This window comes from Fistularia commersonii, chromosome 9 (genome assembly GCF_037954325.1).
Source record: "Fistularia commersonii isolate RoL2024-O1a breed Wild chromosome 9, RoL_Fcom_v1.0, whole genome shotgun sequence".
Taxonomy (NCBI): Eukaryota; Metazoa; Chordata; class Actinopteri; order Syngnathiformes; family Fistulariidae; genus Fistularia; species Fistularia commersonii.
The window spans coordinates 14,396,954-14,541,132 of record NC_141292.1 but is presented as its reverse complement, the minus strand read 5'-3'; the positions used below and the strand labels follow the sequence as shown (position 1 = coordinate 14,541,132).

The 144,179-nt window shown below is 42.2% G+C and overlaps 3 protein-coding genes and 2 pseudogenes across 8 annotated transcripts; 1 reads left to right on the top strand and 4 right to left on the bottom strand.

The window, feature by feature from the left end:
* Window positions 1-39,531: 39,531 nt before the first annotated feature.
* LOC147231325 (uncharacterized) lies at window positions 39,532-42,803 on the bottom strand (annotated as a pseudogene).
* A 24,685-nt stretch (window positions 42,804-67,488) lies between these two features.
* On the bottom strand, window positions 67,489-68,681 carry LOC147231324 (liver-expressed antimicrobial peptide 2). Its single transcript, XM_086152655.1, has 3 exons — window positions 68,482-68,681; window positions 68,245-68,384; window positions 67,489-67,660 (listed from the first exon to the last, which is right to left on the bottom strand). The coding sequence occupies exons 1-3, from the start codon at window positions 68,533-68,535 to the stop codon at window positions 67,639-67,641; spliced, it is 216 nt and encodes a 71-aa protein (XP_086008781.1). The 5' UTR covers window positions 68,536-68,681; the 3' UTR covers window positions 67,489-67,638.
* An 822-nt stretch (window positions 68,682-69,503) lies between these two features.
* scarb2c (scavenger receptor class B, member 2c) lies at window positions 69,504-91,363 on the bottom strand. Of its 2 annotated transcripts, XM_086152653.1 has the most exons (12): window positions 91,125-91,363; window positions 90,353-90,510; window positions 88,930-89,074; window positions 87,700-87,891; window positions 87,131-87,222; window positions 83,119-83,238; window positions 76,121-76,299; window positions 75,915-76,033; window positions 74,491-74,564; window positions 74,101-74,152; window positions 72,943-73,095; window positions 69,504-71,029 (listed from the first exon to the last, which is right to left on the bottom strand). In XM_086152653.1, the coding sequence occupies exons 1-12, from the start codon at window positions 91,242-91,244 to the stop codon at window positions 70,991-70,993; spliced, it is 1,443 nt and encodes a 480-aa protein (XP_086008779.1). In that variant the 5' UTR covers window positions 91,245-91,363; the 3' UTR covers window positions 69,504-70,990. The 2 variants fall into 2 exon arrangements, with proteins under 2 accessions (XP_086008779.1, XP_086008780.1); XM_086152654.1 differs by lacking the exon at window positions 87,700-87,891 and having other exon boundaries at window positions 91,125-91,360.
* Window positions 91,364-98,729: 7,366 nt separating this feature from the next.
* rai14 (retinoic acid induced 14) lies at window positions 98,730-141,291 on the top strand. Of its 5 annotated transcripts, none has more exons than XM_086152649.1 (21): window positions 98,730-99,107; window positions 100,029-100,102; window positions 120,143-120,273; window positions 123,335-123,423; window positions 123,602-123,666; window positions 126,481-126,535; window positions 126,860-126,930; window positions 127,807-127,913; window positions 128,095-128,279; window positions 128,969-128,991; window positions 129,401-129,487; window positions 129,710-129,796; window positions 130,185-130,319; window positions 130,784-130,885; window positions 131,022-131,735; window positions 131,813-132,288; window positions 132,464-132,626; window positions 132,772-132,939; window positions 133,025-133,183; window positions 133,258-133,323; window positions 140,118-141,291. In XM_086152649.1, exons 2-21 carry the CDS (start codon window positions 100,067-100,069, stop codon window positions 140,202-140,204), a joined length of 3,006 nt encoding a protein of 1,001 aa, XP_086008775.1. In that variant the 5' UTR covers window positions 98,730-99,107; window positions 100,029-100,066; the 3' UTR covers window positions 140,205-141,291. The 5 variants fall into 5 exon arrangements, with proteins under 5 accessions (XP_086008775.1, XP_086008774.1, XP_086008776.1 ...); XM_086152648.1 differs by having other exon boundaries at window positions 98,744-99,107; window positions 126,478-126,535; XM_086152650.1 differs by lacking the exon at window positions 129,401-129,487 and having other exon boundaries at window positions 98,746-99,107; window positions 126,478-126,535.
* On the bottom strand, window positions 137,344-138,371 carry LOC147231322 (uncharacterized; annotated as a pseudogene).
* Window positions 141,292-144,179: the final 2,888 nt, after the last annotated feature.

Genomic DNA, 144,179 nt, shown 5'->3' with positions numbered 1-144,179 from the left:
TGATGAAATTCATTAGTTATTTCCACTCCGAATTAAAAACGCTTCAACTCGGTGAAAGAAGCAATGTTTGAACGAATGGCTATAACTTTTAAACTTTTTGCCTGATTACACTGAATTTGACATATATTGTTCAGAATCATGTCCTAAACAAGATATTTCTACAGCAGAAACCTGTTTGATGAAATTCATTAGTTATTTCCACTCAAATCAAAAACGCTTCAACTTGGTGAGTTAAGCACATTTTTAACGAATGGCTATAACTTTTAAACTTGTGGCTGGATTACACTGAATTTGAAAAATATTGTGCAGAATCATGTCCTAAACAACATATTTCAACAGCAGAAACCAGCTTGATGAAATTCATTAGTTATTTTCACTCCGAATCAAAAACGCTTCAACTCGGTGAGAGAAGCAATGTTTGAACGAATGTTTATAACTTTTAAACTTGTGGCTGGATTACACTGAATTTGACATATATTGTGGAGAATCATGTCCTCAACAACATATTTCAACAGCAGAAACCGGCTTGATGAAATTCATTAGTTATTTACACTCCGAATCAAAAACGCTTCAACTCGGTGAGATAAGCACTTTATGAACAAATGGCTATATATTTTGAACTTGAGGCTGGATTACACTGAATTTGACATATATTGTGCAGAATCATGTCCTATAAAACACATTTCAAATGCAGAAACCAGCTAGATGAAATTCATTAGTTATTTTCACTCTATATCCAAAACGCTTCAACTCGGTGAGATAAGCAATATTTGAACAAATGGTTTTAACTTTTAATCTTGTGGCTGGATTACACTGAATTTGACATATATTGTGGAGAATCATGTCCTAAACAACATATTTGAAGAGCAGCAACCATCTTGATGAAATTCATTAGTTATTTCCACTCCGAATCAAAAACGTTTCAACTAGGTGAGATAAGCACTTTATGAACGCATGGCTATATCTTTTGAACTTGAGTCTGGACTACACTGAATTTGACATATATTGTGCAGAATCATGTCCTAAACAACATATTTCAACAGCAGAAACCAGCTTGATGAAATTCATTAGTTATTCCCACTCCGAATCAAAAACGCTTCAACTCTGTGAGAAGGACTTTTTGAACGAATGGCTATAACTTTTAAACTTGTGGCTGTATTACACTGAATTTGACATATATAGTTCAGAATCATGACCTAAACAACATATTTCAACAGCAAAAACCTGCTTGATGAAATTCATTAGTTATTTTCGCCCCGAATCAAAAACGCTTCAACTCGGTGAGATAAGCACTTTTTGAACGAATGGCTATAACTTTTAAATTTGTTGCTGGATTCTACTGAATTTGACATATATTGTGCAGAATCATGTCCTGAAAAACATATTTCAACAGCAGAAACCTGCTTGATGAAATTAATCAGTTATTTCCACTCGGAAACAAAAACGCTTCAACTCGGTGAGTTAAGCTCTTTATGAACGCATTGCTATATCTTTTGAACTTGGGACTGGATTACACTGAATTTGACATATATAGTGCAGAATCATGTCCTAAACAACATATTTCAACAGCAGAAACCTGCTTGATGAAATTCATTAGTTATTTCCACTCCGAATCAAAAACGCTTCAACTCGGAGAAAGAAGCAATGTTTAAACGAATGGCTATAACTTTTAAACTTTTTGCCTGATTACACTGAATTTGACATATATATTGTTCAGAATCATGTCCTAAACAAGATATTTCTACAGCAGAAACCTACTTGATGAAATTCATTAATTATTTCCACTCGCATCAAAAACGCTTCAACTCGGTGAGATAAGCACATTTTTAACGAATGGATATAACTTTTAAACTTGTGGCTGGATTACACTGAATTTGACATATATAGTGCAGAATCATGACCTAAACAACATATTTCAACAGCAGAAACCTGCTTGATGAAATTCATTAGTTATTTCCGCTCCGAATCAAAAACGCTTCAACTCGCTGAGATAAGCGGTTTTTGAACGAATGGCTATATCTTTTGAACTTGTGACCGGATTACACTGAATTTGACATATATTGTGCAGAATCATGTCCTAAACAACATATATCAACAGCAGTAAACCAGCTTGTTGGAATTCATTATTAATTTCCATTCCGAATTGAAAGCTTCAACTCGGTAAGATTAGCACTTTTTGAATGAATGACTATGTCTTTTGAACTTGTGGCTTGATTACAATGAATCTGACATATACTGTGCAGAATCATTTCCTAAACAACATATTTCAAAAGCAGAAACCAGCTTGATGAAATTCATTAGTTATTTCCACTACGAATCAAAAACGCTTCAACTCGGTGAATTAAGCACATTTTGAACGAATGGCTATATCTTTTGAACCTGTGGCTGGATTACACTGAATTTGATACATATTGTGCAGAATCATGTCCTAAACAACATATTTCTACAGCAGGAACCAGCTTCATGAAATTCATTAGTTATTTCCAGTCCGAATCAAAAACGCTTCAACTCGGTGAGAGAAGCAATGTTTGAACGAATGGCTATAACTTTTAAACTTGTTGCTGGATTACACTGAATTTGACATATATTGTGCAGAATCATGTCCTAAACAACATATGTCAACAGCAGTAAAGAAGCTTGATGGAATTCATTAGTAATTTTTCATTCCGAATTAAAAGCTTCAACTCGGTAAGATTAGCACTTTTTGAATGAATGACTATGTCCTTTGAACTTGTGGCTGGATTACACTGAATTTGACATATATTGTGCAAAATCATGTCCTAAACAACATATTTTGACAGCAGAAACCGGCTTTATGAAATTCATTAGGTATATCCACTCTGTATCAAAAACGCTTCAATTCGGTGAGATAAGCACTTTTTGAACTAATGGCTATATCTTTTGAACTTGTGGCTGGATTACACTGAATTTGACGTATATTGTAAAGAATCATGTCCTAGCAACATATTTCAACAGCAGAAACCAGCTTGATGAAATTTATTAGTTATTTCCACTCCGAATCAAAAACGCTTCAACTCGGTGAGATAAGCAATGTTTGAACGAACAGCTATAACTTTTAAACTTATGGCTGGATTACACTGAATTTGACATATATTTTGCAGAATCATGTCCTAAACAACATATTTCAACATCAGAAACCAGCTTGATGAAATTCATTAGGTATTTCCACTCAGTATCAAAAACGCTTCAACTTGGTGATATAACCTCTTTTTTAATGAATGGCTATATCTTTTGAACTTGTTGCTGGATTACACTTCATTTGAAATATATTTTGCAGAATCATTTCCTAAACAACATATTTCAACAGCAGAGACCAGCTTGATGAAATTCATTAGTTATTTCCATTCCGATTCAAAAACGCTTCAACTCGGTGAGATAAGCACTTTTTGAACGAATGGCTATATCTTTTGAACTTGTGGCTAGATTACACTGAATTTGACATATATTGTGCAGAATCTTGTCCTAAACAAAATATTTCAACATCAGAAACCAGCTTGATGAAATTCATTAGGTATTTCCACTCAGTATCAAAAACGCTTCAACTTGGTGATATAAGCTCTTTTTTAATGAATGGCTATAACTTTCAAACTTGTTGCTAGATTACACTTAATTTGACATGTATTGTGCTGAATCAAGTCCTAAACAACATATTTCAAAAGCAGAAACCAGCTTGATGAAATTAATTAGTTATTTCCACTCTGTATCAAAAGCGCTTCAACTCGGTTAGATTAGAACTTTTTGAACGAATGGCCATATCTTTTGAATTGTGGCTGGATTACACTGAATTTGACTTATATATCGTGCAGAATCATGTCCTAAACAACATATTTCAAAAGCAGAATCCAGATTGATGAAATTCATTAGTTATTTCCATTCCAAATTAAAAACGCTTCAACTCGGTAAGATATGCACTTTTTGAACGAATGGCTATATCTTTTGAACTTGTGGCTGGATTACAATGAATTTGACATATATTGTGCAGAATCATGTCCTAAACAACATATATCCACAGCAGTAAACATGCTTGATGGAATTCATTAGTAATTTCCATTCCGAATTAAAAGCTTCAACTCGGTAAGATTAGCACTTTTTGAATGAATGACTATGTCCTTTGAACTTGTGGCTGGATTACACTGAATTTGACATATATTGTGCAACATCATGTCCTAAACAACATATTTTGACAGCAGAAACCGGCTTTATGAAATTCATTAGGTATATCCACTCTGTATCAAAAACGCTTCAATTCGGTGAGATAAGCACTTTTTGAACAAATGGCTATATCTTTTGAACTTGTGGCTGGATTACACTGAATTTAACGTATATTGTAAAGAATCATGTCCTAGCAACATATTTCAACAGCAGAAACCAGCTTGATGGAATTCATTAGTTATTTCCATTCCGAATCAAAAACGCTTCAACTCGGTGAGATAAGCACTTTTTGAACAAATGGCTATGTCTTTTGAACTTGTGGCTCGATTACAATGAATTTGACATATACTGTGCAGAATCATGTCCTAAACAACATATTTCAAAAGCAGAAACCAGCTTGATGAAATTCATTAGTTATTTCCACTCTGTATCAAAAACGCTTCAACTCGGTGAGATAAGCACTTTTTGAACGAAAGGCTGTTTCTTTTGAACTTGTGGCTGGATTACACTGAATTTGACTTATATATCGTGCAGAATCATGTCCTAAACAACATATTTCAACAGCACAAAACCAAATTGATGAAATTCATTGGTTTTTTTCTACTCTTTATCAATGACGCTTCAACTCGTGAGATAAGCACTTTTTGAACGAATGGCTATATCTTTTGAACTTGTGTTTGGATTACACTGAATTTGACATATATTGTGCAGAATCTTGTCTTAAACAACATATTTCAACAGCAGAAACCGGCTTGATGAAATTCATTAGTTATTTCCACTCTGTATCAAAAACGCTTCAACTCGGTGAGATAAGCACTTTTTGAACAAATGGCTATATCTTTATAACTTGTGGCTGGATTACACTGAATTTTACTTATATATCGTGCAGAATCATGTCCTAAACAACATATTTAAACAGCACAAAACCAGATTGATGAAATTCATTGTTTTTTTTCTACTCTGTATCAATAACGCTTCAACTCGTGAGATAAGCCCTTTTTGAACGAATGGCTATACCTTTTGAACTTGTGGCTGGATTACACTGAATTTGAAATATATTTTGCAGAATCATGTCCTAAACAACATATTTCAACAGCAGAGACCAGCTTCATGAAATTCATTAGTTATTTCCACTCTGTATCAAAAACACTTCAACTCGGTGAGATAAGCACTTTTTGAACAAATGGCTATATCTTTTGGACTTGTAGCTGGATTACACTGAATTTTACTTATATATCGTGCAGAATCATGTCCTAAAAAACATATATCAACAGCAGTAAACCAGCTTGATGGAATTCATTAGTAATTTCCATTCCGAATTAAAAGCTTCAACTCGGTAAGATTAGCACTTTTTGAATCAATGACTATGTCTTTTGAACTTGTGGCTGGATTACAATGAATCTGACATATACTGTGCAGAATCATTTCCTAAACAACATATTTCAAAAGCAGAAACCAGATTGATGAAATTCATTAGTTATTTCCACTCTGTATCAAAGACACTTCAACTCGGTGAGATAAGCATTTTTTGAACGAAAGGCTATTTCTTTTGAACTTGTGGCTGGATTACACTGATTTTGACTTATATATCGTGCAGAATCATGTCCTAAACAACATATTTCAACAGCACAAAACCAAATTGATGAAATTCATTGGTTTTTTTCTACTCTGTATCAATAACGCTTCAACTCGTGAGATAAGCCCTTTTTGAACGAATGGCTATACCTTTTGAACTTGTGGCTGGATTACACTGAATTTGAAATATATTTTGCAGAATCATGTCCTAAACAACATATTTCAACAGCAGAGACCAGCTTCATGAAATTCATTAGTTATTTCCACTCTGTATCAAAAACACTTCAACTCGGTGAGATAAGCACTTTTTGAACGAATGGCTATATCTTTTGGACTTGTGGCTGGATTACACTGAATTTTACTTATATATCGTGCAGAATCATGTCCTAAAAAACATATATCAACAGCAGTAAACCAGCTTGATGGAATTCATTAGTAATTTCCATTCCGAATTAAAAGCTTCAACTCGGTAAGATTAGCACTTTTTGAATCAATGACTATGTCTTTTGAACTTGTGGCTGGATTACAATGAATCTGACATATACTGTGCAGAATCATTTCCTAAACAACATATTTCAAAAGCAGAAACCAGATTGATGAAATTCATTAGTTATTTCCACTCTGTATCAAAGACACTTCAACTCGGTGAGATAAGCACTTTTTGAACGAAAGGCTATTTCTTTTGAACTTGTGGCTGGATTACACTGATTTTGACTTATATATCGTGCAGAATCATGTCCTAAACAACATATTTCAACAGCACAAAACCAAATTGATGAAATTCATTGGTTTTTTTCTACTCTGTATCAATAACGCTTCAACTCGTGAGATAAGCCCTTTTTGAACCAATGGCTATACCTTTTGAACTTGTGGCTGGATTACACTGAATTTGACATATAGTGTGCAAATCATTTCCTTAACAACATATTTCAAGAGCAGAAACCAGCTTGATGAAATTCATTAGGTATTTCCACTCTGTCTCAAAAACGCTTCAATTCGGTGAGATAAGCACTTTTTTAACGAATGGCTATATCTTTTGAACTTGTGGCTGGATTACACTGAATTTGACATATATTGTGCAGAATCATGTCCTAAACAACATATTTCAACAGCAGAAACCTGCTTGATGAAATTCATTAGTTATTTCCATTCCAAATTAAAAACGCTTCAATTCGGTGAGATAAGCACTTTTTGAACGAATGGCTATATCTTTTGAACTTGTGGCTGGATTACACTGAATTTTACTTATATATCGTGCAGAATCATGTCCTAAACAACATATTTTAACAGCACAAAACCAGATTGATGAAATTCATTGGTTTTTTTCTACTCTGTATCAAAAACGCTTCAACTCGTGAGATAAGCACTTTTTGAACGAATGGCTTTATCTTTTGAACTTTTTGCTGGATTACACTGAATTTGACATATATTGTGCAGAATCTTGTCTTAAACAACATATTTCAAGAGCAGAAACCAGCTTAATGAAATTCATTAGTTATTTCCACTCTGTATCAAAAACGCTTCAACTCGGTGAGATAAGCACTTTTTGAAAAAATGGCTATATCTTTATAACTTGTGGCTGGATTAAACTGAATTTTACTTATATATCGTGCAGAATCATGTCCTAAACAAGATATTTCAACAGCACAAAACCAGATTGATGAAATTCATTGTTTTTTTTCTACTCTGTATCAATAACGCTTCAACTCGTGAGATAAGCCCTTTTTGAACGAATGGCTATACCTTTTGAACTTGTGGCTGGATTACACTGAATTTGAAATATATTTTGCAGAATCATGTCCTAAACAACATATTTCAACAGCAGAGACCAGCTTCATGAAATTCATTAGTTATTTCCACTTTGTATCAAAAACACTTCAACTCGGTGAGATAAGCACTTTTTGAACGAATGGCTATATCTTTTGAACTTGTGGCTGGATTACACTGAATTTTACTTATATATCGTGCAGAATCATGTCCTAAACAACATATATCAACAGCAGTAAACCAGCTTGGTGGAATTCATTAGTAATTTCCATTCCGAATTAAAAGCTTCAACTCGGTAAGATTAGCACTTTTTGAATGAATGGCTATACCTTTTGAACATGTGGCTGGATTACACTGAATTTGAAATATATTTTGCAGAATCATGTCCTAAACAACATATTTCAACAGCAGAAACCAGCTTCATGAAATTCATTAGTTATTTCCATTCCGATTCAAAAACGTTTCAACTCGGTGAGATAAGCACTTTTTGAACGAATGGCTGTATCTTTTGAACTCGTGGCTGGATTACACTTAATTTGACATATATTGTGCAGAATCTTGTCATAAACAAAATATTTCAACATCAGAAACCAGCTTGATGAAATTCATTTGTTATTTCCACTCAGTATCAAAAACGCTTCAACTTGGTGATATTAGCTCTTTTTTAACGAATAGCTATATCTTTTGAACTTGTTGCTGGATTACACTGAATTTGACATATATGGAGCAGAATCATGTCCTAAACAACATATTTCAACAGCAGAAATAGCTTGATGAAATTAATTAGTTATTTCCATTCCGAATCAAAAACGCTTCAATTCGGTGAGATAAGCACTTTTTGAACGAATGGCTATATCTTTTGAACTTGTGGCTGGATTACACTGAATTTGACATATATTGTGCAGAATCATGTCCTAAAATATAAATTTCAACAGCAGAAACCAGCTTGATGAAATTCATTAGTAATTTCCATTCCGTATTAAAAACGCTTCAACTCGGTGAGATAAGCACTATTTGAACGAATGGCTATATCTTTTGAACTTGTGGCTGGATTACACTGAATTTTACTTATATATCGTGCAGAATCATGTCCTAAACAACATATATCAACAGCAGTAAACCAGCTTGGTGGAATTCATTAGTAATTTCCGTTCCGAATTAAAAGCTTCAACTCGGTAAGATTAGCACTTTTTGAATGAATGGCTATACCTTTTGAACTTGTGGCTGGATTACACTGAATTTAAATATATTTTGCAGAATCATGTCCTAAACAACATATTTCAACAGCAGAAACCAGCTTCATGAAATTCATTAGTTATTTCCATTCCGATTCAAAAACGTTTCAACTCGGTGAGATAAGCACTTTTTGAACGAATGGCTGTATCTTTTGAACTCGTGGCTGGATTACACTTAATTTGACATATATTGTGCAGAATCTTGTCATAAACAAAATATTTCAACATCAGAAACCAGCTTGATGAAATTCATTTGTTATTTCCACTCAGTATCAAAAACGCTTCAACTTGGTGATATAAGCTCTTTTTTAACGAATGGCTATATCTTTTGAACTTGTTGCTGGATTACACTGAATTTGACATATATGGAGCAGAATCATGTCCTAAACAACATATTTCAACAGCAGAAACTAGCTTGATGAAATTAATTAGTTATTTCCATTCCGAATCAAAAACGCTTCAATTCGGTGAGATAAGCACTTTTTGAACGAATGGCTACATCTTTTGAACTTGTGGCTGGATTACACTGAATTTGACATATATTGTGCAGAATCATGTCCTAAAATATAAATTTCAACAGCAGAAACCAGCTTGATGAAATTCATTAGTAATTTCCATTCCGTATTAAAAACGCTTCAACTCGGTGAGATAAGCACTATTTGAACGAATGGCTATATCTTTTGAACTTGTGGCTGGATTACACTGAATTTAAAATATATTGTGCAGAATCATGTCCTAAACAACATAATTCCACAGCAGAAACAAGCTTGATGAAATTCATTAGTTATTTCCACTCTGTATCAAAAACGCTTTAACTCGGTAAAATTAGCACTTTTTGAACGAATGGCTATATCTTTTGAACTTGTGGCTGGATTACACTGAATTTAACATATATTGTGCAGAATCATGTCCTAAACAACATATGTCAACAGCAGTAAACCAGCTTGATGGAATTCATTAGTAATTTCCATTCCGAATCAAAAACGCTTCAACTCGGTGAGATAAGCACTTTTTGAACGAATGGCTATATCTTTTGAACTTGTGGCATCTACACTGAATTTGACATATACTGTGCAGAATCATGTCCTAAACAACATATTTCAACAGCAGAAACTAGCTTGATGAAATTCATTAATTATTTCCACTCTGTATCAAAAACGCTTCAACTCGGTGAGATAAGCACTTTTTGAACAAATGGCTATATCTTTTGAACTTGTGGCTGGATAACACTGAATTTGACATATATTTTGCAGAATCATGTCCTAAACAACATATTTCAACAGCAGAAACCAGCTTGATGAAATTCATGAATTATTTCCAATCCGAATCAAAAACGCTTCAATTCGGTGAGATAAGCACTTTTTGAACGAATGGCTATATCTTTTGAACTTGTGGCTGGATTACATTGAATTTGGCATATATTGTGCAGAATCATGTCCTAAAATATATATTTCAACATCAGAAACCAGCTTGATGAAATTTATTAGTAATATCCATTCCGTATTAAAAACGCTTCAACTCGGTGAGATAAGCACTTTTTGAACGAATGGGTATATCTTTTGAACTTGTTGATAGGTTACACTGAATTTGAATTATATTGTGCAGAATCATGTCCTAAACAACATAATTCCACAGCAGAAAGAAGCTTGATGAATCTCATTTGTTATTTCCACTCTGTATCAAAAACGCTTTAACTCGGTAAAATTAGCACTTTTTTAACGAATGGCTATATCTTTTGAACTTGTGGCTGGATTACACTGAATTTGAATTATATTGTGCAAAATCATGTCCTAAACAACATATGTCAACAGCAGTAAACCAGCTTGATGGAATTCATTAGTAATTTCCATTCCGAATTAAAAGCTTCAACTCGGTAAGATTAGCACTTTTTGAATGAATGGCTATTTCTTTTGAACAAGTGGCTGGATTACACTGAATTTGACGTATATTGTACAGAATCATGTCCTAGCAACATATTTCAACAGCAGAAACCAGCTTGATGAAATTCATTAGTTATTTCCATTCCGAATCAAAAACGCTTCAACTCGGTGAGATAAGCACTTTTTGAACGAATGGCTATATCTTTTGAACTTGTGGCATCTACACTGAATTTGACATATATTGTGCAGAATCATGTCCAAAACAAAATATTTCAACAGCAGAAACTAGCTTGATGAAATTCATTAATTATTTCCACTCTGTATCAAAAACGCTTTAACTCGGTGAGATAAGCACTTTTTGAACAAATGGCTATATCTTTTGAACTTGTGGCTGGATAACACTGAATTTGACATATATTGTGCAGAATCATGTCCTAAACAACATATTTCAACAGCAGAAACCAGCTTGATGAAATTCATGAATTATTTCCAATCCGAATCAAAAACGCTTCAATTCGGTGAGATAAGCACTTTTTGAACGAATGGCTATATCTTTTGAACTTGTGGCTGGATTACATTGAATTTGGCATATATTGTGCAGAATCATGTCCTAAAATATATATTTCAACATCAGAATCCAGCTTGATGAAATTTATTAGTAATTTCCATTCCGTATTAAAAACGCTTCAACTCGGTGAGATAAGCACTTTTTGAACGAATGGGTATATCTTTTGAACTTATTGATAGGTTACACTGAATTTGAATTATATTGTGCAGAATCATGTCCTAAACAACATAATTCCACAGCAGAAACAAGCTTGATGAAATTCATTAGTTATTTCCACTCTGTATCAAAAACGCTTTAACTCGGTAAGATTAGCACTTTTTTAACGAATGGCTGTTTCTTTTGAACTTGTGGCTGGATTACACTGAATTTGACTTATATATCGTGCAGAATCATGTCCTAAACAACATATTTCAACAGCACAAAACCAAATTGATGAAATTCATTGGTTTTTTTCTACTCTGTATCAATAACGCTTCAACTCGTGAGATCAGCCCTTTTTGAACGAAAGGCTTCATCTTTTCAACTTGTGGCTTGATTGCACTGAATTTGACATATACTGTGCAGAATCATGTCCTAATCAACATATTTCAACAGCAGAAACCAGCTTGATGAAATTCATTAGTTATTTCCATTCCGATTCAAAAACGCTTCAACTCGGTGAGATAAGCACTTTTTGAACAAATGAATATATCTTTTGAACTTGTGGCTGGATTACACTGAATTTTACTTATATATCGTGCAGAATCATGTCCTAAACAACATATTTTAACAGCACAAAACCAGATTGATGAAATTCATTGGTTTTTTTCTACTCTGTATCAAAAACGCTTCAACTCGTGAGATAAGCCCTTTTTGAACGAATGGCTATATCTTTTGAACTTTTGGCTGGATTACACTGAATCTGAAATATATTTTGTGCAGAATCATGTCCTAAACAGCATATTTCAAGAGCAGAAACCAGCTTCATGAAATTCATTAGTTATTTCCATTCCGATTCAAAAACGCTTCAACTTGGTGATATTAGCTCTTTTTTAACGAATGGCTATATCTTTTGAACTTGTTGCTGGATTACACTGAATTTGACATATATGGAGCAGAATCATGTCCTAAACAACATATTTCAACAGCAGAAACCAGCTTGATGAAATTCATTAGTTATTTCCATTCCGAATCAAAAACGCTTCAATTCGGTGAGATAAGCACTTTTTGAACGAATGGCTATATCTTTTGAACTTGTGGCTGGATTACACTGAATTTGACATATATTGTGCAGAATCATGTCCTAAACAACATAATTCCACAGCAGAAACAAGCTTGATGAAATTCATTAGTTATTTCCACTCTGTATCAAAAACGCTTTAACTCGGTAAAATTAGCACTTTTTGAACGAATGGCTATATCTTTTGAACATGTGGCTGGATTACACTGAATTTAACATATATTGTGCAGAATCATGTCCTAAACAACATATGTCAACAGCAGTAAACCAGCTTGATGGAATTCATTAGTAATTTCCATTCCGAATAAAAAGCTTCAACTCGGTAAGATTAGCACTTTTTGAATGAATGGCTATTTCTTTTGAACTTGTGGCTGGATTACACTGAATTTGACATATATTGTGCAGAATCTTGTCTTAAACAACATATTTCAAGAGCAAAAACCAGCTTAATTAAATTCATTAGTTATTTCCACTCTGTATCAAAAACGCTTCAACTCGGTGAGATAAGCACTTTTTGAACAAATGGCTATATCTTTATAACTTGTGGCTTGATTACACTGAATTTTACTTATATATCGAGCAGAATCATGTCCTAAACAAAATATTTCAACATCAGAAACGAGCTTGATGAAATTCATTAGGTATTTCCACTCAGTATCAAAAACGCTTCAACTTGGTGATATAAGCTCTTTTTTAATGAATGGCTATATCTTTTGAACTTGTTGCTGGATTACACTGAATTTGACATGAAGAATCATGTCCTAAACAACACATTTCAAAAACAGAAACCAGCTTGATGAAATTCATTGGTTATTTCCACTCTGTATCAAAAACGCTTCAACTCGGTTAGATTAGAACTTTTTGAACGAATGGCCATATCTTTTGAATTGTGGCTGGATTACACTGAATTTGACTTATATAACGTGCAGAATCATGTCCTAAACAACATATTTCAAAAGCAGAATCCATATTGATGAAATTCATTAATTATTTCCATTCCAAATTAAAAACGCCTCAACTCGGTAAGATAAGCACTTTTTGAACGAATGGCTATATCTTTTGAAATTGTGGCTGGATTACACTGAATTTGACATATATTGTGCAGAATCATGTCCTAAACAACATATTTCAACAGCAGAAACCAATTTAATGAAATTCATTAGTTTTTTCTACTCTGTATTAAAAACGCTTCAACTCGGTAAGATAAGCACTTTTTGAACGAATGGCTATATCTTTTAAACTTGTGGCTGGATTACACTTAATTTGACATATATTGTAAAGAATCATGTCCTAGCAACATATTTCAACAGCAGAAACCAGCTTGATGAAATTCATTAGTTATTTCCATTCCGAATCAAAAACGCTTCAACTCGGTGAGATAAGCACTTTTTGAACAAATGGCTATATCTTTTGAACTTGTGGCTGGATTACACTGAATTTGACATATAGTGTGCAAATCATGTCCTAAACAACATATTTCAACAGCAGAAATAGCTTGATGAAATTAATTAGTTATTTCCATTCCGAATCAAAAACGCTTCAATTCGGTGAGATAAGCACTTTTTGAACGAATGGCTATATCTTTTGAACTTGTTGCTGGATTACACTGAATTTGATATATATGGAGAAGAATCATGTCCTAAACAACATATTTCAACAGCAGAAACCAGCTTGATGAAATTCATTAGTTATTTCCATTCCGAATCAAAAACGCTTCAATTCGTGAGATAAGCACTTTTTGAACAAATGGCTATATCTTTTGAATTTGTTGATAGGTTACACTGAATTTGAATTATATTGTGCAGAATCATGTCCTAAACAACATAATTCCACAGCAGAAACAAGCTTGATGAAATTCATTAGTTATTTCCACTCTGTATCAAAAACGCTTTAACTCGGTAAGATTAGCACTTTTTGAACGAATGGCTATATCTTTTGAGCTTGTGGCTGGATTACACTGAATTTGACATATATTGTGCAGAATCATGTCCTAAACAACATATTTCAACAGCAGAAACCAGCTTGATGAAATTCATTAGTTATTTCCACTCTGTATCAAAAACGCTTCAACACGGTGAGATAAGCACTTTTTGACCGTATGGCTATATCTTTACAAAGTGTTGCTGGATTACAGTGATTTTGATATATATTGTTCAGAATCGTGTCCTTTTCAACATTTTTCAGCACCAGTAACCTGCTTGAAAAAAATCTTGAGTTATTTACACTCTGTATCAAAAACTCTTCAACTCGGTGAGATAAGCACCTTTTGGCCATATGGCTATATCTTTTGAATATGTTGCAGGAATCACAATGATTTTGACACATATTGTGCAGAATCCTGTCCTTTTCAACATATATCAGCACCAGTTACCTGCGTGAAAAAAATCTTTAGTTATTTACACTCTGTATCAAAAACGCTCTAACTCAATGAGTTAAGCACTTTTTGACCACATGGCTATATATTTTAAATATGTTGCTGGATTACAGTGATTTTGACATATATTGTGCAGAATCATATCCTTTTTCAACATTTTTCAGCACCTGTTACCTGCTAGAAAGAAATCTTGAGTTATTTACACTCTGTATCAAAAACTCTTCAACTCGTTGAGATAAGCACTTTTTGACCATATGGCTATATCTTTTGAATATCTTGCCCGATCACAATGATATTGACATATATGATGTAGAATCATGAGAAATCATGAGATAAGCACTTTTTTACCGCATGGATATATCTTTTCAACACGTTGCTGGATTACAGTGATTTTGACATATATTGTGCAGAATCATGTCCTATTAAACATATTTCAGCAGCAACGTCCAGCTTGAAGGAATTCATAAGTTTTTTTATATTTATAACATAAATGCTTCAACTCAATGAATTAAGCACTTTATGACCGCATGGTAATACTTTTCAAACCAATTACTGGATGTGAGTGATTTTGACTTACATGACGCAGAATCATGTCCTAATCAACATATTTCAGCAGCAACATGCAGCTTGAGGAGATTCATAAGGTTTTTTTTATATTTGTAACATAAATGTAACAATAACTTTATGACAGATTAGCACTTTATGACCGCATGGCTATATCTTTCAAACCAGGTACTGGATTTGAGTTATTTTTACATAATTTGTGCAGAATCATGTCCTATTTAACATCTTTCAGCAGCAACCGCCACCTCGGAGGAAATCATATAATTTTTACAATTTCTAACATTAATGCTTCAACTCACTGAGATAACCACTTTTCGACCGCATGGTAATATCTTTCAAACCTGTGGCTGGATTTGAGTGATTTTTACTAGAATTGTGAAGAATTATGACCCATTCAACATATTTTGGCAGCAGCATGCAGCTTGAAGGAAGTCATAAGTTTTTTTTTCATATTTGTAACATTAATGCCTCAACTCAGGGAGTTAAGCACTTTTTGACCGCATGGCAATATCTTTCAAACCAGTTACTGGAGTTGAGTTATTTTTACATATTTTGTGCAGAATCATGTCATATTCAACATATTTCAGCAGCAACCGCCACCTTGAAGGAAATCATAAGATTTTTACAATTTGTAACATTAATGCTTCAATCTGGTGAGATAAGCACTTTTTGAACACGTAGCTATATCATTCAAACCAGTGACCAGATTTGAGTTATTTTGACATCTAATGCCCAGAATCATGTCCCATTCAACATATTTCAGCAGCAACCGCCACCTTGAAGGAATTCATGAGATTTCTACAATTTGTAACATTAATGCTTCAGCTCAGTGAAATGACCGCATGGCAATGTCTTTCAAATTTGTGACTGGAGCTTCCAAAACTGTGGCTAGATCTAGGGAATTTTGACATATTTTGTGCAGAATCAAGCCCCCTTCAACATATTTCAGCAGCAGACAAGAGCTTGAAGAAATTTGTATGTTTTTTACAATGTGTAACATAAATGCTTCTACTCGGTGAGATAAGCACTTTTTGATCCTATGGCTATATCTTTTAATCCTGTGGCTGGATTTGAGTGATTTTGACCTGAATTGTGCAGAATCATTTCCTATTCAACATCTTTCAGCAACAGACAAGAGCTGTGAGGAATTCATTTGTTTTTTTTAATTTGTAGTATAAATGCTTCAATTCGGTGAGATCAGTACTCTTTGACCGCATGGCTATATCATTTAAACCTGTGACTGGATTTAAATGATTTGACCAGAGTTGTGCAGAATCATGTCCCATTCAACATATTTCAGCAGCAACCACCACCTTGAAGGACTTCATATGTTTTTTCTTCAACTAGTAAAGATAAGCACTTTTTGACCACAGGGCTACACCTTAAAACCAGTTACTGGATTTGAGTGATTTTGACATATATTGTGCAGAATCATGTCTTATTCAACATATTTCAGCAGCAGACAAGAGCTTCAAGGAATTCATGAGTTTTTTACAATTTGTTACATAAATGCTTCAACTCTGTGAGATAAGGACTTTTTGACTACATGGCAATATTTTTTAAACCCGTGGCTGGATTTGAGTAACTTTTTTACCAGAATTGTGCAGATTCATGTCCCATTCAACATATTTCAGCAGCAACATGACGCTTGAAGGAATTCATAAGTTTTTTTATATTTTTAACATAAATGCTCCAACTTAGTGAGATATGCACTTTTTGACGGCATGGCTATATACCGTATTTTCCGGACTATAAGTCGCGTTTTTTTTCATAGTTTGGTGGGGGGTGCGACTTATATTCTGGAGTGACTTATCTGTGAAATTTTTAACACATTATTACCGGTACCGGTATATAATTTCACATGTTATTTTCACATTGAACCGCAAGAGGGCGCTATAGGCCTGTGATAATAATTTCAACATTAGCGAATAACTTAACAAAAACGTCACCGTAAAAGGAAATCGTATTCTGCTGATCACAAGCTGCAAGTAGTAAAATATGCAGCCGAAAACAGTAATCAAGCTGCACAGAGAAAGTTTTGAGTTAGCGAGAAGCTTGTAAGAGACTGGCGAAAAGCGGAGGTAACTCTAACTGAAATGAAGACAACAAAAAAAGCCAATCGCGGGCTAAAAGCTAGGTGGCCACAGCTAGAGAAACGAATGCGCCGTGTAACTTTCGTGGAAGTTATTGAATGGATCGAAAAAGCATGGGCTCCGGTGACAACCGATACCATTCTGACAGGATTCAGAAAGGCTGGAATAGTTGGAACTGGAAGTGACAATGAGTCTGACGTAAGTGACGTAGAAGAGGAAGCGCCGCATCTTCTACCTCCGGAGTTAGCGGAGTTGATGAGAAGTGACACCGAGGATGAAGATTTCATGGGATTTTAGTTACCGGGTATTTGGAGTGACACGGATGGTATTTGTAAACTTCTTATCATGTCATTTATGCTAGAGTTATTGGAATAACTGTTAGTATGTTATATTAACATACCACGCACTTTCTCAGTTGTGTCATGTAATGTAAGCATATCGTTCAGCCTGGTGTTGCCTCTTTTCTATTTTTATTTTAAATTTTTCGTCATTAAAACTTTTAATGACATGTCCGTTCTTGTTGTTGTATTTTATTAAATAAATCCCCCCCCCCCCCCCCCCCCAAATGCGACTTATACTCCAGTGTGACTTATGTATGTTTTTTTCGTTCTTTATTATGCATTTTTGGCTTGTGCGACGTATAATCCGGAGCGACGTATAGTCTGAAAAATACGGTATATTTCAAACCAGTGACTTGATTTGATTGATTTTGACATAGATGACGCAGAATCAAGTCCCATTCAACATATTTCAGCAGCAACCACCACCTTGAAGGAATTCAAAAGATTTTTACAATTTGTAACATTAATGCTTCAACCTGGTAAGATAAGCTCTTTTTGAAAGCATGGCTATATCTTTCAAACCAGTGACTGGATGCGAGTGATTTTGACTTATATTACGCAGAATCATGTTCCATTCAACATATTTCAGCAGGAACCACCACACTGAAGGAATTCATAAGTTTTTTACAATTTGTAACATAACTGCTTCACCTTGATGAGATAAGCACTTTTTGACCGCATGGCTATATCTACCAAAACTGTGGCTAGATTTGAATGATTTTGACATATTTTGTGCAAAATCAAGCCCCTTTCAACACATTTCAGCGGCAGACACGAGCTTGAAAGAATTTGTAATGTGAGAGTGCAAAGACTAGACACCCTTTTTTTGATATTTAATTTATTTTATTTCCTGAGTTAGCAACTTGCTCCTTTCCTCTCACTCACTGTTCGTATGTATGTAATACCACATTCCACCACAGGATGGCATGAAACCAACTGTGATTAGTTTGCCGAGACGTGGTCACAGCATTAGTTCAGTGCTGTGTCAGCGGCAAAGAGGTTGGACGCCAGTACTGTGGCTAATGTCTGTGTTACAGGTAAAGATGTATAACGACACGTAAATAGGTATAAATGAGCGAAAGAGTCCCGGTGAAGTGAGTGAATGGCCGTTTAACTTGTATGGTTGAGGTCGACAGTAGTTTGGGTAGTACTAATAACATGCAATCGCTAGCCGATAGCTAACTGTAGCCTCGTGGCGGGACTACTGTGTATTGGAGCCGAGTGTCGGTTTGGAATGTGTGTAAATGTACATGTACAGAGGGGAAATGGGAGCAATTGCTATACTGGTTTTGTAAATAAGAATAACTGTGATTAGTTTGCCGAGACGCGGTCACAGCATTAGTTCAGTGCTGTGTTGGCGGCAAAGAGGTTGGACGCCAGTAATGTGGCTAATGTCTTTGTTACAGATAATAAAACCCGTAAAACCTACACACTGAGTCATCATCATTCACGTGTGCACCAAATTTGGTAGCCCGTACGGGGATCAGCAGTGCTGTTGACGAGGAATCACAGTACAGACAAGATGGAGTTGGAGAGAATGCAAGATAATCTGAGAGAGGTCCTGCTGCAGTTAAGGTTTGACCAACTATGGGAGGTTTGTTTTCTAGCCAAGATCCCCACAGAACAACTGACAAAGTAGCACTCCGTGATCAGAGCTATCAGTAAAACAACAGAAACAGTTATTGAAAAGGAAGATGAGGACATTTCATGTGTCTTTCTTGAAAGATTAATTAGAATGGCAAGAGAACTGAAAGAAAATGATGGCCATTCAGATAATGAGGACGGTGTAAGTCAAGACGCTATTGCTTTGACTAGTCTGCAAGAGCAGTATGCAGCTTTACAGCTAAGTTTCCAAACGGCAACTAGGGAGTTGGAGGAAGAAATGGCACAGCTGACTCAAACGATAGCGTCCAAAGAACCAGGCCATTGTCCAAGTTTGAACCTCACTTCTTTACCAGTAGTGCAGCCACCTGAACTGACCATCCGTCGAGAGTTTAAGATTAATGGCCAAATTGGAGAGCGAGGCCAAAAAGACAAGCTCTCATATTCAAATCTGATTCATCAAATTGAAATGGGATTCAAAAGAAATCACAGTGAAGCTGAGATTATTAAAGTTGTTGTCTGAGCCATCAGTCCTGGTTTAAGCCTTTGTGACATGTTAGAAATCAAAACAGACCTCACACTTCAACAACTTTGCACCATTCTGAAAGGACATTACAAAGAGGACAGTTCAACTGATCTTTATCATCGTCTCATAAATATCACTCAGGAAAGTAATGAATCCCCACAAAATTTTCTGTTCAGGGCAATAGAGCTGAAGGAGAGACTTCCAGCTTCATCAAAAGAGCCAGGTAAAGATGAGTATACTGCTGAACTCGTACAGAAAAAGTTCTTGCGAGCTGTTAGCACAGGTTTAATCAGTGACAGTGTGAAGTATCAGATAAAGAGTAGTCTAGATCAGGGGTTCTTAACCTTTCTGACCCTGAGGCCCATTTTTTCAGTACAGAGTGGCCCAGGGCCCATTAAATATAATTTTAATTTATATTGTTTATTATTATTTATGCAGCCACAGGGCGGCACTGGCCTATGTCTCTCCAAGCTTGCCTTCGGGGGGCATGGAGCAGTGTCCATGCCCCCCCAGGTCCCAAGCCCAGATAAATGCAGAGGGTTGCGTCAGGAAGGGCATCCGGCGTAAAACTTTTGCCAAAACCAAACATGCGAGTCAACCAAAACTATGCCATACCGGATCGGTCGCGGACCGGGTTAACAACGACCGCCATTGGTACTGATGACCTACAGGGTACAAATAGAAATTGGGCTACTGTGGGTCGAAGAACAAGGACAAGAAGAAGAGGAGGAGTGCGTGTTCGGAAGCAGAGAGCGAGGAGGAAAGGAAAGAGCCTGGGACTGAGAGTAGGGACTTTGAATATTGGGACTATGACAGGAAAAGGTAGAGAGTTGGTCGACATGATGCAGAGAAGGAAGGTGGATATATTGTGTGTCCAGGAGACCAAGTGGAAAGGTAGTAAGGCTAGAAGCTTAGGAGCCGGCTTTAAGTTGTACTATTATGGTACTGACAAGAAGAGAAATGGAGTAGGAGTTATCTTGAAGGAGGAGTTTGTTAGAAACGTCTTAGAGGTGAAAAGAATGTCAGATAGACTTATGAGTCTGAAATTGGAAATTGAAGGTGTGATGCTCAATGTTGTTAGTGGCTATGCCCCGCAGGTGGGATGTGAATCTGAAGAGACGGAGAAGTTCTGGAATGAGTTAGATGAAGTGATACAGAATATTCCCAGAAATGAGAGAGTGGTAATTGGTGTAGACTTCAATGGACATGTTAGTGAAGGCAATAGAGGGGATGAAGAAGTGATGGGCAGATTTGGTTTGAGTCTATCAGAGGGACGGCACATGTTCGATGTTTTGGAGAGAAGGTCAGAGAAGCCAGACTGAGATGGTTCGGTCATGTACAGAGGAGGGATAGAGAATATATTGGTAGAATATATTGCTGGAATTGGAGCTGCCAGGCAAGAGGTCTCGAGGAAGACCAAAGAGAAGATTTATGGACGTAGTGAGAGAGGATATGAAGGTAGTTGGTGTGAGAGAGGAAGATACAGAGAATAGGGTTAGATGGAGAAAGTTGACTCGCTGTGGCGACCCCTGACGGGAAAAGCCGGAAGTAGAGGTTGTTACAGATTTAAAAAAAACTTATGTATTCCTTCAAGGTGGTGGTCGCTTCTGAAATATGTTGAATGGGACTTCATTCTGCGTAATATTCGTCAAAATCAATCAAACACAGTCACTATTTTGACAGATATAGCCATGCGGTCAAAAAGTGCTTATCTCATCAAGTTGAAGCATTTATTTAACAAATTGTAAAAAAAAATATGAATTCCTTCAAGGTGGTGGTTGCTGCTGGAATATGTGGAATGGGACATGATTTTGCACAATGTATGTCAAAATCACTCATGTCCAGTCACAGGTTTTAAAGATGTAACCATGCGGTCAAAAAGTTCGTACCTCACTGATTTGAAGCATTTATGTTACAAATTGTTCAAACTTTATGAATTCCTTCAAGGTGGTGGTTGCTGCTGAAATATGTTGAATGGGACATGATTCCGGACAAATCAGGTCAAAATCACTCAAAGCTAGCCACAGTTTTGAAAGATTTAGCCATGCGGTCAAAAAGTGCTTATCTCACCGAGTTGAAGCATTCATGTTGCAAATTGTAAAAAACTTGTGAATTCCTTCAAGCTTGTTTCTGCTTCTGAAATATGTTTAATGGGACATGATTCTGCTAAATATAGGTCAAACTCACTCAATTCCATTCACTGGTTTGAAAGATATAGCCATTCGTTCAAAAACTGCTTATCTCATTGAGTTGAAGCATTTTTTGTTACAATGTGTAAAAAACATATGAATTTCTTCAAGGTGGTGGTTGCTGCTGAAAAATATGTAATGGGATTTGATTCTGCACGATATATGTCAAAATATTCCAGCCAAAGGTTTGGAAGATATGGCCATGGGGTCAAAAAGTGCTTATCTCAGCAAGTTGAAGCATTTATGTTACAAATTGTATTAACTTACGAAGTCCCTCAACGTGGTGGTTGCTGCTGAAATATGTTGAATGGGACATGACTCTGCACAATACAGTTCAAAGGCATATGGTCAAAAAGTGCCCGTCTCACCGAGTTGAAGCATTTATGTTAAAAATTGAAAGAAATGTATGAATTCTTTCAAGCTTTTTTCTGCTGCTGAAATATGTTGAATGGGACATGATTCTGCACAGTATATGTCAAAATCACTTGAATCCAGACACAGATTTAAAAGATACAGCCATGTGGTCAAAAAGTGCCTATATCACTGACTTGAAGCATTCATGTCACAAATTGTAAAACACTTACGAATTCCTTCAAGGTGGTGGTTGCTGCGAAATATATGGTGAATGGGACATAATTCTGCACAATACAGATTCAAAATCATTCAAAAACCAGCCACAGGCTTGAAAGATATAGCCATGTGGTCAAAAAGTGCTTATGTCAGAGTTGAAGCATTTTTTACAAATTGTGAAAAACTAATGAATTCCTTCAACGTGCTGGTTTCTGCTGCAATGTTTAATGGGACATAATTCTGCAAAATATATGTCAAAATCAATCAAATCCAACCACAGGTTTAAACATTATAGCCATGTGGTCAAAAAGTGCTTATCTCACTGAGTTGAAGCATTTATGTTGCAAATTAAAAAAAAAAAAACATATGAATTCCTTCAAGCTCGTGTCTGCTGCTGAAATATGTTGAAAGGGGCTTGATTCTGCACAAAATACACTGCTCAAAAAAATAAAGGGAACACTTAAAAAACACATCCTAGATCTAAATGAATGAAATATTCTTATGAAATAATTTGCTCTTTACACAGCTGAATGTGCTGACAACAACATCACACAAAAATTATCTATGGAAATCAATTGTATCAACCCATAGAGGACTGATTAGGAATCACACTCAAAATTAAAGTGTAAAAACAAACTCCAGGCTGATCCAACTTTTATGTAATGTCCTTAAAACAAATCAAAATGAATCTGTGTTGCTTCCTGAGTGGACACTATGATTTCACAGAAGTGTGATTGACTTGGAGTTACATTGTGTTGTTCAAGTGTTCCCTTTATTTTTTTGAGCAGTATATGTCAAAATCACTCAAATTTAGCCACAGTTTTGAAAGATATAGCCATGCGGTCAAAAAGTGCTTAACTCATGGAGGTGAAGCAGTTATGTTACAAATTTTAAAAAACTTATAAATTCCTTCAAGGTGGTGGTTGCTGCTGAAATATGTTGAATGGGACTTGAATCTGCACAACATATGTCAAAATCACTCAAATCCAGCCACAGGATTAAAAGATATAGCCATGTGGTCAAAAAGTGCTTATCTCACTGAGTTGAGGAATTCATGCTACAAATTGTAAAAAAAACTTTTGAATTCCTTCAAGGTGGTGGTTGCTGCTGAAATTTGTTGAATGGGACTTGATTCTGTGTTATCTGTGTCAAAATCACTCAAATCCAGTCACTGGTTTGAGATATATAGCCATGTGGTCAAAAAGTGCAAATCTCACTGAATTGAAGCATTTATGTTACAAATATAAAAAAACTTATGAATTCCATCAAGCTGCATGTTGCTGCTAAAATATGCCGAATGGGACATGATCCTGCACAATTCTGGTCAATATCTTTCAAATCCAGCCACAGGTTTGAAAGATATTGCCATGCGGTCAGAGAGTGCTTATCTCACTGAGTTAAAGCATTTATGTTACAAATACAAAAAAAAAACAACTTATGAATTCCTTCAAGGTGGCGGTTGCTGCTGACATATGTTGAATTGGACATGATTCTGCACAATATATGTATCATAACTCAAATCCAGTAACTGGTTTGAAAGATATAACCATGCGGTCAAAAAGTGCTTATCTCACTAAATTGAATTATTTATGTTGCAAATTGTAAAAAACCTATTGTGGCACACGTTAATGATGATGACTCAGTGTGTAGGTTTTGCGGGTTTTATTGTCGGCTGTAACACAGACATTAGTTACATCACTGGCGTCTAACCTCTTTGCCGCCGACACGGCACTGAACTAATGCTGTGACCGCGTCTCGGCAAACTAATCACAGTTATTCTTATTTACAAAACCAGTATAGCAATTGCTCCCATTTCCCCTCTGTACATGTACATTTACACACATTCCAAACCGACACTCGGCTCCAATACACAGTAGTCCCGCCACGAGGCTACAGTTAGCTATCGGCTAGCGATTGCATGTTATTAGTACTACCCAAACTACTGTCGACCTCAACCATACAAGTTAAACGGCCATTCACTCACTTCACCGGGACTCTTTCGCTCATTTATACCTATTTACGTGTCGTTATACATCTTTACCTGTAACACAGACATTAGCCACAGTACTGGCGTCCAACCTCTTTGCCGCTGACACAGCACTGAACTAATGCTGTGACCACGTCTCGGCAAACTAATCACAGTTGGTTTCACGCCATCCTGTGGTGGAATGTGGTATTACATACATACGAACAGTGAGTGAAAGGAAAGGAGCAAGTTGCTAACTCAGGAAATAAGATAAATTAAATATTAAAAAAGGGAAGGGTATATGTCTAGTCTTTGCACTCTCACACTCTCCCCTCCAAAACTTAATGGCGTCCCGACATTATGACTGTAATTTTATGTAGCAATTGTCCATTGCATACAGAGAGGTTATATCTAAGTAGGAGTCAGAGTTCGACAATGTCCATTAGGATGCATGGCTGTTGCCACAGTAACTCATATGGCAGGTACCTCCCATTACTGCCATATGCTTGCAGCTGGTGTCATTGTGCACGATGACAGCCCACTAGCACAGGTATCTGCATCCTCTCTGAGTAAGGTATTTTAACATAGTCAAGACCTCCTGTGTTAATATAAAGTACATTAGTCCTCAACTAATGCCAAGATTTCATTCCATATTTTAAAACTACTTCAAAATAACACAGCAAACAATTTTGTAGTCTTAATATTAATGAAAAATCTGAACTGAACTCATAACTTTACAGTCACATTTACTCTTAAACTCTACCAAATGTCTTATTCAGATGCTACAGTGGGCTGTCCTAACTGATGGTAAGTAAACCTTAATTTTGGTCTTCTCATTCTGAAAGGATACTTTCTCTGTTTGACAGGTGACTGTTCATCTTGGTCTTGATCACTGCTCACAGGTTCAGCCTGATGATCTGGGTCAGCATGTTGCAAGTTTTCACTCTCCCGTGTTTCCGCATCCTCATCGTGTTGATCCTGCTCTTTCTCTGGATCATCCTCACGCTCCAGATACTGTGGTACTGCTGGAAGCTCCTCGGGTTCATGTTCAGGTCCCCTTGTCTGCTGACGCTGTCCACTCCATCCCTGGTTGTGTGCTGGCAACACTGCAACTCCTCTCCAGTCATCCTCCTCCTCTGAACTGTGATCTTGTTCAAACTGCTCACATCTTTTGTTGTTTTCTTGTCTTTTCTTTCTTGCTTCTGCATGTGAGTTTTCTTCACTGACTGGCAAGAAATTACACGGCAGCAAGAGATTCCTGGGGACCACACAGATTCATCCTTTTCCATTTTCTGGCTTAATTTCATACACTGGACTGTCCTTATATTTTTTTATGTCACTACAAACACTTGATCCTCCCAGAATGACCTTCATTTTCCTGGTCCCCTTTTTTTCATTTAAATTGCTGACCAGCACTCTGCATCCTGGATCCAGCTCTGCACCATGGATTTTCCTGTCATATAATGTTTTTCCTCGCCTACTCTCTTCATGTGCTGTCTTTGAGGCAAGTTTGTATGAATCAGTCATACGAGTCCTCCACCTCTCAGCATAGTCACTGTGCGACAAACCTTGATCCTTCACTGCGAGGTCAAACATCAGGTCAATGGGGAGTCTGGGGTTTCTACCGAATACCAGGAAGTAAGGTGCGCATCCAGTGGCTTCACTGCGAGTACAGTTGTAAGCGTGGACTACTTTTGCCAGTGATGCTTTCCAGTCTGCTTTAGCTGCCTCCGGAAGATTTCGGAGCATTGCCAGCAATGTCCTATTAAACCGCTCCACTTGACCATTCCCCTGGGGGTGGTATGGTGTGGTCCTGGACCCTTTCACTCCACTATATCCTTCTAGCTTGGCAAACAGTTTGTTTTCAAAATCCTTACCTTGATCATGGTGGAGTCGGGTAGGAAAACCAAATCTCAAAACAAAATCCCCCAAAATGTTCTCAGCAGCTGTTTTGGCACTTTTGTCTCAGCAGGGGTAAGCCTTGGCAAACCAGGTGAGGTGGTCCATGACGAATAGGATATATTCATATCCTCCCTTACATTTTTCTAGATGCAAGAAATCCATAGAGACCAGCTCAAACTGGTAGATGGTAGTAATGTTGATGAGTGGTTCTGTTAGGGTGCTTGTTCTTCAGACAGCTGCATTCTTTTGTTACATAGTGCTCAATCTGTTTCTGCATGTGAGGCCAATAAAAGCGGTCCCGGGTGAGGGTCAAAACTCTCTCAACTCCTAGATGGCACATATCTTCATGCAGTTCTTTGTAAACAAGATTGTGAAATTTCTTAGGCGGGAGGAGCTGAGAGCGTTTGGCTGTTTTCCTATACAGTAACCCATCCTCTACCAAGTGCGGTTTCTGTTTTTCTCTTAACAAGACAGCCATCCACTTGTTGCGGGCTTGTTTTCCACCTTTTGGCCAGTGGTTGGTGGTGACATACTTAAGCACTTCACCGATTACAGGGTCCTCCTGCTGAGCCTGTCTTAGATCTGCTTTTGGAATTTGCACCACTGACATCCTCACTTCATCGGATATCCCTGCTATAGCTGTTGAAATGGTCAGGGGACACAGCCAAGGCTCACCTTTTTGCAGCTGGACGGCCAGAGCCTCAGTCACACTGTTCACTACCTCAGGTGACACAGCTTCTGTGCAGGTCCGGATGTACTGCTCTATATCTAAGGGCATACGGGAAAGACCATCTGCGTCTCTATTTACCCTGCCAGGTCGATACTTAATAGTGAACTGGAGGTCTGCGAGTTCAGCTATCCATCGATGGGTTGTAGCATTGAGCTTTGCAGTTGTGAGCACATACGTGAGAGGGTTATTGTCAGTGTAAACAATAAATGGGGGTGAGTAATAGAGGTAGCCTCTGAACCTCTCACATATGGCCCACCTCAAGGCAAGAAACTCCTAAGTGAAGATGGTAATTCTTTTCTAGGACTGTCAAGAGTTCTTGATCCGGAAGCAATCACAACCAACTTTCCACCCTGTTGCTGATATAGCACAGCCCCAAGTCCCTCCTGCGAAGCATCACAGTGTACCGTGAAGGGCTGTTCAAAATCCGGATATCCCAGAACTGGAGGCTGAATGAGGCAGTCAATCAGATGACAAAGCACTTGTTGGTGTTCAGCTGACCACAGAACTGGGTGTGACGATGGTAACTGGCTCCCATTGGTTTGTGTCCTTTTGTTAATTTTTTTTCTTGTGTCTTTCTTTTTTTCAGTGTTTTCTTTTGAGAGGAGGTCATAAAGGGGTTTAGCTATTTGTGAGAAATTGGGAATATAGTTGCGGGAGTACGAGATAAAACCCAATAACTTTCTCACTTCTCCAATGGTGGTGGGGTTTCTTTGTTTTAGAGCTTGAACTGGAGCAATGTCAGCCGGATCCATGGTGTGACCATCTGGAGTCACCAGCCTCCCTAAAAACCTCACTTTGTTCTTAAAGACCTCACATTTTCTTGGTGTCAAATTAACTCCATGACTTTCATAACGCTGCAGGACCCTCCTGAGATCATTTATGTGGTCCTCAAAAGACCGAGAATGAACAAGATTATCATCTAAGTAGGGTAAGCGTATGTCATCTTTCAGTCCAGTCAAGCATTCTTCCATTGACCTCTGGAACTCGGCGGGAGCAGCTGTCAAACCAAAAGGGATTCTTACCCACTCACACAGTCCCCATTGTGTGATGAATGCTGTGAGAGGACGGCTTGACTCCTCCATTAAGCCCTGATGGTACGCCTTTCCTTGGTCAAGTACGGAGAACCAGGAACTTCCTTTCAGGGTGTTAAGCATATCTTGTATGCGTGGGATCGGATGGCGGTCAGGGACTGATTTCCTATTTAGCTCCCTGTAGTGTCAGGAGATTCAGATTTTTTTACTCTATTTAACAAATCTTCGAGGAACTCTTTAACCTCTTTATGCAGGGGTTTCAGGACCGACATATAGGTTCGTCTTACCGGTATAGGATCACTGAGGCGAATCTTAAGTTCCAGAGAAGGTATGGTGCCAACATCATAGTCATCACAAGCGAAGACTCTGCACTCTTCTCTTAACAGCTTCTTCACTTCTTGCTGCTGTGCTGGTGTGAGATGGTCAAGGGGAACTGTCCTGTCATCTGGTAGTAGTGTTGGATTATTTTGTAATGTCAGTGATGGTTCAGTAGTGGGTCTGATGATCTCTGCCTGTTTTGTGTCTACCACTTTTGCGTTTGCAGGGTAATTGTTTCTGACCCTCTGAGTTTGTCCAAGCACAGTTCTTGGAGGCACCAATAACTCATGAGCTGTGTTATTCGTAACAGGGATGGTGATGCGGGACTACGTGTCTGGCTGTAACTGTATGATACCTTCTTGCACCTCCAAGCCCTCCAACAGCAGTGATGATGGGTTAGGCTCAAACAGGGCATCCTGACATTCTGGAGGTGGACCTGCCCTCAAGGAGCACTTGACGACTCTAGTCTGGCCAGCTGGGATGAGTCTCATGACTCTTCTTCCTGTCTTTACTGTACCCTCATCAAGTCCATCCTCTCCACCCTTCATCACATTGAGAAAGACTTCAGCTTTCTTACAGTCTATGGAGAATGCTGTACTGATGGCTTCTGTAGCAACACGTGGTGGTTCTACTCCCCTCTCCAATAGATGTTCAATCACGTTGAAGCCAATGATTAGCTCCTCTGCCACCCCATCTTCCTGGGAGACAAGAACTGGGACTAGTAACTCTAGTGGTGCATGTTTTGCAGTGGGCAGGCTGAATTTAACTTCAACCCATCCTGAAAAGGGAATTGAAGTCTGGTATACTGCTCTTCCATCTGAGACGCCAGGTCCGATTATTTCAGTTAAACTCCTTACACTGGCGTGTGGAATGTTCTGTTGTCTCCACTTTTCATTTATAAGGCAAACCTGTGATCCGGTGTCCCACAGGGCTCTGGTCTTTACGCCTTCCAGTAGACAGGAAATAATGTGCTTCTTCCCAATGAGGTTAAGGAGCTGCTTCCTCCGTTTTGGGGAGAGGAGGCTGATGCTGACTGGCTCATTTCTCTGGTCTTGACTATTAACTGCCATTTTTGTTTCCAGGTGCTTTATACTGTCTGTGATGAGTCTGTATGTGTCTTGTCGCTGCTCACTCTGGAAAGGTGTGTCTTGGGGGGAGGTTACGGTGCTAGACAACATATCAATCTGCTCTGATCTCTCTGTGGGTTGGCATCGGGCTCTGCACCCTTTGGACAGGTGACCACTTTGGCCACATTTAAAGCAATGATCACACTGCTCTCTGCTATTTCTGTCCTGACAGTCTCTGCAGCCTTGCCTCCTTGCTATCTGATGTTGCCTGGTGGGTCTCTGTTACTCCTGTATGGCACTTTTAATTTCAGCAATCTCTTCCTTTAACTGACTGATGATCTCAAGAAGTTCAGTTTCTTTCCGTGTGACTGTTGGTTGTGTTTTAAATGCTTTATTCTTTGTTGAGGTAGAACATGATTGTTTCTGTCCACCGACTGCACCAATTACTGTTTCCTGGACTGACTATGGCTCTACCCTGACCTCTCTCACCCATGGCTCTCTGCTGTTTTTCTTAAATTTCTGCTGTCTCTCCCACTCAACGCTTGCTGCTTCATTGGTCTTAGCTATCAAGACATCATCAGTGATGGATGGATCATCTAGACCAGTGATTCTTAACCATAGGGCCACGGCAGTGGGGCACAAAAAAAATCTGTTTTGTATGTGTGGGCCGTGAGGGCTGCGGGATGCAATAACAACTCCCGACCATGTAGTGGCGCTAATGCATCAGTCAGTTGTTACTTTAACCAGCTCCATAAATATGGAGAAAAAGACACTCAGCTAGCTGTAAACAAACAAGATGGAGAAATATTTTAAACGAAAAAATGAAGACGACGCCCTGCCAAAAAGTAAATTTTTGCGCAAGTACAATCCCAACTTCATTAAGTACGGCTTCGTAAACGGAGGTAATGAGGCAGTGCCGAGAGCCCAGTGTGTGGAGTGTAGGTTAACGCTGTCTAACGAAGCACTTAAGGCATCAAAACTACAGCGGCACCTAGAGACTAAGCATCCAACGCTTGTGGGAAAGCCGGTGGAATTTTTCAAGAGAAAAGAAGATGGGCTGCAGATGCAGAAAAGATCGATCGTGTCACTGACTGGCAACTCTAAAAGTGCACTGAAAGCTAGCTACCTCGTAGCCAGACGTGTGGCACAAAGTATAGAACAATTCACCATAGCGAAGGAGTTGGTTCTGCCTGGTGCTATTGATATGTGCCGTGAGATGATCAGAGAGGCTGCTGCAAAGAAGCTGCTGACCATCCCACTCTCAAATGACACTGTGAGTCACCGTATCGCAGACATGGCCTCAGACATACAGCAACAACTCATTGAAAGAGTAAAAAGTAGCCCATTTTTCTCTTTGCAACTTGACGAGTCCACTGATGTCACGAATGCTGCGCTGCTGTTGGTTTTTGTTCACTATCGCTGGGACAGTAGTTTGCACGAAAACATACTGTTTTGTGGAGAGCTACCAACACGAACTATGGCTCAGGAATGTTTCCGCTGCATTAACAACTACTTCAGTGAGAATGGCCTGGACTGGCAGAATTGTGTCGGGGTGAGCAGTGACGGTGCAGTGTCAATAACTGGCAAGCATCACGGTGTCATCAGACAGATACTCGATCGTGCACCAGAAGCTAAATGGACACACTATTTTCTCCACCGTGAAAGCCTTTCAGCAAAAAATATGTCACCATAGTTCCACGGGGTGATGGATGTAAGTGTGAAAACCATCAACTTCATTAAAAACAATGCTGTGAACGCCAGATGTTTTACTAAGCTTTGTGTGGACATAGAAGCAGATCACATCCAGCTGCTCTATCACAGTGAAGTGAGGTGGCTTTCAAGAGGACTGGTCCTCAAGCGTTTATTTGAACTGAGGAATGAAGTCTTCTCGTTTCTCACTGAGAAAAAATTTCCTCTTGCACATTACTATGCCAACACAAAGTTCACAGCACAACTTGCCTACCTCTGTGACATTTTTACACTACCGAGCCAGCTGAACATCTCACTTCAAGGAAGAGCCAGCAACATGTTTGTTGTTGCAGACAATGTTCAAGCTTTCAAGAGGAAACTTGCTTTGTGGACCAAGAAAAGCCCAGGAAAAAGAGAATGGACATGTTTCTACTTTTGTCTGACATTTTAGAAAACTCCCCTCAGGTGAATATTAGTGACTCAGTCTCTCAGCACCTCTCACAACTGGCAGAGAAATTTGATGACTATTTTCCTGAGGATCCCAGAGAGGGACACATGTGGATTTTGGACCAATTTTCTGTGGATCCCACTGCAAACGATGTTGCTTTGCCCTCACATCTGGAATCCCAGCTTCTGTAAGTTTCCACTGACAGCACTTTAAAGTTGCAGTGGGGCAAACTGGACCTGGGCTACTTCTGGGTTGCTGTCTCAAAGGAGTACCCATGTCTTGCACTAAGGGCTGTGAAACTCCTTCTCCCATTCACCAACACGTACCTGTGTGAGTCAGGATTCTCCATCCTGGCCACAACTAAGACCAAAGCCCAAAAGAGACTCAGAGCAACGCTGGAGGCTACTCTGAGAGTGAGCCTTTCCCCCATTCCACCCAGAATTGATCTGACTGTGTCTCAGAGGCAGGCCCAAGTCTCTCATTAAGAGGTGAAGATAAAGGTGAAGGCAAAGGAGGTGAAGATAAAAAGGTTGGAAAAAAAAAGTTGTATAATTGTTATTATTGTTTTTGTTCATATGTCACAGATATAAATATTCTCCTGGTTCTACCATGCACAAATATAGTTTCATTTGCACTTTATTTCAATTGTATTTACAGTTTATTTATTTTATTTAAAAAACATTATTTTTAATGTATTTATTTTATCACCACCTTTTTATTGATTGATTTATATGTATATATATTATCTATTTTTATTCTGAGTCCTTCCTTTTTTATTTAAGTAACATCTAATTATTGGTCTTTATTCATAAATAAGCCTGGAGTGATTGATTTGTGCCATGAATCAAAGCCTGATCTGCACACACATCAGGCTTTGATTCATGACATGTTTAACCTTGACGTTAACATTGACATGTTCAATAAAAGTCTTTGTGATGGTCATAATTTGTGATGTCATTTCATTTGACAAGGTTTTTGCTTGGTAAACTATAAGTGGATTTGGTTTATTGATTTGAATTGAATACAAATCAAACCAAGATGCATTTATCACCTCCAGACTCGACTACTGCAATAATATCCTATATGGCCTACCCTCTAATGCCCTTCAAAAACTGCAATACGTCCAAAACTCTGCTGCCCGACTACTTACCCGCTCCCCTTCCAGAGAACACATCACCCCCATCCTCTGTCAACTTCACTGGCTGCCCATCAAACAACGCATCCACTTCAAGATCCTCCTCACCACCTACAAAGCCCTCAACAACCTCGCCCCCCCATATCTCACCGACCTTCTACGTCGCCACTCTCCAGCGCGTCGTCTTCGCTCCTCGGATGAAAACCTCCTAACTCCAATCTGTAAGTCCAAGTACCGCACCCTGGGAGACAGAGCCTTCGCCACCGCCGCCCCCACCCTCTGGAACTCCCTCCCCCCAGCCATCTGAGAGTCAAACTCATTGTCTTCCTTCAAAAAAAACCTCAAGACCCACCTCTTCCAAACCACCTACAACACCTACAGCTCTTCCCATTAACAATGTTTATGTTCTATGTTTTTCTGTTGTCAACTTGTAAAGCGTCTTTGTGTACCGTGAAAATCGCTATTCAAATCGTATGTATTATTATTATTATTATTATTATTATTATAATTTTATACAGTGTATATATATCAAATAATACATATTAAATAATATATGATATCTTCTTCTTTCGGCTTTTCCCGTCAGGGGTCGCCACAGTAAATCAACTTTCTCCATCTAACCCTATTCTCTGTATCTTCCTCTCTCACACCAACTACCTTCATATCCGCTCTCACTACGTCCATAAATCTTCTCTTTGGTCTTCCTCGAGACCTCTTGCCTGGCAGCTCCAACTCCAGCATCCGTCTACCAATATATTCTCTATCCCTCCTCTGTACGTGACCGAACCATCTCAGTCTGGCTTCTCTGACCTTCTCTCCAAAACATCGAACATGTGCCGTCCCTCTGATAGACTAATTCCTGATCCTATCCATCCTGGTCACTCCCAAATAGAACCTCAACATCTTCATCTCTGCAACCCCTAGTTCTGCCTGCTGTCTTTTGGTCATTGTAACAGTTTCTAGTCCATACATCGTCGCTGGTCTCAGCACTATCTTGTACACCTTTCCTTTTATTCTGGCTGATAGTCTTCTATCACATAGTACCCCTGACACTTTTCTCCACCCATTCCAACCTGCTTGGACCCATCTCTTCACCTCTTTTCCACACTCTCCGTTGCTCTGGACTGTTGACCCTAAGTACCTGTAATCCTCCAGCTTCTTGATCTCCACTCCCTGTAGCCTCACCGTTCCACCCGAGTTCCTCTCATTCACACACATATATTCTGTCTTGCTGCGACTAACTTTCACTCCTCTCCTTTCCAGAGCATACCTCCACCTCTCTAGATTTTCCTCTAGCTGTTGTCTGCTCTCACTATAGATCACAATGTCATCCGCAAACATCATGGTCCATGGAGAATCCGCAAACATCATGGTCCATGGAGATTCCTGTCTAACCTCATCTGTCAGCCTATCCATCACCATTGCGAACAAGAAGGGGCTCAGAGCTGATCCCTGATGGAGTCTGACCTCCACCTTGAACTTCTCTGTTACCCCTACAGCACACCGTACCACTGTCTCACAGCTAGCATACATGTCCTGCACCAGTCTAACATACTTCTCTGCCACTCCAGACTTCCTCATGCAATACCAGAGCTCCTCTCTTGGCACCCTGTCATATGCCTTTTCTAGGTCTGCAAAAACACAATGCAACTCCCTCTGGCCTTCTCTATACTTTTCTATTAGCATTCTCAACGCAAATACTGCATCTGTAGTACTCTTCCTAGGCATGAAGCCATACTGCTGTTCACAAATGCTAACTTCTGCTCTCAGTCTAGTTTCCACTACTCTTTCCCATAACTTCATTGTATGGCTCATCAACTTTATCCCCCTATAGTTGCCACAATTCTGCACATCCCCTTTATTCTAAAAAAATAGGCACCATCAGACTTTGTCTCCATTCTTCAGGCATCTTCTCACTCTCTAAGATCCTGTTGTATAATCTAGTCAGGAAATTTACCGCTGCCTCTCCTAGACACTTCCACACCTCCACAGGTATATCATCAGGACCAACTGCTTTTCCACTCTTCATCCTCTTCAATGCCTTCCTTACTTCACTTTTACAAATTTGTGCTACTTTATGGTCTACAATAGTCACCTCTTCTACCCATGCCTCTCTTTCATTTTCCACATTCATCAGCTCTTCAAAGTACTCTTTCCATCTTCCCATCACTCTTCTAGCATCTGTCAATACATTTCCCTCTCTGTCCTTAATCACCCGGACCTGTTGTACATCCTTTCCATCTTTATCTCTCTGTTTCGCCAACCTGTATAGATCATTCTCACCCTCCTTACTACCGAGCATACAAGTCATCATAAGCCCTTTGTTTTGCCTTTGCCACCTCTATCTTTACCTTTCGCCGCATCTCCCTGAACTCCTGTCTGTTCTCTTCAGTCCTCTCAGTATTCCACTTCTTCCTCGCTAACCGCGTTCTCTGTATATACTCCTGCACTTCCTCATTCCACCACCAAGTCTCCTTATCTACTTTCCTTCCAGATGACACACAAAGTACTCTTCTACCTGTCTCCCTGATAATACTAGCTGTTGTTGTCCAATCATCTGGAGGCTCACCCTAAACACCCAGACCCTTTCTCAACTCCTCCCTGAAAACCATGCAACACTCCTCCCTTTTCAGCTTCCACCATTTTCCACCATCTGCTCTGCCTTTGTCCTCTTCATCTTCCTTGTCACCAGTCATCCTACAAACCACCATCCTATGCTGTCTGGCTACACTCTCCCCTACAACTACTTTGCAGTCACTGATCTCTTTCAGGTTACCTCGTCTATACAAGATGTAGTCTACCTGCGTGCTCCTACCTCCGCTCTTATAAGTTACCCTATGTTCCTGTTTTTTCTGGAAAAAGGTATTCACTACAGCCATTTCCATCCTTTTTGCAAAATCTACCACCATCTGTCCCTCTGCATTCCTATCCTGGATACCAAATCTGCCCATCACTTCTTCATCCCCTCTATTGCCTTCACTAACATGTCCATTGAAGTCTACACCAATTACCACTCTCTCATTTCTGGGAATATTCTGTATCACTTCATCTAACTCATTCCAGAACTTTTCCGTCTCTTCAGATTCACATCCCACCTGCGGGGCATAGCCACTAACAACATTGAGCATCAAACCTTCAATTTCCAATTTCAGACTCATAAGTCTATCTGACATTCTTTTCACCCCTAAGACGTTCCTAACAAACTCCTCCTTCAAGATAACTCCTACTCCATTTCTCTTCTTGTCAGTACCATCATAGTACAACTTAAAGCCAGCTCCTAAGATTCTAGCCTTACTACCTTTCCACTTGGTCTCCTGGACACACAGTATATCCACTTTCCTTCTCTGACTATTAGGACTATGATAGGAAAAGGTAGAGAGTTGGTCGACATGATGCAAAGTCCCTACTCTCAGTCCCAGGCTCTTTCCTTTCCTCCTCTCTCTCTGCTTCCGAACATGCACTCCTCCTCTTCTTCTTGTTCTTGTTCTTTGACCCACAGTAGCCCAATTTCCATTAGTACCCTGTCGGTCAGGGGTGTCAAACTCAAATTCACAGAGGGCCAAAATTAAAAAAAAGAACATTGTCAAGGGCCAGACCAATTTTTTTTTTATTAATTTATTTATGTTTTTATTATCTTTAAGATACAGTAAACTACTGTATCTTACTGTATTAACCATCCTCATATATTACAATTGAATTATTGCTTAAATACTGAAACCAGAACAGGTTTAAGAAAATAATAAAAACAAAAACTGAAAAAAATATCAGGCTTCTATATCTTTAACTTTATTCATTTTAATTATAACCTAAATCTTTTCATCACAGACCATCAAGGCCAACACCTAAAAAAAAAATATCTCTTTCAACTTTGAACAGACCAACTTTGAAATCATAATCATAATTAAATAATAAAAAATTAAAAACGGCCACATAAAATTCCGACACTTCGAGCCCCGAGTATCGCCAATGCCGCAGCATTTTCGGCAATCAAAACAGACAATTCCGGCACTCATAGAAAAATGCTGCCGCAATTATGGGACGATTGCCACACATCGAGCCTGCTCCATTTCCCTTCCGTTCGTGTTTTTAAGACACGAACGAAAAGTGTCGCGGACGGCAGTGCCCCTTCTATCGCTTAGCAGCAGCTAAGCTTAGCTTCCTGCTCCACATCAGGAACTCCCGCCCCCAGCACCAGCTGCTCTCCTATTGGCCGCGCGTAGATGTCGTCACAGCGTTTTGACGCTCGAATTAAAAATGTTTTAAATCGGGCGTCAAGGCGTCAAACGCCACCCTTGCGCGACGCTCTGCGCCTCAGCGCAGACTTGCGCTCTGTCACTGACGTCGCACATACACAATGAATGGCTGCGCTGACGCCACCCAGCGCTTGACGCGTTCAATGTGTAGGCACCTTTAGCGGTACGTGCGCTGTATAATGGCCCGCGGTACTGAGTTTGACATGTCTGCTGTAGGTCATCAGTACCAATGGCAGTCGTTGTTAACCCGGTCCGCGACCGATCCGGTATGGTAAAGTTTTGGTTGACTCGCATGTTTGGTTTTGGCAAAAGTTTTACGCCGGATGCCCTTCCTGACGCAGCCCTCTGCATTTATCCGGGCTTGGGACCGGCACAGGGAGACACTGCTCCATGCCCCCCCAAGGCAAGCTTGGAGAGACATAGGCCAGTGCCACTCTGTGGCTGCATTTTTCATATTTGTAACATAAATGCTTCAAATCACTGAGATAAGAATTTCTTGACCACATGGTTATATCTTTCAAACCTGTGGCTGGACATGAGTGATTTTGACATATATCGTGCAGAATCATGTCCCATTCAACATATTTCAGCAGCAACCTCCACCTTGAAGAAATTCATACGTTTGTAACATAAATGCTTCAACTCAGTGAGATAAGGACTTTTTGACCACATGGCTATATCTCTTAAAACTGTTGCTGGATTTGAGTTAGCTTGACTTGCATTGTGCAGAATCAGGTCCTATTCAATGGATTTCAGCAGCAACCACCACCTTGAAGGAATTAATAAGTTTTTTACAATTTATAACATTGATGCTTCAACCTGGTGAGATAAGCATTTTTTGAACACATGGCTATATCTTTCAAACAAGAGAATGGATTTGAGTAATTTTGACCAGAATTGTGCAGAATCATGTCCCATTCAACATATTTTAGCAGCAACATTCAGCTTGAAGGAATTCATACGTTTTTTTATATTTGTAACATAAATGCTTCAACTCAGTGATTTAAGCACTTTTTGACCGTATGGCTATATATTTCAAACCTGTGGCTGGATTTGAATGTTTTGACATATACCGTGCAGAATCAAATCCCATTACATATTTTTCAGCAGGAACCACTACCTTGAAGGACTTCATAAGTTAATACAATTTGTAACATAAATGATTCAACTTGATGGGATAAGCACTTTTTGACTGCATGGCTATATCTTCCAAACCCGTGGCTAGTTATGAGTGATTTTGACATATTTTGTGCATAATCAAGCCCCTTTCAACATATTTAAGCAGCCTACACGAGTTTGAAGGATTTTATAAGTTTTTTACAATTTGTAACATAAATGCTTTAACTCAGTGAGATTAGCACTTTTTGACCACATGGCTATATCTTTCAAACCTCTGGCTGGATTTGATTGACTTTGACATATGCTATGCAGAATCAAGTCCAATTCAACTGTTGGAGTAATTTACCTAATGTGGCAAAACTGCCTGTGTTATATTATTATGTGTGAGAACCATATTCTGTTTTTGCGAGCTATACAAGCTGTAACCTTGTCCTGTTATATTTCTGCTGTGCAATCTGTACCCACGTCCTCTGATACAAACAATCCTGTGAATAGTGCTGGCTGTACTAAAAACATGATTATCCTGTGAGAAGCGACACCCCAAATGCGTCTACCCGCTAACTATTATTTTGCTTACGCAAATGTAACAACACCAATTACAAATAAAAGCTCATGCTATCGAAGGGAGGTCAGAGCTGTCAGGAGACTACTACTGACTCCTTGCGAGCTGAACAGACTTGACTCGTCTCCTGTCTTCCTTATAGTTTTGATATAGTCGGCCTTTGAACCCCGACATCAACATATTTCAGCCAACCACCACCTTGAATTTTCAATTTGTAACATAAATGCTTCAACTCAGTGAGATAACCACTTTTTGACCACATGGCTATATCTTCAAACTTGTGGCTAGATTTGAGTGATTTTCACATATATCGTGCAGAATCATGTCCCATTCAACGTATTTCAGCAGCAATATCCACCTTGAAGGAATTCGTAACTTTTTTACAATTTGTAACATAAATGTTTTAACTCAGTGAGATAAGCACTTTTTGACCACATGGCTATATCTTTTAAACCTTTGGCTGGATTTGAGTGACTTTGACATATGTTATGCAGTATCAAGTCCCATTTGGTTTTAAGATACATCTTGTGTTGTAGTTTCTTTGACACATTGTCAGTGATAGTACCTGGGGTCACGGGGGGTTTCGGGTCTTTCAACTTCAGACCCCCTCACCCAGGCGACCCGGCTGGGAGTGATCAGTTCCCAACCTGTGTCCAAGAAGCGCTCATCCACTCTTTGTCCCTCTGGATCCAGAGCCATCTTGATGCCTTCTCAGCGGCCTCTGACGCTGAACAGATGGCTCTCCTTTTCCGTCCCCCTGTGATGCCCAGGAGACTGTAGGCCCTGCAGAGAGACTTCCCTGCAAAGCCCCTTACCCCGACCTCAATGGGCAAGCATTGTGCATGCCACCCCCTGTTGCGGCAGTCTTCCACCAGCTCAGCATACTTTTCCTCCTTTCTTCTGCTGGCTTCCTCCATTCTCTCCTGCCAGGGCACAGTCAGCTCTAGCATGAGGACCTGCTTGGAGGACTCTGAATGTAGGACGATGTCTTAGGCGGGTTTCTACGATGTCCTCAGGGAACCTCAGCTGTTTACAGAGGTCCACTCTTAGCTGCCAGTCCTTTGCAGCTCCCAGAAGTCCTGTTTGGGTCTTTGGTTGGGGAGGAGGTTTTTCCCCGGCTCTGATGAATGTCACACCCTGCCTCTGTGGCTGGAAGCGCTTGCTGTGGTCAATGGTAGGGTGGATGGACTCAGCAATTGCCTGAAGGACCTGGTCATGGCGCCAACGATAGCGGCCTTCTCCAAAGTGCATGATGGAGTTTCAACCTTGCCCCAAAGAAAGAGGTTTGACGGGCTGGGCAAGATATCATAGACCGACTGGATGAGGAATTTTATACGGAGTGGTTCAGCCTTCCACAACTCCGTCCACGAAATCTTCCTGTCCATGGCTTCCTCCCATCTAGTCCATGCACCTTGCTGCCTTAGCCCGACCCACTGGCTCGCACGCTGTTCTTCGACACAGCCCGAACCTCGAGTTGGACCTGGTCCCGCCTTTCCTCTCCCTTGCGCTTTCTGAGGTGCGTTGTCGGAATAGTTCCAAGGCCTGCCCGACCAGTTGCCACGGACCCCACAAGGTCCTTGTGGAACAACCGAGCTTCTGCGTTGGTCCACCGCCTCATGCGCCTTCCACCTTCTGCCTGTCCTCACCACAATGCCGGCTTGAACAACCTTTGGGTCCTTCGATTCCCTGTACTGGAGAACCTCCCTTGCCCTGGTGACCTTGAACTCCTCAGTAAGGCTGTTGATTGGTAGGGTCAGCTTGTTTTTATTGCCATAAAGGGCGATGCTGCTGAGACTCCGGGGAAGCCCCAACCAGCGTCGGAGGTGACTGCTGACCCTCCACTCAAACCCTTCCACGGTGGATATAGGAAATTCATAGACAAGCAAGGGCCACAGTATCCTGGGCAGAATACCGTGCTGGTACATCCATGCCTTGAACTTCCCCGGGAGAACTGACTTGTCCACTGCTGTTAGCCAGCCTTCAAGCTGATTGTTGGTAGCCCTGATAGAGGCTGTATCCTTCAGGGAGCAGTCAGATCTTGCCAAGGCTTTTCACAGGTTTCTCCATGACTGATGGGATCTGGGAGCCTCCTAGGGAGAAGCGGAACCAGTCGGTCACCCTTCCACCCTTCAGGACTAGAGACCTGGATTACTCCAGCTTGAAGTGCATGTGTGCCCAGGTGGTGAGCTTCTCCAAGCCCTGAAGGATCCATCTGCATCCTGGAACTGACGCAGTTGTTACCGTCAGGTTGTCCATAAATGCTCTGATCGGGGGCTGACGGATCCCGGACTTGGTTCTGGGCCCTCTGCACTTTGGCTCGGCTGACTTGACTAACATGTTCATAGCCAAGGCAAAGAGTATCACTGAAATGGTACATCCAGTGATTATCCCTTTCTCTAGCCGATGCCGCTCTGATGTGACTGTTCCAGAGGAAAATCTCAGGTAAAAGCTATTATAATAGTCCATGATTAAGGCTTTGATGTTACATGGGACATGGTGCCGTTCCAATGCCACTTCCATCAGCTTGTGGGGTATGGAGCCATATGCATTAGCTAGGTCAAGCCAAAGCACAGATAGTTTCCCTTTCCCCTCTCGAGCCTCCCTTATCAGCTGTGTCACTACCCGGCTGTGTTCCAGGCATCCTGGTACTCCTGGAATCCCACCCTTTTGCACAGAAGGGTCGATGTATTGATTCTGGAGAAGATAGTCCGACAGTCGGCGGGAGAGGATACTGAAAAATATCTTTCCCTCGACATTGAGCAGTGAAATGGTTTGGAACTACTCAATGGTGGTAGACTTCTCTTCCTTTGGGATCCACACCCCTTCTGCAGATCTCCATTGATGGGCAACCTCCCCCCTCCTCCAGATCACCTTTATGATTTTCCCCAGGCGCTGAGGGAGCTTGGGGCACCTCTTGTAAAGCAGGTATGGGACTCCATTGGGTCCAGGTGCTGAGTTGTTCCTTGCATTCTTGACCACAGTCTGGATTTCTTTCCAGGTGGGGGCTTTAGTGTTAAACTCACAAGCTGGTTCAGGTGGCTTGATCAGCTCTCTGCATTCTCCTAGGTCCTCCTCCCTCACTGCGTTGCTGTATGTTTCATGAAGGTAGGTATCTACCTCCTCTTTCGTGCAGGTTAGGTGGCCGCTGTGCTTCTGACCTAGCAGCTGTTTGGTGAACCCAAAGGGGTTCGCTAGGAAGGCTGCGCACCTTTTAGCTCTTTCCTTAGCCCGCCTCCTATGCCACTCAGCTCTTCTAAGGGCGAGCACCTCTTTCCTCAGGACGTCGCGAATTTCCGCCAGCCCCGGTCTCAGGTCCTCACTTGCAACCGAAAACTGCTTCTTCAAGTCCCTGAGTTCCCGACGCAGCTGTGCTATCTTCTCTGCCCTGCGATTCTTAGAGGAGGGGGTTGCAGCAGCACGCCTCTCCTCTGTACCAAACCTTTCTGTGGCGAGGCTGATGACCATGGTGGTCATTATCTGGAGTTTCCTGTCAGCCCCTCCTTTCATTGTGGCTTCCAGAATACCATCCAGATCGTCATCGAACCCCTGCCACTCACTTGTTTTGCTGGCTGGAGGCCACTTGACCCATTTTTGTTGTTGTGGGGTGTCTGGCGCTTGTGCTTCCTGAGCATGGAGGTTCTGGGCGCTGTGGGGTGACTCCTGGCCCAGGTCCTCCTGCGTCTCACCAAGGTCCTCCGGAGTACGTCGGAGGAGGAGACTGTGGGGCTCGTCTCCTTCTGTCACCTCCTGCCGCTCGCTGAGGCAGTTCCTTGTGCGCTGCTCCAGTTGCACTTTTGCCAAGCATCCCATCTTGGTCTGATGGATCTTCAGACCCCGCGGGTTTTTTGCAGCTCTTACCACATTTGCATGTGACAATACTCGTTGTCAATTGCCCATTTGCATGGGTCGTTGCCTGGTTGTCCGTTCGGTTGGGGTGCTCATTCTCCCCCCCTCTCGGGCTCCCCTGGGGCTGTGTTCCTTTATGCTTTGTAGCTGAGTCGCGGTTCTTCCTCACAGAAGATGCAGGGCGGGTTGCTGGCCCTTCCTGCCCCAGTTGCCGACTTTCTGCGCTGTCCGCTGTCACCACTCTGTTCATGGTTGTCAACCAGTCTCTTCCTGGACGTCACTGGCTTAGCCAGACTGATACGGTTTTAAGATACATCTTGTGATGCAGTTTCTTGGACACATCGTCAGTGATAGTACCTGGGGTCACGGGGGTGTCAGGTCTTTCAACTTCAGACCCCCTCACCCAGGCGACCCGGCCGGGAGTAATCAATTCCCAACCTGTGTCCAAGAAGTGCTCATCTACTCTTTGTCACTCTGGATCCAGACAAAGAGTGGATGAGCGGTTCTTCAACATATTTCAGCAGCAACATGCAGCTTGAAGGAATCCATAAGTTTTTTTATATTTGAAACATAAATGCTTCAACTCAATGAGATAAGCACTTTTTGACCGCATGGCTATATCCTTTAAATCTGTGGCTGGATTTGAGTGATTTTGATATATTTTGTGCAGAATAATGTCCCACTCAACATATTTCAGCAGCAAAAACAAGCTTGAAAGAATTCATAAGTTTCTTTCAATTTGTAACATAAATGCTTCAACTCAGTGAGATAAGCACTTTTTGACCACATGGCTATATTTTTTAAATCTGTGGCTGGATTTGAGAGATTTTGACATAATTTCTGCAGAATCAACATATTTCAGCAGCAAACACAGGCTTGAAGGAATTCATCAGTTTTTTTCACAATTTGTAGCATAAATGCTTCAACTAAGTGAGATAACCACTTTTTGACCACATGACTATATCTTTCAAACTTGTGGCTGGTTTTTGATTGATTTTGAATCTGTATTGTGCAGAATTATGTCCCATTCACCATATTTTCGCAGCAACCACCACCTTGAAGGAATTCGTGAGTGTTTTATAATTTGTAACATGAATGCTTCAACTCAGTGATATAAGCACTTTTTGACAACATGGCTATATCTTTTAAATCTGTGTCTGGATTCAAGTGATTTTGACGTATACTGTGCAGAATCATGTCCCTTTCAACATATTTCAGCAGCAAACACAGGCTTGAAGGAATTCATTAGTTTTTTACAATTTGTAACATAAATGCTTCAACTAAGTGAGATAAGCACTCTTTGACCACATGGCTATATCTTTCAATCCTGTGGCTGGTTTTTGAATGATTTTGAATCTGTATTGTGCAGAATCATGTCCCATCCACCATATTTTCACAGCAACCACCACCTTGAAGGAATTCGTAAGTGTTTTATAATTTGTGACAGAAATGCTTCAACTCAGTGATATAAGCACTTTTTGACAACATGGCTATATCTTTTAAATCTGTGTCTGGATTCAAGTGATTTTGACGTATACTGTGCAGAATCATGTCCCTTTCAAAATATTTCAGAATCAGACACAAGCTTTAAAGAATTCATAAGCTCTTTACACTTTGTACCATTAAAGCTTCAACCTGGTGAGATAAGCACTTTTTGACCACATGGCTACATCTTTTGAACCTGGCGTTGGATTTGAGTGTTTTTGACATACAAGGTGTACAATCACATCCTATTCAAGCTAATTCATCACTTGACACCAGCTCTTAAAGCTTCACCTTGTTATTTACATTTTGTCCAAAACACTTCAACTTTATGAGCTAAACACTTTTGGCCCACTTTGGCTGTATGTTTTAAAAGTGTTGCTGGATTTCAGTGATTCTGATATATAATGTGTAGAATCACTTCCTTTCTGATCCATTTCAGCACCAGACACTACCTCTTAAGAATTTCGCAGAAATTTATAACTTGGTTCAAAACACATCAATTTGGTGAGATGAACACTTTTAGCCAGCTTTTGGCTGTATGTTTTAAACCTGTGGCTGGATTTCAGTGATTTTGACATAATATGTACAATCACTCTCCATTTAACTTATTTCAGCACCACATATTAGCGCTTAAGAATTGTAATGTCATTTACACCTTGTTCTAAAACCCTTCAACTTGGTGAGAAAAACACTTTTGGCCCACCATGGCTATATCTTTTAAACTTGCTGCTTGATTCAATTATTTTGACATTTATTTTAGAAAATTACATCCTTTTCACATATTTCAGTATATTTTAGTGCCAGACAGCAGCTCTTCAGCATTCTAAAGTTATTTCCAGCATGGTCCAAAACACTTCAACTTGGTGAGATATACACTTTTGGCCCAACATGGCTGTATCTTTTTAACCTGTTGCTGTATTTCAGTGATTTTGACAGATATTGTGTAGAATCACATCACATCCTATGCAACATATATTAACATATTTAAGCAGCAGACACCAGCTCTTAAGAATTCTGAAGAATGTTCTTGAACACTCTGAACAATCAGCAATTTTTGACTCACTTTTCTTGTGACTGAGACACCGTTTTAAAGGCTCAAGAAACTTTTTCCACTGCAATTTAACTTTTAAATGTTTTTCAATGTAACTTTTTCTCAACATTCATATTTTCTCTGTAAGCTATAATCATCAACATGTCTAGAAATAAAGGTTTGTAATATTTCACTTTATGTGTAATGAAGCTGTATGATATATGGGTTTCCCTCGCCGAAATGTGACAGAAAAAAATTCAAACCTTTTCAGGATATTCCAGTTTTTGAGATTACCTGTAAATGTACAACCTATACTCTTCTCCACCTCTTTTGCCAGAAGGCTTCAAGGAAGCACCTGTAATTAAGCTGAGCTACTCGGACTAAGACTATTGAGATAAAGACAACAGAAATTAGGTACCCATTCAGACTTGTGACCTGTTGTTTCAAATGTACCTCTTGCCAACACTGGCTCTCTTACAGATTTCATTTTGTGAACTGCAGCTGTGCAACAATAATTTCTGAGACATGGTTTCATCAAAAACAGCCCAGATGCAATTGAAGCATGCAGGGGTCTACAGAGTAGACTTCATATCAGAGGCTGAGAAGAAAAATGGAGAAAGTGACAATTTTTGCAATGATGTCACAGTCAGCGAAAGACATTGTACAGACTTAGTGCTAAAGTGCAGACCATTCTCCCTCAATCAGGCATTGTTTCTTCATGCATCATTCAGTGGTGGCTCCTGCCAAATTATTAGGGGGTTGGGCAACTTTTGGAATGACAACTAAGGTGAGCCATTAAATGGGTAAATTTACAGGAGACAAGAGGTTGTAACAATTTGCATTTGTCTTGTCAAAATAACAATAGCAATACAACTTGTAACCAGTAGGTGGTGTGTCATGATTTGTTCAGTATTTCTCCATTGATTCCACCTCTGCCCCCTCATTCTGCCAGGCTCACCAGCTTCGTCAGCTCTCTTTCATAAGTACCAGCTCCACACTCACTCTATTGCCAGATCGTTCTTTGCTATGCAAGACTTTGCCTATCTGCCGTTCAGACCATTCAGGATGTCCTTTGACAATGATTCTGGTGGTCCAAGCTACTGGAGAATTATGTCAACGCTTACCCTGTCTGCAACTCGAACAAAACTTCCTGCATGACTCTTGCAACCCCTCCATCGTCCTTGGTTCCACATCATGCTGGACTTTGTTACAGGCCTACCACCATCACCATGCCATAATACCAACCTAATGGTGGTGGATCGCAAGGTAAGATGCTTTCATTCCCCTCCCCAAACTCTTATCAGCAAAGGAGGCCCCTGAACTGGTTCTCCATCATGTCTTCCAACTCCATGGTCTTCCTGTTGACATGGTGTCTGACCAGGGACCCAGGGACCAAGAATTTTGCACCGTCATCGGGGCTTCTGCTAGCCTGTCTTCAAGGCTCCAACCCCAATTCAACAGCCAGACTGAGAAGAAGAATCAGGAGATGGAGGTGGTGCTGAGTCCTGATCGCAACAGCTGCTATGGGTAGAATATGCCCACAACACCCTGACCAACTCCGCCACTGGCCTTTCGTCATTCCAATGCACGTATGGGTACCAGCCTCCTCTATTCTTCGTCCAGGAGAAGGGAGTCTCCTACCCTCCAGGGCTTCATTCGGCATTCCCACCTGGCCAGACCCACTGTCCTGCGATCTGTAAGCTGCTACACCTTGACTGCCAATCACGGACATACCAGGGACCCTGCCTAGATTGTTTGATGAAAGCTCCATGAGGATCCACCCCACCTTCTACGTATTGGAGGTCGAACCTGTTGGCAACAGTCCATTGGTGCCTGCTGCCCCATCTCCCCCTCCTGGGTACCGGTTCAAAACCATCTGGACCAGAGCCTCATCTGGGACTTCCACCAACAAGATCTGGACCAGCCCTTTCTCGAGAACTGCTTCCCTTCTGAACTTGCAGGAGGGTAGCTCATCGGAGGAGCAGGCGGTCTCCTCTGAAGGAAAGTACCCATCAGTGAGCTTGCCAACTTCTGACCCTGTGGACATGGAATTATCAGGCTCTCGTAAATTTTAGCCTGCCCTCCACATTATCCCCCTACTCCCATCAGTATTCTCTGAACTTTTCTTATTTTTAGGATGCCAGGGACATACTGAACCCCTCCTGAGTAGATGACCCTTGTTCATTCATAATCACAGCAGATCAATGCAGAGTCTGCATTACTCCTGAAGCTGCACTGATCCGTCCATTAACAACCCCCCCCCCCTCAATTCTTGCCTTACTGTTGAGCAAAAGATACTTACTCATAGTACTTGAGATACTTGAACTAATCCACTGGGATAGGTTCACTTGATAGCGAATGGAACCCTGCCCTGTGACCCAAGAAGTCAATCACTGGCTGGCCAAAATGAGGAAGAATCGGGAATTGGAAGTGGAGTTCAGAACTCCACCAGTTTGGAACTGAGGCTCAGAACTGAAGAAGACAGCTAATCCTGTCTGGTGGTGTCAAAGGTGGGGTGTTCAAGCAGGTGACTTTGGAGATTCGCCACATTGGCCACCAAGTTTTCACCTCTTCTTCCATGGCAATTGGAAAGCTGGTTGCGGGCATCTTCAACGAAAACAATGATGCAGGGCCCTCTTCATAGCTTGAAAACTGAACCCATCCTAAGGTCGGAGGTCAATGAGAATCTGTCGAGCCTTACTCACTAGGGGCAGAGTCACTTAGGTCACTGACCATCTGCCACCATCTGTACCTGAATGAGATAAGTCATCAGAAACAAGAAGCTTCATAATTAGTGCCTGGTCCTTATTGATTGTCAGTGGGCATTACAGGAAGCATTCAAAGACCAAGAAGAAAAATCAAACCAGGAAAAACAAACATTTTCTCTTATCATAGCAAAAGAGGAAATTCTCCTTTAAAAAATGTAAGAAAAATGCATCATTGTCTTCCTGGTGGCAAACCAAAACATCTGAAAACAATTATATGGCTTTATGGCCAGGAAAAAAAGGGGGCACAGAGGATTTCACTCATTTCACACTCCAACAACCACAAAAGAAAAGCTGTACAAGATAAAATAAAAGCCTTTCCTATAGAGGTACAAAGAGAGCAAAACTCTAGTATCTACTGTGCTTCTGTTGAATAATGCAGGTTTTTGGAAAATCCATGTCAGGAAGAATCCAAAACCACAAAATAATTTGTGTCCACTGAAATAAAAGGCAATTGACAATCGCCAATAAATATTGAGTTATTAGGCACAGGTGTGTCTTTGCTGCCCGCTTTTTGATATTTTGTATTTTCGAAATGAAGTGATGGTGAAGCTGATCTTTTTGCATTGTTTATAGAACACACAAGGTAGAGACAGATAGCAGATGCTTGCACTCTATCATTTAAGTTCATGTTATCATCTTCAAACCTCTATCAGGGCAAACTACAAAAAAAGACAAGAAAATAAAGAGGGTACGATTTTAGGAACATGCCAGGAGGGGAAAATCGTCCATCTGCCATTGTCCCGTAGGACTCTGCCCAGGTGTTAGCTTAGCCCAGTTCTTCTCAAATAGTGCCATCGCGTGTGACCCTGGGGAACATGCTTTTTTAGCCGTTAGAATAAAGTGTAATTGCACATCCACTACAGCAGCTGGCAGTGGCGCTCTCATTGTCAGTGTGCGCAGGGAGTATTCGCTCTATGGTGTACGTTCTTCTTTGCACCGACAAGGCGATATGAAGTGCAGTAAACACACCCTCAAGAGACAACCTGTTTTTTTACAGGGATGAAAAGAAAGGCGGAGAGAGACTAAGATAACGAGACGATAGACAGTCACCTGAAAGCTAGGACGAGGAAATATGACGAAGCGTATGTCGCGCCGTGCTTCACTTTGACAACAGCGGGAGACGAAGAAAGACCGGTGTGTTTACTGTGTCTGTTACAGACTAAGAACAATGTTAATAAAGTTATTCTTTGTTGTAAGTTGAACTATATTTCTTTCTTTTTTGTTTTCTTTAATGTTAATAAGGGTATAATTTTATGCAGAGGTATACTTATAGACAAATGATATTATTGATATTATTTGTAGTCGCGGCGGAAAGTTGGGGGGGATTATTGTTTTAATCTTGCAGTGGGGGCGTAAGAGAAAATTTAAAAAAAAAGGGGCGAACGCGTTAACGTTAGCTCTTCCATCCGGCAGCAAAGGGGACCCTACTTGAATTACTGGTCGTGGTTTCCTCCAGGTTAACTGATTTCCTCTCACAATCCAAAATATACAGAGGGTACAGTGTCTATCATAAGTATTCACCCCCTTGGATGTTTTATGCTTTTAGTGCTTTCATAAATCAATCATGGTAAATAAAATGTGGCTTTTTTAAAACAAAACTGTATTGGAAAAAAACTCTTCAATGTAAAAGTGAAAACAGATTTCTACAAAGTAATGTAAATGAAATAAAAATATATAAAGGAATATAATTGTTTGCATAATTAGTCATCCCCTTCCAGTCAGTATTTTGTAGATGCACCTTTGGATGCAATCACAGCAGTGAGTCTGTGTGGATAAGTCTCGATAAGTCTTGTACATCTGCCCACAACAATTTTGCTCCATTCTTCCTTGCAAAACCGCTCAAGCACTGTCAGGTTGTGTGGGTATTGGGCATGAACAGCCCTTTTTAAGTCCAGCCACAAATTCTCTAGGATTGAGGTTTGGGCTTTGACTCGGCCACTCCAGAACATTTACTTGGTTCTTTTTTAACCATTCCTGTGTAGCTTTTGCAGTATGCTTCGGATCATTGTCTTGCTGGAAAATAAATCTTCACCCAAGCCGTAGGTCTCTTGCATACTGAAAAAGATTGTCCCTCAGGATCTAAGTGTAGTTTGCAGTATTCATTCTGCCCCCTATCTTTACAAGCCTTCCAGGTCCGGCCCCTGAGAAACATCCGTACTGCATGATGCTACCACCACCATGCTTAACAGTGGGGATGGTGTGTTTTTGATGATGTGCAGCGTTTGGTTTCCGCCAAACATGACGTCTTGTCTGATGGCCAAAAAGCTTGATTTTGGTCTCATCAGACCAAAGAATCTTCTTCCCCTTGACCATGGAGTCCTCCACGTGCTTTTTGGCAAATTCTAGTCGAGATCTAAATGACTTTTCTTCAACAGTGCCTTTCTCATTGCCACTCTTCCATAAAGCTTTGACCCGTCTCCCATCTCAGCAGCTGAAGCTTTTAACTCCTTCCGAGTAGTTGCAGAGGTCTTGGTTGCTTCTCTCACAAGTCTCCTACTTGCACAGTCACGAGGGCGGCCTGATCTAAGCAGATTCACACAAGTGCTATATTCCTTCCATTTCTTGATAATGGAATATACTGAACTGGGATGTTCAATGCCTTGGAAATTTTTTTGGATCCATCCCCTGAATTGTACATCTCAATAACCCTTTCCCTGAGTTGCTTGGAGTCTTCCTCTGTCTTCATGTATTAACTTAAAAAGGGGGTGATTAATTATGCAAACAATTATATTCCTTTATATATTTTTATTTCATTGACGTTACTTTGTAGAAATCTGTTTTCACTTAGACATTAAAGAGTTTTTTTCCTGTACATTTTTGTGTTAAAAAAAGCCAAATTTTATTGACTTTTATTGATTTGTGAAAGCACTTAGGGTATAAAATATCCAAGGGGGTTAATACTTATGATAGACACTGTACATTGCCAAAATTCCAGATGTGTGAGGACGAGAGTGAATGGGTGTGTGTTTCTATATGTGGTCGTGCAATCGCTGGTGATCAATCAAGGGTGTACCCTGCCACCACCCTGACTGAAGGAAAAGTGTTTGATAATGAATGAATAATAGAGGTTAAAATTTACTAAGCGAATATACATGATAAATATTGCACATCTCTAAGTCTTTTTGAAGTAGTTTTGAGTCTTTCTATTCTTTGTATCCTCTTTTGTTCTGGTAATCCTGGAGCCATAGTTTCCCAGCTTGTTAGTTAGACAGTTAGACAATTAGTGTGTTCCTCCAGTGCCTCCGTATCACTTGTACTATAGTTGTTTCTGAAATTTCAAACATTTTCCAATTCTAAAAACAATTATTTTAGAAGTTGTTTTTCTCAGACAAAGCCTCTGCTGACTTGGAAAATAGACAAACATGACAATACTTCCAAAGCCGGGACAAAGTATGAGGAATTACATTGTAAGTCCTCAATACTTCTAATTTTTCAACCTTATCTTCCACATATATGTAGACTTATTTCTGTACATTTGTGTTAATTTAAACACGTTGGCATTTTACAGTAAAATAAAACCCACTGTCCTCACATAAGAACGTCCTTCTTGCAAAACATACTTCATGTTCAAATAAGACCTTTCTCTTTCAATCTTTGCTAACAAATAGACAAATTCAAATTTGCCCTTCTATGCACATTGCGATTGGCTAACCTACTAACTTACCAGGTGTAACGGCTTGATTCAACTCGTGAAGCCACAGTTAGCTTGATAAAAGCAAATGCTAAATATTCAATGTTTTTTACAACTCTTCCCCAGAAAGCTGTAATTACATCATACTGGAAACTGTTGCATAATTTGAAGTTGGCTGGGAGCAAACTACATTTTGACATTTTACACAAACAGCATCTGTGTCTAATATTTGGCACTTTATTATTTATTTTTTTCTGTTATGCAGTTAGTTCCTTGGGATTACAGCATTACACAGAGCTGCAAAGGTTTTTGGATTTTTTTTTTTTAATAGGTTAGATCAGGGATGGGCAATTATTTTGGCTGGTGGGCCGCATGTCTTATTTCATTTTTATGCACGGGCCAACTCGGTACCATGTAAATCGAACAAAATGATAATTTCATTTTAATTATTTACATTTTTTGGCATTTTATTTCTTTTTTTACTTTAAAATCATGAATGATCATATAAATGTACCGACATTATTTTATATGTAATCATCCATACAAAATTAAACAAAGGGGAAAAAATAAGGAGTTTCTAAATTCAATATTGATTGAAAATACTTCTTAAAATACCGTACTTTCACGACCATAAGGCGCACATAAAAGTCAAAGATTTTCTTCAAAACGTGCGGTGCGCCCTATCGTTCAGTGCGCCTTGTGTGTATGTGTGTGTGTGTGTGTGTGTGTGTGGTGTGTGTGTGTTGTTGTAAGGCGGACGTAGTAGAGAACACAATGAGAACGTTAAAGGGAGAAGTGTGGGCGTGGATTGTACGGTATATAAAAACGCGGGTTAGGAGACTAGTTATATTTTTCCACGCATCACCATCGCTGTTGATCTGTGACTATGCGTGCCCATCTCACAGCCGATGTGAAAAAAAAGTGAAGCAAACGAACTCTGAGCTTGCTATCATTCCGGGCCGGAACTGGCCGTTCAAAGTAAGGCTGCGAGTGGCGTGGGAGCGATGGATGACCGATGGAGACCACTCTTTTACGAAGAGTGGAAGACAGCGCCGGGCGAGTTACGCCTCAATTTGCGAATGGATTGTAGATGCTTGGGCTAACGTGTTCGCTGGCGCTGTTGTTCGAGCTTTCGCAAAAGCCGGCACCATTTCCGAGGAGCCGCGCGGCACGGAAAGTGACTCTGACAGTGAAGAAAGTATGTTTGATGGAGATTTAGCGCAGATGTTCAAATCAGAAACCGAGGATGAAGACTTCGATAGGTTTGATTGATGAGTTACTACTTTGTAATCAATACTTAAATAAAGCACAACTAAACTCAGTTTTGCTCCCGCTCTATTTTTAAATACGCACACTTGTATGTATGCGTGTGTGTGTGTGTGTGCGCGCGTGTGTGTGTGTGTTGTTGTTGTTGTTGTTGTTGTTGTTGTTGTTGTTGTTGGAAGTAGGCGGAAGTAGTAGAGGACACCATGAGAACGTTAAAGGGGGAAGCGTGGCCGTGGATTGTATAGAAAACCCGCGCCCTATCATTTGGTACGCCTTATGTGTGTGTTAAATACAATAATAGCACACATAACTGAGATTGCGCCTTTTAGTAAGGTGCGCTTTATGGTCTTGAAAATACGGTATTAAAAGAAAATAGTTTGGCGGACCGTATAAAAAAGGTAAACGGGCCGGATGTGGCCCGCGGGCCGTAAAATGCCCAGGTCTGGGTTAGATACTGCCAAAGCAGTGATTAGTTTGTTTGAGCTAAATAGACAATTTAGGAGATGTGTTTTGGGGTAGGCAGGGTTAATTGCACCGTGACTGATGAATAGTGGACATTGCCCAAGATGTAGCTGTGGTCAGCTATTAATGTGTTATTGATCAGTGTGGGTGAAAGACTGGAAGTTTCTGTCAGTCTTCTCTGTCTGTCTGGGTTCCTCTGGGCTTAATGGACCTGATGTACTGAGCCAAGATTCCAATCTGTGACTTGTCTGCAGCCACTGCGACTGCCGGGAGAACCTGGGCAGTCTTAATCAAATATTACTGATATTACTACTTTTGTCAGATTGGTGTTGATCAGAATGCTGATGTTCCAACTTTTGTCAGATTTTTTGATGACACCAGAGACTATTATGAATAAGTATATACTGTTTGTATTTACTGTTATACTGTTTGTCTTTAGGTCAAACAATGGAACCATCTCATCGTTTTTTAATCTCCACAAGAAAATGTTTTATCCAATAATTGAAATCTTTCCACCAGAAAAATTGTCAAAATTATTGTTCAACTTGAGCTTACAAGGTTTTCTGCCAGTCTGATCCATTTTCTTTCAATTTCTTTTCTCAAAGATTTAATAACACCATTCATTAAATTTACAAAGGTGATTCTACAGTCATCTGGTTGCCAAGCTGATGAGACCCAGGGGTCAAGGTCGTTCTTACCTTTTGGTTTGCACTGTGGTCAGATTCTGAGATGCTTTCTTGTCAGCTCCAAATAGCCTAGCCCAGCGCAGCCATGACCTACCAGGTCCCTTCAAAAGGACACTGACAGGCACACAAGGGGCTTCTTGGTATCGATCTTCTATTCTACCTCCCTGCTGGCTGTCCATGATGATCGGGGACCATTCTTCTAAATAACTATAGCTCCCATCTCCAGCTTCCCCCTAGCCGGCTTTGTCAGCCGCACACACACCCTCGTCACCCCAGTCACAGCTCTGACTCTCATAATGCAACATGTGACCCAATCTGCCCTGCGGCCGTGGCCAACCTGTGACCAACAGGTGGCAAATCGGAGTAAAGACTTGGTCTTCGGGGTGCAGTCTGTTGCGTAGCAGTTGAGGTTCCAGGAGCAGGTTGAAGTCAAAAGGCAGCAAAAAGAGAGGCTGAAGGAGGAGAAGCAGCTCCTGAAACAAAAGCTGGTAGTGACACAGTGAGGTGGACAAGAAGCCCCAGGAGTGGTAGAACATTAGGACCACATCTGCATAGAGGGAACAGAATGGGGAACAATCACGTCCACATTTACGGTAAAATGCAACAAAAGTAACAAAAGCAATGAATAAGGTTCAATAATTTTACAATGAAAAATTATGAGGGGATGTCTCAAAATACTCATTTTGAAATCAATTAAAAGAACACCTCGCATTTCTCAGTTATCAGGAAGTTAATTTCATCAGTGCTCTGAAGCATCAGTTCTAGAAATAACCCACCCTGCATCTTTCTTGTGAAGTGACTGGGTGTCACGACTCATCGGATCCCCAGGCAGGTGGCACAGCAATCAAGGCAGTTATCCCCTGCACCTGGTGAACACGCCTCACCAGGAAACAATCCCACTAATTAGGCAAGAGTATATAAGGTGGACCCAAAGTTGCAGACATTGTCTGATCTCGTTGCTATGAGAAGTCTGCGTAGTCTTCTCCCTGATGTGTGTACGACCTCCCGGTCTATCCACTTATTAAACCACCTGCGATACTACGAACCTGTGTCTGTCCTCTTGGGAACCAACTGAAACAGAAGATCAGACCTGGTATGGAGCCCACTAGCTCTTCCACGCCTCATCAGGTCATCCAGGCTGCCTCGATGGCTAGCCCGGCCACCTACTCCGGCGCACCAGAAAGTTGTAAGGGCTTTCTGTTACAATGCTCGCTGATGTTTGAGATGCAGCCCGCTCGGTTCCCCACGGAGAAGTCCAAGATCGCCTACGTCATCTCCCTCCTGTCGGGTAAGGCACTCCAGTGGGCGGAAGCAATCTGGAATACCCCAGGCACTGTGACGGCGACAGCGCAGAACTTCATGGAGCACTTCCGAAAAGCCTTCAGCCTGCCCGAGGGGGATTCCTCCCTCCAGGCTCGACTTTTCAACCTCCGCCAGGGGAAGGGGTCCATCGTGGAGTACGCCCTACAGTTCCGGACGCTAGCAGCCGCCAGTGGATGGAATGAGCCAGCCCTTCAGGCCAAGTTTCGACAAGGCCTGAACACCTCCCTGCGCCTCCACCTGGCGGCGTACGATGACGGCATGGGGTTGGAGAGGTTCATCCAGCTAGCCATCCGGGTATTGCACCGGAGAGAGGCCTGTTTCTCTGTCCCGGGAAGGTCTGTCACAGGGCCATCCCGGAACCAGCCAGAGCAAGCAGGAGAGGCCATGGAGGTGGATGCCCTCCAATTATCAACCACAGAGAGACGCAGACGCATAGCCAACCGCCTCTGCCTCTGCTGTGGAGATAGGATCACCGGATATCACACTGCCCCACGAGACCTCCAACACCCCAGGTAGGCGCTGTGCTTTCTCCTAACGTCTACTTTACACCGTTGACTATCCCAGCCCAGCTTTGTGTGTCTGACTCTACCCACCTGGTGCACGCCCTCCTGGACTCCGGCTCGGCAGGGAACTTCATCTCCGGTGCACTCTGCCGACGGCTACAAATTCCCCGGCTTCCGTGTTCCAAGGCTTCATGAACGAGATTCAGAGACTTCCTCCAAAAATTTGTGGTCGTCTATATAGATGACATCCTGATCCACTCCCCTGATCTGTCCAGTCACGTTCGCCATGTCACCCAGGTCCTCACCAGGCTTCGCGAACACCAACTGTTCCTCAAGGCAGAGAAATGCCTGTTCCACCAGACCACCGTCCGGTTCCTCGGCTACCTCCTCCATCCACAGGGAGTGAGTATGGATGAAGACAAGGTCAGTGCCGTCCACTCTTGGCCTCAACCCCAGACAATCAAGCAACTACAGAGGTTTCTGGGGTTTGCTAACTTCTACCGACGGTTCATAGAGAACGTCAGCCAACTGGCTACGCCCCTCACCTCCCTGTTACGCGGCAAACCAAAACGCCTGCATTGGAACCCAACCGCCACACGAGCCTTCCTGGAGCTCAAGAAGGCCTTCACGTCCGCCCCTCTGCTGCACCACCCGGACCCAGATCTTCCCTTCACAGTGGAGGTTGATGCTTCGACCACGGGGGTGGGAGCCGTCCTGTCCCAACCCCATGGAAAGCCAGCCCGACTCAGCCCTGTGCTTTCTTTTCAAAAAGGATGAGTTCAGCAGAGAGCAATTATGATATCGGCAATAGAGAGCTCCTGGCCATCAAGCTGGCATTGGAAGAGTGGCGCCACTGGCTTGAGGGCGCAAAATACCCATTCACGGTGCTAACCGACCACAAGAACTTGCAGTACCTGCGCCAAGCCAAGAGGTTAAACCCCCGCCAAGCTAGATGGGCCCTCTTCTTCACCCGATTTCAGTTCCACATCCGATATCGCCCTGGCACTCTCAATGGGCGAGCAGACGCTCTGTCACGGATTCACTCTCCAGAAAACGCCCCAGAAGAACCGGAGAAAATCCTGCGTGACTGTGTGCTTGTAAACCCCATCCGGTGGAGCCTGGATGAAGAAATCCGGGAAGAATCAGTGTCCGACCCCGCACCACCCAACACTCCGGCCAATCGTACCTACGTACCACAAACCATCCGGGAATCTCTCCTCACCTCTGCACCAGGTACCGGGCATCCAGGAATGAGTGCGACTCAGAACATACTTCGAGACAAATATTGGTGGCCAGGAATGTCGAGACGTCCGAAGATATGTCAGCCAATGCCCCAACTGTGCCCGGGCGAAAACGCCTCATCACCTACCAGCAGGGAAACTGGAACCCTTACCCATCCCAAATAGACCCTGGTCCCATCTCTGCGTTGATTATGCCACAGACCTTCCCCCCTCCAAGGGATACACGAGCATCCTAGTGGTTGTGGATCGATTTTCTAAGGCATGCAAGTTGATCCCCATGAGGGGAGTCCCTACAGCATCAGACTGCAGAAGCCCTCTTCAACCAGGTCTTCCGGAGCTTTGGACTGCCGGAGGACATCGTCTCTGATCGGGGACCCCAATTCATATCCAGGTTTTGGAGAGCCTTCCTTTGCCTGCTGGGGGTGACAGTGAGCTTGTCGTCTGGTTACCATCCCCAGACCAATGGACAAACAGAACGCAAGATCCAGGAGGTATGCCGCTACCTCCGAACGTACTGCCAGCAACACCCTGCAAATTGGAGTCAATTCCTTCCCTGGGCAGAATATGCTCAAAATTCCCTCCAGCAACCAACCACCGGGTTGACGCCATTCCAGTGCATGCTTGGCTACCAACCACCCATGTTTCCCTGGACAGGAGAATCCTCAGAAGTCCCAGCATTCAATCAATGGTTCAGAGAGTGAGAGGGTGTGGGCCAGGGCCCACCGGCATTTGCAAAGGGGCTCTACGCCACCGCCGCTGTGCAAGTGCTCACCGAGCCCAGGCCCCTGCCTATGTCGTGGGACAGAAAGTGTGGCTCTCGACACAGGACCTTCGCATGAAACACCCCTGCAAAAAACTCAGGCCAAAGTATATCGGGCCCTTCAGGATCTCCCACCAGATCAATCCGGTTACTTTTCGCCTTCAACTCCCGCCTGAATATAAAATTCACCCGGTATTTCATGTATCTCTGTTAAAACCGTGCTATTCCTCTGACTCTTCAGACGCTGCAGGCCCTGGGATTGCTGTGCCGCCTCCGCCACCTCCCCTCCTTGACGAGGGACCCATCTACGCAGTACACCAGATACTCCAATCTCGACGCTGCCGGGGTCAACTGGAGTACCTGGTCGACTGGGAGGGGTACGGGCCAGAGGAACGCTCCTGGGTCCACCGCAAGGACATCCTGGACCCGGGGCTGTGGGAGGAGTTCCATAGCACCCATCCAGATCAACCGGCTCCGCGTCCCCGTCGCCGTGCGCCCTCGTCCAAGGAGGAGGCAGGAGGGGGGGGTACTGTCACGACTCATCGGATCCCCAGGCAGGTGGCACAGCAATCAAGGCAGTTATCCCCTGCACCTGGTGAACACACCTCACCAGGAAACAATCCCACTAATTAGGCAAGAGTATATAAGGTGGACCCAAAGTTGCAGACATTGTCTGATCTCGTTGCTATGAGAAGTCTGCGTAGTCTTCTCCCTGATGTGTGTACGACCTCCCGGTCTATCCACTTATTAAACCACCTGCGATACTACGAACCTGTGTCTGTCCTCTTGGGAACCAACCGTAACACTGGGCATGTGGTTGCGTGATTTTTCCCTTAAAATGTCAACATCCAAACCACAACAACTTATCCTGCTGGACAAAGTACCCAGATCATTTATCTCAGTAAATGTATAAATACAATCTGTCTAAAATCAGTTAACAAGAAAAAAAAAACTAAAGTGTGAAAGGTATCAACAAAATTATATCACTTTTTCTTTCGGCTTTTCCCTTCAGGGGTTGCCACAGCGACTCAACTTTCTCCATCTAACCCTATTCTCTGTATCTTCTCTCACACCAACTACCTTCATATCCGCTCTCACTACGTCCATGATGTCATTTTATTTGACAAGGTTTTTGCTTGGTAAACTGTAAGTGGATTTGGTTTATTGAATTGAATACAAATCAAACCAAGAGTGAGATAATTATAAACCTATACAGTGTGTATATATATTAGATAATTCATATTAAATAATATATAATATCTTTCGGCTTTTCCCGTCAGGGGTCGCCACAGTAAATCAACTTTCTCCATCTAACCCTATTCTCTGTATCCTCCTCTCTCACACCAACTACCTTCATATCTGCTCTCACTACGTCCATAAATCTTCTCTTTGGTCCTCCTCGAGACCCCTTGCCTGGCAGCTCCAATGCCAGCATCCGTCTACCAATATATTCTCTATCCCTCCTCTGTACATGACCGAACCATCTCAGTCTGGCTTCTCTGACGTTCTCTCCAAAACATCTAACATGCGCTGTTCCTTTGATAGACTCATTCCTGATCCTATCCATCCTGGTCACTCCCACAGAGAACCTCAACATCTTCATCTCTGCAACCTCTAGTTCTGCCTGCTGTCTTTTGGTCATTGTAACGGTTTCTAGTCCATACATCGTCGCTGGTCTCAGCACTGCCTTGTACACCTTTCCTTTTATTCTGGCTGAAAGTCTTCTATCACATAGTACCCCTGACACTTTTCTCCACCCATTCCAAGCTGCTTGGACCCGTCTCTTCATCTCTTTTCCACACTCTCCGTTGCTCTGGACTGTTGACCCTAAGTACCTGAAATCCTCCAGCTTCTTGATCTCCACTCCCTGTAGCCTCACCGTTCCACCCGAGTTCCTCTCATTCACACACATATATTCTGTCTTGCTGCGACTAACTTTCACTCCTCTCCTTTCCAGAGCATACCTCCACCTCTCTAGATTTTCCTCTAGCTGTTGTCTGCTCTCACTACAGATCACAATGTCATCCGCAAACATCATGGTCCATGGGGATTCCTGTCCAACCTCATCTGTCAGCCTGTCCATCACCATTGTGAACAAGAAGGGGCTCAGAGCTGATCCCTGATGGAGTCCCACCTTGAACTTCTCCACCTGAGAGTGAAACAACATATGAAATACATTTCTGTCTCTCTTTAACAAATGTTTATTACATCCAAGAAATTTGTTTTTAAAAATGCACATTTAAATCAAAACCAAAAATCTTACTTCCTCTTGGGGTGTAGTATTTGTGTCAAATCATCCTGCACCAACTCTTTTGCTTATGTTAGTTCCCCAGAATAAGCCCACCCTCAGCTATTTGCATTTCAGTCCATAGTTCACTTGACCATCTTATTTCTTATGTTACTAAGTGTACTGTAGCTTACTGTGCTTACTTTGCTTAAGGCTTTTAAAATGAGCAAGATACATTATTTTCTTTTTTTACCATCTTATCTTCCCTGAGCTGTCCTCTTCTATTTCGCTTGACTCCCTGGTTGTCAGATGAGGGGAGAAGGCTGCTGGCATTCTGGACATCAGGGTAGCTGGCCAGTCCGGACCAGGCTAGGCTAGGCGACTCGCAGAGAAAGTCACATGTCACAAGCTTGTAATACTTCTGATTTGTCCCGGTAGCAAAGGTACCCTGGAGGCAGCTTGCCAAGTCTGACACCTCCAGTGATGAGGGGCAGGGGGTTGGGGCAAGGGAGTAAAGGTTGTAATTTGAGTCAAGGCTCTGAGGAGACCAGGGAGACTCAGAAGGCATTTGGGGAATGTGGTCAGTCTGGTGCATGTTGTCGTCCTGGAGGTCCGGGGTCAGTCTGTGGTGTAAAGGTTGGAGGTGGAGGAATTCAGACCCCTCTTTGGATCCAAAGGGGATAGTGCTGGGCTGCTGAGGTTGACAGGCGCGGCAGGGTTGCTGCTCCCATTGTACATGGCACAGAAGTTCACCAATACACCGTCAGAGCTGTTGCAGGAAGAGCATCCATGAAACCAAGGCAAGTAGTTCAAAAAAAAAAAAGAAAAAGTTTTATTTTTAAATTGTCGTGATGAGTCATGGCACTTAAATAACGACTTAATAGTAATATAGTAGATCTTCTAGTTTCTATCCATGCATATTAATTATGTTGGACAACACTTGTGGTTGTAGATATTTTTTTTGAAAAAAGTCAAATTGCTTAAGCAAAACTTTTCCATTTAGCATGCAAAAAAAATAGAAACTAATTGATCAATGCAAAAGTGGGAAGTGGGAGTATCAATGTTTTTTTTCTTTTTTTCTATCCAGACAATGCAACCTAATTGAGATATAAATATTCCTTCAGTAAAAAAAGATCAACCCACTGATGCAAAGTACACTGGCAAGGATGGACAGAGACAAGGTTTTAAGGGAACAATTAACAACCTTTTATGAATTTATCCAGCAATTGGTCCAAAATGGCAATCACTCAAAACACTGGCTGGGTAGGACGTATAGGCTGATGGACCACCACACATAACAGGAGAGGGGCTCACCACAGGGGAGGCGGGCAGGAGGAGAACCAAGAGAGAGAGGGCCACATGCGAAGCGTACACACACACGATGGACTACCAGTGCTGTAAGCCTGACACCATGATCCCCCGTCACCAGGTGTTGGGCCTCCCTGCTAGCATCCCCAACAGCTTTACAAAAAAATATATATCAGTGAACAAAACAGCAGCGCGCCAACATCAGACAGCCCCACGTAACGGAGGCCAGCAGACTACCAGAAACTGCGATGCACAGAATCTCCCTCAGCAGTTGGGAGGACACGCACCAAAAATCCAACACGCCAGAACACAGAGCGAGACAATTGAAAAAGGCACCATGCCAGTATTCTTGCTGGAAACCCTGATGTCGGCCAAGCTCAAAAAGCCAAAAGCCAAAAAAAAAAAACATACACAGACGACACTCCAGATAAACTGCCACTTTTCCATGAAGGGCAGATCTCTACAGCCTCGGACATTCAAGACAACTGAACTGTCCACTGAAGATTGTGACAAAGAAACAAATCTGCCACACACCTTGGAGTAGTCGGTGCCGTGCTTTAAAGAAACTCAGATACGGGCAAATGGTGCCAATCAGTCACATGTGATGATAACAACACAGTGGCTTAAAGACACAGGCACCGAATATCCACTACAATCTGCCCCACTTCTTTTCTTGTCACCCTGATGATATACGACAACAAAAAAAAAATGAAAGAAAGATGCCCTGAATATTTTACACATCAATTACCTGCCCTGCCACTTGCTCAATTAACACAAGGTCCTTCTCGCTGGACAGCTGGTCTTTGGGGAGAGGAGCTGATACACCCACCTGAGGGGTGGGTGTATCAGCTCCTCTCCCCAAAGACCAGCAACAACTTTCAACAGGCTATGATGGACATTTCCCACCTGATGCACGCCTTACCCACCTGATGGGGGAGATGGTGTACACAGCACCCCCATCAGGTGGGGTTTGATTGATGGTGTGTATCACATGGATTTTATGGGGGCCACACACCTTCAACATCAGGCACATACACCAGCTGCCCTTCCCAGGGAGGTGCGGCCCGTACCCGTTTTTTATGTCGGTCCTTTCAATAGGTGGCTGTGACTGCAAGGCGCTCCGATGCTCTGTCAAAGGCCGTCTGAAGCCAAGCTTGATGCTCTTGTACCCAGTCGCACATTCTCCCACCCACAGGGTCCCAGACTCTTCCCAAAAGGAAGTCTCCAGGTAATTGTGGGTCCTGGCCAGTATTATAGCAAAATACTACCAGCAAGCCCAATCTGTTTTCCAAAAAGCTGGTAAGGTCCTTAACAGATTGTGTGAGATTTAGTTAAACCGTTCATACTGACCATTGCCACCAGGGTGATTGGGCGTCATACAAGACTTTTGGATGCCATACATATTACAAAGCTGCTGGATCAGTAGGCCTTTGAAACATCGCCCTCCATCAGAATGCACACATGCAGGTATGCCAAACCTGTAAAACCACTCAGTGACAAGCACCTGCACCACCGTAGGAGCTCTCTGGTCGGGCATCGGGACAGACACTGAGTACTTGCTGAAGACGTCTTTAATCACTATAACCTTCTCCACTCCCCGCTGGGTTGGTATGAGTGTGGTGAAATCCACTGTAATAATCTAATTGTGCCGAGCTGCTATGAGATGGCCCATGTAAATGGCACCAAGGAGCCGTGAATCCTTGGCCAACTGACACCTGGGGCACTCTGCGCACCACTTTTGCACCTCTTCCAACACTTCAGACCAATAGCACCTCCGTCTGACCAGCTCTAAAGTTCACTCAGTGCCCTGATGCCCATGTTGTTGGTGAAGCTGGGTCAGAACCTCAGAGCGCAGGGAGGCCGGCAAGACCAGCTGCCTACCCTCCTGATCCCTGTTGGGCTGGAACACCTTACGATAGAGGGCCCCCTCCTGTTCTATTAAACAGTCCCACTGCTGCAACAGTATTAGGACCTGAGAGGTAAGCCGTTGCGTGGGCACCATAGCTCCCTCGATAGTAGGGAGCGTTGCTGGGATGGTACCCTCTGAACTAGAGGGCATTTGCTGCAGCAGTTTGGGGGTAACAGTACCTGTGACCAGTTCGTCCATATCCCATGTCCCCGCCCGATACTGCCTGGACAAGGCATCAGCATTACGATTTGTCCGTCCAGAGTGATATTTTAGCTCAAAGTCAAATGATGCTAACTGCACCGCCCAGTGATGTTCGACTGCACCAAGAGTTAGAAAGATAACTCACTGGGTTGTTGTTGTAAACAATAGATCGGTGCACTAGAAAGTGTTCCCTAAACTTCTCAGCTATCACCCACTTGCGAGTTATGAACTGTGGATCGAAGGGTCCCACTTGCATCGGCCAACGGCTGCACCTTCACATCCTGTTCCAGGGACAGGATGGCCCAAAACCCGCTATAGCTGGCCTCCACCTCGAGTATGAACAGAAGATGAAAATCAACACAGGCAAGGATCTCTGTTGAGTCCTATTTACCCTCCAGGCCCCCGAAGCTGACCATGCTTGTGCCAGGCTCTTCCCAGAGGCTTTCCTAGAGCGGCGTCCACCAAGTTCTGCCACCAACCAATGCAGAAGGACCGCCAGCTTGGCAAACTCCTCCATGAACCAGTAGTAGTAACTTGCAAAGCCCAGGAAGGAACAAAGCTCTGAAACGTTTCTAGGGCGTTGCCAATTTGCCACTGCTTCGACTTTAGTGGGGTCCATCGGAACCCCATTATACAAGATCACGAGACCCAGATAGCATACTTCTGTTTTATAGAAGTCACATTTCTCAAGTTTGGCCTGAAGGCCCTCTATCTACAACCAAACGAGCACCACTTTGAGCCTCTGTAAATGTTGAGCTATGACAGATGAAAAGATTACAATATCATCTAAATAAAGTAGTACAGATTGGCTTTGCTGATCCCCAAATATACGTTGCATGAGTCTCTGAAAGGTACTTAGGGCATTGCCTAGACCAAAAGACAGTCTATTCCGCTCAAGCAGTCCAAATGGAGTACAGAATGCCATTTTGGCCTTGTCCGACTCTGAGACCGCCACCTGATTCTAACCGCTGGCCAGATCCATTGTGAAAAACCCCCAGATAACATGACCAAGGGCTCTTCAATGCATGGCAAAAGGAAGGCGTTCTTTTGAGTTTTGGCATTAAGCTGCCTATCGTCAACACACATTCGCAAGCTGCCTTCCTTCTTCCTTACAAGATCTATGGGGGGGCAAATGGGCGACTGCTTTACCTAATGACTTGCATCTGGAGGAGTTGGTTGATACGGGTCTTGACTGCTTCATAGTCTGATGGAGGAATGCGCCTATAACGCTGTTTCCCTGGGACCAAATCCGACAGGGGAATTTCATGAAAAATTCAGGTGGTACAACCCTAATCACCCTCACAGGCAGAAAAAAAGTTAAATATTTCAACAACAGTGACTGCACCTGCTCCTGCATGGAATCTTGAAGTGCTGGTAGATCGAAACTGTGTATTCTGTCTTCAATGGTCATACCGGCAGGCGACAGCCCAGCAGGAGAAGCAGTGATGGACCAAACCTCCACAATATTGTTTGCCAGACTGACAATGGAGACAATGTTACCCACGATTAACAACTGGAATGTACACTGTGCCCCGGTACACTTGCACCAGAGCAGGGGACAACAGTAACCCATTGCGTAGCCGTATGTCTGTTGGCTCTAATAGGTTCCCCCGACCAGATTATTGCTCCAAGCAGGTGGTGGCAATCATCTTTACAGTACCCCCTGGGACTCAGAATGGTCTTGGTCCATGGACCTTCACAGTGCTACCATCCTCTGGGGTGGGCTGGATAATTGCCCGGTAGCACTGTTGAAGCGCTTGCAACGCTGCGTCCGGGGCAATAGATTCGGATGGCAAATTAAACAAGACAAAACCATACTGCCCAAACAATCCCTGATAGTACTTGTAGATCATGTTCATGGCCAGTACACCTGAGACTTGAGAGTGCCTGCCACCAGGAGGATCCTTAACAACCAAAATGCCACAGTTTTCCATTACTTTGCCACACAACTCCACCCTAAGTTCCAAATAACCCAAGTATGGGATTTCCAAGCCATTGGAAGCAAGAAGTTGTAGCCACTGACAGGATTGCAGTTGCTCCGGGCCCCTCGTTTCAAAGTTTTTAGAAAAGAAGCTTTTGGTTATCGTGGTTACCATAGACCCTGTATTAACAAAACCTCCTCTGTGGCCTCCTCAACCCACTCCTCTATACATATACCTGTGCTATCCTTGCAAATGGCACTTTTTTTCCCTTGGAATGACTAGCAATTGTTCTGTAGCCTGAGCAACAGGTGAGGTGGAACTACTAGAGCAGGGATGTCTAAGTCAAATACACAGAGGACCAAAAAACAAATTTGTTTCAAGCCGAGGGCCGTAATAGTTCAGTGTTTATTAAAACATATTGAACTGACTGAACATAGCCTATTGAACCAAGACCTAAATGCATAAATGAAATTGCATGCATTATAAGCTGAAAATGCAGTATCGTGCTGCTCTATGATCATTTCAATTACTGCTTTCAAATAGTAAAATGAGAAATTTAAAATAAATAAATAAAATTGGATGCATTCTTTCTCATGGCTCCTATCTGCAATTTTCCCTGAGTCCATTAACTGAAAAATAAATTTAAATAAATAAAATACAATAAAATGAAATACAAAAATCTGTGGCACACAGACAAAACAATACTTTCTTCAAAGAAAAATCACATGACTTGTAGAAACAAATGTAAAAATTTAACTGAATAAAAACTGAAAATACGTTCATGCTGTGTGATGATCGCTTGTCTGAGGCTGAGCCCGATACTTGGTGGTGTCACATCTTTTGTACAATTTTATCAATGATCTTGGTCAGGCTCTGAGCTGAGGAAATCCTCAGGATTGAGTGAAGGTGTTTATCACTAAGACGGCTCCTGTGTGATGTTTTATTTAGCTTCATCAAAGAGAACAGTTGTTGACACAGGTATGCACAACTGGGGCATTGTGTCGGGGATGAAACGTGCAAACTCAGCGGCACCCACTCTCATATTTTTCCTTCCTTGTGTTATTGCACTGGAGCGCAATCAACTCAATTTGTAGGTTTGGTGGTGCACTTGCCACGTCAACTGCAAAAGGATTGCCAAGCAGTGCAAACCGGCTTTTTTGGGCTTCAAAGTCAGCAAATCAGCATCGGAAGTCGAAAGTTGGGGTCAAGTATGTTGAGTTTATTAGCAAATTGTGCGCTTGGGAACAAGCGGTAGAGAGCTTCTCGTTTATGGTCTGGCAGCTGCAAAAGTGGCTCAAGTTTTCTTTCCTCATCTGCATTAAAACTTTATCCACATAAAAGACACACAGGTTTGCCTTTTACCTCCTTGAACATCTCCTCTGCCTCCCACCTGCCTTGAAACCCCCTGTTCTTAGCGTCCAAGGCCTTGACTTTGACGTGTGTACTGGAGGCTCCATTCATAGGAACAGCCAAGTTAACTACGTTAAGAGTTTTGGAGCTGGGCAGCCAAATGCCTAGGTTCCTGCACAAACAGAATCTGCCGACAGAATCTCTGTCAGCAGTAAGGGGGACACACACTGAATACCCAGCATAATGCCAGAACGCAGCGGCCGAGCCTGTAAAAAATAAACCGTGCCAGCAGTCTTGCTGGAAACTCTGAAGTCGACCAAGCTCACAGTAAAAAAAAAAAACACACAGGCGAGACTCACAAGGCTGGACACACTGTCACTTTTCTTATTAGATAATTTAAAAGCTTTATTATTAACAATGTTAATGTTAGTTAATGTAAATTAAATGAACATTAGCAGAATATAATAGTAAATGAAAACAAGTTGTTTCATTGTTTGTTTATTGTCATTTATTGCTTTTTCTTGCCCACTTGCCCACTGAGACAGTGTCTGTGATTTTGATCAAATGTTCTTACATTTGCAGCGTAAAAAAGCAGTAAACTGCTTAATATGTGACATTTCAAATCTTTACAATGTTTACAATATGTACAAAATATTACATATACAACGTATATTTCCTTTTTATTAAAAGCTGTTTCAGATTGGCATGAATCAAAAGTCAGATACTGCAGTGTCACAACTGGAGCTTGAATACTTAAGCTTGGCCTCGAATTTGCAGTACTGCAGTAGAAAACAGTGGCTTCACTCCCTGGAAGTAGACATTTCTCAGAAGGAACAGATCTTTTTCCTGTAAGGGTGAAAGACTAGTTCAGTGTTATTACAACCACGCATTATTCTATCACTGCAAATTCAATATGAAAAGTATAATAAATGAAATAGTGTTGCTTCAAAATTCTATAAGTTCATTGTTTACTTTTGAGTGAAATGATTGGAATTTTTCTTCCAAAAATCTAAATGGAGCAAAGATCATGCAAATATTTACAGTTTCAAGTGATCTCCCATTTTTATATTCCTTTTTCACACAATTTCTTTGTGATTCTATTTACTTTTTTCTGTGGATTTTTTTGAATTACTTTTTTTTTTTGCTGATTATTGAAATGGTGATTTGAATTAGGGGGGAAAGTGAGATTTTTCAAACACACACAAATAATCATTTTACAAGACACTGTCAGTAAAATTATAATATACTGTTCATATATGTGTATATGCATTTGTATATATTACATATATGCACTAGATTATCTGGCAAGTCTTTAGAGTAAGAAAATTGAAATCTTTGAATCATACTCTGTGAATACCTTTAGGTTAACCACACATTTATTACATAATAATATCATATAATTCTTGTTATTATTAGAGCCCCTACTTCACCTGCACTTTTTCGTGCCACATTCCTGGTGGTCACGGCACAGTGAGCCCACGGGTTTCATATTGTTCCAGCGCCACAGCAACGAACGTTTGGTCCGCTGGACCAGACCCTGCCAGTCCTCAGGCACAGGCAGCAAATTCACCTGTGGACAGCAAGGCACACAGCCAAGGGTAAGGGTGATGCTAGGGCCCCCAACAGTGGATAGAAGCACCCAGGGTGGCTGGAGTTATCTGACCTACCTGAGTGGCACCAAGCAGCAGCAAAACAACAGCGGCAAGCACGATGACCCTCATAGTGTGGCATAAAGCTGGCTAACTCCATGTCACTTGTATTAAAGCGCTTTATCATGTTAGGGTGGAGCCACCACTTCCACTCCCACTGTCCCTAATATGGGAAATCAAAGTTTTTCCTTTTTTAATTTTCCTTCAACCAATTGAAATCCAGACATTCTGGAACAGTCATGCTTATCAGCTTGCTAATGACGGCTAAAGTCAAAGGTTATCGGAAGCGGGTTCGAAGTCTGCGTCAACCTGCAGATTGAAGAGAGTTCCACGTTGGAAGGATCCAAACCCCTGTTATTGGATACCGCACACATATAGCTCCATTTATTTCTTGAGAAATGATACAGTTTGATACAGTTTGCAACAAACTCCTGACAAAAAAATAAATAAAAAACACAATGTGACCAAAAAAATCAGTTAACATTTTTCTGCAGTCAGGGATGATGAGTCAGAAATGGTCAAATCCATTTGTCTAATAGAGGTCAACTGTTGTCTGTAAATACTGATCACTGATTCATCCCTAGTACAGAGCAGATGCCAGAGGACTCAGTTACCAATCTCTTCAGTGAAACAACCCTCGAATCTCACTTTTGCTAGCCGTCTGCTTTTCTTTTGTCTGGTCCACTCAAGGGAAGGGCAAAAGGCAGTGTTTCTCCCATTGTTGCAACACTTGCTCATAGGGGGATGTCAGGTTTCTGTTAATTTCAAAGATCAAATATAGCGTTGTAAGACAACAATTGTTAATTGATGCTATGTACATAATCTGTGACTTGATTAACTTATATACTCTTAGCAGCTTGGAGTGTAGTTTTTGTTTAGAATATTTATACTCTGTGAAAGTCTAGAGGTGTGTGTGTACCTGGTTCTGATACAATGGATATGTTTTGCAACGGTTATCATTTAATTAAGTTGTCAAGTTGTCACAAGGTGATAAATGCTTTACCCTCGAACTTTAAACAAAATGAAGAAGGCAGTGGGGGTAAAGCACACCAAGTTTATTACATCAAACAGCTTGATATGTGACCTATTCAGCGTGTGTAAAGTTATTCACCCACAGGCTTTGCAGTTGAGAAGTAATGTTTAGCTTGTATTTACATGGAAGAGATGACAAGAACTAGAAAAGCTGTGCACAGGGCAATTAGTGGTCGGGTTTCTGTCCAGATCTGTGGGAACTCTTTAAACTGATTCCCAGAAAACCTGCAACAGGAAGCTTTGACTGTCCTCCCATAAACACTGCTATGGGTAGTTTATTGGAATAAGCACGAGGAGACGCTACTTCCTGAGCATTTGCCCTTAACTATGGGGGGGGGGGGCTGGCACTGTCAACACAATCTGTTCAAGGAGCATTGTCCTTACAGGCTACGCTAGCTATCTGAACCCATTATTCAGCAGTTCGTCAGTGAGGCAGCAAAAATACTTGGCTTTTTTGATCAAAACAAACTAACCTAAAAAGCTAAACATGACTGATGCTGCAGTAGCAGTTTCTTTCAACAGCACCTTCTGGTGGATGGGAGGACCACAATGGTTTCCACTGAACTCAAATCCACACCTCTAAAAACACATATTTTATAATATTTCTAAATAAATTGACTCATTTGCGCTCCTTTTACTTGTTAATTTAAATTATTTCATGCAAAATACAAGTGGATGGAAACCCCACCTTTTAGAATGGTTCAGCTAGCAGTGGACAGCAACAATGTAGCTCAAACAATAATGGAAGACAACTGGGCCAAATGGCTCTGTCAAATTTGCTTTTCTCTTTGGGGAGAAAATAAAAGCACATACCCTTTCTCCACATCCCAACACTTCTTCCTGTGTAACATTGCATGCTAAGGCCAAACAGCCTTCCTCCTCATACCACTGGCACCACGCAGGAGTGTTATGTCAAGGTGGGACCATCTGCAGCCACTCAAGAACAATGCAAGGTTTGAGGAGGGAGCTCATCCATGTTGCTGTAGGTTTAGCGCTCTGACCAATCCTGGAGGATTTATGGCTTTTAGGGAGCAATAATTAATAATCAAACCTTATATAAAGCATAACAAACAACAGGTTTCAGACAGCAGATATCAAAATCATCAGTTTGGTGATTATATTTTGCTTACTGCTACTCTTAACTCACTGTCATTTTGAGAAATTAATAAATAATTGAAAGGGCGTTGCAAATCTAACGTTTTTCTTCTTAGATGATTAAAAAATGAACCCCCTCCCCAGAAATAAAATGTTTTTGCCCTAATGCGGCTTTCATAATCTCTTATAATCAGTGACATTCTCACATTAGACACTAGACTCTCGTCCCTACTTAAGGGCCTTTCACACATACATGCACACGCACACATGCACACAAAAACTTTTTCACTTATAACCCTGGACTTTGATTAATAGGAAACTAAAAACCATAAAAATAACAAGCAAACTGTCGCTGGGAGCTGGAGAGAGCACATCCACTTCTTATCATGGCCCTTTTCCACTACGATGAGAGCAGCGGCTGTCGCCCTGTGTCTGTGCTCTGAAAACACAACCATACAGCAGTCACAGTTAATATCAGTCACCACATGCTGATGAGCAGAACCTTGCTGGCATTCCAAATTACTGATCTATCATTCTAAAAATCTGTTTTGTTTCATAACAATAAATACAATGACATTAACACTGCACAAGTCTGTGGAGGTTCTCAGTCATCCAGGTGATGGTGAATTCTTGTCCAAATTTTCTTGTCGTGGCAACTGGGCTTTAATTTCTTCACTTGAAGACATTTCACCCCTCATCCGGGAGACTTCACCAGTTCTTATGACCTTCTGAATGTAACTGCAAGGATTTTTGGCGGGTCTGGGTTACAGTGCCTTGTTGTGTAAATTGAAGAGTTGATCTGAAGAAGCTAGGTGTAATGCAGCCTTGGGGGGGCACGCGCCGGTGTGTCCCTGAGCCAGCCTTGGGGGGGCAAGGAACAGTGCCTCCCTGAGCCGGTTCAAAGCCCAGATAAATGCAGAGGGTTGCGTTGGGAAGGGCATCTGGCGTAAGACTTTTGCCAAAGCCAAACATACGAATCAAATATAATAACCAGATCATACCGGATTGGTTGAGGCCCGGGTTAACAACGACTGCCATTGGTACCGATGACCTACAGGGAACCAATAGAAATTGGGCTACTGTAGGTCAAAGAAGGAGAGGAAGAAGGCATATTTGGAAGCAGAGAGAGAGGAGGAAAGGCAAGAGTCTGGGACTGAGAGTAGAGACTTTGAATATTGGGACTATGACCAGAAAAGGTGGACAGTTGGTTGACATGATGCAGAGAAGGAAAGTGGATATACCATGTGTCCAGGAAACCAGGAGGACGGGTAGTTAGGCTAGAAGCTTAGGAGAAGGCTTTAAGTTGTATTATTATGGTACTGACAAGAAGAGAAATGGAGTAGGACTTATCTTGAAGGAGGAGTTTGTTAGGAACGTCCTAGGGGTGAAAAGAATGTCAGATAGACTTATGAGTCTGAAACTGGAAATTGAAGGTGTGATGCACAATGTTGTTAGTGGCTATGCCCCACAGGTGTCCAAACGTTCTGGAGGTGAATAGAATGTGGTGGTGACAAGGAAGGATCAAGAGGACAAAAGGCAGAGCAGAGGACAAAGTGGTGGAAGCTGAAAAAGGGAGGAGTGTTGTATTGTTTTCAAGGAGGTGTTGAGAAAGGCTGTGGGTGGTCAGGAAGAGCTTCCGGATGATTCGACAACAACAGATGGCCCAACACAGGTGAGCCATCAGTTCAGGACAGAATTCTGCGATCCACGTACAATTTAAGGACAAGGGCCATTCATTTGAAGCAATGTCTGTGCTCTGACAAAGATGGCTTCTTTCTCTCCTCCCTCGAACCATCTGTCTTCTCCAGCCAAAGTGAAAAAAACATCTCTGAACAGAGGAAGGGCCTTAGACACAATCTGTCATTAACGTCCAAAGCCGTACTGAGATCAATACCAAGACGGATTTGCATACCCGGACCAGGCCCATCTGCACCCTCCAAACAACCAGGAAAGACCCACCACCAGAACCAGCCCCCAGTAACGTCCACATGAGCCTCAGTTCATGTGATTCAGCAGGTTTCACTCCTTTGTTTTGCTTTACCTATTCACAATCCAACCCTTACATCGAGCTTCTACAGATTATCTGTTTCATTAACACAACAAGCCACCATATCCTGGACCCGCCCAAAAACCTGGCTGTTATATTTGGAAACTCCCCGTCGGTCATTAGAACTGAAGAAGCCTCTCAGATGAGGGGTGAAACTTCTTCATGTGAGGAAATGCAAGTCCAGTTGCCAACACTGCACAACTTTTCCTGTCCAGAACAGTGCCTGTTAAATTCTCACTCACGTTTGGGTTTTCACAATGACAAAGATTTCTGGCATCATTATCAGGAAACCAATCCTGGCTCACCTGAGGATTTCTTTGCTGACACATCAGAAACATGAAGATGACACCCAGAATTATGCCGAGGCTGATCACCATGAAGGGCACATCAATCACGATTTGTTGATTGGCAGCAATTGACTTCAGCTTCACCACAGATGCATCATCAACAACAACACTCTGCACACAAGTCAGCAGGGATAAGCAAAAATCAGGCAACAACTGGCTGAGAATTTTAAGCCAGGGGTGCTCACACAATGTATGTTAATGTACCTTGCACAACCGCATGAACCAATATTGCACAACACAAAACAAAATATGTACATTTTTTGTCATGACCCAATTTCACTCTGATGACTTGTACTGAATTGAATCAGCCAGGGATGCATAGTCCAGACAGTAGCTGTTAGCCTTATTAACGATGATGTGACTCACCCCGAACGATGCTTTGGTCGCGGCTTTTGCTTTTGAAGTACTTTGCATGAAAAATGACTGCTGTCCAGACAACTGGGATTTTAGTTCCTTCACCTTACTCTTTCTCAGCTCGCTTTGCAGCGGAATGTCCATGCTGTATTTTCCATGAACAGTCTGAAAATGCCGCTCCCTTCTTTGGTATTGCAATGTTAGACTGGCAGATGAGGCGAAAGCACTTCAAAAATTTCATCATGAAAAAAAAAAGACCTCCTCCAATTCCGTATGAAAGTGATAAGTTTTCGTCTTCTTACTTGGTCAAGTTCTCCCACTCATTTTATACTCTTTAAGTTTAAGAGAAAAAAACGAGGGCTAAAAATTGGAGGTAACTTTTTGCTGGACTTTGTGTTTGTGCATGTGCAGTGACCTCAGTGTCAGAAAAAAATCAGATGTCATCTGACTGGCTTCAATCAATCAAATGATGGGATGGATGATAGGCTGACATCTTTTTTTTTTTCAATGTCATGCTATCTACCAGTATTACCTTTGCGATCGACTGGTAGATCGCGATCGACGTATTGAGCACCCCTGTTTTAAACCATTAAAATTGGCTGGATTTTTTTTTTAACAGAAGACTTATCATGAGCTATCCCTTAAAAATCTGCTTTTACAAACAGACAAAAAATAGCATGACTTTCTATACTTTTTTTCAATTATAAAGCAGTTCAGGACTGGCTGACAGATTGTTGTTCGTGTGTACAGCAGAGCAAATACCTCATTCAGGTAAACCACAGGAAAGACCAAAGTCCTGATGTCTCCTGTTGGGCTGCAAAATAAAAAATGAAAATATTCATGATGACCCTTTTACAGTATTACTTTAAAATATGTTTCAAAATACTTGGGTGCTGTTTTTTTGCAGCAGGCTTATCAGACATTAAGGAACAAGGCGAGACCATATCAAAGTCCCTTCATAAAGATGACGGTGGCATGATTGCCCTGAAATTAAAACTCCTGGTAATCATCCTTAACACCAAGCATAGTCACGTGGGTGGTGTAGGTATCCTTTTTTCAGAAAAATCATATTTTATACTTATTTCAATGGAAAATGTCTAAAAGACCGGAATTCAATATCGATAACACAATGACCCTGATAAAGTCACCCACCTGAATGTACTGATTTTCTCCACGTGAACATTGACCTGGAGTCGCTTGGCTGCCTGCATCACTGTTCCTGTGAGCTGCAAATCACAATCATCTCCTGTTATAGATTTTTTTTTCTTTCAAATCCAGTGGCTTCATCTTCACCTTAAGAGACTAGAGTTCTTTGTTATAGATTTTTTTGAATTGTTCACAGCTTCGGTTCATCTGGAGAATGCCTCTCAGCATCAACAACTAAGAAGGTGCCTGATTCTTCTAATTTCCACCAAGCCAAATTTTCATTATTTCATTTGTCTTCAATAAATGTGTTTTCTCCAATCAATTTATTTTTTTCCTTCAGTGATTTGTGATGTTCCATCCTGTTCGTCATCGGACGCTGCTGTCAAAACTACACTAATTTCTCCTCGGGGACTAACAGAATCTTGAAAGACATTCCGAGACATTTAGTTATAAATAGAGCGTGACCAGTGAAATTTCCCCAGTGAAATTTGACCGCTGCATTTAATATGTCACAAAAAGCTAAGAGAAGCAAGGAATCAAACTAGGAATGTTAGGTTCCAAGGACAACAGCTCTAATCCCCTGCGCCACACCACCCCATTCAATCTGTATTATTCTAAGAAAATCTAGCCATAAACACGGGATCAAGATTCCTTTACCACCTTATCTACTTGTTTTTCTTGTCTCCTGCACTAACAATTTATGTTGCTGTCCCAGAATGCATTGTGTGTGTAAAATAACAACAACCTCCACAGGTAAAGAAAATAATAACTAAACAGATGAGATTTTTAAGGCAATTGGGAGGTGTCCCTAAAAATGAATGCCAGTAGAACGGGGCAATAGCAACATACTAAGGGCAACAATGCAAATAGTCAAAGTTGCCCTTATGCCCTCATTCTGCAGATGTTTAAGTTGTGCTCATTTTCATAAATATTTATAAATTAAATACTACTGGTGAATTATAGAACTTTAACTACTTATCGCTGGATAACAAGAAACTCTCATAACAACTACCCTTTACTTTCAGAGTTTTTGAGATTGTTGTTTTTTAATTAAACATATTTTTATAAGCACTTAAAGCCAGAATCTTGGCCGGGAAGCTAAGCAGCGTGGAAATACAAGCCTGAGCCATCACCTCCATCTAGTGGCTAAATATGAAAAAAATACTATGCTTTAGCTTGAAGAGTGAGACCCAGCAGATAACACCGCCTGAGGTCAGAGTGGTATACTGGCACATGGCTAATATTCAGTGATGTTTAATAATTTAGTTAACTATGTCAGCATGTTAACATTCAGCAAATGCCACCTGAGACTCAGTTCTGAACTGACGAAGTCAAATGGTGAAATGTTTTCAAGGGAAGAAAATCACCCCAGTTGCAACAATAAGATTTTGAACAAATGTAAAGAAGGCTGTGCATCCTGAACTTCCTACCGGGAAGATGTCAATGGTGGTCTGATGATGCTCCTTCTTTGGTTTCATGCCAAAAATATCTTTGACAAACTTCTCATCAGCCAGGTAGAAGTGTGGTGAAGACATTATAATGGGCGCCCCTGAACACACCACAGCAAACAAAGGATATTCATTTGTTTATTTGTTGTGCTTTCCCAGGTAGCCCATCCGCCCAATGATTCCCTTACCTTGCTTGCATGGGCTGACGTTCAGAACGCCGGAGCCAAGGCAGTTTCCAGCAGGCACACAGAAGCCTGCGTTGCCGGGGTTCACTGTAAGATTGGCAAACACTTCACTCGGGGGGGAGAAACGGTAGCCAGAGACCCCCTTCACCATCACGTCCTCCTCATACACAGCATACAGAGACCTTGGAGAAACAGACAGCACTGGTTAGTCATTGCATAGATGGGAGCACGGCAGTTGTTATACTTGGTAATTACCATCCACTGATAAACACCAAGAGGTAGCAAAGACTTGAATGCTAGTTTAGATAGTAAGGAGGGAGAATAGGTTTGGAAAACAGAGAGGTCGAGGTGAAAATTGTATACAGCTGGTGCAGTTGATTAAGAATCGAGAGGGACATGTATTTACAGATGCTAGAGGAATGATGAGAAGTTGGAAAGAGTCTATCAGAGGGATAGCTCGTTAGGTGTTTTTGGAAATAAGGTCTGAGAATTCAGTCATGTACAGAGAGGGGAAAGAGAATATATTGGTAGTAGGATGATGGGTCTGGAACTGCCAGGCAGGAGGTCTAGAGGAAGACCAAAAAGAAGATTTATGGGTGTGGTGAAAGAGGACATGAAGTTAGTTGGTGTGAGAGAAGAGGACACAGAAAATTTGGTTACCGTATTTTTCAGACTATAAGTCGCAATTTTTTCATAGCTTGGCCGGGGGTGCGACTTATACTCTGGAGCGACTAATGTGTGAAATTATTGAGCTCTCTTGTTCTGATGTGTGTGTGTCTGTGTCTGCGTGTGTCTAATATAATAGCGATCATCATACACACACGCCAACCAATCAAAATTCAGCGGGGCGGGTCATGGCAGACATGCATTGTGAAAAAAGATGCTACCAGCGACTTCTGTACCTGTGAAAATTTATCATTTCAATATTCACATAACTTATAAAAACAACTGAGAAGGGCTGAATAAAAATGGCACCGAAAAGAAAATAATATTCTGCAGGTAGTGAAATATGCAGCGGAAAACGGCAATTAAGCAGCAGAAAGAAAGTTTGACGTTAGTGAGAAACTTGGAAAGGACTGGCGAAAAGCGGAGGTTACTCTTACTGAAATGAGGAAAACAAAAACAGCTGATCGCGGGCTAAAAGCTAGCTGGAAATGAGTTTGCGGGACAATCTTCCTGGTGTTACCGCTTCATGCGACGCAATCGTCTCTATCAATACAAGGACACTATCCTGTCGGGATTCAGAAAGGCTGGAATAATTGGAACTGTGACTGACGATGACTCTGATGTAGAAGATGAAGCGGCGCATTGTCTACCTTCGGAGTTGGCGGAGTTGTTCAGAAGTGACACCGAGGAAGGTTTCCTTGGATTTAGTGATTAAGAGGGACACCAATTGTTTGGTTGTAGCATCTGCTATATGCTATAGTTATTTGAATGACTCTTACGTAATATGGTACGTTAACATAGCCTACAGGGAACATTCTCAGTTCGTTGTTTGAAATGAGATGAGAACAACTTTATTTATCCCTAAGGAAATTGTTGTGCCAGAGTTTCAAGCAAAAACATAACAGTAATAGATAATAGTAGGAAGGAGGGAGAATGTTTATGCGTCAAATAGGCAATACGAGGCTATACTTATTCAGCCCGTTGTTCTATTCTATTTTTATTTTAAATTGCCTTTCAAGATGAAATGTCTATTCTTGGTGTAACATATCTTTCTTTTCTTGTTCCGATTGTAAGCAGTAACCACAGTAGATGCTTGGGGCTCTTATTGTGAAACCCTAAGAGAGGGCGGAAGTGTGGCATGCTGTGGGTTGGAAAATTGACGGTGCGATGGACTTGGACAAGAATAAAAAGACGGGAACGTTACCCCAGAGAGCTCTGGAGTCTTCGCTTTAATTGTTTTGTGGATTCATTGAATCCACAGGCCACTTCCCCCAATAACTCGGCTACATTGGTGGCAGCGGTGGGATACTTACCGCAGTCAGAGAGAGAGAGACAGATATTGACCGCAAAGAAAAGTTTAGCGAGGCAGCTAGCGTACTCCTTCACACCAGCTAGCGCTCGCACCGGCTAGCGGGGTTAGTGTTGGAAACCAGCACGGACGTGTTGTTGTTGGATTAAAAGGTGACCTACTACTGTCCAACAGGGACCAATATGTACCGATTCGACGAGGACCCACTGGATTATAACTATAAGGAGCAACGAGGAGGACCGCCGGTCTACAGCAGCGTGAGAATTGAACTTCCGCCGCCATTCTCCAGAGGGGGGAAACAAAGTTTCCCCTGCTGGGCCCGACAGTATGAGGTAGCGGTGAAGGCATTGGTCGGAGGCACTGGTGATAATCACCTTGACCGTGAGTTATCGAGGATTTTGCCAACACGCCTGACAGAAGCAGCTTTTCTTTTTTGGGACAGCTTACCAGCATTTGTCCAGGCAGATTACGCACAAGTGAAGGAGAAATTGGTAGAGGCCTTTGGACAGAAGCAGTTCCTTGATAGGTTCAAAACAAACCTCTCCGCCCGTACCCGTGCTCCAGGGGAGAGCCTCGAGGTCTATGCAGCTGACATAAGCCAGCTAGTTCATGAGGCATTCCCGAACTATGGCGATTTACCACAGAGTGAGGAGAAATTTCGAAGGTTTCTGGCTGGACTAGATCCTGCTCTGAAAGCCAAATGCCAAGAACAGGGAGCTATGGATTTGGAGGAGGCTCTGACCATTGCCGGACGGTGTGAGATGGCCCGGGAGGCCTTGAGAACAGACTACGTCAGCGCCCAGGGCTGCCAGCCTCCCATGGCAAGTGGTACGGCGGCAATGGTGCATTCCATATCAGATGGTTGTACAGAGCTATGGACCAGCTGGCGGACGGGGTAACTGAGGAAAGCTGCAGCCCCTGGGCCTCACTTGTTGTCCTTGTGAAGAAGAAGAATGGTGGCTGGAGGTTCTGCCTGGATTATCGTCATCTGAACAGCGTTACGGTGAAGGACTGCCACCCCCTCCCCAGGGTGGACGAGACCTTGGACGCCCTGGCGGGTTCCAGGTGGCACATTGGATTTCTCAAATGGTTGCTGAGGACGATAGGGAGAAGACGGCGTTCACGACAGGCCGGGGCCTTTATCAGTGGCGATCGATGCCCATGGGCCTTACAAACGCACCTGCGACATTCCAACGCATGATGGAACTCGTGCTCAGAGGGCTTCCATGGCAGGTATGCATGGTATATCTCGATGATGTCCTGATATATAGCCCCACCTTTGAGGACCATCTCTCCAACTTGCATGAAGTCTTCTCAAGAATTCGAGCAGCGGGTCTCAGGCTGAATCCTAAAAAGTGCCACCTGGATCATGTTGTGTTCCTTGGGCATGTTGTCTCACGCCATGGCTTGCAGCCTGATTCCCGAAACACGGACAAGGTCAGAACTTGGCCCACACCACAGAATCCAACCAAAGTGAGAGCATTTGTGAGCCTATGCTCTTACTACTGACGTTTCGTCAAGGATTTTGCTCTGCGTGCGGCTCCTCTGTACCGCCTCACCAGTAAGGGCACCCCTTTCAAGTGGACGGCTGAATGTAACATGGCTTTCGAATACCTGAAGGGGGTGCTCTCGTCAGCCCCAGTCGTCACCATGCCGGACTTCAGCCTTCCATTCAAAGTATACACAGACGCCTCCACAGACGCCGTTGGGGCTGTGTTGGCCCAGGACAAGAATGGGCTAGAGCGAGTGGTGGTATACGCTAGCCAGGTGCTCAGTTCCACAGAGAAGTGTTGGTCTACATTCGACAGGGAGCTGTGGGCGATAGTGTGGGCTGTCTGTCAGTTTAGACATTATATTGGGTCAGCTGCATTTACCATCGTCACTGACCACAAGCCTCTGCTCGGTCTGCGTGGCATGTCCATTGACAAGGATCCCACAGGACGCAGAGCAAGATGGGTGTTGGAGCTTGATCCGTTCAACTGGGTTCTAGTGCACAAGGACGAGCGACACCACACTAATGCAGATGCACTCTCGCGGCGTCCATCTGACCCTGAGGCCGAGGTGGTAAAGGCTACCTCACTCACAGTGGCCGCACCGGTATATACCATTGACTGTGAGAGAGAACCCTGTACTCCCCAAAGAGACACTCTACTAATTCCGCCACTCACCGTGCACCCCACTACCTCGGACTCCACCCCCAGGGAACACCATGAGGCGGGGGATTGCAAGGCGCCGGACTCGTCCTTCGTGCCGGCACTCTCCCGGGATAACACAGAAATGAGAGCATTGCAACAAGTCGATCCAGATATTACCCAGGTATTGGACTGGCTTGAGGGCAGTGGCTCTCGACCACCAAAAGGGCTAATGAGAGGTAGCTCCCGGTGGCTGCGTAAATTATGGACAGAATATCCCCGCCTCTCAGTTGTCAATGGACTCCTCCATAGGACCGCAACCTCCCCCCTCACAGGAGATGTGCTGTGTCAAATCGTCTTACCCTCCTTGCTTATCCCTGAGGTGCTTGTAGCACCTACATGGTGGTGAACCCTGAAGGGAAAAGCCATAAGTAGAAGAAGACTAATTAACAAATACAGTACTTTGCTGCAGGTACTGTGTGAACAAGAAGCAGCCACCTAAGAGTGGCCTCTACTCCAAGAGGTTAGATCTGTACCCTTAATTTCACATCTAGACCTGGATTTCCAAGGGGGAAAAGTAGCAGATGCCCCCCCCCCCATTGAGTTTGTCTACTACTTTTCAACCAAAAGCATCAGAATTTGACCAATAAATACTTCAGAATCAGCTTTCAGCACAAGATTGTCACAGAACTCATAGTTTAACAAACAATAAGTTCTCTAAAACATCCACAACAAATGATGTATTTGGTAGAGCTACTGCTGATAGAAGATTAATGAGAATAAATATTACTATAACTATTAAATAGTTAATGATCCCCATGATTCAAATTCTCAACCATTCAAACAATATTCTCTAATGTTCTCGTAAGTGTATTTCCTGACTTTGAAAATCATTCTTGCTTGATCAGTTCTTGACCATTGTGACATTTTCCCCTGAATGAAATCTGAACACACTGGAACAACAAAGTCCGATTCCATGGTGGGTGGGAGCCACAAAAACGGACAGTAGCCACAATAAATGCCTTCATAGCAAACAGCCGCAACACATGAAAAGCACCAATAATAACCTCATAAACTTGCAGGATTATTTAGGAAAATAGCAGCATTAGCACCAAAAATTTTGATCATTTGTAGAAAAATTCCATTTTCCTTTCTTTCCTCAAAAAGAGTTCAATCATTCTGTTGTACGATTATTCTTGTGCTTCAGCTCAAAGCACTCCCAGCAATACAATTGCGGCGTACCTCGGAGCCTGTGAGCCAGGGGTACCGGTCGTAGTTCGTGGCTTGAAAATGTCAGACAAATCCTTTTCCTGGCTGTGACATGTTCACTTGCTCTGGAGTTGCCAGACATTTCTTTACTATGCCCACCTTTTCTTCAAAAAGAAAATCGCTTTAACAATATATTAGTAACTAAATCGGTTTCTTCTCCTCCTGCAGCCATTGTGGGTTGACAATACCGATATTAAACAAGCACAACTATCTTTCTGTTTGCAGCTGTCTAGTACGCTTCTCCTCGATAATACACTTGTCCACTTTCCGACTATGCAATCAGAGGGCGTGAATACGCTGACGTTGCTGTAGCCTGCTAGAAGGCTTTGATGTTGCCAACTCAAAATCTGATTGGTTGAAGCAACAGCGTCATCAGCACTTATTTTTTGTGTATAGGGCTTGCAGAACTGATTGTGCAGCCCCCCCAGGCAGATTCATTTGACTTTGACCCTGCCTGGCAACAGATGATGGCTGAAATGTGATTAGTTAAATGCTTTAATATGAAAATGCATGTCTGGAAGCGGCACAACCAGGAGAAAAGAAGGACGTGAACAGACCATTCGGAATTATTTAATAAGTATTCATGGACAAAATATAATTAACGTTTGTGATTCAGATATTTTTTTAGGCCAGCAGAGAAAGCCTTGCAGGCCCTGACAGCCCACCACTGTTATTATCTATCCTATATTAATTCCCACGGGGAAATTCATTCTGTGCAATTTACTTATCATGGATGAACCATAAGCAGTCGACTGCTGTCGACCAGCGGCAGTTAGGGGTTCAACAACACTTCGACGGGCTAGGATGTGTAACATGGTCATGTTTCACATCAACTACTGCTTAACAGCTTGGTCACAGACAAGTATAAGACAACAGAGCATTACAATATAACCACTGCACAATTTTGCAAAAACATATCCTTTGAAGTTGGAAGAGCATCATAAAGTATTCAAATTTGTGTCTGATAAAAAAAATAATAATTATATGCTTCTCCCCTCAGCCATTTTGTAAACATTGAAAATAACTTTTATTGCCTGACACGGAGTTTCAGCAGAAGGGGACAACATTGTTCTTTTTAGGAAAAAACACATTCAGTCAGCATGCATTTTCATTAACAACTGGATTTGCATTGTATACCAATAAAACATGGTTTTATAAAATCCACTCCAAAAATACTTCAACTGGTTCATCTACAGCCAAGACATGCCACTACCAACATCAAGATCATCTGTATGCATGTCTCACTTCTCCTCTTGTAATATCAATGGTCTTGTGTCCTGTCCTTGCTGTCATACTACTTACTGTCTCTTCAATCGTGTTGTCTCAATTTACAGTTAAATGTTAAGAATATAGAAAACTACTGGTTCTTTTTTCATGTTCTACTCTGTCACTGTTGACTTTCATTTCTTTATGTACAGGGACACCAGATACCAAAAACAGCCTTTTGGCTAACTGTAGTACATCTGCAAAAATATTTATGAATATGCAATGTCCCTGCAAAATAAACCTAGGAAATAAATTGAGTAGTAAAATTAACTACTGCTTCATGTGATAATACAAATCCATAGCACTTTTAAGACTAATTCCAGTCTCATTTAATCCCTTGCGGCCGGTGTGGAACTTACCTGCACAGGTCAGAGGAGAACATGTACAGCACCTCGTCCTTGTTAACAACGGGATGGAAAAGAGCCCCTGTGGTCCCATTGATCATATTGCATTCATCAGTGGTCCACCAGTTCAGGGAGCTGAAGACAAAAATTTGTACACATGCACCCACACATATGATTCATGTGTTAGCTTGCATCAACCATTCCTGCTTTGCTTGATTTAAAAGTTTACAAGCGAGGAAAAATAAAACCAAACAACACCAACACACTTAATCCAAGGATTCATATCCAGCTGAAACCATGTGTAGGTCAGAGTGAGTCTAGCCAAAGCCACAGCTGCAGCTTCACGTCAATGTATCCTTTGTTTGCTGAAGGTTAGGGTCAAAGAGCTGGCGTTTGAGACTCACTGGCTGCGATGCAAGAACTAGAAATAGCCTTCAGCTGGTCAGGAACAATACAACACTAGCTGTCATTCCTTCTTATCTAATTTTCCAATTTAACTTTCACATTGTTCTATTTTTCTTTCTTTTATTTTCACTACAGTGTGCCTGTTAGATTTGCATGTTTGGATCAACCATATTAACCAGATCACACCGGATCGGTTGAGGCCAGGGTTAACAGCAACCGCCATTCTCATCTCATTTCTCATCTCATTGGTCACAATAACCTAAAGGTTACCAATCGAAACTGGGCCACTGAAGGTCAAAGAAGGAGAGGGGGAAGGCGTGTTCGGAAGCAGAGAAAGAAGTGGAAAGGCAAGAGTGTGGGACTGAAAGTAGGGACTTCGAATATTGGGACTATGACAGGAAAAGGTAGAGAGCTGGTCGACATGATGCAGAGAAGGAAAGTGGATATACTGTGTGTCCAGGAGACCAGGTGGAAAGGTAGTAAGGCTAGAAGCTTAGGAGCAACTTCGGTACTGACAAGAAGAGAAATGGAGTAGGAGTTATCTTGAAGAAGGAATGTTGTGTATGATATGAATGTTCTGGAAGGGTAAAGAATGTCAGATAGACTTATGAGTCTGAAATTGGAAATTAAAGGTGTGATGCTCAATGTTGTTATTGGCTATGCCCCACAGGTGGGATGTGAGTTTCAAGTGAAGGAGAAGTTCTGGAATGAGTTAGATGAAGTGATGCAGAATATCCCCAGAGATAAGAGAGTGGTAATTGGTGCAGACTTCAATGGACATGTTGGTGAAGGCAATAGAGGGGATGAAGAAGTGATGGGCAGATTTGGTATACAGGATAGGAACACAGAGGGACAGATGGTGGTCGATTTTGCAAAAAGGATGGAAATGTCTATAGTGAACCCCTTTTCCAGAAAAAAACAGGAACATAGGGTAACTTACAAGAGCGGAGGTAGGAGCATGCAGGTAGACTACATCTTGTATAGACGAGGTAACCTGAAAGGGATAAGTGACTGCAAAGTAGTTGTAGGTGAGAGTGTAGCCAGGCAGCAAAGGATGGTGGTTTGTAGGATGACTCTGGTGACAAGAAAGATCATGAGGACAAAGGCAGAGCAAAGGACAAAGTGGTGGAAGCTGAAAAGGGAGGAGTAATGCATGGTTTTCAGGAAGGAATTGAGAAAGGGTCTGGGTGGTCAGGGTGAGCTTCCAGATGATTGGACAACTACAGCTAGTGTTATCAGGGAGACAGGTAGAAGAGTACTTGGTGTGTCATCTGGAAGGAAAGTAGATAAGGAGACTTGGTGGTGGAATTGGGAAGTGCAGGAGTATATACAGAGAAAGCGGTTAGCAAAGAAGAAGGGGGATACTGAAAGGACTGAAGAGAATTAGACAGGAGTTCAGGGAGATGTGGCGAAAGGTAAAGATAAAGGTAGAAAAGGCAAAACAAAAGGCGTACGATGACTTGTATGCTCGGTTGGATAGTAAGGAGGGTGAGAATGATCTATACAGGTTGGCGAAACAGAGAGATAAAGAGGGAAAGGATGTGCAACAGGTCCAGGTGATTAAGGACAGAGAGGGAAATGTATTGACAGATGCTAGAAGAGTGATAGGAAGATGGAAAGAGTACTTTGAAGAGCTGATGAATGTGGAAAATGAAAGAGGCAAGGGTAGAAGAGGTGACCATTGTAGATCACAAAGTAGCACAAATTAGTAAAAGTGAAGTGAGGAAGGCATTGAAGAGGATGAAGAGTGGAAAAGCAGTTGGTCCTGATGATACTAAGGGAGAGAATGATCTATACAAGTTGGCAAAAGAGGGAGATAATGATGGAAAAGATGTACAACAGGTCCGGGTGATCAAGGACAGAGAGGGAAATGTATTGAAGAGTGATGGGAAGATAGAAAAAGTACTTTGAATAGCTGATGAAAGTAGAAAATGAAAGAGAGGCAAGGGTAGAAGAGGTGACTATTGTACACCACAAAGTAGCAGAGATTCATAAAAATGACATGAGGAAGGCATTGAAGAGGATGAATAGTGGCAAGGCAGTGGGTCCTGATGATATACCTGTAGAGGTGTGGAAGTGTCTAGGAGAGGCAGTGGTAGTTTCTGACTAGTTTATTTAACAGGATCTTAGATATGAGAAGATGCCTGAAGAATGGAGACGAAGTGTGATGGTGCCTATTTTTAAGAATATGGGGGATGTGCAGAATTGCGGCAACTATAGAGGGATAAAGTTTATGAGCCATACAATGAAGTTTTGGGAAAGAACAGTGGAAACTAGACTGAGAGCAGAGGTCAGCATTTGTGAACAGCAGTATGACTTCATGCCTAGAAAGAGTTCAACAGATGCAGTATTTTCTTTGAGAATGCTAATAAAGAAGTACACAGAAGGCCAGGGAGAGCTGCATTGTGTTTTTGGAGACCTAGAAAAAGCATATGACAGGGTGCCAGGAGAGGAGCTCTGGTATTGCATGAGGATGTCTGGAATGGCAGGAAACTATGTTAGACAGGTGTAGGACATGTATGCTTGCTGTGAGACAGTGGTACGGTGTGGTGTACGGGTAACAGAAAAGTTCAAGGTGGAGATTGGACTCCATCAGGGATCAGCTCTGAACCCCTTCTTGTTTGATGTGGTGATGAACAGGCTGACAGATGAGGTTAGACAGGAATCTCCATGGACCATGATGTTTGCAGATGATGTTGTGATCTGTAGTGAGAGCAGAAAACAGGTAGAGGAAAATCTAGAGAGGTGGAGGTATACGTTGTAAAGGATAGGAATGAAAGTTGGTCGTGGCAAGACAGAATATATGTGTGTGATTGAGAGGAACTCGGGTATAACAGTGAGGCTAATGGGTGGACAAAAGTGTCAGGGGTACTATGCGATAGAAAACTATCAGGCAGAATGAAAGGAATGGTGAACAAGACAGTGCTGAGACCAGCGATGCTCTATGGACTGAAACAGTTACAATGATGAAAAGACAGGAGGCAGTGCTAAAAGTTGCAGGGATTCAGATGCCAAGGTTCTCCTTGGGAGTGACCAGGATGGATACTATCAGTAATGAGTCTATCAAAGGAACAGCACATGTTAGGTGTTTTGGAGAGAAGGTCAGAGAAGCCAGACTGAAAATGGTTTGGTCATGTACAAAGGAGGGATAGTGAATATATTGGTAGACAGTTGCTGGAATAGGAGCTGCTAGGCAGGAGGTCCAAATGGAAGACCAAAGGGAAGATTAATGGACGTAGTGAGAGGATATGAAGGTAGTTGGTGTGAGAGAGGATAGAGAATAGGGTTAGATGGAGACAGTTGATTCGCTATGGCGACCTCTGAAGGGAAAAGCCAAAAAAGAGGAGGACGTGTGTCCAGTTTGAACCACTTCTGCCATCATTACCTAAAACAGGGAGGAGTCACACAACGGAGCGCAACCTCTTTACACACACACTTGTTATCCTATTTTTTGGTAAACTACCTGAAACTACAGTAAAAGTGTGGCCTATATAGAGGACCCTTTCATTGACTAAAGACCTATCCAGGGTAAACACTGCCTTTTTCCCAGTGATAAATGGGATAGGCTACATCCTCTGCACGACCCTGAGTTCAGGATAAGCGGTTATGACAAAACAGATACCTTTGGCCGTTCCAGGTGTCCACCCGAGCAAAGTCTCTGGAGTTCTGCTGGCCAGTGAATAAGATGTACTCCCCATCATTGGAGGCGTTGCTCTGTGACCATCAGAGCACAGGGAAGCAGGGCATAAGTCCAAAACCAAACATCTCACATTATTGGTTTGTATTGTTAGTTTTAATTTTGCGTATTTTTCTTGCACATTTATGGCAATATAAGCATGTCTGTCTCTAGAAACCCTCCACAACCAGACCCTGTTAACTTGATTTTAAACGCTGCAAGCAATTAAATCAATACCAAAATACTTTCACAATAAGACCCATTTAAAGATTACTGTGGTACAATTGTTCTTGAGAGGATTGGCTTTACCAGATCTTTATCAAACAGCTCAACCAATAAAGACAATAATGGACAGATTAATCAATAATGTTGGTAATTAATAACTGTGTAACCTGCCTGCAAGTATAATGACAGCTATAAGCCCCCTCAATATGTATCTGTAATGTACTTCAGGCTTTACACTGGCACTGTTGTCGATAACTACAGCTGGTGAACCTCGCACCACGGGCCAAGACCTTGTAGAAGAGTCCGAAGACATTGTCCAGATTTGGATCCAGGACTTTGAGGGCACTGAGCAGCCCGTCCTCATAGCCCCACAGCAGCTCCCCAACAGTGTGGGTACTGAATAGGCCTTTGTCCGTTCCCCCCATGTAGTCAGAAATCAGCTTGGCAATAAATGGACTGTCCTTGAACTTCATCATCACTGTCTGGCAGCAGGGGGAAGAGACAAAGAATCTGGTTAACAACACTGTCCCTGTGTAGAGATGATCTCTGGCACGGGAGAAGATAAAATAGTCAGAGGTAATCACTCATGAGTGAGTAATGATTTTAGGTGTACCTAAAAGCCTTTAATCTTCTCAAAAAACGACAGCGGGCCTTAAAATCTGGTGCACCTTATATATAAATAGATATTGAGCCGCAAAAGGTCTGGCAACTACAGGAAGCTGCCGCTGACTCCATTTAATCCTGTAGAAGTAGCGCGCGGTGCATGCTGGGATACATGACCGCGCAAAGCGTGCATTTTCATTTCCATTTGTATGTGTGTGTGTGTGTGTGTGTGTGTGTGTGTGTGTGCGTGCGTCGCTGAAGTAGCAGTCGTAAACACGATAAAGGGGAAGTCCAGTCCCACACCACTTATGTGTGTATAAAGCCCCCAAAATGGCACCTTTCTAGGGACATGCTTACAACGCAGTTTAAACTGAAGGCGGGAATAAAACACGGGAATAGAGCAGCAGCGAGAGAATTAAATATTAACGAATCAAAGGTTCAAAGTGGAGGAAGCAATAAGATGACCTGCGCCAAGTAAAGAAGACCAAACAGAGTTTCCAAGGGAACAAAGCCAGATGGCTACAGTTAAAGGACAAACTTGAACAGTGGGTTGTTGAACAGAGACCAGCAAGTAGAAGCGTCTCTTCAGTCACTATTCGAATGAAGGCAACAGCACTAACTAGCGACATAAACATCAATGAATTTAGAGGTGGTCCTTCTTGGTGCTTTCGTTTTATGAAACGTTTTGAACTGTGACAAATGGAGTTTGAAATACATTGTTCGCCTTATAATCCAGTGCGCCTTATAGTGCGGAAAATACGGTACATTCATAGATATATTAAATCTATTTGACATAATCAGTACCGTTCACACCACAGAGATTATCAATGCTAACTGAAAAAAAAGCTATGTTTTAGGCTTATGTGGAGAGGAAAGTATTATGGTGATGTAATACCATGACAACAGTGGTTACTCACCATAGCGGGGATGTCGACTGTCCTGATGAGGTCACTCTCTGGCCCATGGGACATGTTGCGCTGGAATATGTAGGTTTTGGTGTTGATGGCTGACACTTTGGTGCCATTGTCCTGAAAGTCCACCTCTTCCATCGGCCGGTACTCCCTGCAATAACCCATAACAGAACAAAAGGATTGGAATGGTGGTGCATCAACATGATGTCTTACAGCACTGTTGCTGCTGGAGAATACTCACACACCTCCCTAACAGCTACACTGAATACTTAACTGAATTAATCTCAAAATCTGAACATGAACAAAAGCAGATGTTCTCTGTGAGCTCCTTTCTCAGATTCATGTGACTATCCCAGCAGATATTGAGCAATGTTTATTTCTGTTTAAGAAAAAGAGAGGCAACTGCAACTGGTCAATGTCTGCCTCGCAACTTTAGAGCAGGTCAAGATAACTCTGGAGAATCCCAGCTCCTATTACTGATCTGCTCAAGAACTGAGAGCAAGACAATGATGATTTGATTTAAGTGAGACTGGTGTGGAGATAACTGTAGAACAGCTTGTCAAAGAGACAGAGGCAGGGTGGGGGCACAGAGCCAGCATTTATTTAAAAAATATATTCAGATACTGTTATGTTGTACATCTTAAAAAAGACAAAAAAAGAATCCATGAGTCATTCAGTTGACAACATGGAGGTGACGTTTATGAACTGGTCTATGGTTGGTAGCTTTGCACTTCAATCAGTCTGAAAGCCTCACAACTGCAAAATGGAACCATTCCATTTGTAGAGAAAGAAGGAGTGACAAAGAAAATAGATGAAAAGGGAAAGAAATACTCTGACTTAAAATATAAAACAAAACACGATTCCTGGAAGTTATGAAGTTTTATAAATTAATTCTTGTCACACAGCCAGGTTTTAGTATTGCAGTATTTCCTTCTTTCAAACACACAAGCTTCAGTCAGATAACCTTTGTCCACACTCCTATTAATCCCCCCTGTGCTTTATTTTGGTACAATTTTGACTTTGTTTTTATTTAAAGAGCTTCAAGGGAATCTTTCCTCAACTAATACAGCTCCTTCATTGACTTTGTTGTTTATTTAACCATTAAGACTGACATTTGCCTTTCAGGTTACATACATAAATGGTCTTTGACTAAATGAGAAGCCACAAACATCATATACTCAAAGCCGATTATGGTAGTATTACATATAACAAAAAACATTTTGTTAGGACCTTAAGTCGGCCAACTTTTTTCATACCCCAGCGTCTTCCTGAACATCTTTGAGTGAAAAGACTGCCAGAACACGAGACGCATGATGTACAATGCACCACCTCCGTTTTGATCCAACTAAAGGTATCATATCTTGTTAACTGAGAAGCAAGATGTTTGATTTGGTTTTCTTTATTCAACTTTGTTTTCCTTGTCTCTCACCTGTAAGTGTAGGGGCCTATCTCCAGCACAGCAGGGCGCTCACCATCAAGCACCTCCAGGGGGTTTGTAAGATTGAAGAAATAAAACTGCATGTAGATGGGTGCTGGGGGATCTTTCCAGGCTTCAAATGCCTCTGTGCCATTTTTCAGAATGACTTTCTGTTTATAAGATAGGGGCAACCAGTTGAGAGAAACAGGCTACTTCATTTCACCAAAGCTGTCAACGCATTACTTCAAAGATGGAGGTTATTAGAGTTGTAAATTAAATAACTTAATACAAAAAGACATTTTATTTCACTAAAAAAGAGGCTTTAAACAGAGTATAGACATAACAGGAACAAATGACCGTGTAAGCGGGATAAATCTTACAGGAAGGGACGATATGAAAAATTAATTTTGAGAAATTAAGTTGAGTATTTTGAACATAACCAAAATTTCTCGACACATTTCATAGTACAGACAAGCGACGAGGCTGGTAAAATATCTGGTGTATTTTCGATGGTATCTGAATCATATAACACCTTAAATTAATCTGTCGATTGAAATGCTGATTTGAGAAATTGTATGTCATAATTGACGGAGCTGATATAAGACGCCTATATCGCACTGTTGTGACGTCATGAAGCTCCCATGTTGGCGGTTTCGGGTCGACACCAAATCACGGATTCAAATGCTGACTTTGATACGGGGAATTTTCCCAAACATATATAGAAACACTGGCCAAAAACACATACATGAAGACAAAAATTTACAGAAGTTTGGTCACAGCTTACCCTTTTCACCGCCGACTGCACCAGGCGTACAAATGCGCCGGACAAGTTTAACGAGATACCTGCAATGAGTAAAAGGAGAGCCAAAACTCCGACACTGTAAACACAGCACGGTTTGAACATGGCGAGACCGCAGGCCGGCGTCCAACGAACGACCACACAGTCACGACACTGCTAGCTGCTCCCTGGTGTATGCTGCTTTTGTTTTGATGCCCTGCAAACTCGCTAGGTGGGGCAAAGCCGTAAATTTCCGGAATGAGGTCGTCAGTTTCCGGAGATGCATGTCTGCTCGTTAGTTCTGTCCAGGCCATTGAATAAGATTGAATTGTGAAATGATTTTTATAAAATTACGATGATGTAAACTCCTACTGTTGCAGTCTTTTGTGGAAAAAAAACAGCTTTTCTTTTGTTTCTCGGTCTTATTTTCTCGCACGAACATGGGGGAGGGGTAACATCTTACCCATATACGCTCTTTGACGTCTTTAATCACATGACCAGTAGCAACACTCACTGAAAGTTGTTCTTGAACTCATCAGTAAAGCAAACAAAAAACGCCAAGCTCGGAAATCCACGTAAAAAATACAGTTGTAATAATAATAATGCATTTTATTTAAATGTGCCTTTCTTGATATTTGGGGATGTGGATTCTTAGAGCATTTTTTTTCTTAAACACTTCCTTAAACACTTACTAGTGTTTCCAACTTATTTCTGCCTTTTTTGCATTACCTGACAGAAAGGCAACAAATCCCTGCCCAAACTCAAAGCAAGCCTGTTTCAAAAGTAAAACTGATAATAGTACATTGTATTTAGGGGGCCCTAAATGCAGCCTCAGGGCGGCACTGGCCCGTGTCTCTCCAAGCCTGCCTTGGGGGGACACGGAGCAGTGTCTCCCTGTGCCGGTCCCAAGCCCGGATAAATGCAGAGGGTTGCGTCAGGAAGGGCATCCGGCGTAAAACTTTTGCCTAAACCAAACATGCGAGTCAACCATAACTATTATCAAAAAAGATTGATATAGTTCGAAAAGATCGGTCGTGGAACGGGTTAACAAAGACCGCCATTGGTACTGATGACCTACAGGGTACTAACGGAAATTGGGCTACTGTGGTTCGAAGAACAAGAACAAGAAGAAGAAGAGGAGGAGTGCGTGTTTGGAAGCAGAGAGGGAGGAAGAAAGGAAAGAGCCTGGGACTGAGAGTAGGGACTTTGAATGTCAGGACTATGACAGGAAAAGGTAGAGAGCTGGTCGACATGATGCAGAGAAGGAAGGTGGATATACTGTGTGTCCAGGAGACCAGGTGGAAAGGTAGTAAGGCTAGAAGCTTAGGAGCAGACTTTAAGTTGTATTATTATGGTACTGACAAGAAGAGAAATGGTGTAGGAGTTATCTTGAAGGAGGAGTTTATTAGGAACGTCCTAGGGGTGAAAAGAATGTCAGATAGACTTATGAGTCTGAAACTGGAAATTGAAGGTGTGATGCTCAATGTTGTTAGTGGCTATGCCCCACAGGTGGGATGTGAATCTGAAGAGAAGGAGAAGTTCTGGAATGAGTTAGATGAAGTGATGCAGAATATCCCCAGAGATAAGAGAGTGGTAATTTGTGTAGACTTCAATGGACATGTTGGTGAAGGCAGTAGAGGGGATGAAGAAGTAATGGGCAGATTTGGTATCCAGGATAGGAATGCAGAGGGACAGATGGTGGTAGATTTTGCAAACAGGATGGAAATGGCTGTAGTGAACACTTTTTTCCAGAAAAAACAGGAACATAGGGTAACCTATAAGAGCGAAGGTAGGAACACAGAGGTAGACTACATCTTGTATAGACGAGGTAACCTGAAAGAGATCAGTGACTGCAAAGTTGTAGTAGGATGACTCTGGTGACAAGGAAGATGAAGATGACAAAGGCTGAGCAGAAGACAAAGTGGTGGAAGCTGAAAAGGGAGGAGTGTTGTATGGTTTTCAGGCAGGAGTTGAGAAAGAGTCTGGGAGATCAGGGTGATCTTCCAGATGATTGGACAACTACAGCTAGTGTTATCAGGGAGACAGGTAGAAGAGTACTTGGTGTGTCATCTGGGAGGAAAGTAGATAAGGAGACTTGGTGGTGGAATTGGGAAGTGCAGGAGTATATACAGAGAAAGCGGTTAGCAAAGAAGAAGTGGGATACTGAGAGTACTGAAGGGAATAGACAGGAGTTCAGGGAGATTCGGCAAAAGGTAAAGATAGAGGTAGCAAAGGCAAAACAAAGGGCGTACGATGACTTGTATGCTCGGTTGGATAGTAAGGAGGGTGAGAATGATCTATACAGGTTGGCAAAACAGAGAGATAAAGATGGAAAGGATGTGCAACAGGTCCGGGTGATTAAGGACAGAGAGGGAAATGTATTGACAGATGCTAGAAGAGTGATAGGAAGATGGAAAGAGTACTTTGAAGAGCTGATGAATGTGGAAAATGAAAGAGAGGCAAGGGTAGAAGAGGTGACTATTGTAGATCACAAAGTAGCACAAATTAGTAAAAGTGAAGTGAGGAAGGCATTGAAGAGGATGAAGAGTGGAAAAGCAGTTGGTCCTGATGATATACCTGTGGAAGTGTGGAAGTGTCTAGGAGAGGCAGCGGTGGATTTTCCAACTAGATTATTCAACAGGATCTCAGAGAGTGAGAAGATGCCTGAAGAATGGAGACAAAGTCTGATGGTGCCTATTTTTAAGAATATGGGGGATGTGCAGAATTTTGGCAACTATAGAGGGATTAAGTTGATGAGCCATACAATGAAGTTATGGGAAAGAGTAGTGGAAACTAGACTGAGAGCAGAAGTCAGCATTTGTGAACAGCAGTATGGCTTCATACCTAGGAAGAGTACTACAGATGCAGTATTTGCTTTGAGAATGCTAATAGAAAAGTACAGAGAAGGCCAGAGGGAGCTGCATTGTGTTTTTGTAGACCTAGAAAAAGCATATGACTGGGTGCCAAGAGAGGAGCTCTGGTATCGTATGAGGAAGTCTGGAGTGGCAGAGAAGTATGTTGGACTGGTGCATGACATGTGTGCTCGCTGTGAGACACTGGTACGGTGTGCTGTAGAGGTAACAGAGAAGTTCAAGGTGGAGGTGGGACTCCATCAGGGATCAGCTTTGATCCCCTTCTTGTTCACAATGGTGATGGACAGGCTGACAGATGAGATTAGACAGGAATCCCCATGGACCATGATGTTTGCGGATTACACTGTGATCTGTGGCAAGAGCAGGCAACAGGTAGAGGAAAACCCAGAGAGGTAGAGGTATGCTCTGGAAAGGAGAGGAATGAAAGTTAGTCGCAGCAAGAAAGAATATATGTGTGTGAATGAGAGGAACTCGGGTGGAACGGTGAGGCTACAGGGAGTGGAGATCGAGAAGCTGGAGGATTACAGGTACTTAGGGTCAACAGTCCAGAGCAACGGAGAATGTGGAAAAGAGGTGAAGAGATGGGTCCAAGCAGGTTAGAATGGGTGGAGAAAAGTGTCAGGGGTACTATGTGATAGAAGACTATCAGCCAGAATAAAAGGAAAGGTGTACAAGACAGTGCTGAGACCAGCGACGATGTATGGACTAGAAACTGTTACAATGACCAAAAGACAGCAGGCAGAACTAGAGGTTGCAGAGATGAAGATGTTGAGGTTCTATTTGGGAATGACCAGGATGGATAGGATCAGGAATGAGTCTATCAGAGGAACAGCACATGTTAGATGTTTTGGAGAGAAGGTCAGAGAAGCCAGACTGAGATGGTTCGGTCATGTACAGAGGAGGGATAGAGAATATATTGGTAGACGGATTCTGGAATTGGAGCTGCCAGGCAAGAGGTCTCGAGGAAGACCAAAGAGAAGATTTTTGGACTTAGTAAGGGAGGATATGAAGGTAGCTGGTGTGAGAGTGGAGGATACAGAGAACAGGGTTAGATGGAGAAAGTTGGCTCGCTGTAGCGACCCCTGAAGGGAAAAGCCGAAAGAAGAAGAAGATTTAGGGGGCCCTACTTGACACTCAATGATCCATACAGACATATCCATTTACAGAAAATACAGATTTTAAAGAAATAATAAATATAAAAAAATATAAAATTGAAAAACTTGTAAAAAAAAAAAAAGTGACAGAGCAGTTGGCATCAGATGGAATAGGCTACTTTAAAAAGATATGTTTTGAGTTGTGATTTCAAGTGAGGGAAATTAATCAATGTTCCTATTGGGGTTGGTAATGAGTTCCAGAGAGGGAGCAGGTCAGCTGATTGCTCTGCTCCCCATAGTAGTGAAATGGGTGGAGGGGAAGGACAGGTCTATGGAGAAGAGGATCTTAGGGAGCAGGAGGGAGCGGGAAAATGGAGGAGGTTGTACAGATATGGAGGGTTGAGGCTGTGGATGGCCTTCATTGTTAACAGGGGGATTTTGAATTGAATATGGAACTAACCGGTGGAGCTATTGGTGGACTGGAGCAATGTAGTGGAGGGAGGGGGTTCGATTGAAAATATGGGCAGCTGAATTCTGGACCTGTTGAAGTTTGTGGAGGGATTTGTGATGAGGCCAAAGAGGAGAAAGTTACAGTAGTCCAAGTGACAGGGATTACGGCAGTGTGGGGGATGAAGGGGTGCGGAGATAGTTAATATAACCTTTGCCCCTTGTTCTGCTTCAAAGAAAATAGCACAACTCGGAGTTTAGTGGTACTAGATCTACTTCCCCGAAGCCTAATGGTTAGTTTAGTTGTTTTGTGTTAAACGGTCAGGCGTGATTGTGAGTGACTATGCGGTGCTGGTATTAGAAAGTAACAAAACACGAAAAACAGCAACCACGTCATTGTCCTGCTCACATTAATTCAAACAAAAATCCAGACCAGAAATATAGGTATATCATGATAAAAAGCCACTGATTTATCATCTTCACTTATACCGACATTGTTCACTATTTAGGCGGAGCGCAACTCTTTCAGATTGGAGGATCTCCTTGCCATGACCTTGATTTTTAGTACCCCCAAACAGTTGAATTCAAATCAGAACTCTGACTCGGCCACGCCCTAATGTTTTTTTTTTTTTTACGCTTACCATTTCTTCACCACTTTTACTGCATTTTGGGTCGTTAACATACCGTTATCATATTGAATGGCCCAGTTTCTCTGCAGGCTGCCTGATGTTGTTAAATATCTTGATGTATTCAACTTTTTTCAAGGTGTCATATACTTTGATTGGTTACCCAGTGGGTGATAGAGCACCCCAAAAGCATTAGTTCTCCACAACATTTGACAGTGGGGATGGTGTTTTTGTGGTTGAAGGAGTCCCCTTTTATATGGCAAATGAAGACTAAATCAGTGTGGCCAAACAAGCAAAGTTTTGTTTAATCTGGCCATAAGACAGAAGACTGGAAGTCTTCTTTTTTTTTTTTATAAAGATTAAGCAGGCTTTTGTGTGCTTTATCTGGAACAGAGGCGTCCACCTTGGCATGTGTCTGTAGAACCTTGTAGTGTGTAGTGTCTTGCATTTTTTTAATAAGAGTTTGCACTAGAGACACTGAAACTTGAAAATATTTAGATATGGCCTTCTAACCCTTTCCTGACTTGTGCACAGCTGTAGGTCTGCAATGAGCTTATTTCCCCTAGCCATGACTGTGGATGAACCGACTGCAGCAACCTGCTGTTTTTGACCTTTTAAGTTGATTTAATCACATGTTAAATCAGAGAAAATAGGGTATGTTACAACAGTTTTGACTATTTGGAAAGGTCACCAGTCAATCGCAGGACCACATATATCTGTAGAGACAACCATTCACCATCGCATTCACACGTCTTCGTAATTTAGGGTCTTCAATAAACCCCCTGCCTATTTTTGGATTGTGGAAGGAAACCTGAGAACCTGGAGGAAACCCATGCAGACACAGGGAGAACATGCAAACTCCACACAAAAAAATGGCAACGGTACGCATGATTTTGGGCTGGACTGTATTCATACATTTGATACATTCTTCTTCGTATCTAACCAACCTTTCATCAATGACTGTCATATCAAACATATACATTTGAATAATCAGTATTTATTTGTCTTGATTTGTTTGAAAATCTGGCCTGGGTGTTATTGCTACCATTATGACTTATATTGTCTTTTGTTATAAGCTTATTTTTTAAAGGGACATCTTCTATTGTTGTCTTCAAAATGTTTGTTTTAGTATCACATCTTCAGTTTTTGAATCGCTCTCATAACGACTTTGTAATACTTAATGCATAAGTCTTTGGGAAAAAAGACGCACCACTGAAATTCATGACAATATCCAACTTGCCCGCTAGATGTCAGTAATTTGAGAGCTATTTACACCTCATATTGCCTTTTTATAATTCTTTATTCCCTAACCTACTGGAATCATGGCTCATCGACTCAAAATATAATTCTATTAGGGACAAGCCTCAAATAAAGAAAAACAAACACAGAAAAAGAAAGAAATCTGACGTGGAAAAGACAATGGCTGTTTCACTATTGTGCTGTTTTCTGAAGCTTTTTGCCACAAATAAAAACATGAAGGGCTTACAAAGAGATGAGGAGATGTACTGAGGTCTACTGACCTCAGTACAGGCAAGACACCAAACTGATAAGACAAGATAAAATAATACTTCATTGATTCCTACTGGGGAAATTCAAACTGCAATACCAATGTAGGATTCACTCAATGGACTGTGAATAGAAAAATAAATCATTTCCCTTCCTCGCAATCCATTGGCTTCTCGGTGGATAAGCACCCATGTCATAACCTTTGTGACATTTTTGTGACCTGTGCACTAAGTTATTGGAATCTCCACCCACACACATACACAGACTGGAATAACAGTTCAATAACCTTGTTCTGTGTGTGTTCTGCGTCAACGTTCCTGGTCCAAACCCCTGGAGTCTGACCAAGAACTCTAAGCTAAAAGGCAGGATGTTTTGGCTGCGACTGGCTCCTGGCCCCCACCTTTGTCGAAAGAGGACTTAATACCAGCCCTTCTTTAAACAAACAAACAAAAAAAAACTTTCAATATCAAATATCACAGAGTATGCAGGGATTTTTGTCTATGTGTGTACGCATACTGAAACGTCCTCGCAAGCTGTCCTTGTAAGTTGAATAAAAAGATTAGTCTTTATTTGTCATACTCAGAGGCAGTAGAATAGAATAGAATTTTCCACAATGATTACGGTAAAAGAAATTATCAGTGGACCGACATAAGTAAATAGCTATTTCAAAAAAATTGCAATTCAATAACCGAAGATCCATAGTACCAGTACTCGTTATTCAGAGTCCACCACTCTACCAAATAGCCATCTCAAAACCATATACATACATACATTCATTTCTTCGGTTTTTTTGGGAGGGGGGGGGGGGGGGGGGGGGCTAAGTGCGATTAGTGGGGTTGTGCTTGGTGAGGAGGTTTATTCTATTCTATTCTATTCTATTCTATTCTATTCTATTCTATTCTATTCTATATCCAGTGTGTTGGGGGAATGCTCCTTTAGCGCAGGACTTGAATGAGCACAATAGCGAGAACCCGGCGGGTTCTCGTGCAAGCCACGGTCAATGGAGCGGCGGTGCCGTGACGTCACATTCCTCCGGCTGACTGGAGGCCGGGTGCGGAGCCGCCTGGGGTGGGTAGTTCGGGGCGGGGGTTGAGAGGGATCAGCGAGAGATGGAGAGAGAGTGAGGGAGTGAGAGAGGAGGAGAGATAGAGGGAGAATATGAAGGAGAGATGGGGGGCGGGAAGAGAGAATGTCCAAAGTTTTTGACTCATGCGGACCCAGTTAGTTGTCTGTTCCGCACTTAATTCTTTATTTTGACCATTATTTTGGTTTGTTGTTTTCGTACCCTTTCCATTCTACTCCAGCGGAATGGCGGTTCTTCGGTTTCAGACCGGGATTGTGTAGTTTAGTGAGCTCTCGCGCGCACACCTCGCCAGGAGAAGGTTCGCACTCACACACTCCGAAAGAAAACAGGCGGCTTGTGTGTCACTCCGGATGAAACGGGTAAGAGGATCTGAAGCGGCGGCTTCGTAACTGCAGCCGTTTTTTCTTCCTCGCGTGGGAAGCAAAGTCTAGCTGAGGCTTGCGCCGCCGCCGAGTCTCGTGAAGCTACCGAGCCTTTCAATCATATCAAGTGTGGCATTTATTTGTATTTTTCCGAAATAAAGGAGGAGGCAGGAAGAGGGTAGTGAATGCGGGGTGCGGTTGATGCATTGAAAGCTAAAACCGGGCGGGATTTTACTACACCCCATTCTCTAATCCGTGGAGAAGCTCCGGGTTCTTCGGACCGGGACCTCTGTTGTTCTCCGTGTACCGAAATTAGTTAGCGTGTTCGATTCTATCGTTTGGCGTTTCTCCATGCGCGTGTCCATTTTTGTATTTCTGTACACGAACAAAAAAAAAAACAACTGAAAAAGCAAAACCTCGAAATGTATTATTTGGAAAATTGACAGCCGTGAATAAACTGTGGTTGCAGAACATTCTGGAATTATTAACTTTAATGATAATGCTTAAAAAGGGATATTTTAACTGACAAGGTCACTGCTGCCCTGGAGAATTGGAAGTGTGCGGGGGGAGGTGTCAGTCAGTAGGCATCCCAGAGGGGTGAGGAGGTGATTTAAAACATCAGTGAAGGAAACTGCGGAGGCTGGATGCCATTTCAAAGTCCTGGAGTTTAGATTGAAGTAGCTTGTGGCCGGTTACAGCTCGCAGTGGATTCTGGGAAGGCGAAGGCGCAAATTTGGAGGAAATCTAAACGCTCATCTGAAGCATTAACAAAGAGTGTGTCCCTTTTTTCCAGATTTTTTAAGGGAAATTATTTTCCTGTGCACACTTTGAGCTGAAACTTGGGCAATCTTTGTTACAACTCTCGGGTTTTCTATGCCTCCTCTGAGTTTGTGTATTTGTTCTTTCTCTTGCTCCCAGTCTTGGCAGAGCTCTAGACTGCATGGACCAGACTGAACATGAAGAGCCTCAAAGCCAAGTTCAGAAAGACTGATGTAAGTACTGTAACATGTTTTGTCGGCTGAGTGTGTGTACATGCCATTGAGATTGTGTGGAGTGTGAGAAGCAACAGATAATTTATGGCAAGATTTCTCAACTCCGGAATTGTTTTGTAAACTGAGAAATGGTGTCATGGTGTACAGTCTAGTTAGAGGTCTACTCTTTTTTTAATAAACAGAAAGCATGCCCAAACCAATCCCAGATGACAGCTCTAATTGTAAATGTTATATGGAGGGAAGGGCCCCCTTTTAGCACCCCTCCCATCACCACCACAGACATAAATGGGGTTACAGGGTAATCCTGCGAAACTGTGATTTATGGTGTCCGCAGCAGGATCCAGACTTGCTTTCCATGTTGAGTCACATCAGAAGGTGATTGTACAACATGAGAGAATCTCGGTCCATCGTCCTGGTGACAACCCCCCCCCCCCCCATCCCTCTTGCTGCGCCACCGCACAAGCAGATTTAATCCCTGCCGGCTATGAAGCAATGTCTGTGGGGGAGGAACGTCTCGGTCATTTAATTGCTTACAATCTTAACACATTATAGACCCGCAGGAAGTGAGGTGTCTCCATGGTGTCTGAGTCAACCGTTGTCACTGCAGACTTGCTGACACAGAGCTGAACTCCAGACAGGAAAAGTCTGGTTTGAACGGGACGCGTCAGAAATGTGTGGGGTGTCAGAGGAATTAGCCAAGGGGAGAGTGGAATGCTAACTTAATAAGGCAGTGGGTTTATGTAGCCTGTTTCTGAGGGATTAGGAGAGCATGGCGGGACAAGAGCTTTTAAACGGGATGATACGCCAAGAGCAAGACTTTCCCACAGAGGGAATGGAAGGTGGAATGAGGCCCTCGCCACCGTCCATCACAATACTACCCATGTAGCGGAAGGCAGCACTTTACCTCTCAAATCAGTCCCCCTAGTAGAACATTGAGATTGACATAATCCCCTAGAAACAAAATCTAAATATGTTATCAGAGTATACCCTGGGCCAGGGAGATTAATGTGTAGATGTTGTTTGGACAGCACTGATGAACAATGGTGTCCATTGTTCAGGAAACATCTAGGCTTGCGCTCGCAGTTTCACAGTAGTTTCTTGAAGTGCAAAATGGGCTCTGTCCGTTCTTGACTTGCCCAGATGGACAGTGGCCTGCAGTCTGAGACCGAGGCTTTTCAAAGATGAATCCTCTCTGAAATCGTGGGTTGTAGGCAGCTTCAGAGAAGGGGGGTGTTGCTTGGAAACATGATTGCAGACCTTGCACGCACACAGCCATTTCTAAACCTCCACGGAGGTTAGAGCATGAGGACTTTTTATTATTTGATTTTCATAAACCCCTTGTATCTACACACAAAGAGGTGAGGGGGAATTCTGACACAGGAATTTGATGGGTGAATGTGTAGCACCAACTGGACTTAAAGTGACAAACTAGTTTGTGGTTCATCGTTGTTTCCTGCAACCCGTTAACAATGTTCGAAGCATGCAGTAACGCTGAACCAGTGGCGGTCTGATGCAACAGAAATCAATATAAAAAATACCAATTAATATGTCACACCATCACAGTGTTGAGGATCAGCATTTCAGTGCACGTTAAGCCGTTGAAAATAATGGATATGATTGACATGTGGTGCTGAGAAGGCATTGCTTGTTTCAACTGACAAGCCAAAAGTAGTTCCTTTGTTTCTTTTATAGAAATCAGGAACAATGTTAAGAGAAAGAAAATATATCCTCGTTTCTATTTATAGGCCACTTGTGACAGATTACTCAGGAATTCCCTTGTGCCCCCGGAAACTAGCCTTTTATTTTTCAAAACAAAATAACAAACTTGATGCCTTTTTTTAAATTGCTGATTTTCTAGAATCCAGAAATTGTGTCAGATCTTTACAAAAAGATCTCGCCCCCCCCTTGCCCTTTGAGGGGTAGAGGCAGCCGAGGCTGTTACTTGAACGTCTACAACAACAGGCCTAAATAAGGAAGAATCCTTAATAAACTGAAGTGGTAGAGAGAAATTATTGCAATTGCTGTAATAAGTTGCATGTGACTTGAAAACTAAATGTAGTGCTGGATTATAATAAACCCGTGACTCTTCATTTCTCAGATGTGTAGTTTATGGGCTTATAAACAATTGTAGCTTTTTTGTGGGCTCTGTGTTCCCTTGAGAACAGCTTGTTTCACTCTTCAGAAGAACATACTCCTAAATGCAGCGATTTATGCAGAGTACAAAACCTGTGGTAGAATACAGCTGCTGTCATTATTATTATTATCATTATTATTGTTATTATTAATATTATTATTATTAGGAGTGGTTGATCTAGGTTGCTGTCTTAGTAAACTGGCCAGTCTTTTTTCTTTTATTTTTATTAGAGCAAGAACAAAAAAAGAACTGCCCTGCACCTGATAGCATTATTGCAGATATGGTTTGTAATTAGGTCGATGTACAAATATTCAGGAACCTCCCCCAAGATAGCTGGCTGGTCCAAAGAAGGTGATTGCACATTTTCTAATATCTGTTGAAGCCAAAATGTGTAACCATGGTGACAATTTAAGCTACCCTCAGAATACCAAGGGCTGTTTATTATCTTAACCATGACTATGGACTGAAATGGCATTTCCTGTAGTTGCCCAGCATTGCTCAGATATAGTTAGGCTTTTGCCATTTTTGCTGTTGACCCCCTGTTGACCCCTGAGACATTTTCAGCTCTACCCAAGAGCCCCCTTTGCCCCCCGACCCTCCTGCACCACCCCTTAAAATACCCCCTACAAAGGACAAATTTATAAGCTTTATTAATGGGGGACTTTAAAAGAACAATACCGAAAATCCTGCTTACTTTCTTGTAAGTGTTGGGAAAGCTATGTGTGTTTCATACAGCAAACTGTTGGCCATGATACGGCGAATATACACAGATGTTTCTAATTACATAATGAAGTGCCTCGGCCGAGCCTTCATCAGTAACACCTGGCTTCATGTCCTGCTTCAAGCCAAAACTCTAGTGGTATTGAAGAACCAATGCCCAAATGTAGCCTAAATTTTTATTTCAAATCCTGTACCCATGAATGAATGGACTGATGAAATTGGTTTTAAAACACGTAGAGCTATGTATTTATTTATTTATTCATTTAAAAATCTGTTTGAAAAGAAACTTTCTGTCTGACGTTTATTTTTTACTCATTTTGCAAGCTTGTGGGTGACAATTTTGTAAATAAAGATTGTTCAGACTCAGATAATTAATCCAACGGAAATATTTGATTATTTCTTGTGTGGCCCAGTACCAATTGATCCACGGACTGGTACCGGTCCATGGCCCGGGGGTTGGGGACCAATGTCATTATGGACCAAATAACAGTTTTCGGGATGGGGAATGTGGATTTGCTCTAATTTGCTGCCTAGAAGATTAGGAGCAGGAACCAATCTGTGGTAGGGCTAACTGTGAATATTCTGCCTCAAAGGGAACGACATGAGCCAACAGATGTGTGTTAAGTCAGATTAAGTAATTTGTGTGTGTGTTTTCTGGCAGGTGTGCTTGTCTCCTTGCTGGACCCATAATTATGTTTATTTTCTTGCTGGCTGATCAGTTGTCCCCAAAATGATGGGATGGCACCACTGAATCCCCACAAGCAATTGTGTGTCACTGACCGTGGCTTAAATTCTTCTTCTTCTCCTTTCGGCTTTTCCCTTCAGGAGTTGCCACAGGGAATCAATCTTCTCAATCTAACTCTGTTCTCTGTGTCCGCCTCTCTTACACCAACTACCACCCTCATATCCTCTTTCACTATGTCCATAAATCTTCTCTTTGGTCTTCCTTGAGACCTTCTGTCTCGCAGCTCCAATTCCAGCATCCGTCTACCAATATATTCACTATCCCTCCTCTGTGAATGACCAAACTATCTCAGTCTGGCATCTCTGACCTTCTCTCCAAAACATCTGACACGTGCTGTTCCTCTGATAGACCCATTCCTGATCCTATCAATCCTGGTCACTCCCAAAGAGAACCTTAGCGTCTTCATCTCTGCGATCTTAAGCTCTGCCGTCTTTCTTTTTGTTATTGTAATTGTTTCTAGGCTATACAGCATCGCTGGTCTCAGCACTGTCTTGTACACCTTTCCTTTCATTCTGGTTGATAGTCTTCTATTGGATAGTACCCAACACTTTTCTCCACCCATTCTAACCTGCTTGAATCCGTCTCTTCACCTCTATTCCACACTCTCCGTTGCTCTGGACTGTTGACCCTAAGTACCTGTAATCCTCCAGCTTCTTGATCTCCACTCCCTGTAGCCTCACCCTTCCACCCGAGTTCCTCTCATTCACACACATATATACTGTCTTGCTGCGACTAACTTTCATTCCTCTCCTTTCCAGAGCATACCTCTACCTCTCTGGGTTTTCCTCTACCTGTTGTCTGCTCTTGCTACAGATCACAATGTAATGCGCCAACATCATGGTCCATGGAGATTCCTGTCTAACCTCATCTGTCAGCCTGTCCATCACCACTGCGAACAAGAAGAGGCTCAGAGCTGATCCCTGATGGAGTCTGACCTCCACCTTGAACTTTTCTGTTATCCCTACAGCACACCGCACCACTGTCTCATAACTAGCATACATGTCTAGCATCAGTCTAACATACTTCTCTGCCACTTCAGATGACTTTAATGGATCGGTCAAATTTTGCTGTTTTCTGTGCTTCTTGATCTCCACTCCCTGTAGCCTCACCGTTCCACCCGAGTTCCTCTCATTCACACACATATACTCTGTCTTTTTGTAACCTTCGACGAACCTTCATTCCTCTCCTTTCCAGAGCAAACCCCCAACTCCTCAACCTGTGCCCTGATCTCACAGCAGATCACAATGTCATCTGCAAACATAATGGTCCATGGCAATTCCTTTCTAACCTCATCTATCAGGCTGTCTATCGCCACTGCAAGAAGGGGCTCAGAGCTGATCCCTGATGGAGTCCCCCCTTCACCTTGAACTTTTCTGTTACCCCTACAGCACACCGCACCACTGTCTCATAACTAGCATACATGTCTAGCATCAGTCTAACATACTTCTCTGCCACTTCAGATGACTTCAATGGATTGGTCAAATTTTGCTGTTTTCTGTGTATATATAAATGAATGTGACTAAATAAAGGCCTTTCTTCTTCTATGTTATATAGTTCTGATTATCATAAGATGCAATGATGCAAATGAAAAAGCACACTATCTAGTCTATAAGTTCTTTTTAAAAGATTGTTGTCTGTTAATTGTATTGATCTTAAGATGCTTCAGTGAAGGTCAATGTTTTTAGATGGATTTTTAACTGTGAGAAGGTAGCATCTCTGACTGTTTTTCGGGTTAAGCAAGCAATAGCTAGTTTGTCTCCTTAATCCCATTCTGAGGCTTTCATTTTCTTGTTTTTCCCCCTTTTCGTTTCTTCACACTGGCTTTGAAAAAATAGCAGACAAACACTGCTTAGTGTTAGCCTAGTGTAGAGCTGTCTTTTCCATTAACCGTGCCTGAAGGAGATGTCCAGAATACATAGTTTATATCCCCAAGTATGTTGCATACTGTGAAGTCAGCAAAAACAATAATTTTGTTTTTGCACAAGTCATGGTTACCATCGGCACGGCCTCGACCTCAGCTGGATGGTGTCTGCCTGTATGTAACTCTTGCATGACATCACTGACATTGTGATTCTCATATCTGGGTTACTTAGGTGAAGTCGTGTGTGTGTGTGTGTGTGTGTGTGCGTGCGTTGCGTGCGTGCGTGCGTGCGTGCGTGCGATGTTAGAGTAAACAGACAGTGTGATCTGGTTTCTGGGAACAACACTGGGGAAGACTCACTGAGAGAATTACAGTCCTCTTCCTCCAGCTGAACCTTTGGCCCCCAGTAAGGGTATTGCTGGTTTTCTGCTCCTCCAGTGGCCTTTCTGGCCTCGTTCAGCTAAGCTGGTGATTTTTCTTATACCTACCGTCAGAATGCAAGCTCTTGCCCCTGAACCCAGTTCAAGATGGTGTTGCCTGTGTATTCAAAATGCCGGTATTTATTTTAGTCAATTAAGTTCACTGGACTCATCTACAAACGGTTAAAGGGACAGTGGCACAAAAATGTAAATTAATCATTTGAGTTGACTGAAAGGCAGCATTGCAGAAGATTTCAAAACTTTACAGTTGGATGAAACTAAGGAAGGGGCCTTAACTTTAAGGCCATATTCTTTGAAATATGATACTTACGGGAAAAAAAAAGAGAGACAGTCATGTGCGATGAGTTTGCATGATCTTGATTAAATCTTGTTCAATGTCTCAGCCTGTTGGGATAGCAGAAACAGCTAGCCTTGCCGTCTGAACAGATTTATTTGCTGGTTCGGTTAATTTCCCTTGATTATTAGCTCAGATTGTCACCCCCTCCAAATACCCTGAGCACTTAAGCTTCAGTTAAAGCCAGCAGTGTCCACATGCAGCACCAATTCACATAGATTTTATACACTTGAAATAATGGCAAAGTCTGTCATCTTCCAACTTGATCATGAAATGATCTTGCAATTTAACAGTGTGGTTACATTATAAATGTGTTGTGCTACATAACAATGTACCTACTGCTACAATGTTTTTTGTTTAGCTTAAACTTTTTTGAATGCTGTCAGATAAGTGATCTAATCGGTGTTCGCTTGAACTTCGCTGAGTTACAGCAACATTAATGCTACAGTTTGTTAGTTTAACCTTTGTTTCATTACCACATCGATATTGTTACATTGGTTGTGCAGTTGTTTGTAGTTCTTAGCAGAATTCTGGAAGTAATTGTTGCTTTAATATTTCTTACTCTAAACTTTTTTTTTTTTTAATTATGCTGGCTTGCGAACAAAAGTGACATTCACAGCCTTGACAAAGTCCCTACTCCCTGCATTTGTTCAAGATAATCTTTTCAAGCTCACTAGTCTTGATGGTCGAAGAATGTTTTGCTTTCAAGATAGCATAAATCACTTTAGCGGAAATTGCAGCCATGCTATAATATTTCTTTGATTGACAGTGGTCTCAGAATTAAGCCCTATGCTATTTAAACATGCTTTTCCCAGCAGACAGATTCAGCACGTTCTACTAAGGCCTTCTCGCACGCACGCACGCATGCACGCACACACACACACCTTATCATTCACTGTGATGGCATGTATTACCCCCATTCCACACAGCTGTTCCATGGCTCCAACTATTCAGAGCAATCCAATGCCATAGCCTAAACCTGGTATTCATAGCTCGATGTGTTTTTAGCCACTGTGGCACGTATTTATCGTTAACTCTTCGCTGTGTGAAAACAAAGCATTTAGCCCGACTTGCAGGACGGAACCAGATCAGGATGTCCAGACATGGATTATTAGATAACTCATGAAATTCTGCAATTAAAGCATTAGACGGTCTTTGCAGGATTCCAGTTTAGGGCGCAGAGTTCCTTCATTTAGAAGCTCCAAGCGTCTCCACTCAACCCTGTTGTGTTTGGACCAGTCTGAGTTGGTTTGGCACAGGATAGTTTGTCCTGGCGTGGTGGAAGGAAAGGGTACTGGGAGTGAAAGTAAAAACTCAAGGGCAGTCCAACATTTGTCTGGATGAGGAAGAGGAGGGAGGGTGTCTAGCTGTGTCCAAAGAACCCATATTTAAACTCACTTTAACCCAAAAAAGCCCCATGTTGGCATTAATGTGAAATACTAGTATTTAGTCTTACCCAAGGCAGTATAAATTGCCAATAAGGGTTCGTCCCCTTTGATTCAGGAGGCCAGGGAGAAAAAGCGAGTTCAGACAGTTCAGACATTATTTTAGGGTGTCATTTGAGACAAACTTGCCATAAACTCTGAAACAACCCCCCCCCCCCCCATGTCAGGCCTAAAGTCAACCAGGTAAATCCAGGGAAGACAGAGGAAGTGGCTTAGGGCTTGTTTAAACTGGATCCAATTAGACTGGAGCCTCCAGGAGGATTGTCTCACTGCTTATCGGCTGTTGACATGGAAGTGCAGCCAGCTGACCTGCGCTAAGGAACAACTAGGAGGGCAGGTGAACAAGTCTGGGGAGGAGGCTAGAGGTAGGGGTTAAGAGGCTGGGGTTGACCAGGAGAATGTGAAGCAGAGAAAAATCCTGTCCAAGCCAGGGAAGACTGGCCTTCTAATCATGGTTTGGTTTGGCCCAACCTGAATAGCTGGAACATGATTTTGGGGTTAGAATCCGTTCACCTGAAAGACCTAGAGAAAGAGAGAGAGAAATCTCCACAAAGAAACTTTTGTACATCCACCTGTAAAACACAAGAGAATCGCAATTTATTTATCATGGCTCGTTTCCCAAAGTACATATTCAGGGTATTTTGGTGCTTGAACGTTGCTGTGGATCATCTTGTGAGATGACATGCCACATGCCAAGAACTTCCCTGTTCTTTGGGAGATCGTGTTTGCGTGACCAGCCCTGAGTGATGTCTATCTCCTCTTTGTACTGACCGGATGCTGGTGGTCCAGTGCTACCAAAAGTGCCCCTCTGCCCAGGATTCACAGTACCCTCCCAACCCCCCAAGAGTCGTTCCACTGTGGCTTCTTTTTTTCCAAGTTTTTTTTTCTCCAGGTTTTTCTGGCTGAACATGAAGAGCCCACAGTATATTTCACCAAAGCACACTAACTTTACAATTACCCTCCTTCCCGTAACCTCCTTCCTACCCCACCTCCTAACCCCTTGGGTCGTAATGAGCCTGGTTGACTTCCAAGTCCAGCAGTGGTTATTTATAGTGTAGGAAAAGCTATTCATGTGAGGAGGAAGTGTTGCATGAGGACTGTTTTTATTCTTGCACCCATAAATGTCTAACTCAGGGCTTTTTTCAATAATCGAATAAGAATAGAAGCATAAAAAAATGATATATTTTCTTGCCGAATTTTTTTAATGTAACCTTCACATTGGCCAAGGGCTCATTAGTCCCAAGGTTCCGCTGGTTGAACAGTTTATTTATAGGAAGCAACCTGGCAAAGAGAGAGAGGTCAAAAGTCAGTGTTTTTCACAAGACAGTGACTGTTAGTTTTTTGCGAGTGGACGGTGAGAAGAGATGAGGAGAAGGGCTGACATGCTGACATGACATGGTTTCCTCTCTTTGCCCGGTCATCAGAGAATGCATACATTGTTCAGTGGTGTTTGGACCAATGGCATTTGCAACTTAGTTGCTTGTAGCTTGACCTTTTTGAAATAGTGCCTGTTGGGGGGGGGGGGGGCAAGGTTGGCGACTGGTGTGTGTGTCTGCAGCACATTTAACAAACAGTTACTAAATAACAGGTGCAAACATGGCAGACTCTTAAGGCAGCCTATGAATGTTGTTATTGTGCATTGTCTGCTAACACAAACACACAAATTATGCCCTCTCATCAGCTTAATTTCCGTTGTAACCTAATCTGTATTTCTTGAATGCTTTTTTCAGCCCTCACCCTTGTCGTTTCTGGTGAGAAGAGTTAGTTGCAAAAATACTTAACTCGGAAAAAATGTTAATGAAGCTTCTTGCCTTCAACACATGCCGCTGGATCATGTTCGCATATGGAAATATGTGTTAAATTATAACCTTGGTTTTTAAATTCAGTGGTATTTTTTTGAGTGGAAAGGTAAGTGGAAACCTATGTGATGTTTGTATCATATGATGTACCGTAATTTCCGGATGATAAGCTGCGACTTTTTTCACGTAAACAACGATGCAGCTTATTTTGAGGTGCGCTCAATAGTCCTGAAATTACGGTAATACTTTTTGGTTTCTTTAAATGAAATAAGGTTAGAGTATTATAATGGAAGAGCTTCTGTGACTAATGTGCGTTTTCTTGGTTTTAGTTTGAGTACAGTGCGCTGTGTGTGTGTGTGCGTGCTATGTGCACGTGTGTGATGTAAGCTGTTAAGATTGCCTCCAGAAAGAAAGGATGTGTTTGTGGACATCTAAGCGCCTGCTCTCTTGCAGATAAGGGGGTCTGAAGTCTGCAAGCCACCGCTGATCAAAGGCAAACATTACCGCCTCAGTCTGCCCCAAACTTCTTCTTTTTCCTTCTATCCGCCCATCGACTTCCCGCCAGTGGTTACCCTCTTCTACCTCAACCATCTTCACCCGTGCATGCAACCACTTCCTAACCTATTTTCTTCTCTGTATTTTTTTCTTTATGAGTTTGTGTGTCTGTTATTTTTACAGTCATTGCTTCACTGAACCTCTTGTTTTTATTCTATGTTTTATCCTACTGGTTGTCTGTATCTCACTGGGGTCAATTGCTGGATGTCTTGATGGTCTCATGGTACCTTTGTTCTTTCGCCTTCCTGATATACTTTGGATTTTTACAGAGCAGGTCAAGTGTGACTTTTTATAAGATGTATTTAAGTTTGGTATTTTTAAGGAATTCAGGAGGTTGCAGAAAAAAAGAATGACACACAACCTCCCTAGATAAGAGAGACTGCTTTATCTTTAGGTCTGCAAAAATGTTATTCTGTGTGTTTTTCAGATAAATGTCAGCCGGCAGATTGAAAAGTAAATGTTTGTCTTTCAAACTGCATGTCCTCATGGGGGCGGTGGCTCCGTGGCCTGGAGGAGGAGCCATGCAGGAGTTTACCCTTTTCCAGATGTTTGTTTTTTCCCTGGCAGGATGATGGGACAGCTTGAGATGTCCTGTTTGTGCAAAAAATATCGAGTTGCCCGTTTTTTCCTCTCTGCAAATTGTAGACTGTTTTGAATGACTTAATAATGCAGGTTTTCAATAATTCTCCTTTTTAAGACTCAAAACCTGTGATGCTTTAATGTCAATTAACCAGAAGCTAAACGTCTGATACAAAAACAGAGGACCAAGATGGTCCTGCCTTGTTCATCGGTTAATCAGTTATATGCAACCCCAATCAGCATTGGAATCGCTCTGTGTCACAGTCGTTGCCCTTGTCACATTTTGAGCACAAACCTTTGTATGTGCTGTGGTCAGTACAAGGTACTGAGCACAGTTTTAGGACTTGAGGAATTCTTCGCCCCTCTGGCGTCCACCCCTCTGAGGGTGGGGGGAACAGAAACAAACAATTTGCTTTAACCATTACATAGTAAAGTAACCATATCATCCCCAGTCTGAATGTACGTTTAGCATTTGTGGTTGTTCAGACCCTACTGATCCACAATACTAAGTGAACTTGATGATGAATTAATAAGGAGAGCAACAAGGCTTCGGGATCACATCCCTAAACAAAACAGAGACAAGAGGAAGTCAAAGGGCAGTTGATCATTGGGTATTGTGATAGTTTCTAATCAGTATTAGTTGGAAAAGGAAATAGCTCCTTCCCAGAGAGTCCTTGCTAGCTTTTGAATAGCATCACACACACGCTAAGGAAATTGGTTCTTCTCTGCCCTCAAACAATAGCAGAGTGAGGAAGTTGCGCCAGCGACCGCAGTTAATAGAGAGACGATTTCCTCTATGTTGGATTAGTCAGACGGTCTGGCATGGGATCAGGCCTTGCGCTGGGACATTCAGGCATCAGGGTCGAGAAGGAGAAAACATAAACACGCACACATTTTATCGGAAACACACACATTTTGGACTGGAACAAATGAGATCATGCGATTTTTCCTCGTCCCACTCATGATTCTGAATCAACCAATCAACACGGCAAATATTTCCTGCAGGACTGGATGTATTGTGACGAAGAAGATGTCTTGAGTAAGAGGTACTCTGAGATGCCGCCAGCCTCTTACTGTTGTCGGGAGCTGGCAGGAGGGGAACAAAAATAAAAAAACAGCAGACCAAGAAGCCGACCTGTTTGTGCTCCCGGGTTATTCTCACATGATTTCCAGTATGATCTCTGCATTAGTGATCCACAATCCACTGTTGCTACCACTCGATGTTTGGCTAATCCCAGGGCTTAGACTCCATACAGGCGTGCTTTGTCCAGAGGTTATCCGGTGTTCACTTGATCGGCTTGTTTCAACATACCGGTGCAGAATCCCACCCGGTCTTCTACCTGGGACTTTCACAGAAATTCCTTCTTTCCTGTCGGAAGGAGACGTTTATTTTTCTTATTTTGCTATAAGCTGTATTATAGATGATAATCTGATCTTTTCTTTTCCCCCCTTTTTCCTCTTTTCTCATCTCAAAGCTGTACTTGCTAGAGCAATCGTCTTTTGAACCAAACATTCTGGGTTCCATTACCGGCTCCTCCTAGTGTGTCAAAGTTTTCTTGAGCAAGACATTTAAGCCCTAAATGCTCCTCTGGTGCTGGTTGAAGGCATGCCCACTGGTCATGGTTCATCCATATTATAATTGTGTGTGTGTGTGTGTGCGTGTGCGTGTGCGTGCGTGCCTGCGCACACAGTATTACATGGGTGGGTAGGTGATGATAGTGCTCATTTCCAAATATATTCAATTTTGCAAAAAACATGTACTATGTAAAGTATTTGTGATGTAATGGAAAATTGGGGAGAATATTGATAATAACCATGGTACCCAAATTTTTAGCCAAGATGGCATCTCTAAAATGCAGTTGTCATGTCTCCCTCCATGATGTTAACAAAGGTCACATCCTGCCACAGCCTGTTCTTCCATGCAGCTCGGGAACTGGGGCAGCACATTCCGCTCTGCTGAGACCTATCGGTCAGGATATGGCGCAGCACCATGGCATGACAGCCTTTCACTTTGGCTTAGTGTTGTGGGCTGGATTGCTCTTGCCCTTTCCTATGGTGCGCTCTTATCAGCGCAGGTATGTGGCGAACAGTGCAGGGGGTCGAAGTCCTTTCCAGGTTTTTTTCACACCCTCTTCCACTTCCTGTTATCAAGCTCAGAATGCCATCATTCATTTTAAATGCAGTTTTATATTCACTTACATGATAGATTTGAGCCCAACAGGAATCAATAGAAATCTTAGTAAATGCCATTGTCTGAAAGTTTAAATGTACTCCAGATTTTTTTAACTCATTGTCACATCAATGAACTCTTTATTCTTTATCACCTTTTTCCAGACGTGCTTAGTCTACAGAACAAAAAGGAAGTGTCTCTTTGATAAGAGATGAGCGAAGGAACCTTTAAGAAACTGGATAAATATGGAAATATGTCAACCAATAAGAAGTTTTTGTAGGCGTGGTAAGACTGTTCATGCCAACAGCTGTTAACGGCAATGTAATAAACAATGAGTAACAGCAGTCCACTAAGTATGTGGTTTTAGGTTCACATGAGGTAAATTTCTAGGTCAAAACCTCAGAAAGTAAGGTTACTTATAAGAATCCGATGAAAGAAACTTGAAAATGTCACATTTCTGGTGCGACTGGTAGAAATGTGTCCAGTACTCTGAATGAAAAGGAAAAAAATGTAGTCAAGCTCTGAAGTTTGAAGTACTGTCCAGCCATTGTTTGGGCAGTTTGCCTCCTATATGAATTTGTGTCTTTACATAACCGATCTCTGCAGTAACTCCACAGAAATGGTTGAGTATTTGATGTGTAACAATGAAACCGGCAAGAGACATTTTATAATAAATTATTTATGATATACATAGATTCATGGTACTTTTCCTTCCCAGGAAACACACAGGAATGTTATTTTCCAGGACAGAACGGCGGGATAATCAGTCTGGCCTGACTGCAGGGCCAAAAGCATGACGGCGGTCTATCAGTACTTGATTGACAGTGTAGTACATCAATTCTTACATCAGGGGTCGCCACAGCGAGTCAACTTTCTCCATCTAACCCTATTCTCTGTATCCTCCTCTCTCACACCAACTACCTTCACATCCTCTCTCACTACGTCCATAAACCTTCTCTTTGGTCTTCCTCGAGACCTCTTGCCTGGCAGCTCCAATTCCAGCATCCGTCTACCAATATATTCTCTATCCCTCCTCTGTACATGACCGAACCATCTCAGTCTGGCTTCTCTGACGTTCTCTCCAAAACATCTAACATGTGCTGTTCCTCTGATAGACTCATTCCTGATCCCATCCATCCTGGTCACTCCCAAATAGAACCTCAACATCTTCATCTCTGCAACTACTAATTTTGCCTGCTGTCTTTTGGTCATTTTTACAGTTTCTAGTCCATACAGCATTGCTGGTCTCACCACTGTCTTGTACACCTTTCCTTTTATTCTGGCTGAGTCTTCTATCACATAGTACCCCTGACACTTTTCTCCACCCATTCTAACCTGCTTGAATCCGTCTCTTCACCTCTTTTCCACACTCTCCGTTGCTCTGGACTGTTGACCCTAAGTACCTGAAATCCTCCAGCTTCTTGATCTCCCCTCCCTGTGGCCTCACCGTTCCACCCGAGTTCCTCTCATTCACACACATATATTCTGTCTTGCTGCGACTAACTTTCATTCCTCTCCTTTCCAGAGCATACCTCCAGCTCTCTAGATTTTCCTCTACCTGTTGTCTGCTCTCACTACAGATCACAATGTCATCCGCAAACATCATGGTCCATGGGGATTCCTGTCTAACCTCATCTGTCAGCCTATCCATCACCATTGTGAACAAGAAGGGGCTCAGAGCTGATCCCTGATGGAGTCTGACCTCCACCTTGAACTTCTCTGTTACCCCTACAGCACACCGTACCAGTGTCTCACAGCAAGCATACATGTCCTGCACCAGTCTAACATACTTCTCTGCCACTCCAGACTTCCTCATACTATACCAGAGCTCCTCTCTTGGCACCCTGTCATATGCTTTTTCTAGGTCTACAAAAACGCAATGCAACTCCCTCTGACCTTCTCTGTACTTTTCTATTAGCATTCTCAAAGCAAATACTGCATCTGTAGTACTCTTCCTAGGCATGAAGCCATACTGCTGTTCACAAATGCTGACTTCTGCTCTCAGTCTAGTTTTCACTACTCTTTCCCATAACTTCATTGTATGGCTCATCAACTTAATCCCTCTATAGTTGCCACAATTCTGCACATCCTCTTTATTCTAAAAAAATAGGCACCATCAGACTTTGTCTCCATTCTTCAGGCATCTTCTCACTCTCTAAGATCCTGTTGAATAATCTAGTCAGAAAATCTACCACTGCCTCTCCTAGACACTTCCACACTTCCACAGGTATATCCTCAGGACCAACTGCTTTTCCACTCTTCATCCTCTTCAATGCCTTCCTCACTTCACTTTTACTAATTTATGCTACTTTGTCGTCTACAATGGTCACCTCTTCTACCCTTGCCTCTCTTTCATTTTCCACATTCATCAGCTCTTCAAAGTACTCTTTCTATCTTCTCATCACTCTTCTAGCATCTGTCAATACATTTCCCTCTCTGTCCTTAATCACCCGGACCTGTTGTACATCCTTTCCATCTTTATCTCTGTTTTGCCAACCTGTATAGATCATTCTCACCCTCCTTACTATCCAACCGAGCATACAAGTCATCGTACGCCCTTTGTTTTGCCTTTGCTACCTCTATCTTTACCTTTTGCCGAATCTCCCTGAACTCCTGTCTATTCCCTTCAGTACTCTCAGTATCCCACTTCTTCTTTGCTAACCGCTTTCTCTGTATATACTCCTGCACTTCCCAATTCCACCACCAAGTCTCCTTATCTACTTTCCTCCCAGATGACACACCAAGTACTCTTCTACCTGTCTCCCTGATAACACTAGCTGTAGTTGTCCAATCATCTGGAAGATCACCCTGATCTCCCAGACTCTTTCTCAACTCCTTCCTGAAAACCATACAACACTCCTCCCTTTTCAGCTTCCACCACTTTGTCTTCTGCTCAGCCTTTGTCCTCTTCATCTTCCTTGTCACCAGAGTCATCCTACTACAACTTTGCAGTCACTGATCTCTTTCAGGTTACCTCGTCTATACAAGATGTAGTCTACCTGCGTGCTCCTACCTCCGCTCTTATAGGTTACCCTATGTTCCTGTTTTTTCTGGAAAAAAGTGTTCACTACAGCCATTTCCATCCTGTTTGCAAAATGTACCACCATCTGTCCCTCTGCATTCCTATCCTGGATACCAAATCTGCCCATTACTTCTTCATCCCCTCTACTGCCTTCACCAACATGTCCATTGAAGTCTACACAAATTACCACTCTCTTATCTCTGGGGATATTCTGCATCACTTCATCTAACTCATTCCAGAACTTCTCCTTCTCTTCAGATTCACATCCCACCTGTGGGGCATAGCCACTAACAACATTGAGCATCACACCTTCAATTTCCAGTTTCAGACTCATAAGTCTATCTGACATTCTTTTCACCCCTAGGACGTTCCTAATAAACTCCTCCTTCAAGATAACTCCTACACCATTTCTCTTCTTGTCAGTACCATAATAATACAACTTAAAGTCTGCTCCTAAGCTTCTAGCCTTACTACCTTTCCACCTGGTCTCCTGGACACACAGTATATCCACCTTCCTTCTCTGCATCATGTCGACCAGCTCTCTACCTTTTCCTGTCATAGTCCTGACATTCAAAGTCCCTACTCTCAGTCCCAGGCTCTTTCCTTTCTTCCTCCCTCTCTGCTTCCAAACACGCACTCCTCCTCTTCTTCTTCTTGTTCTTGTTCTTCGAACCACAGTAGCCCAATTTCCATTAGTACCTTGTAGGTCATCAGTACCAATGGCGGTCTTTGTTAACCCGGTCCACGACCGATCTTTTCGAACTATATCAATCTTTTTTGATAATAGTTATGGTTGACTCGCATGTTTGGTTTAGGCAAAAGTTTTACGCCGGATGCCCTTCCTGACGCAACCCTCTGCATTTATCCGGGCTTGGGACCGGCACAGGGAGACACTGCTCCGTGCCCCCCCAAGGCAGGCTTGGAGAGACACAGGCCAGTGCCGCCTTGAGGCTGCATTTGTAGTACATCAATACTATGATTGAGTATTTTACAAGGCAGTTAATGTGCTGCTGTAATGCAGAAAAATGCAGAAAATGTTTCAAAATGCAAAACACTATTTAGTGTCGTATTCTAACCGGAGCGCGCCAACACACAAACGCACACACAATGTGTCTCTCCAGCATTTTGATTTTAGTGGTTGGAGGTGAAACATCATTATTATTATTCCTAATAATAATATTATCATCAAAAACACACAAAAAAAAATCCTAGAACCAACCCTTTTCCATACAAAAGGGAAATTCAGCTTGTTACTGGTGGAAAAAGAACAATAAATATTGAATGAATTCAATGCCTGAACTGATGCATTGACAAGGGAGAAGCACTGCTTGTCAAGATGGTAAAAAAAATGTGATTATTGTGTCCTATCTTTGTTTCTGCATATTGCACTTGTTTATTTTAGCGGGGTGTGCTTTGATACACAACAGACTGATTTCAGTCTTCTATTTTGGCATTTAGTGCATCCCCTCCCCCCGCCCTCTAACTGTCCCAGTTGCACAAATCCTCCCCAATCGCTGCATGGCCTCCATGGATTGGATCAATATAATTATATTCTTTGAAATTTAAATTCTCACTTAAACTGGTTTCTACCATTTTAACCTGTACTATATTGAATATCAATATAATGCCAATGAATTTTATAGATATGACATCATCATTATTATATTTGTTTCATATTATTTATATTATTATAAATGATATAATAATTTATACTATTTATTTTCATAGTTATTTATTATATTACACTATGCATATTTTCCGGCGTTCAATAATCTGGACTGAATACACATGCATATATTTTACATTTATTTTGTTTCACTTACAGCTGTACCTGAAGTTTGTGGACCATTTATAATTTTACATATTTTTTGCATAAATGTGACATGAAGCATTGCCTGATTTTCAATGAAGTATTAAAAATACAAAAAGATCTCATGAATAAAATGTGGGGAAAAAAATTATTTGTGTATCTTTTAAATGTGGAGAAAAAAGAATCCAAGTAGATCCCTAGGAATTTTACAGTCATCTCTAAAGAGTTTGAACTCTTTATAGGTGATCAGCTAATAAAAAGAATTCCAACATCAATGCATGTATGCCAAAATTGACAATTACAGAAATTGTTTGGTTGCAAAAGTGTGTGCTACAAAATGTTAAGCTTAAGTTACCTTCAATTTTATTTGGGACAGTTTTATTAGGTTTTTTTTTCAGCTATTCTTTTGTACTATAATTCAAAAGAAAAGTTTGATTTTCATCTGTAAATTTTTATTTATTATAACTTGTCAGTTATATCAGTGATAATTGTGGGTTTATCTTTCATTAATGGAGGATAACCATTTTTTTTCCATTTGTGCATATGTGATAGAGAGCCTCCAGGTATTTCTTGTCAGCTGAACAGTAAACTTCTCAACTCTTCATCTGGCCATTGTCACGCTTTCTTAAATCTGATGTCATTAAGTAGGCTGTCTTTCCACCAGCTGGGCACTGCCTAGCCTGTGGGCCCCAGGGACTGTTGTAATTTAAGATTATATACGTTTGTAAATTCACATGTGTATGTACCATCATGGATGTCTTAACCCAGGATGTTAGCCATTAACCATTAAAAAGGAAAAAAGAAAAACATACAGAATGTTGAGAATGCCCCCACTAACTATCTGGATACAACACCGTAATTAGCCGTTAAAACTAGCTGTTCAAAAGGAAAAAAGAAAAACAGGGAAAGAGAATGCCCCCACTAACTATCAGGATACAACACCAAAAGTGGATGTATGTTTTACTGGTCTTGGATATTATGGGACGTAGGCCCACCAATTGGGAGATCAGCTTCATTTTAGCTTAGCTCAGCTTATCTTAGCCAGGAGGCCTAAATTATTACTTTGCTCACCTTAGACTCTAACCAGCAGATGCCATCTCACCTCTTTCCCTGGTATTTTGAGGCCCAATCACAAGGCTTTCAAGAGTGCATGTGCTTTTGTGTGTGTGTGTGTCCACTCACAATTGGACAAAAATCATCTTTCCATGTTTGTCTTGTGTTTGTCAAAAACTTTCTTCTCAGCATTGAGTCCATGGCGCCCACTAGGTCATTGTCACCCAACCATCCACCCCACAGCAGAAATTGTATTAGATGAACTGTAGTGCCTGCATCTGAGTGTTTGCCAGCTGAGCTATTTACACCACCTGCTGCTGCGTCGGTATATCTCCAGCCTGAAATAGAGTACAGTTCTGTCGAGTCAAGGAGTTTGTCTCCTTGTTGCCTTGTAGGCCAGTGAGCCTCTGGGTTATGTGTAATACTGTACTGTGTCCCAGTATGCACAGGTGGAGGGATTTTGGTTGTTTGGGATCAGATTAATGAACAGGAGCTGCCAAGATTCAAATTCTTTCAGCTAACAGGATAAATGCTTGAGTATTTCTTAAAACATGTTTATTACGGTGTATTATTTTCTAATATTTGGGTCACTAGTGGGATCATCATAACTGACTGAATTTTGAGTTTTTGTTCAACCAGACTACTTGAAAGGTAAAGGTGTTCTCACCACAGCCTAGCGTGTTTTATCCCACACTCCCTTCCATCGTAGAACAGAATAATCAAAATGGAAGGCAGAGTTTTTATCTCCTACTTTTATGGTAGTGAGGAGCAAATGTTTAAGGCTGTGTGTGTACATTTGTGTTTTTTTTTTAATCTTGTTTTTCTTGCAGTTTTGGATGCAGGGATGCCAGTGTGTCTTTAAATAATATGACAGCGCTGAATATTACGTGCGGCATACTGCTTTGTTGGTCTTACCACATATACAACGTAAACATTTGCCCTCTAAACAGGACAGTTTTATTCTCAATATACAATCACTGGCTCTACTACATTGATCTATTATTGTGGCCATAACCCATACCAACATGCACAGAGCTCTTCCCTCATGCACTTCAAACCCCCTGACCCCCCCGCAAGCTTGTTGCTGCATCCCCTGTACACCTCATAAGTCACAGCAACAGTGGAATCAAAGCAAGGACAGCAAACACACTATCCACACATCACACATATAATTACAAGATGACGATATGTTACGGCAGGTCCTGTTGGTACAATATACTTGAGTACTGAAGTAATCCATACAAAAGGTTTAATAGGATGAGACCGTTGATATAATGGCCATATATTTATTTACTTTTTTATATTATTTACTTTTATTAATGAATGTACTCTTGTACCCCCACCTCTCTCCCTGTCTTCCCAAACACCACCAGGCCAATGAGTGGAACAAAAATGATGAGCGCCTCCTGGCTGCGGTGGAGCATGGTGAGGCGGAGAAGGTGGCTTCTCTTCTTGCCAAAAAAGGCACCAGTCCTGGCAAGTTGGACACCGAGGGCAAATCAGCGTGAGCATCCCCACAATTCTACTTAACATTAACCACTTTACACTCTTTTGCCCCCCTGGTGGTGCAAGGTGGGGATGAATTGCTTGGAGAAACATGGCAAGCCAAGTGGTTGTCGGCCATGTTTCCCCAGCATGTATTTTTCACCACAGGGAGCAGATAGATTCAGATCTGCCACGCTGACGAAAAAACTTATGGAAAAAAGATTTGAATTATATGTTCAAAGTTTCAAGTTTGTTGGTTAAATAGTCACTTACAAACACAGACGCAAGGATTTGAGGGAAACTGTCTTTATTTGTTGGATCAGCGACTTCAAGAAACACTTTGAAAAAGGTTTGAAAAGATATTTTACACCCTCATCCCCTTGGTGCATGCAACGGCGCTGTTCTTTCACCGCGGACAAAGGAGGAGCTCTGGCCATCTCTATGGTGATAAAACCTGATCAGAAGGCATGAGAGAGTGTATTGGGTAGAGTGTGTTTTTTTTGTAGCCAGATGAGCTGAAAAAGGGGGATGTCGATTGAGGGTGTGCACACCCATTGAAGACAGATTTCAAACAAAGGCTGGTTAGTTTACAACGCTATACTCTGTTTACCAGACACACTTGAAGTGAATACAGAGGAATTTGAATTCTGAGAAATGCTGTTAAAACCTGGCAGTTTGAGGCTTAAAGTACCGTATTTTCCGCAATATAAGGCACTCCTAAAAGCCATGAATTTTCTCAAAAACCGACAGTGCGCCTTATAATCTGATGCGCCTTATACATGGATCAATATTTGTTAATTATGGCTACCACAGTCAGAGGGCATCGCCGAACTTGAAGCGGTAAAAAAACAGGAAAGTGGAATTCCAGTCCCACACCACTTGTGTGTGTGTGTATAAAGATTCCAAAATGGCACCTTTCAAGAGACACACTTACGACGCAGAGTTCAAACTCAAGGCAATCAGTCACATAGTAGCACAGGGGAACAGAGCAGCTTCATCAATGAATCAATGGTACGGGAATGGAGGAAGCAACAAGATGACCTGTGCCAAGTAAAGAAAACTAAACAGAGTTTCAGAGGAAACAACATGAGATGGGCACAGTTGGAGGACAAATTGAACAGTGGTTTGTTGAACAGAGAGCAGCAAGTAGAAGCGTCTCTACAGTCACTATTTGAATGAAGGCAACAGCGCTAGCTCGTGATATGAACATCAATTTTTTAATTTAGAGGCGGCCCTTCGTGCTTTCGTTTTATGAAAAGCTTTGAACTGTGACAAATGGAGTTGGAAAAACAATGTTTTCAACGAAGGCGGCGCTAATACCGATAAGAGCTACTGGTACATATGGTACTTTATTGTGAATGCACTATGTTGTTTTGGGAGTAAGAGTTGCCACAGAACGTTGGTCTGTATTCTATTAATGAAGTTTCACTGACCAACTTATCTGAATGTTCTGTTCACATTACATTTAGTGCAGCTTCATCTAGTGCAGTCCATCTCAAATAGTGGGGCGCGGTGCGATGCCAAGGGGGGGGGGCGCGTGTCACCCCGTGAACATGCTTTTTTTTGCCGTACTAGAATTACAGTGTAATTGCACATCCACTACAGTAGTTGGCAGTGGCGCTCATTGTCAGAGGTATGCGCAGGGGCTATTAGCTCTATGGTGTAGGGTTTTTTTGCACCGAGGAGGCGGTATGAAGTGCAGTAAACAAACCCTCAAGAGACAACATGATTTTTTTTTAAAGGGATGAAAAGAAATTCTGAGAGAGACGAAGACAATGAGACAAAAGAAAGTCACCCGAAAGCTAAGACGAGGAAGTAGGACGAATAGCGCTTGGCTTCACTGTGATTACAGTGGGAGACGAGGAAAGACCGGTGTGTTTACTGTGTCTGTTACAGACTAGAAACGATGTTAATTATGTTATTCTTTGTTGTTATTTGAACTACATTTCTTTCTTTTTTGTTTAATGTTAATAGGGATATAATTTTATACAGAGGTGTACTTATAACAATTTTATAGACAAATGATATTATTCATAGTCGTGGCGGAGAGTGGGGGTGCGCGAATTTTCTTCTTGCCAGGGGGGGCGTAACAGAAAATAATTGAGAAGCACTGATCTAGTGGATGGATAACGCAACCCCAGCCACTACGGTGCGCCTTACATATGAAAACGGCTCTAAAACAGACCATTCATTGAAGGTGGGCCTGAAATTCGCCTTATAGTGCGCCTTCTAGTGCGGAAAATAGTCATTGCTTGAAAATTGTTGAAATTGTTGATTTGTACACTTCTAGACAAGTTTTGTTTCTCTTTCTTTCAGTTCCATAGAAGACATTTAAGACAAAAATCATAACAAACTCCTCATGCAGTGAGAAATTTCTGCAAGGGATTAATAAAGTATAATAAAAAAAAAAAAAAACGTCCCTGGTTTTATGGGATTTGATTTAACTTGCAAGCCCGCATCATCATCCATCACCTGTCTGTAGAAATTTTAAAGGATTCAGGTAACTCTGGTTGTTGTGTTTTGATTAATAATTTGGGGGATGTTCGGTCCAAGTTAACCTAGCCTTTTGCCTGAAGGGGCTGTGAAGCCTCGCTGTGAATTGAAAGGGAACTTTTGCAAGTGGGTTATATTCCTAAGATTATTGAGGGTCTGAATCACATTCGTTTGAATGTTTGGATTTTTCCAATTGATATCACAAGAGCTAATGCGTTTAGCACTCGTACCTCACAGCAAGAGGTTAGCGTATCAATGTTCTCCCCTGTGCCTGTGTAGGTTAATCCTCAGTTCTCTTCATGTTCTCTGTTTTCAGCCTTAAAAACTGTCAGCAGGTTCATCTAAGACTCTTAAATTGTCCCTAGATATGGACTAATGAGTGAATGGCTGTCTATGTGCAAACCTGTGACATGTTTACCTCTGCCTCTGGTCCAATGTTTGCCTGGCCTTGTGCCCCCCCCCCAAAAGAACACAATCACACACACAGACACATCCTGCCAAGTGTGCAGAAAAACCAGTGTCTTGCGATCTCGCACTTGTCTAACCTGCTCTCTTTTCTACTCTGTTGTTTCTTCCTTGGATGCCAGGCTCCATGTTGCAGCCAGTCGGGGGCAGATTGACTGCCTGTCTGTCCTCTTGGCACATGGTGCTGACCCATCCATCACAGATGCCGCAGGTGGGTTGTGACACGAGGATTAGTCTTAAGGACCTGTTTATCTTGCATCATTTACAGTTTTGAGATTGATCTCAGCAGATCAGTGGATGTCAATAGCCCTGAGATTTTTATTTTATGCATTTTAAAATTTTGTGTCAGGAAAACAATGTGTAATCTCTGTAATCTGATAAATTGACAGGATTTAATCCGTTACACTTGGCGGCCAGAAACAATCATGTGGATTGCTGCAGAAAACTGATACAGGTGAGAACCAGGAGGAGAAAAATTAGAAAATTAATTTATACTGTCAGTATGATATTGGACAATAGTGTCAATTGGAACCCTGCTGCTATTCATGGAGTGTCTGAGGATGTTGGGACTCAATCCAGAAACTCCCCCTATTGTGTGATAGTTTTTTTTCCACTGTGTGGCAATAGCTTAGTGTTTATACTTTTACAACTTTAACACAAGAATCTTTGGGTTACACTGATTACCTAAAACTGCCAGAAATTATCATTCTTTTACTTTATAACACAGACATTTGGTGTTGCGTCAGCAACTCTGCCCAAATTTTCTGAATTATCCTGACTACCCATGCAATTCACATTCCAAACTGTGCCATCTTTCTTGATTTTCCAACCAAATGATGGCCTTGTGGTGCACACTCAAATAGAGAGGGAGGGACTGCCTCAGACTAACTTTTCCTATTCATGTTTTATGTTTTATTGATAACTTAGCTACAGCTTTGAAAACAACAAAGGGACAGTTTGTAGTCGTTGATATCTGATGCGTTTATGCATAGGGGATTACCCCTGGGAGCGACCTAGGAGTTGTATCTGTCTATAACGGTTAGATTTGACAATCACATTACTAAAAAGAATGTGGCCCGAGGTAAATTGCGAAGTGAATTGATGAAAGGTGTCCCCTTTTATGGCGAGTCTGGATCTCCTTTAGATGACTGAAGATGTGAATTGCACCGGGGGAGTCTGAACGGCATTTCACACCATCCTTCTCTCATGTAAAATTGAAATTAGCAAAGGTGATGCCTACGTCGCTGCCTTCTCTCAATACTATCACAGTCGATGTATAAATTATGGAGCAACTCTATCACAATAATAGTATTTGCCATAGTAACACAAGAAATAATAAATAATCCATCTTTTATGAATTCACATGGGGAAATTCATTCTGTGCAAATAACCCATCATTGATGAACCATGAGCAGTAGGCTGCTGTCAACCAGTGGCAGGGGAGCAGTTAGGGGTTCAGTGTCTTGCTCTACAACACTTCGACACACTTGGAGGAGCCAGAATCGAATCAGGAATGTTTGGTTCAAAAATGATTGCAATGTTCGGTTCCAAAGATGATTGCAATCCCTCCTGTGCCACGCCACCCTTACTGTACAATATTTTGATCTGTAAACATGAAATGAATACAGTAAATCCTTGTTTGTTGTGGGGTTACGTTCTAAAAATAAGCTGCGATAGGCGAAATCTGCAAAGTAGTCAGCCCGTGCTTGCAGTAAATGGGCAGGAAACTGCATTCATCGATAGCCCGAGATCATCCTCCTCTGCGCTGTCACGAATGTCACCGCTGTCATCAAAGGTTTCATAAAGTTTTTTAGCTTTTGTCCGGATAATGTTGGTATCCAGCATAATGTTCTTTTTCCTGCAGTCATTAATCCACAAAGCTAAAGCAGACTCCATCCTTACAATGGTCTTGTTGCAGATAGTCACAACCCTTTTGCATCCTTGTTAAAACGTATTGCTGCTGTCGTCCTTATGTTCTTTTTCTCCTCCTTTATGTAACTAACACAAGAGTCATTTATTTTGTAATGGCGCCCTACAGTCCCATAGCTTCTACCTTAATTCAGCATGTCCAGAAGTTTAACTTTTTCTGCGATAGGTAACATCTCTCCCTTCCTTTTGGGGGTGTTGTCAGGTGCCTTTGCTGGTGCATAATGTTTCGTCGACATTGTAGGTTTTGCCATGGAGAAAATTTGCAAATGTAAATTTGGCAAGCTCTACAGGGACAAGGTGCGGAGATTTTTGACACTGGTCTGCCGTAATTTAGCCAATTAGGATGCAGAACACAGCATACTGTACTGTAAAAACAGCATTAAAAAAACTGCACTAAAAAAATCTGGGAAGTGAAGATGCAAAAGATAAACAGTATTATAGCGAGGGTTTACTGTAGCACTAAAGATACTGTATTCTCTCTGCGAGGAAGTTGTAGCTACAGGTGCTTTAAGGCATACATACATTTTTTAACGTCTGGCTTCATTTACTATTTCTAACACTACGGGGTTGTCCCTGACACACTTTTAGGAAAAAGTGGGATATGTGGGGCTGCTCAATATTTCACTAAATTTTCACTAAGTTACATACATTTGAGACAGCCCTTGGTAAATTGTACCAAATGGCAGAACCTAGTGTTATAGATAAAAGAAGAGAGTTAGGAGAGGAGGCTAATTTAAACTTTTGAAAATGAGACACGGAAGAAATGGAACAAAAGAAAAAAAATCGAACATTACTCATTCAAGATGTTGGATATCACTCAAGCTATATACACGATCTCTCACACACACACATGCACAAATGTAGGCCTCACCAGACTGACCTGCTGACTTAATAGTCTCATGACTGTCTATCGTCTGGTTACAAAATGGTCCCAGGTCTTCAGGGCAAACCAAGTGAAATGCTCATTGGCCTCATAGTGTACATAGTGTAATAAACATGTAATCATCCCCTGTTCCCAATACTCTACAACGCTATCATCTGTCAGCATTGAATAAAGGAATTGTTTGTGTTTCCAACTCTACTTTCAGCCTCGGGAGGGAAGGAGGGAGGGGGAGAGGCAGAGAGAGAGGGAGAGAGCGAGAGAGAGAGAGAGAGAGAGAGAGAGAAATTGTATGGCCATGTTTTGTCAAGTGTGCGTTTCTGTGAACGCATTTTTGGAAATATTAAACTCTGGAAATGATCAATGACCAAAATGATTTAAAAGAATCTGTTTTTTTTTTCCCCTTCACCATCATTCTTTTATTTTCTCTGTACAAACTTCCTGTCTTCCCTCCAGAAGAAATGTCCTGTGGACATTGTGGACGGCTCAGGAAAGACTTCCCTCCATCACGCTGGTAAGTGTTAAGGTTCACCCCACAGAGATCCTTTTCATCGAAGATTAACCTGCTTTCTCCAGGAAATTTCTGGCCACATTAGACTTCATTTTCAATGTTGGGGGGATAGGGGGTCCTGGCCTCAATGTGAACTATGACTGCTGGGAGGAGGTGTTGTTGAAGTCTTGCCAACAGTATGTGAAGGAAATGCTTGTTATTGTTTAGGAAATGGATTTGTGGTGCCATGGCGGGCGGAATTAGCCAGCTGTCTGGATTATCACAGAATTCATCTATAGATTAAATCTGCATTTTTGTTCATGTTTTTAATAATTTTTTAATTGCAAGCTGCCAGTGGGAAGATCCAGACTGTCCAGCTCCTGTGTGAACTGAAGAGTCCTGTTGACCTGAAGGATGCTGTGCGTACCTCCTCTACCGCATCACACAAACGCAGTTTTTTTTTTCTGAGCAAGGACCACAATTTTTTTATACACTTTCCTATAAATCATCCTTGCCGCAGAAAGTAATAAGTCCCAGCTATGAAGTTACACTGCGAGGGATCCAGACGAACTGACATGTTCACTCATTTAAGATTGATTCATATTGGCGTGTGTGTTTATCTGAGAGGTAGAGGTTCATTGTGCTGTGGAAACTGCTCTCCAGCCGCAGACCTGTGGTCTGCATTGCACTGATGCGCCACACACTTGGCCAATGTGTGTGTGTTTAAAGTTCACAAGGACACATCAGAGTATTCTGAGAGAGAAGTATGCACTGCCCCTTTTCCCCCTCCTCCTTTAGCATCACTAAACATTTTGCTCCCCAAAGCCTTGCCTTCTAAATTTGATGACGTTTTGCTGTCTCAAGTTGAAACTTATGACAGGCTCTTATTTTGAAAGGCCTTGTTTGAGCTTTGTGATCCCCACACTCTTATATTAAACCTTTAGCTCTGAGGGCTTACGGCTCATTTACGGCATGTTAAAGATTTCACACATATGGCATCATCACTTGCACTCCCTTGAAGCTGTTTAAGAGGGGGAAAAATATTTTTTTTTAATCTTGCCAGAAATTATTTGTCCATTGGCCATGCTCTGATTGTTTTCAGCTCTCCTGTTACCTGTTTGCTCTCCCCTCCCCACTGGCACACCCCCTAATTTAGTAGGTTTCAGTCAAGTTCAGAGTTGTACTCTTGGGTTTTGGATGGATCGAGAGGTACATCCTGGTCATTTAAACACTACATGAAGTTCTGAAGCTCTAAATTTGTGCTCTGAGCCTGCTTTTGTGCATCTGCCTGCCAGGACGGACTCACCCCGCTGCATCTGGCGGCCCAACATGACCACGCCGAGGCCTGTGCCACCCTATTGGATGGCAGTGCTGATGTCAATGCAGCTGACAACAGTGGGCGGTAGGAGCTGGCCATTGGACGTTCAGGGCCCTGGAGAAATATTACATTATTTATTTATACATAAATATATGTTAATGATAGAGGACGATAGAGGAGCAACATTTCTGTTTATTTTCTGTAGTCCTTGTGTGGTTTGTAGCATTGTTTGATTTCTTCACATTAATCGGAACCACATATGCAGGACTGCCCTGATGATTGCCGCTGAGGCTGGTGCTGCTGCTGCCGTTGAGGTTTTGGTTCAGCGGGGTGCCAACCTGGCAGTTGTGGATTCACAGGGGCATGACGCTGGGCATTACGCCAGACTGCCTGCCTGCTCCGAGGTTAGGTCCGCCCTCGTGGCCGCTTTGAGCAGGCAGCAGGTCTCAGGTAAGAGAGCAGGTCACAGGAAAGGGTTGATTGCTTATTGCTGATAATCTACTGAGATATTTGTTTTTAGGATTTTTTTTTTATTAGCGTGTGTTATATTTGCTCAGCATTGAACCCACAATCCTTAAAGTGCAAGACTTAAGTAAGACAGCTTTATTGTCAATTCTTCATATGTGCCAGACATATGGAGGAGTCAGGACATTTTTCAGCCATTTCTCCCTATTTCATGGTGACAGAATAAAACAATGCACAGTACAAGACATTTTGTAATAGAACTGGGTAAACAAAAAAGTCGGCAGTGGATTTTAACATTTCCTGGAAAAAAAGATAGAGAAGCAGAAGAAAGAAATACCAGCAGTATTCGTATGGGTTATGAAGGGCAAAATCAGTCATTTACATAGTTTTTTCATATGGACTTTTTTCTGTGTGTTTCTAAGTTAATTTTTTTTAAATGTGTTGCAAAGAATTCCATGCTGCCTTTCTTGTTTTATTCCTTGTTTATACCTCAAAAATTCAGTTACTCCAGATTTCTGAAAGTTGGCAGACACTGCCTCCTGCTGGAGTTTCACTTCTGAGACTTTAATTTTTGTGCTAAGGGTTATTGAAGGTAGGTTTTGTTTTTAGATGTAACTTTGAAATATTGATTCTCTGCCATTTATTTTTCATGCCCACCCCATCACCTTGTACAGAAAGGTCTCCTCGATGTCCTCTGGTAATATACTTTTCTCTGTCTTGTCCTATTTCCCTCCCAAGGAACACCTTTTTCTGTGTAACAAAGGTGTCATAGATAATTTGGTGCATTGGCCTATACTGCTATAATATGCTTCATTGAGGAAGAGTTACTAAAAATTTGAAGGAAAGCTTGTATTAATTTCTCATTCCTGTAGTGTCTTTATATGCCATATTTAAGGAGCCACCTTTTTAATATATCAGCTCATGAAAAAAGTCCCTTAGGGTAAAACTGAAGTGCTTGTTGATTGTCTCTCCTTTTTTACTAACCGCCACTGAATCTCACATCTCTTTCTCACTGTCCGTCGCCTTCCCTGTTCTTCCGCCGCCCCACCACCCCTCCACCCCTCCACCCCTCCACCCCTCCACCCAATCCCTCCTCCTGCCCTCAGCATGATCAAGTAGCTAAGCTAAGTGATGAACGGATCACAACTCCCAAAAAACGAAAAGCACCTCCACCTCCTATTAGCCCGCTGCAGGTAAAAAGCATGTCTGAGTGTCTTCCTGTCTCTGACTCAGTTCTTTTGATCTAATGATGCTTTTGTTTTTCTCTGTCAAGTCGTCTCACAGCTGCATATGTGTTTGTGTGTTAAGTTCTGCCCTGTTTTTTTTTTTCATGGTTTCAATTTTCAAACTAACCATAACAGAAAGTTAACATGGAGTGAAACCGCTAACACAGCTTCCTTGTTACTCTTCTCCAGCGCTCTGGACCCGCCTCTTCTTTGGTCCTCGCCTCAGAGACCCTGCCCCCAGTCAAGAGCAACACACCAGAGAGATTAAACTACAAGGTGATGATCTATGATAGATGACCTAATCATGAATAAATTATTGTTGAGAAAAAAAAGGAAGTAGGGATACGGCTATGTCTTGGAAGGATGTTTCTGTAAGTTTTGCCCCAGTAGCACGGATTCCTGTATTTTAAAGTACAAATAAAAACAATCCGTATAGTTTTACTCTCTGAGCACTAAAGAGCCCCATGCTGAATATTAACAGTATGCAAGGAATATAGCCCACAAAATCATTTTTTAAACACATCTTGCAACAGTTAGATAAATTATTGCCTTCCTCAGGAATGACAGCTTTTCCTGCACTTCTCTTTCTTCCGCCTTTCGTCTATCGTTTGCTTCTCTCCTCCCACACCCTCCCTTCTCTCCCCTCCCCTTTCCCTTAACCCAGGGGGATCGGGTCAAAGAGGAATTTGCAAAGCTGCATGAGGAGAGAAACATGTTGCTGGAGACAATTGAAGACCTGAAGCAGACGGTGGAGCAGACCACTGCGGCAGGAGCAGCATGTCCTGAACTGGATGTAAAGGTGATTTTAAAAAGATTACACCCATTTCAATGACATTCAGGTCAGGCTTGAGGGGGATGCAGTGGTTTAGACCAGAAGGTTACTCTAATTGAGTGACGTCATGCCTTTATTTTGAATGACACCTTTTGTGAGTATTCAAACACATCAGTCATCTATTTTATCCAGATGTGCAGTTCAGGACTTTATTTTCTTGGAATTTTCTACAAAGTTTCGCTTGCTGTTAAAATCTGGAACCAGCAGCATGTGTCCCTTGTTTAAACTCCTGTGGAAACAACAGATGTTGTCAAACTCTCTTCACCTCCAACATTCTTGGAGGAGGTCTAGCCGAGCTGCGAACAAGTCTCGACTCGCTTTTGTTTTTTACACCAGGTGAGCTCGTGGTCTTTGTCTCATCCGTGTGTGTGTGTGTGTGTGTGTGTGTGCGTGCGTGCGTGTGTGTGTGTGTGTGCATGCATGCCTGACAGGCCAATCACAGTGCAACAGCATCTTCAGCTCTGGTTTCTGCCCTGCAAGCCAAGATTGCTGCTCTTACTGTGGAAAACCAGCAGCTTGCAAGTAAATTAAAGGTGCCTGACTTTAAATCTATTCCTTTTTTATCATGTCTATTCTTGAGATTAAAAGCAGCAAAGAAAAGTCCACCGCCTGTCATGGGTTTTTTCATTCTTGCCTCTGTTCCACTCCTTCCTCCTCCTCACTACCCAGACGCATCCCTCATTCCAAGGAAACAAGGACTTGAATGAGAACAGCCGCCCGGACAGCATGGCCTCCAACTCCTCCTTCCACTCCACGCAGGACGAGTTGGAATCAACAGTGGGCAGGGAGGACTTCTCCAGCTGTGACCCTCTCAGGCGAGAGTCTGTAGGCCTCGAGGAGGATGAGGAGGAGGATGAGGAGGAGGCGGTGGTTGAGGAAGGGCAAGGAGGGAGCAGAGAGGAGATCCAGCTGCTGCGGCAGGCGCTGGAGAGTGTTCAACTGAAGCTGCAGGAGACCAGTGAGGAGAATCGATCACTGCTCGCTCAGCTGAGGCCTGAGGGAAGGAGTGGACGTGAGAAGGGCAGGGGGCTGAGGGAGGAGGAGCTGATTGAGAGTCTGGCTGAGCTGCAGGCAAAGCTCACGGACACTCAAGAGAGGTACCACCAGGCTGTGGAGGAGGTACACAAACTCAGTGGGGTGGGAGTGGGGGAGGGGGGAGAGCAGAGGCATGCGACCCTGCTCGAACAGGAAGTAAAGCTGCTGAGATCCCAGCTGGTGCTTGCTGGGTATGAGCAGGAGAAGGTGAGCCAGCAGGTTCATCAACTGGAGGAGGTGCTGAGGAGGACAGAGGAGGAAAGACAGAGTATGAAGGAGAAAGAACAAAGGATAGCACAAGTGGAGGAGATGTACAATGAGGCGCAAGAAGAGGTTCGGGCACTCCAGGTAAAGGAGGCCTTGCTCATTCTGCAATGCCTGTATTTACTTCTTCATGTATATTCATGGCTTTAAATACCCTTCAGGAGGCTCTGAAGGGGGCTGTGCCTGTGGAGGCCGCTGCCCACGACTTTGAAGAGATGAAGTCCGAGCTAAGCGAGGTCATCACTGGGCTCCAGCGCCGCTTGGTGGAGCTCTCGCATTCTTACAGTGAAACAAAGGTTCAGCTTTGCGTCGTGCAGAAGCAGCTCGCTGAGGGGAGTGCAGTCTCGCTTATCCCATCAGAGGAACAAAAACAGGAGGCCCAGGTGTTGAGCAGCCAGTTGGGGGAGACGCAGGCGTCGCTGGCTGATGCAGAGCGGAAGCTGGTGGCTGCTCAGGAGGAGATCTCCCTCCTGAGGCAGGAGGCCGAAGCTCAGGCACAGAGTTCAGTGGCCCTCACTGACCACACACAGGTGATGTCATCGCTAGGGAATGCTATCAAGGAGCTAGAGAACCAGACTGAGTCCCTGAAGGAGCAACTGCAACAAAAAACCCTGCAAGTGGACTCCCTGCAGAGCAGGTGAGGAAAATGCTGAGAAATCTTCACATGTTGTTGATTGATATGTTCTGTGCGGGGAGGCGGGACTTAATCGTTAGCGTACAATGAGAAAATGCAGGGAAGGAATGCAACTGCAAAGATTTTTTTCCTAAGAGAGTTTTTTTGCATATATATCAACATCTCTTGCCATTTAAAGGCTCGTAGTGGATGTCGCCCCTGATGAGTCAATCCCAATGGCTGAGCACAAGGCACTGCGTGAGCAGCTGGAGGGAGAGATGAACCACCTGACGCAACTCCTCCAGGAGGCTCTCAGAAAGCAGGATGAGATGGCTCTGGAGGCGGCAGACGCCTGGCAGCAGGTGAGGAAGATTCATAGATCTGATATTTTTAGGTGTTGTTTATTTTATCCTGACATGGTGGGTGGGATTGTTGCTAAAGTGTTAGTAGGAAAGATGGTGGGCACAACATTCCCAATTTGTAGTTTTTCAAAGCACCCTCTTCCAGGCCCGGGAGAACAGTGCAGAACGGGAGGCCCTGCAGGAGCTGCTAATGTCAAGGGAGAAAGAGAACCAGACGCTGACCTCAAGGATTGCTGAATCCCAGGATTCCGTCTGTCAGCTCAAGCAGTTGGTGGAGAACCACGTGGCCTCGGAGAGAGAGAAAAACAAGAGGGTTTGTCAGACTGACGCTGATCATCTGAGTGTAGAACCACACGGCACTGTTTTCACCCACAGCCTGCATGTGTTTTTGTCTACAGATAGATGACCTGTCCAGGGAGGTGGGGAAGCTGAAGGATGCCTTGAACAGCCTATCGCAGCTCTCCTACAGTTCTACCTCCCCGTCCAAGAGGCAGCAGCAGAGCCAGCAGTTGGAGACCCTTCAGCAGCAGGTCAAGCAGCTGCAGTACCAGCTGGCGGTGAGAGCATTTTCCAGCATCCCACAGTGCGGCAGTGGGGAGCCGGCACTGACTGACCTGCTGTTGTTTCACAGGAGTCGAAGAAGCAGCACAACGAGATTGTGTCTGTCTACAGGATGCATCTCCTCTATGCCGTCCAGGTACATTTCGGTCCTCCTCAACTCTGTGTGTGTGTTTGTGTGTGTGTTTGTGTGTTTGTGTGTGTGTGTGTGTGTGTGTGTGTGTGTGTGTGTGTGTGTGTGTGTGTGTGTGTGTGTGTGTGTGTGTGTGTGTGTGTATAACCACAAACACACACACAGTCAGGTCAATAAGTATTTGATCCCCCTGTGATTTTGCAAGTTCTCCCAGTAAGAAATCATGGAGTGGTCTGAAATTTTCATCATTGGTGCATTTCCAACGTGAGAGGCAGAACAAAAAAAAGGAAATCACATTGTATATTTTTTTTAACAATTTACTTTTAAATTTGTAAATTACAGGGTTAAATAAGTATTTTGATCCCTTGCTTATCAGCCAGATTTCTGAGCCCCAAAGACCTGGTCCTCTGCTTTTTAAGAGTACAACTACACTCTGCTCATCATTCTAATTGAGTAGCACCTATTTGAAGTTGTTAGCTTTCTCAAAGACATCTGTGCACCCCACAATCTGTCAAAAGTTTAGCAGCCAACATGAGTAAAACCAAAGAGCTGTCAAAAGACACAAGAGACAAAATTGTTGACGGGCTGCTGAGCGATTGCCAAGCAACTTGGTGAAAAAAGAACAACTGTTGGAGCTATTGTCAGAAAATGGAAGAGGCTAATGATAACTTTCAATATCGCTCGGATGGGGGCGCCACGGAAGATCTCTCCTTGTGGGGTATCAATGATGCTAAGAAAGGTGAAGAATCAGCCAAGAACTACATGGGAGGAGCTGGTCAATAACCTGAAGACAGCTGCGACCATCTTTCCTAAGGCTAATGACAGTAATACACTGAGATGTGGTTTAAAATCATGCATCTCATGGAAGGTTACCCTGCTTCAGTCAGCTCATGCCAAGGCCTGTCTGAAGTTTGTCAGGGACCATCTGGATGATCCAGAGGAGTTATGCGAGAAAGTTTTGTGGTCAGATGAGCCCAAATAGAACATTTTGGTGTTAACTCCATTCACTGTGTTTGGAGGAAGAAGAATAATAATAATTATGTTTATTTTCTTGCTGGCTGATCAGTTGTCCCCAAAATAATGGGATGGCACCACTGAATCCCTACAAGCAATCAAGTGTCACTGACTGTGGCTTAAATTCTTCTTTTTCTCCTTTCAGCTTTTCCCTTCAGGGGTGCCACATTAAATCAACCTTCTCCACCTAACCCTATTCTCTGGATCCTCCTCTCTCACACCACCTACCTTCATATCCTCTCTCACCATGTCCATAAATCTTGTCTTTGGTCTTCCTCGAGACCTCTTGCCTAGCAGCTCCAATTCCGGCATTTGTCTACCAATATATTCACTATCCCTCCTCTGTGAATGACCAAACTATCTCTGGCTTCTCTGACCTTCTTTCCAAAACATCTAACGCGTGCTGTTCCTCTGAAAAGCCCATTCCTGATCCTATCAATCCTGGTCACTCCCGAAGAGAACCTTGGCATCTTCATCTCTGCGACCTCTAGCTCTGCCTTCTTTCTTTTTGTTATCGTTACTGTTTCTAGGCGATACAGCATCGCTGGTCTCACCACTGTCTTGTACACCTTTCCTTTCATTCTGGCTGATAGTCTTCTATCGCATAGTGCCCAACACTTTTCTCCACCCATTCTAACCTGCTTGAATCCGTCTCTTCACCTCTTTTCCACACTATCTGTTGCTCTGGACTGTTGATCCCAAGCACCTGAAATCCTCCAACTTCTTGAACTCCACTCCCTGTAGCCTCACCGTTCTACCCGTGTTCCTCTCATTCACTCATATATACTCTGTCTTGCTGCAACTAACTTTCATTCCTATCCTTTCCAGCACATACAGTCGTATGAAAAAGTTTGGGCACCCCTGATCATTTTCAAGATTTTCCTTTATAAATCATTGGTTGTTTGGATCAGCAATTTCACTTAAATATATCATATAGCAGACAAACACAGTGATATTTGAGAAGTGAAATGAAGTTAATAGGATTTACAGAAAGTGAGCAATAATTACTTAAACAAAAGTAGGCAGGTGCATAAATTTGGCTACCCCAACAGAAAAAGTACATCAATATTTAGTAGATCCTCCTTTTGCAGAAATAACAGCCTCTAAACCAGGGGTGTCAAAGATACGGAGGGGCAAAAAAACAAATTTGTTACAAACCGGGGGCCGTACTAATTCAGTGTTTATTAAAACATATTGATGTGACTGAACATAGCCTATTGAACCAAGACCTAAATACATAAATGAAATTACATGCATTATAAACTGAAAATGCAATATCATGCTGCTATAGGATCATATCAATTACTGCTTTCAAATAGTAAAATGAAAAAATAAAAATAAATAAATCAAATCAGTTGTATTCTTTCTGATGGCTCCTATCTGCAATTACTCCATTAAATGATAAATAAATCCATTAACTGAAAAATAGATATAAATAAATAACACAAATTAAAACACAAAACTCTATGGCACACAGACAAAACAATACTTTCTTCAAAGAAAAATCACATGACTTGTAGAAACAAATGTAAAAATTTAACTGAAATGAAAACTAAAAATACGTTCATCCCCTTTGACAATCACTTGTCTGAGGCTGACCCTGATACTTGGTGGTGTCTCATCTTTTGTACAAGTTCATCAATGTTCGGGGTCAGGCTCTGAGATGAGGAAATCCTTAGGATTGAGTGAAGGTGCTTATCATGAAGACGGCTCCTGTGCGATGTTTTCTTAAGCTTCATCAAAGAGAACAGTTGTTCACACAGGAATGTGCTGCCAAACATAGAGAGCGTCTGAGCAGCTTGGACATTATGTCGGGGATGAAACGTGCAAACGTTGAGCTTCAAAGTCAGCAAATCGGCGTCGGACAACGGCGGCAAGTATGTCGATTATATCGGAAAACTGCACTCGCATTACTCTCCTATACAGCATGTCCTTGAGAAAAGTGCACTGAATAGTTGAATGATGCACAGTGACACCATCTGCAGCAAGATCATGATGTAGGTCTTTGGAGCTGGTCTGTGGGTTGAGTTTGACTGTTCTCACCGTTCTTCGCCTCTGCTTATCTGAGATTTTTCTTGGCCTGCCACTCCAGGCCTTAACTAGAATTGTGCCTGTGGTCCTCCATTTCCTCACTATGTTTCTCACCGTGGAAACCAACAGCTAAAATCTCTGAGCTAGCTTTTTTTATCCTTCCCCTAAACCATGATATCGAACAGTCTTTTTTTTCCAGGTCATTTGACAGTTGTTTTGAGGCTCCCATGTTGCCACTCTTCAGAGAAGATGCAAAGAGAACAACTTGCAACTGGCCAACTTAAATACCCTTTCTCATGATTGGCTTCACTTGTGTATGTAGGTAAAGGGTCAATGAGCTTACCAAACAAATTTTGTGTTCCAATAATCAGTGCTAAAGGTATTCAAATCAATAAAACAACAAGGGTGCCCAAATGTATGCACCTGCCTACTTTTGTTCAAGTAATTATTGCTAACTTTCTATAAATCCTATAAACTTCATTTCACTTCTCAACTATCACTATGTTTGTCTGCTATATAATATATTTCACTGCAATTGGTGATCCGAACTACCAATGATTTATAAAGGAAAATCTTGAAAATGATCAGGGGTGCCCAAACGAAAATGATCAGGGGTGCCCAAACTTTTTCATACAACTGTATCTCTACCTCTCTAGATTTTCCTCAACCTGTTCTCTGCTCCTCGCACTCACTACAGATCACAATGTCATTTGCATCATGGTCCATGGAGATTCTTGTCTAGCCTCATCTGTCAGCCTGTCCATCTTACTGCAAACAAGAAGGGGCTCAGAGCTGATCCCTGATGGAGTCCCACCTCCACCTTGAACTTCTCTGTTACTCCTACAGCACACCTAATCACTGTCTCAAAGCAAGCATGCATGTCCTGCACCAGCCTAACATACTTGTCTGCCATTCCAGATTTCCGCATAGAATTCCAGAGCTCTTCTCTTGGCACCCTGTCATATGCTTTTTCTCGGTCTCCAAAAACACAATGCAGCTCCTTCTGGTCTTCTCTGTATTTCTCTATTAGCATTCTCAAAGCAAATACTGCATCTGTAGTGCTCTTTCAAGGCATGAAGCCGTACAGCTGTTCACAAATGCTGACCTCTTCTCATTCTCTAATTTCCTGTTTAATAAACAAGTTAGAAACTCTACCCCTGCCTCTCCTAGCCACTTCCACACCTCTACAGGGAATATCGTCAGGACCCACTGCATTTCTACTCTCTTCAGTGCCCTCCTCACTTCACTTTCACTAATTTGTGCTACTTTGTGATCTGCAAGTCACCTCTTCTACGATGGCCTCTCTTTCATTTTCCACATTCATCAGCTCTTCAAAGGACTTTCCATCTTCCCATTACTCTTCTTGCATCTGTCAATCATTTTCCTCTCTATTTTTAATCACCCGGACCTGTTGTACATCCTTTCCATCTTTATCCCTCTGCTTCACCAACCTGTATAGCTCATTCTCACCCTCCTTACTATCCAACCTAGCATACAAGTCATCGTACGCCCTTGGTTTTGCCTTTGCTACCTCTATCTTTACCTTACTTTTTATCTCCCTGTACTCCTGTCTGTTCTCTTAAGTCCTCTCAGTGTCCCACTTCTTCTTTGCTAATCTCTTTCTCTGTATATACTCCTGCACTTCCTCATTCCACCACCAAGTCTCCTTATCTACTTTAGTTCCAAATGACACACCAAGTTCTCTTCTACCTGTCTCCCTGATAACACTAGCTGTAGTTGTCCAATCATCTGGAAGATCACCCTGACCACCCAGACCCTTTCTCAACTCCTCCCTGAAAACCACGCAATACTCCTCCCTTTTCAGTTTCCACCACTTTGTCCTATGCTCTGCCTTTGTCCTCTTGATCTTCCTTGTCACCAGAGTCATCCTGCTGTCTGGCTGTAATCTCACCTACAGCTAATTTGTAGTGATCTCCTTCAGGTTACTGAGTCTATACAAGATGTAGTCTACCTGCGTGCTCCTACCTCCGCTCTTATAAGTTACCATATGTTCCTGTTTTTTCTGGAAAAAGGTGTTCACTACAGCCATTTCCATCCTTTTTGCAAAATCTACCACCATCTGTCCCTCTGCGTTCCTATCCTGTATACCAAATCTGCCCATCAGTTCTTCATCCCCTCTATTGCCGTCACCAACATGTCCATTGAAGTCTGGACCAATTACCACTCTCTCATCTCTGTGGTTATTCTGCATTATTTCATCTTGCTCATTCTAGAACTTCTTCTTCTCCTCTGACTCACATCCCACCTGTGGGGCCTAACCATTAACAACATTGAGCATCAAACCTTCAATTTCCAATTTTAGACTCACAAGTCATTCTAACACCTCCCTCCCCCAGAATGTTCCCAACAAACTCCTCCATCAAGATAACTCCTACTCCATTTCTCTTCTATGTAGTCAATTACTTTTTGACTAAAACGTGACATGACCAAAATTATTCATACCCCTGTCAATAATCAATAGAAACATCTTGATTTGCTATTACAGCAATCAAACCAGCTTTCAGCATGTCTCAAATGGTATTTTTGTGCGTTCGTCCTTTTTGGTCTTTTAGGTTAGAGGGTCTCCATCACCTTGATCTTTAAGCTCCCTCCACAGATTTAAGTCAGGGCTGCTCAAAAACACAAATGGTTCTTGTCTGCTAACCACTGTTTTTTTTTTCCATCAGACTGTCTGATCTGATGTTGATAATTCTGATTACTTCCACTTTTTTTCATGGTGCTGTTTACCTTCATTAGGCTCCTTGGACCATTGCCTGAACCTTCCCCCCAAAAGCAGTAGGTCCCCACCACCATGTCTGACAGAGGGGATGGTGTTCTTGTGGTTGAAGGCTTCTTCTTTTTCTATACCAATTGAAGGCTACGTCATTGTGGCCAAACAAGTATGTTTTTGTTTCATCTGACCATGAAACAAAAGACTGTAAGTCTTCTTGGTCCAGATGAGTTTTTGCAAAGACCAAGCAGGCTTTTGGATGCCTTATTTGGAAGCGTCCTCTTTGATATGCATCTGTGGAACCCAGTTATGTGCAGTGTCTAGTACATTTTTAAGAATACTTTGCACTATAGCCACGGACACTTGAAAACATTTAGATATGGCACTATAACCCTTTCTTGACTTGTGAGGAGCAGCAATGCTCAGCTGTAGCTCCATAGTGAGCTTCTTCATCTTGGCCATGACTGTTCATGATACGACTGCAGAAACCTCCTGTTTTCACCTGTTGAGTTAATTAGAACAGTTATTCCCAATGAATCAGGGTAGTTAGGATGCTGTACAACAGCTTTGACGATTTGGAATCACATAGAACCTCAGCTTTTTCTGTTGCTTGTGATACTCGGGGAGTAATTTGGACATGCCACTTTTTGTTCAAATGGAAATAAAAGTCAAGTAATTTTCTTTTTTCCCCACAATGATATCTTTGATATCCCCACTATCTTGTCTTTGAAGAGAATGCCTTTGCCGTTTTCAATAAAAAAAAACCGTGTGTGTGTGTGTGTGTGTGTGTGTGTGCGCGCGTGTGCGTGTGCGTGTGCGTGTGTGTGTGTGTGTGTGGTGATCCCAGTCCTACAATGTACTACAGTTTTAATACCTGAATTTAAAAACAGACAGCAATTGCTGTTTACAAATGTTTTGGGGAAAAAAAAATGGAAAAAACATACAAGCCAGTCCTGTCTTAGGTAGGCAATAGATTGCCCAGTGTCAGTTCTTAATTTACCCTTCTTCAACTGTGACCCTCCAGGGTCAGATGGATGAGGACGTCCAGAAAGCCTTGAAACAGATCCTGATGATGTGCAAGATGCCAAGTCAAGCGAAGGACACCTGCTGAGACCGATCCACTTCCCCCACCGTGATCTGCCCCTGTCCCTTGCTACTGCCAACACATGGTGCCTCTCTGTGCACAGGCTTACAGTCATGTCACTCTTGCCTCGGCATATGTCATTCAGGGCCAATGAGACTCCAGAAAAGGGCAGAACTTCCTGGGAAAACTCCATGACCCATGCATGTTCCCTTTAAATCACAGGATGCAATCTTCACCCTGGTCCCAGGGATACAGGTGTGGGTGCACTAATCAGTCCGACCAAGCTGGCCACCCCGAGTAGGAGTTTTTTTTTTTTCTTGTAGCGTTGAAAGAAATGATCCTTGGTTCTGTTTTACAGTCCGAGTCTTTAACAGTCTGCCACTTTTCTCAAAAAGCAGTCCAAACCATTGCGTCCCGGTGGTTCCACTTACATGCACTTGAATCTGAAAAAGTAAAATAAAAAATCTAAAGGCTTCCTGGGAAATTTCTATTGAGAAGAAGAAAATGCATTGTTTGTACTGCTATTTTTCTATTAGCACAGAAATGTGTAACTGTACTGTAGTACTTTGTTTTCTAAGTTACTGTACTCCAATGAAGATGTTTGACAGATATGTGTGTTCAGGAAACTCTTCCAGTATTTCACTGCTTTTGTCTCCTATAACCTGAGATATATATTTTTTTTTAAGTCAAAGGGTTTGAATTGAATTATGTTATGAAAAGATAAAAAAAAATTGAACTTCCTGTTTGCTGCACTCCTCCTTCGCTTGTTTCTTGACTGCAAAAAGGTGCAAAAATGGTATTTTTGTTGGGAGCGGCTCTGGGCCTCAACAAGCTGCCTCCCCCTTGTCAGACCATATTTCTCTGGCAGTATCTGGACAGACGGCAGTTTTCTTCTACACCTTTTAGAAGGTTCTAAACTGTTTCTGTTACACTTTGCCTTAGTGACATATTTAGAGCCCTTGTCTTTTTTTTTACTGAGAAAGGGATGATGACCAACCTCGTCTCCGCTGGGCATTCCTTCGCCCACAATTTTGTATCTGCATGTTGAAGTACTTGTTCACCGACGGCTGTTTTTTTTTTTTCCACCCACAAGAATAAATATTTTGAAATACTGTATTTCTGTTAGTGTTTTGTTTCCTGCTTAGGCGTAAAAATATATTTGAAAAAAAAAAACATCTAGACAACAAGTATTTCATAACTAAATGAAATGTAGTTTTTGTGTCTTGGTGGTCAGGAAGCGCTTTCTGAAGAGGATGACGTCTCGGAAAAGGCAGTTGGTCCTGATGATATACCTGAGGTATACGAATGTCTACGAGGGGTGACAATGGAGTATTTTTTGACTAGGGCATTCAACAAGACCTTAAATATTGAGAGGGTGCCCAAAGGATGGAGGAAAAGTGTACTGGTTTGGTAACTAGAGGAATAAAGTTGCTGTACTGCAGTTTTCTCAAGCAGTGTGTAGGAACACTGATTCAATACCAAGTTAATCCTTAACTAAAAAATGAAGGCATATGCTGCTGTAAGATGAACATTTTCTTGAACACCTCTTCATATACATGATGTGCTTGATGTGACATGACATGACTTCAAAAACAGCTTGTGGGGAAAAGGAGAAGATTTCATCACATACACCCCTCTTGTGGATGACAACACTGACACTGCTGTTACTGCCCAGCTATCAATTTTCATCTGTGGAGTGGTCTAGAGCCTGTGTGTGACCGGAGAGATTTTTGGTATTACAATCACTGCATGACACAGCTACGGTGAGAGATCTCTATGAAGAGGTATCCAGATATGTCAAAAACAAATCAGTAAATATTAAACATGTTGTTACAAATAAATTAACCCTCTCAGGCTCAAATTAAGTTGTAGTTGCAGGAAAAATCTGATATTTGGCTGTCACAAATCTGCAACATCTGCCTGGAGAAGGTTAACAAAGAGTATAATGTAAACAGTATTAACAGGATGTGCAGGATGAAAGAAAAAGTGAAAATTGAAATGTTAACAGTTGTGTCCACAAGATGTGCAATCTGAGAACGTGCAGACTGACATCTCAAAGTTGAGGGCAACTTATCATACACAAGGAATTGCTGTGTAGCAAAACCTTGAAAATTAAACATGTTATGGGCATGACTGCGACCAATGCAGCCTCAGGGCGGCACTGGCCCGTGTCTGCCCAAGCCTGCCTTGGGGGGGCACGGACCAGTGTCTCCCTGTGCCGGTCCCAAGCCCGGATAAATGCAGAGGGTTGCGTCAGGAAGGGCATCCGGCGTAAAATATTTGCCAAAACCAAACATGCGAGTCAACCAAAACTATATCATAACGGATCAGTTGTGGACCGGGTTAACAATGACTGCCATTGGTACTGATGACCTACAGGGTACTAATGGAAATTGGGCCACTATGGGTCGAAGAACAAGAAGAAGAAGAGGAGGAGTGCGTGTTTGGAAGCAGAGAGAGAGGAGGAAAGGAAAGAGCCTGGGACTGAGAGTAGGGACTTTGACTCTCAGGGCTATGACAGGAAAAGGTAGAGAGTTGGTCGACATGATGCAGAGAAGGAAGGTGGATATACTTTGTATCCAGGAGACCAGGTGGAAAGGAAGTAAGGCTAGAAGCTTAGGAGCAGGCTTTAAGTTGTATTATTATGGTACTGACAAGAAGAGAAATGGAGTAGGAGTTATCTTGAAGGAGGAGTTTGTTAGGGACGTCCTAGAAGTGAAAAGAATGTCAGGTAGACTTATGAGTCTGAAACTGGAAATTGAAGGTGTGATGCTCAATGTTGTTAGTGGTTTGGCCCTGCAGGTGGGATGTGAGTCAGAGGAGAAGAAGAAGTTCGAGAATGAGCTAGATGAAGTGATGCAGAATAACCCCAGAGACGAGAGTGGTAATTGGTCCAGACTTCAATGGACATGTTGGTGCAGGCAATGGAGGGGATGAAGAAGTGATGGGCAGATTTGGTATACAGAATAGGAACGCAGAGGGACAGATGGTGGTAGATTTTGCAAAAAGGATGGAAATGGCTGTAGTGAACACCTTTTTCCAGAAAAAACAGGAACATAGGGTAACTCATAAGAGCGGAGGTAGGAGCACGCAGGTAGACTACATCTTGTATAGACTCAGTAACCTGAAGGAGATCACTACAAATTAGTTGTAGGTGAGATTATAGCCAGACAGCATAGCGTTGTGGTTTGTGGGATGACTCTGGTAACAAGGAAAATCAAGAGGACAAAGGCAGAGCATAGGACAAAGTGGTGGAAAGTGAAAAGGGGGGAGTATCGCATGGTTTTCAGGGAGGAGTTGAGAAAGGGTCTGGGTGGTCAGGGTGATCTTCCAGATGATTGGACAACTACAGCTAGTGTTATCAGGGAGACAGATAGAAGAGTACTTGGTGTGTCATCTGGGAGGAAATTAGATAAGGAGACTTGGCGGTGGAGTGAAGAAGTGCAGGAGTATATACAGAGAAAGCGGTTGGCAAAGAAGAAGTGGGATACTGAGAGGACTGAAGAGAACAGACAGGAGTTCAGGGAGATACAAAGAAGGTAAAGATAGAGGTAGCAAAGGCAAAACCAAGGGCGTACGATGACTTGTATGCTCGGTTGGATGGTAAGGAGGGTGAGAATGATCCATACAGGTTGGCGAAACAGAGGGATAAAGATGGAAAGGATGTACAACAGGTTCCGGGTGATTAAGGATAGAGAGGGCAATGTATTGACAGATGCTAGAAGAGTGATGGGAAGATGGAAAGAGTACTTTGAAGAGCTGATGAATGTAGAAAATGAAAGAGAGGCAAGGGTAGAAGAGGTGACTATGGTAGATCACAAGGTAGCACAAATTAGTAAAAGTGAAGTGAGGAAGGCATTGAAGAGGATGAAGCGTGGAAAAGCAGTTGGTCCTGATGATATACCTGTGGAGGTGTGGAAGTGTCTAGGAGAGGCAGTGGTAGAGTTTCTGACTAGATTATTCAACAGGATCTTAGAGAGTGAGAAGATGCCTGAAGAATGG

Bases quoted from the DNA above. Each gene is read 5' to 3' on its own strand.
- rai14 (XM_086152648.1), top strand. From the start codon at position 100,067: ATGAAGAGCCTCAAAGCCAAGTTCAGAAAGACTGAT. The intron at 126,536-126,859 runs GTAAGTGTTAAG...TTTAATTGCAAG, and splicing joins GACTTCCCTCCATCACGCTG to CTGCCAGTGGGAAGATCCAG. The intron at 126,931-127,806 runs GTGCGTACCTCC...TCTGCCTGCCAG, and splicing joins CTGTTGACCTGAAGGATGCT to GACGGACTCACCCCGCTGCA.
- LOC147231324 (XM_086152655.1), bottom strand. From the start codon at position 68,535: ATGAGGGTCATCGTGCTTGCCGCTGTTGTTTTGCTGCTGCTTGGTGCC. The intron at 68,385-68,481 runs GTAGGTCAGATA...TGCTGTCCACAG, and splicing joins TGCTGCTTGGTGCCACTCAG to GTGAATTTGCTGCCTGTGCC. The intron at 67,661-68,244 runs GTGAAGTAGGGG...TCACCCTTACAG, and splicing joins TGTGGCACGAAAAAGTGCAG to GAAAAAGATCTGTTCCTTCT.
- scarb2c (XM_086152653.1), bottom strand. From the start codon at position 91,244: ATGTTCAAACCGTGCTGTGTTTACAGTGTCGGAGTTTTGGCTCTCCTT. The intron at 90,511-91,124 runs GTAAGCTGTGAC...TCTTATAAACAG, and splicing joins TGCAGTCGGCGGTGAAAAGG to AAAGTCATTCTGAAAAATGG. The intron at 83,239-87,130 runs GTATCTGTTTTG...TTTTGTCTTCAG, and splicing joins GACACCTGGAACGGCCAAAG to CTCCCTGAACTGGTGGACCA.